Raw genomic sequence first — 144,179 nt, 5'->3', positions numbered from 1 at the left:
GCACCTGTTCACTTACCTGGTCTGCTAGCCCAATGGCTAGAGACCTCTCCATACTTAAGCCAATTCCTGAAGTGCAACCCATTGCCTGAACAATGAGTTCATACCTGGATAGTTCAAGGCTCCAGGAGTTCCCTGTATTCTGCGTTGTGCCCTCCATGACTTCCTCATTGCTTCATTGATTCCAGCAAGTTACCATCCTTCCCTGTATATATCGCTCACCTGTCAGCTTCACATCGTTCATGCTGCTACAGACCAGCATTACAGCGTTCACACTGATCTGCCGAGTTCCATCTGCCACTGTTTTCCTATCCAGTCAACGCTGCAGCTTCCACGCTATGCACAGATCCATTACTCACCTGCCGCTGGGTCTGCAGTTCCGCCATCTTTACAGCATCCACGCTACTCACTCTTGGAAACTTCCACCAAAGTGCTCCGTTACCTACCAGGCCTGCAATTCCCATACTGCATATTAGTCAACCTTTCCATTGCACTCAAGCCTGCAAGTATACTCTGCTATTAACCTGTGAACTGTATACATCCTCAGTCTATACCATCATAATGCTGGGACATTGGGGCTGATTCACTATTGATCACAATAGTGCATACACACGCAGTTCAAATGCGATAGCAAGCCAAACCACTGCAATCGCAATGCCACATAAGGACGCCCACTGTACCATACACACATCCTTAATACTTAGCAGAATAGCGAAACCATCGGTACAATCAGGGGCGTTTTAAGAGAGGAGGGGGCCCGTGTTCACTCCCTGTCTTGGGCCCCCTCCTCTCTCTCCTGGGCCGCCACGCACTGACAGCCTCAGTAGACTCCAGGCACTTGTCTGTTACCGGAGTCTACTGCGCATGTGTAGGTCACTTAGAAAACAACGCAGCAGCCATTATCCTGGAGATTTTCCTACTGCACATGCGCAGAATGCCGGGAAATGGCCACTGCGGCCATTTTCCAGGAGTTTTGTGTAACGCCTATCCAGCTGTTGTGGACTTCGGAGAGGTAAATATTAAAAAATATGGGTGCAGGGTGTGCAGTGTGGACCCCCTCTGGACCCAGGGGCCCATGTGCACCACACACCCTGTGCCCATTACAGGTACACCTATGGGTACAATCGAGTACCATCGGACCCATACGCACACTTGCACAAGCCCTGACTTTACTCAGAAATTGCTAACAGCCACACACGCTATGAGACATCACATTGCGTATGACTTTGCAGAGGATAATTTATGCACGCCCCTGAAATGGCATGAAAACGCACTGGCACACCTTTGTTCGTCCAACTACACCTCCCCTCACCACCCACAAACAGCACTTCCTGTGAATCACTTTTCAATGGGTCTGCGTAGCCACTGCAATTAAAGTCCCGATTGCAGTGGCCAGTTTGCGTGCACTGAGGTGTTCAGAGACTGTATTACTTTTCCTAACACTCAGTTTATGAGTTCTGCACTGGTTCCAGTTCCAGGTCTTGCATCAGAGCTGCACCAGGGTTACAGCTTTCTCAAGTTGTATCCTGGATACATAAGACCAATTCCTGGTCTTAGTTTCTATCTACTAGTACTATGCTATTCTGAGTTCCTGGGTTACCTTTGTGGTTGGGGCATGTTCATGGTCTGGTAGGCCTCTGTGGTCACTAGGCAAGGGAGCGCCCAGTTACATGGGTATTCACCTCGGTTTCACTTTAACATCCATGCACATCACAAGTCTATGGTTCCTACACTTGCAATAGTGTCTAGCATCCTGTTTGCTCATGAGCCAGAGCTGGATCAAACCATCACGTTTCACAAGTATGTCGGCCAGACCCAGGGGTCCTGAGTCAGATCTATAAAGTAATCAGACCGTGACAGTGTTCAGGCCCAATGGATCAAGCAGGGAAACACCCCAATGGGAGACGCCATGTCTGATTTGACCGAATGAGTTAAAAAACAGGAAACCATGCAATAACAAATCTTGCAGTATCTGCACAGATAAAACATGTTTCTGGTTCTTCAGCGGAGAATTCCAGGACAGTTAATTCCTCCCAAATGTCCAATATCAGGTTAGCCATGCCTAATAAATAGAGTAGTAACCTTCAAAACTTTTAAAACTTAAGTAATCTCTTTCCTAAGTGTTTTGGGACTTTTAAAAGGAGATTGATCCAGTTACAGACTCTATTAACAAACATTCTTCAAGAGTTGCCAGGTTATTTGGAGGAAATCTTTTTCTGTGGAATTACCCTTTGCAGATTCATACCATTCCGGTTCCAAACAGGTTCTGTCTGCAAACAGGTGCTGTTTGCTTTGAAACTTGACCAATCGCAACTATCCAAATCTTTCAATTTGCCTTCCAAGTGTTCATCAGGTCAAGATTTACTAGATAAATATATCAGTAACTTTCGAGCTAGCCAAGGGAGGGCTATCCTAAAATCAATATCAGGGGTGCAAGAATTAAAAGCAGGTTACACTTTCTTGTGCTTCTCGAATAGTCTGGAAAGATGTCCTGGTCTTTTGAATACTATATTTACTTCTGACGCTGTTCATCAAAGAAAATATCCTATCTCGACGCTGGATTTGGATTCTGAGTTAGGCTACAATTCAGAGATAGACACTAAATTGTTCTTTGAAGGTGTTATGTTTTCCAAAGATGATATTACTCTGGAATCACAATGTGAATATCAACCAAAAACAATTTTTGTTCCAGTGGAAAAAGATAGAAACTTCTCACTCTCAATTTCCACCTTTCTCCATTATATGAAGATGTTTCCTCTATAGATGAAAGTTGGGACTCTCTTCCTGAAAAGGAAAGCATTGAAGAATCTAATTTATCTTCATTAGAACTGTAAGGATGATTTCCTTTCATGGATGGATTATAGCTTCTGATGTTCACGCTTCAGACTTTTTCAAGAATTTTTTTACTTTGGCACTAGGCTAAGCCCCGTCCTAAGTGTCCAGTGGCCACTTGTGAAGGGGAGGGGGGTACTTTCATGAATCTGGGTCTTGGCATCGCCTACAGGTGCAGACTTTCATTCATGGCTGTTTCTAAACATGGGACATCTCCCTGTAATTAATTGCTGCACCTGTTCACTCACCTGGTCTGCTAGCCAAATGGCTAGAGACCACTCCCTACTTAAGCTAGTTCCTGAAGTGCAACCCATTGCCTGAACAATGGGTTCATACATGCATAGTTCAAGGTTCCTGTTTGCTCATGAGCCAGAGCTGGATCAAACCATCTTTTTTCACAAGCACTGTGGGCAGAACCATTGCTTCTGAGCCAGATCTACAAAATAATCAGACCGTGCCACAATCCTTTAGCAGATGCAGAAGTTAGAGAAGCCATGCATAGGGAATTACTTTTAAAGTGGGAAGTGTCTATCCCTGAACTCTGCATAGCGTAAACTCTCCAACCCCATATCAAAGAAGATCTGCAGGACAATAGGGCTTGTGGTAGGCGATGAAAAGATTGTAAATATCACCTATCAGTAGGTTCATGAAGATGAGGTAAGTTGACAAGCAGTCAACAAAGCAAAGATTAGAATCTGATTAGTCTCTAACCTGGTCAAACTATATTAGTGGTGTGTGACCCCTAAGCATGATATGGAAACCTGTTGATATGTAGTTAAATGGTTAATCGCTACTTGCTGTCTATTAACTGTGTGTTATTATGCATGATTCATCTGTCTCAATAACGTCACATGTCTGAGTCACCAGACGTAAAGGTCAGACTAATTAGACTCCAGGTGCAAGACTTGTTTACTTCACTCTATAAAAGGATCGCATATATGCACAAGATTGTCATTGTGTATTGAAGATTCACAGTGCTGTATGCTGTACAGTATTTAGCTCAAGAGAGATTACCTTATTGACTGCTGTTTGTCTTCTATCAAGTGTATACTGTTATATTAAATGAAACCTACTCTAGTTTGGAATCAAAGTGTGGAATAAGTTTTTTCACATCTGCTATGCACCTCCTAACTTGTAGGCATCTGCCAATAGGTTCTGGGTTCAGCACTGCAGTTGTGAAGGACATGTTCACAACTGCAGTGCTGCACTGCACTGCCATTGTGAAGGACATGTTCAAGCTGTGGGAGGTGCAGTACATAACCCAAATCCTGAAGAAGTGGATAGAGCCATTGGAACCATTGGCTTAGCTTTAGATCAGCAAGTATATGTCATCATAATTGGAAAGGCGTCCGCAAATGACTTGTGGGTAGCACTGCAAACAGCTTATAAAGATAAGGGTCTTATGAGAAGAATAAATTTCCGACGTACTTTTTACAGACTACACTAAGTAAGTGCAAGTACATGATTGAATACATCGATAATATGTTGTCCATCACCCAGCAATTGGCATCCGTTGGAGCCAAGGTAGACAATGAAGGGGTCTCTATGGCTATATTGCACAAGAAGTACATTTTTTGACTGTGGCATTGGAGTCAAATACCACTGCATTAACTACTGATATCTTAAGGGCAAAGCTGCTGCAAGTCCTCGAACGGATACCTGTGGTCAATATTGCTGGAACATCAGCCTTATATACTAAGGATTTTAATGTCACTCTCCGGACACTTAAAACCACCTTTTTTACCTCTCTGGTGCCTATCCAGGCTAGCACTGAGGCCCGCTCATGCTGTGCATCACTCTCGGATAGCACAGAGGTCCGCTCACACTGCACATTGCTCCCAACTGGTGCTGATGTCTACTCCTGCCCTGTCTGCTCAGTGTCCTGTCACTGAGCATGGGGATGGCTCTCCCAGTGGTGTAACTAGGGTATTTGGAGCCCAGGGCAAATTTGAAAAGGGAGCCCCCCCCCATGCGCGCGCGCCTTGGGCGCGCGCACCAAAAAAATGGGCGTGGTCACTTAAAAATGGGGCGTGTCAACATGACACACCCCTTTATTTTCAAACTGAACATTCCTATCCATATGCACCTTAACCCCAGTAGTACCCCTTATACAGTACCCCCAGTATGCAGTTGTGGTCCCTCTCATGCAGGCCCATAGTAGTGCCCCTTATACAGTATCCCCAGTAGTGGTCCCTCTTATACAGCCCCCAATTAGTTCCCCTTACTCAGTACCCCCAGTAGTGGCCCCCCCAAATGCAGTGCCCCACGTAGTGTTCCCCCTTATGCAGTGCCCCCAGTAGCAGTCCCCACAATGCAGTGCACCTAGTAGCGGTATCCCCTTATGCAGTGCCCTTTATATGGTGCCCCCAGTAGTAGTCCCCCCCCTATGCAGTGCCCTTTTATATAGTGCCCCCAGCAGTAGTCCCCCCCATGCAGTTTTCCCAGTAGTGGTCCCTTTATGCAGGCACCCTGTAGTGATCCCCCCTGTAGTGGTCCCCGCAGAGCCCCTAGCAGTAAGCCCCTTATATAGTGCCCCCAGCAGTAGTGTCCCCCCTCCCATGCAGTGCCCCCAGTAGTGGTCCCCCTGATGCAGGCTCCCAGTAGTGACCCCCCCTATCCAGTGGTCCCTGTAGTGGCCCTTCCTATTATTGCCCCCAGTAGTGGTCCCCCGAGTGCAGAGCCTCTAGTAATAGGCCCCTTTTAGAATGCCCCCAGTGGTAGTCCCCCCCCCAAGTAGTAGTCCCCAGTAGAGTAGCCCCCCCCCAGTAGAGGTCCTCCCAATGGCACCCCCAGTAGTAGCCACACCTCCCCCAGTAGAGATCCCCCCATTAGTAGCCAACCCCTCCCCCGTTGTGCAGATAGGTTTAAAATTAAATAAATATATATAAAAATATACTTACCTGATTCCACGCTGCTCCTGCTCCTGTCCGCGATGCCGCTCCTGCCCGCCAGTCCGCCCGGGCTGGCGCGCTCAGCATTATGGGACTGACGTCATGATGTCATGACATCAGTCCCATTACCCACTGCAGGAGCCGGACGGAAGTCCAGCTCTTGCAGTGAGTGCTGCAGCAGTCAATGAGAGTCTATCTGACTCTCATTGGCTGCTGTTTAACACACACATCGCCGCCAGCGCTGGCGGCGATGCGTGTGTAATGCACAGCCTGAGCCCGTCTCCTGGCGCTATTGGGCAAGCGCTCAGGGGGAGGGAACGGGTTCAGGCGTGCAGCACAGGACCGGCGCTGGAAGCCTAGCGCCGGTCCTGTGTAAATGTGTAGCGCTGACCGCACTCATTGCGGTCGGTGCTACACTGGCTAACTAGGGCGTGCGGGCTGGTACCATGGCCGGCGGTGCCCCCCCGCGCCGCCTGTCCAGCGGCGCCCAGGGCACGCACCCCGCCTGACCCCCCCCTAGTTACGCCACTGGGCTCTCCACAGTCCTTTGCTCACAGCGTGCCTCCCCAGCATGATGGTATACAAACTGCATGCCAGAGTTCTCTGCAGAACAACAGTATGGATGCAGCCATTTCTTGACTGGCCTCTGTGCCAGTACAGCATCACTTCTTGCTGAAGGTACATCTCAGTACTAAGCTCCCAGGTACTCTGTATCTGAACGGTCCGAGGGCCTGATTCACTATGGATCGCAATATAGCATATGCAGGCAGTTCAATGTGATAGTATGCTAATCCATAGCGATCGCAATGCTGCCACAGCACTACATAAGCAGGCCAACTTTACTTTACATGCACATCCATAATGGTTTGGAAGACTGTGAAAACATCAGTATAATCGAGTACCATCGGACCCATATGCACAGTTAAGGCAGGTCAGACCTCACTCAGGAATTGCTTACTTCACGCACACTATGAGGCCTCAGGCTGCGTAGGGTATCACAGTGGATAATTTATGCACGCCCCTGCAATGGCATTAAAAAACACACTGGAATGCCTGCATTTGGCCGACCACCCCCATCACCACCCACAAACGGCACTTCCTGTCAATCACTCTGCAATGGTTGTGCGTAGCTAATCGATCACAGTCTCGATCGCAATTACTGGTTTGTGCAAGCACACTACGATGCATATGCATGCGCAGAACACAACAATCGGCCGATTGCTGAGGTATCACTGTCATTGGTGCACACATGTATGTGGCCCTATGGAACATGAATCTTTTAGTGGATTCAAGTATTTCATGACACTAATAGATGATTTTACAAGGATGACCCCTATGTACTCCCTAAAGAGCAAAAAGTGAAGTGATACACAAAATTGCGGACTACAAGAATTTAGTAGAAACTCAAACAGGTTACAAACCAAAGACTTTAAGATTCGACAATAAAGGAGAGTACCAAAACAAGTTTTTCAGACTTTATGAGAAAATATGGGATCAAGCATGTCATATAAGCCAGAACAAAATGTTGTAAGTGAGTGTGCAAATCATACTATAGTGGAAGAAACTGAGCAATGCTGGTCTTGAAAATAAATTTTGGGCTAAGGCAGTTCAAACAGCAGTTTATCTAAAGAACAATGCACCCACTGTTGAGTGAAAGGAGAAGCACTGATGAAAGCGTGGACCAGAAACCTGACATAAGTCAGTTAAGAGTATTTGGTTGCAAAGCTTATGTACATATTCCAAAAGAAAGAACATGTAAGCAGGACTGTAAATAACATGACTGTATTTTTCTTGGATATTGTCTTGAGAGCAAAGGATACAGACTTTGAGATATTGCTAACAAAAAATTGTGTTAAATTATGAGATGTCATATGTCATAAATAAAACTGTGAAGTGCCTGAGAAATGTGTAATGCTTGAACTACCTGTAAATACCAATATTTCTAACCAAGAGACTTTAAATCTTGAAAGCCAAAAGCAAACAAGTATCTCAATAAGACATAACAAAGGGAAACCCCCAAAGAGTTATAGTGAGTAATTTGCAATATTGTATCCTCAGAGCCGCAAAGTTTAGAAGAAGCAAAATTAAATAATGAGTGGTCCAAATGGAAATCTACTGTAAATAAGAAATGGCATATTTAGATGAAAATGGGATTTGGACTATTGTGAATAGACTGACCCACCAAAAACAATCTAGAAATCTAAACACAGACAGATCAAGTGCTCATTACAAGACTCGCTTTGTTGTAAAGTGATTTATATAAAGGTCTGGAATTGACTACAGTGAAGTGTTCTCTCCGGTCGAATGGTACAGTAGCCTACATTTGATAATTGCTATATCTGCACAATATGACTTGCTATTATACCAACTAGAATTTGATTCAGCATTTCTTAATGGTGAACTACAGTAGCTGCAGAAATATTTACAGAGCCACCAGAGCATTATGATAAAACTTTGTTTCCAGAAGGAAAAGTATGCCTACTTAAGAAATCATTATACCGTATGGCATAAAATAAAGTGGCAGATGTTGGTACATCAAACTAGACACTGTATTGCTAGAAATGGACTTTGAAAGATCAGGAACAGATCATTGTTTATGCCACAAAGCGATAGAAGAAAATCTATTCCTTGTTGTTATGTATGTGGACAGGGGCGCCGAGAGGGGGGGAGCAGGTATTAATTACATGGGGCTGGGCTTGTTGGAGGAGCCTGGCAGGGCACTGGGTCTGACACAGCCTCCCCTCCCTCTTACCTGTCAGCAGTTCAGCACACGCTGCTGTGTGCGGGCTGCAGTGGGACCAGGGAGACTGCTGCCGCTGATGCAGCAGCAGCAGTCTCCTTTATTCTGCCTCTGGAGAAAAGTGATTACACTGATTGTGCACCACCCTGGATCTGCACCTGGCTGCGTAGCTCTCAGCACCCCCTCCTCAGCACACAGCTAAGGGGGCATGGCCACACCTCCAGCAATTAGGTTATGCCCCTGATAGAAATGAGGCCTGGGCTAGCTCTCTACGGCTATATGTGGATGATTTGCTACTAGCCAGTCAAGAAAGGTACATTGAAAATGTAAAGAGACTTTCAGGAGAAAAAAATCCTGCAAATCACCTGCTGGGTATAAGGATTTTGAAAAAAACAAAAGTTCAAACTATCAGTTTAGATCAGCAAAACTAGTTTCAGGTGAAATTGTACTACTAAAATATTGTATGTCACATGCAAAACCCGTGTATGCTCCTGTCGACAAAAGTACCAAACTAACTAGAAGAAAGTTGGCAACTACAGAATCTGAATTAGAGGAGATGAGCGCTATCCCATACCATAATGCAATTAGGACTCTGCAGTGAAGTGTTGAACATCACATATGCAGTGAGCCATGTTAACCAGTTTTCACTGAATCCTGGAAAACAGTATTGGTTAGCAGTTAAGAGGATCTGGAGATACATAAAGGTTACTAGATCATTAAAACTTATGCTTTCAAAAACTAAAACTTTAAAACTTGAATATTCTGAAATGCAGATTGGGTGGCAAATGAAAGACTTTCTAATACTGGATAGATAGTTGAATTAGCAGGTGCAGCAATAAGATGGTCAAGTAAGAAACAACCAACAGTTGCTTTATCTTCAACAGAAGCAGAATATATGGCTTTGACTAAAAAAGCAAATAAACTAACAATTTTAAACCCTAAAGAAACCCTCAACACCTTATACCACAATAAAGGGTTTATAAACTTGTCTGCTAGCATGAAGCACCATGGCATATCAAAGCACATCACTGTTAAACATCATTTTATTAGAGAACTTGTCGAGAAAAGGTAAATTACTGTGAATTATATCATAAGTGAGCAAAATAATGCCAATATAGTCACTAACGGGCTTACATCTCAAGTGCTGTGTGCATTTAGTAAAAAATGTGGGCTAAAATGTGATGATTAATGATATTTGTTATTATTATTGCTTGATGTTTTTATTATTTTTGATTACAATAAGTTTTTGAGAGAGTTTAAGATATTTCAAACACATAACAAGATATTTCTAAGCGAGGAGGGATGTTGATATGTAGTTAATTGGTTAATGGCTATGTGCTGTCTCTTAACTGTGTGTTATAATGCATGATGCATCTGCCTCAATAACATCACAAGTCTGAGTCACCATACTTAGACTGATTATACTCCAGGTGCAAGACTCGTTTACTTGTCTCTATAGAAGGATCTGCATGTACAAAAAAGTGTCACTGTGTATTGGAGCCTCTAAGTGCTCAAAGTCCTTATATTGACTGCTGTTTGTCTTTCTATCAAGTGTATCCTGTTATATTTAATAAAAGCTACTCTGGCTTGGAATCAACTTGTGGACTTACTCCTTGTTCATCCGTTATGCACCTACCAACTTGTAGGTATCTGCAAAAGAAAAACTCACTCAGGGTGGGGGCAGGGGCAAAGAGAGGGCAGCTCCGGTGGAGCGCAAGCTCCAGGTGCCGAAAAGGTAAAAGGTGCCCAGCATGTCTCTGGCACCGCGCGGCACCTACAGCCCAGCCGCCCGTGGCTTGCAGCTTTCAGTGACAGCCTGAGCCACATAGGCTTCCTCACTCTACGCTCCTGAGCCGAGTAGTGCATCACACACTACTCGAGTCAGGAGCGCAGAATGAGAAAGACGGCTCAGAGGTCTTCCGGGGTTCCCTCTCTCACAGACAGCACTGCTAATTCTGAACAGCCTGTATTGCTCGTCCGGGGCACTGGGTGCCTGCCGCAATGAATCTGATGCACTGCCCAGCCATCCCATACCTGCCATGCCCGCTGTCAGCCATTACAAGCAAGCCCAGATGCCGGGCAGTGCGGGCACCCAGCCCCTGCTGCGTTGTTGTATGACACCCACCCCTTCTGCCGAATGTGATTGTGTGGAGAGACGTCATCACATCTCTCCATAGCAGCATCCACAGAGGAGCTCGGGACGGAGCTGTATGAAGAAGGACACTGCAGAACTTGAGTGGCCCATCTGCCTCCAGCCATATAAAGTAAGTTAAAGAAGCATGTGTTGGCATTAGTAAATGTAACTAGTAATATTCAATGGCAGCCATTTTGACTGTGATTATGTCATGTGTAACAGTCAGGTCTGTGTTGATAGCAGAGGTGTTTTATTATTTTCTTGTTAGGTTGTCCTAGCACATAGATCTGTGTAATCTTCTCTCTCCCCCTTTCCTCTTCTGTCAGCATTTTACTATTCTAATAATTCCCTTCTTTCTCCCCACCTAGTGAGGGACATACTCAAGACCCCACAACCAGCACTAACTGAAGGATCTCTGTCCTAGCTGCCTTGTTGTGAGAGGGTCATTCCGCATTGTCCCATCTCCACGTTCTACTCTGCTTTCCTTTCACGTCCCTTCTTCTGTCTCTCCTTGTAGCCGTACTATCCAGGAGAGTGTCATTTGTAACAGTGCAGTGATAGAGAGCATAGTGCTGGCAATATTATAATGTATGTGTGCATGCTGGCATAAATACAGTGGCGTATTAAAATGGGTGTAGGGTGTACGATCAGTGGGGGGCGGGGGCGGCAGCCATTCCCAGAAACAGGCTGTGTCCAACCTGTTTTCTGGGAGTGGCCAGCCCAGGGACTGCGTGTACGCACGCAGTCTTCTGGGCTAGCATGCCGGCTAGGCAGAGTAAGCTGAGACTTACTAAGGTGGCTGGCCACCAGACGTTGTCCACCATCGCAACCATCGACCACCAATGGTCGCAATGGTGATCCCAGCTTACGACCTCAGCCACAGTGCTGGGATAGAAAAGCAGCCTGGGGTGTCATACACCTCCGGCTGAACTAGCGTTATTGCAAGGATCGCAATTGCAAAGCTACCTACATGCACTGCACACTGCAGTATATGCCTGCATGCACTACAGACTACAGTATATGCCTGCGTGCAGCTTTGCAATTGAGATCGTTGCTGAATCAGGCCCTCTGTAACCAAATTAGATTTTTAAATATTTTTTATTTTCAAATGTAACATGCCCCCACATGTCGGCCGCACCCACAATTCAGTACAGGGGAGGGGGGCGCAGAAACATACTCTTGCTCCGGGCACCATCGTACCTAGCTACACACTGGGTGAGGGTCATCCAGGTGTCAAAGGTGTCTATTAATGAGTGTTCGGCACCACTGACCGCAAAAGGCCAAAGTTTGATTGAAAGACAGAAAATGTCAGCAGTGGAAGGTATAGTAGCCAAGAAATTCAGAAATTGATCAATAACCCAATGGTAGAGTAGCATGAGCATGATGGCCTGGACAAGAAAATACCTTTAAGTAGTCTATGTTATTGCTTGTTCTCTGTAAGGCCCAGGAATTAAAAGGGCAAGAATGGAACCATAAGAATGTATAGTGGCTGAGGCTAAACTTGAAGCAAGATCATCTATTACTTAGCTGATTTCAGAATATGAACGAGCAGATGGGGTTTACGTAGTCTGTCAGGAATTAAACTCATCAATAATGAATTGGCATCTACATCTTGTTCTGGGTCTAAGTGATGTGTTTATAAAGGCCATAAAGGAAGTTGAGATATTAGAGTTGGTCAACAGCCGAGTAATGTTGCTATCCACATGCAGTGTGAAAGCTCTTGAAGTTGGTCTGGAGTTCCCTGGAAGCAGACATTGGGCATTCCTAGGGAAAGTTTGGGTCCCTTATGCAGCTGAGCGATCATAGGGAACCAAATTCTGAAGGGTCAGACAGGGTTTACTAGAGTGAGCTGGGTAACTCTGACCTGGATTTGATGGGGTTGCAAACAGGTCCACTTTCAAATGCTGAGAAAGATCTCCAGTTTCAGAATCACTTGGCCTAATGTGAGCCTCTTCCTGGGCAAGAGACAGAAAATCAGCAAGCTCATTCAGCTTGCCTGGGATGTATGTGGCAGGTATTAGCATGGATCAGTCTACCACCTATTTCCAGATGTCTACTACCTCTCAACAGACAAGGAGAAATCAAGTGTCTCCCATTCTGTTGAGGTAAGAAACCTGTTCTGTTCTGTTGTCTAGGCAGAATTCAATAGAGATCTCTTGGATATGTGGGGGAAATAAGGACCCGATTCCAAAGCTAATGCATCCACAACTGCAATCTCTTATGGATCGCAATTGCAAAAATAGGCTAATGTCTTCCAAAGCTTACCTGAGCAAAGGGACACCCACTGCTGCCTTTTATTTGTCAGACGACATGTATCAGTGTAAACATCGGGAACATGGATGCAGATCATGAAGCCACATAGCTTCTAAGTGAAGTCTGACCTGCTTCTTCTGACAAGATGAGAGCTATCATGCTGCGAAGGAGATCACAATGCCTAATTTTTTGCACGCCCATGAAATGGCGTTTGAATGGTCAGAAATGCCTTTCCTTAGCCACCCCCATTACCACCCCCAAACACTTATTGCTTTAATGACAAGGGATGATCAGGATATTGTGGCTATTACGGAGTCATGGTGCAATGAAAATCATGACTGGGACATAGCTATACCAGGATATACTTAATTTAGGTAGGACAGAATGGGAGGAATAGGAGGAGGAGTAGCAATGTATGTCAAGGATAGCATAAATACTTTGTTAATACATAGTATTGAAGAAAAAAACGAGTCCCTTTGGGTGACTATAGAAACAGGTGAGAAAGTGATTGTTCATATTGGGGGAATCTACAGACCACCAGGTCAGGAAGAGAAACTGGACAATAATCTATTGCAGGACATCACTAAAATGGCATTAAAAGGAGAGGTTATAATCATGGGAGATTTTAAACTGGAGATGTGCACTGACCCCCGTGTTTTGGTTTTGGTTTTGGATCTGGATCTCCCCTGGTTTTAGATCTGGATTGGTTTTGCCAAAGCCTCACCTCCGTGTTTTGTTTTTCGGTTTTGGTTTTGGATCTGTATTTTTACTTAAAAAATCATAAAAACAGCTAAAATCACATAAAATGGGCATTTTTGTTCCTACAGTATTATTAACCTCAATAACATTTATTTCCACTCGTTTAAAGTCAATTTTGACCACCTAACAGCTCACAATATTGATTTTTTTCATCTAGTTAAGGGCCAAAAGGTTGCATCCAGCTAGCTGGCTAAAAACTGAATGAAATAGAGTTGAGGACTGTGCAAAGATGAAGGTTAGGCACCCCTTGAGCATTGAAGAATTGATAGAATCACTGGCTGAAGTAAAAATTGATAGTTGATAGTTGGCGCAGCCACTGGCTGAAGTAAGAATAGTTGATAATTGTTGCAGCCCCTGGCTGAATAATTGATAATTGGTGCAGCCACAGGCTGAAGAATTTATAGTTGATAGGTGGCTGGCTGAAGTAAGAAGAGTTGATACTTGATAAATTGGCGCAGCCCTTGGCTGAAGAATTGATAATTGGTGCAGTCCCTTGCTGAAGAATTGATAATTCGTGCAGCCCCTGGCTGAAGAATTGATAAACTAATTGGTGCAGCCCCTGGCTGAAGAATTGATAATTGGTGCAGCCCCTGCCTGAAGAATTGATCATTGGTGCAGCCCCTGGCTGAAGTATTGATAGTTGGTGCAGCCCCTGGCTGAAGAATTGATAGTTGGTGCAGCCCCTGGCTGAAGAATTGAGCATTGGTGCAGCCCCTTGCAGAAGAATTGATAATTGATGCAGCCCCTGGTTGAAGAATTGATAATTGGTGCAGCCCCTGGCTGAAGAATTGATAGTTGGTGCAGCCCCTGGCTGAAGAATTTATAGTTGGTGCAGCTCCTGGCTGAAGAATTGATAATTGGTGCAGCCCCTGGTTGAAGCCCCTGGTTGAAGAATTGATAATTGGTGCAGCCCCTGGCTGAAGAATTGATAGTTGGTGCAGCCCCTGGCTGAAGAATTTATAGTTGGTGCAGCTCCTGGCTGAAGAATTGATAATTGGTGCAGCCCCTGGCTGAAGAATTGATAATTGGTGCAGCACCTGGCTGAAGAGTTGATAGTTAATAGTTGATTCAGCCTTCATGCTGAGTAGTAGTGGAATACAGAGCTAGATTTATAGTTGGTGCAGCCCCTGGCTGAAGAATTTATAGTTGGTGCAGCTCCTGGCTGAAGAATTGATAATTGGTGCAGCCCCTGGTTGAAGCCCCTGGTTGAAGAATTGATAATTGGTGCAGCCCCTGGCTGAAGAATTGATAGTTGGTGCAGCCCCTGGCTGAAGAATTTATAGTTGGTGCAGCTCCTGGCTGAAGAATTGATAATTGGTGCAGCCCCTGGCTGAAGAATTGATAATTGGTGCAGCACCTGGCTGAAGAGTTGATAGTTAATAGTTGATTCAGCCTTCATGCTGAGTAGTAGTGGAATACAGAGCTAGATTTATAGTTGGTGCAGCTCCTGGCTGAAGAATTGATAATTGGTGCAGTCCCTGGCTGAAGAATTGATAATTGGTGCAGCCCCTGGCTGAAGAATTGATAATTGGTGCAGCCCCTGGCTGAAGAATTGATAATTGGTGCAGCCCCTGGCTGAAGAATTGATAAACTAATTGGTGCAGCCCCTGGCTGAAGAATTGATAATTGGTGCAGCCCCTGCCTGAAGAATTGATCATTGGTGCAGCCCCTGGCTGAAGTATTGATAGTTGGTGCAGCCCCTGGCTGAAGAATTGATAGTTGGTGCAGCCCCTGGCTGAAGAATTGATAATTGGTGCAGCCCCTGGCTGAAGAATTGATAGTTGGTGCAGCCCCTGGCTGAAGAATTGATAATTGGTGCAGCCCCTGGCTGAAGAATTGATAGTTGGTGCAGCCCCTGGCTGAAGAATTTATAGTTGGTGCAGCTCCTGGCTGAAGAATTGATAATTGGTGCAGCCCCTGGTTGAAGCCCCTGGTTGAAGAATTGATAATTGGTGCAGCCCCTGGCTGAAGAATTGATAGTTGGTGCAGCCCCTGGCTGAAGAATTTATAGTTGGTGCAGCTCCTGGCTGAAGAATTGATAATTGGTGCAGCCCCTGGCTGAAGAATTGATAATTGGTGCAGCACCTGGCTGAAGAGTTGATAGTTAATAGTTGATTCAGCCTTCATGCTGAGTAGTAGTGGAATACAGAGCTAGATTTATAGTTGGTGCAGCCCCTGGCTGAAGAATTTATAGTTGGTGCAGCTCCTGGCTGAAGAATTGATAATTGGTGCAGCCCCTGGTTGAAGCCCCTGGTTGAAGAATTGATAATTGGTGCAGCCCCTGGCTGAAGAATTGATAGTTGGTGCAGCCCCTGGCTGAAGAATTTATAGTTGGTGCAGCTCCTGGCTGAAGAATTGATAATTGGTGCAGCCCCTGGCTGAAGAATTGATAATTGGTGCAGCACCTGGCTGAAGAATTGATAGTTGGTGCAGCCCCTGGCTGAAGAATTGATAATTGGTGCAGCCCCTGGCTGAAGAATTGATAGTTGGTGCAGCCCCTGGCTGAAGAATTTATAGTTGGTGCAGCTCCTGGCTGAAGAATTGATAATTGGTGCAGCCCCTGGTTGAAGCCCCTGGTTGAAGAATTGATAATTGGTGCAGCCCCTGGCTGAAGAATTGATAGTTGGTGCAGCCCCTGGCTGAAGAATTTATAGTTGGTGCAGCTCCTGGCTGAAGAATTGATAATTGGTGCAGCCCCTGGCTGAAGAATTGATAATTGGTGCAGCACCTGGCTGAAGAGTTGATAGTTAATAGTTGATTCAGCCTTCATGCTGAGTAGTAGTGGAATACAGAGCTAGATTTATAGTTGGTGCAGCCCCTGGCTGAAGAATTTATAGTTGGTGCAGCTCCTGGCTGAAGAATTGATAATTGGTGCAGCCCCTGGTTGAAGCCCCTGGTTGAAGAATTGATAATTGGTGCAGCCCCTGGCTGAAGAATTGATAGTTGGTGCAGCCCCTGGCTGAAGAATTTATAGTTGGTGCAGCTCCTGGCTGAAGAATTGATAATTGGTGCAGCCCCTGGCTGAAGAATTGATAATTGGTGCAGCACCTGGCTGAAGAGTTGATAGTTAATAGTTGATTCAGCCTTCATGCTGAGTAGTAGTGGAATACAGAGCTAGATTTATAGTTGGTGCAGCTCCTGGCTGAAGAATTGATAATTGGTGCAGTCCCTGGCTGAAGAATTGATAATTGGTGCAGCCCCTGGCTGAAGAATTGATAATTGGTGCAGCCCCTGGCTGAAGAATTGATAATTGGTGCAGCCCCTGGCTGAAGAATTGATAATTGGTGCAGCCCCTGGCTGAAGAATTGATAATTGGTGCAGCCCCTGGCTGAAGAATTGATAGTTGGTGCAGCCCCTGGCTGAAGAATTGATAATTGGTGCAGCCTCTGGCTGAATAATTGATAATTGATGCAGCCCCTGGCTGAAGAATTGATAGTTGGTGCAGCCCCTGGCTGAAGAATTGATAATTGGTGCAGCCTCTGGCTGAATAATTGATAATTGGTGCAGCTCCTGGCTGAAGTATTGATAGTTGGTGCAGCCCCTGGCTGAAGAATTGATAGTTGGTGCAGCTACTGGCTGAAGCATTGATAATTGGTGCAGCCCCTGGCTGAAGAATTGATCATTGGTGCAGCCCCTGGCTGAAGAATTGATAGTTGGTGCAGCCCCTGGCTGAAGAATTGATAATTGGTGCAGCCCCTGGCTGAATAACTGATAGTTAATTGTTGATGCAGCCTTCGTGCTGAGTAGTAGTGGAATACAGAGCCATGATTAGTCCGGCAACAGCCTTGAGACCTGGAACTCTTTGAAAATTGTGGCCATTACAGCCTTGAGGGCTGGTGAGAAGTGACAACAGGTGGCCTATGGGCCGTGAAGGAGGATGCGGCCTTTGGGCCGTGTAGCAGCCTTAAGGGCTGAGAACCCTTGGCTGAATGTCACTGTTGTGCGAATTGTGCCGTCGGGTTGACACAACAAGCAGCAATTGGTTCATAATTTTCTTTAAAAAAAATGAAAGGGGCATGCAGGAGATGCTGTCTGTGGCCATTACAATTTCTGGACATTTCTAAACCATAACATTAAAAATGTCAGGCAGCAATGCCCCAACCAACACATAATGGAAAGGAAAAAGGTGCAAGATGGCATTGTCCTTGGGCCCTCCAACCCACCCTTATATTGCATTTATGAAACAGGACATTCACAGTTTAACAAACCAATCACTTCAACGACAGGGACTGCCACTTGTGGCTAAAATGATTGGTTTGTTTGGACCCCCACAAAACAAGCTGCCAATTCACAGTGGACATTGGTAGCAATGGTCCCATACACAAACTGGCCTTACAATACATTAGATGTTGTCATCATCATCCCCATCATTGTGTGTATTATCTTCATCTTCACACAATATGAATTTGCACCCGCTGGAATCCACCTTTACAGAGTCAGACACTTCTGTATTTTTTGGAGTTAAGTGCTGGTAAAGGTCTTCTTCATGGAATTTGTAATTAATTTTGATGAACATCATCTTTTCCACATTTTGGGGAAGTAACCTCCTACAACGATCACTGACATGGTTCCCGGCTGCGCTGAAAACTATTTCAGAGTACACACTGGAGGGTGGGCAACTTAAGTACAGCAAAGCCAGTTTGTGTAAGGGACTCCAAATTGCTTATTTTTCCTGCCAGTAGTGAAACGGACTGTCTGACATGCCTATTTGGATGCTATTCCTAAAATAGTCATCCACCATTCTCTGAATGGTGACCGTTGTAGACAAAGTCACGGTAGACATGTCATTCATTGTAGGCAGTTCTTTCAGACCCAACCAGATGTCATTAGATTTTGCTGACTGATCTGCATCACCATCAGTAGTGAGTCTCTTAGGAAAATGTAGTTTTTTCCTGGCAGCTGTAGAAACTGAAGGAGGAGATGCTGCCGTGTCACATTCCGCTTGAGCTGACAATTTTTTCACCACCAGCTCTTTGCATCTTTTCAGATTTCTGTTCATCAGAAAGAAAGACACAAGGTATGACTTAAACCTAGGATCAATTTAAGGTTCTCACGCTCACTTACAAAGCCCTCACCCAATCTTTCCCCATATACATCTCTGATCTCATCTCCCTTCACTCTCCTCTCCGCTCTCTTCGTTCAACTAATGCATGCCGCCTTTCATGCCAGCTGATTACTTCCTCCCACTCCCACCTCCAAGATTTTTCCCACACTGCTTCCCACCTCTGGAACTCTCTCCCACTCCCCATCAGACTCTCCACCTCTTTGCAATCCTTCAATCGGGCTCTCAAGACCCATTATTTCATCAAATCCTTCCAGCTATCATTCTAACTCTCTGATACATACACCTTCCTCCCCATCTGTGTCACCCCTGTTTGTCTTCTCCTCCCCTTTTAGAATGTAAGCTCTTATGAGCAGGGCCCTCTAACCTCTTATCCCTACTTTAGTTTCATCTACTTCTTACTCACCACTAGGGCACCTAACGCTTGGCTGCTTATGCTCTGTTGCTTATCTGGGTGTTATGATCACTAATGTAGCAATATGTATTATCCATGTCCTGGTCCTGTATTGTATTGTTCTGTAAGTTGCTTGTCTACAACTTGTTTATGTGCTTTGTAAGGTGCTGCGGAACATTTGTGGCGCCATATAAATTAATGATAATAATAATAAAGTATGGTCGCCAAAATATAGTGATCTGATTTCAAGAGATTGACGACCTTTGGATCCTGTCAAAGCGAATGAAGGGCTTGATCTACAAGTCCCACATACTTAGCGGAATCACTCCATTTGAGCTCCTCCTTCAGTTTCTCCAGCTGCTTTTGCAAAAGTCTGATGAGGGGAATGACCTGACTCAAGCTGGCAGTGTCTGAACTAACTTCACGTTTGGCAAGTTCAAAGGGTTGAGAACCTTGCACAACACTGAAATTATTCTCCACTGCGCTTGACTAAGGTGCATTCCCGCTCCTCTCCCTATGTCATAGGCCATAGTGTAGCCTTGGATGGCCTTTTTCTGCTCCTCCATCCACTGAAGCATATAGAGGGTAGAATTCCATCGAGTTACTACCTCTTTCTTCAGCTGATAGCAGGGCAAATTAAACTATTCTTGCTGGTGCTGCAATCATCAACAACGCAGTTGCTGATTGTCGAAAATGTCCAGAAATCTTTCGGGCCAACGAGAGCATCTCCTGCATGCCCCTGTCATTTAAAAAAAATGTTGCACCACCAGATTAATTGTGTGAGCAAAATATGGGATGTGATCGAATTCGCCCACATGTAATGCTCGCACAATATTGCTGGCATTGTCAGAAATCACAAATCCCGAGGAGAGTCCAAGTGGGGTAAGCCATTTTGCAATGATTTCCCTGAGTCTCTCTAAGAGGTTCTCAGCGGCATGCCTCTTACTGAAACCAGTGATACACAGTGTAGCCTGCCTCTGAATGAGCTGGCATTTGTTAGCTGCTGCTGTTTGCAATGTTGAAGGCAATACACGTACCCAGTGGGCTGTCACAGTCATGTAATGTTTAGTTTGCCCTGTCCCACTTGTCCACATATCTGTGGTTAAGTGGAAAGAGGGCACAACGGCAATTCGGAGGACATTAAGTTTTTTTTAATGCCCTTGTACAGATTGGGAATTGCTATTCTAGAGAAGTGGAATCTAGGAGACATATTGTAGCATGGACACAGGACCTCCCTTAACTGTGTAAATCCCACTGCATTAATGGCGGACACTGGAATTACATCTAATACCAGCATAGCTGTTATGGCATCAGTAATCTGCTGTGCAGCTGGGTGTTTGCTGTTATACTTGTTCGCCAATGCAAAGGACTGTGTGACAGTCAAGTGTTTGGTTGAACTACGTGAACAACTAAAAGTAGTCTTCTTCCTGGTCCCCTTGTGGAATGAAGATCCACTTAAAGCAACAGCAGCAGCAGGGGTAACACTCAAGGATCCTTCTGAGGAACAACGGATAGGAGAGGAGTCAGGGCCTGATTCAGAGCCGGACACTATTTGCGGACGGTCGTTCTGAAAAAGGGGCCGGATATTTAAATAGAGCGCTCGCTCTTTGCGGTCTGTTGACGCTTCTATGTCTGAATGAGCGAATGAAACATGCGCTCACTATTTTGAAAAACGCCCCCTGGCCACTCACATCATACATCATCTCCGCTATTTATTATATTAATCGAGTACATCGAAAGGCATATGAACTGCTCGCTATTATTGTGGTAGCATTTTCCTACCGCAATCATGCGAGCAGTTCAGACTAAAAGACAACCAAGTGACGTGGTCAATGACGCTGCTTTGTTAATTATGCACACCCTTAAAATGGCCGTTTTGACCGTTTGGCACGCCTGCGTTCGGATCTCCACTCCCCGTTTTCAAGCACCTTCCCCTATTACCACCCACAAACGCCTCATCCTGTCACTCAAATTAGCAGGCATTCACTATTTTGCGAGCACACAATTTCTGACTGCACTGACTGGTTCACGCATGCGTGTGCGAACATCACTTGGAGCGAACGAGCGGCCGCTTACGAGCGGCTCTGAATCAGGCCCTCAGTCCTTATGATATTGGATGCAGGACTACCTCCGATCATGAATGAGGATGTTGATGATGATGCAGGTGTTGGTGGTGGATATTGCAGACACTTTGATCCAGATAGAAGGGAGCAGCTTGGTGACACTGGACTGATTGTTGTTTGTTTTTTGTCCAAAAAGTTTCAATACCCTTTCCGATTTGATGAATACGCTGCAAGTGACGTAACAAGGAGGAGGTTCCAAGATGATTAAGGTCTTTCCTCTACTCACTGTTACTTGGCAACGGTCACAAATTTCTTGGCAAAGGTTGTCTGGATTTGGGTGGAAATGATTCCACACACGAGAAGTGTATTTTTTGGACCTTTGCCCAGGCACGGCAACAATGGGATTTTTTCCACCATGGGCAACAACTGTTGCCTGATTTACAGTTTTTACACAAACATCCTCACCATCATCATCCTCATCTTCATCAACATCCTCATCATCCTTGTTGTTTTCACTAACTAGATAAATATACTCCTCATCCTCCTCGTGCAATACCACAGAAGCATCCTCAATTTCTACGTCAGAAGGCACACAAATGGTGGAAGGAGGATCTCTTCAAGTACAGTATTACTAGAAAGGTCAGGCTCACACATGGCAACAGCAGACACACTTGGACTCTCCTCTGGGATTTGTGATTTTTCAGAGCACACAGTTGGTTCCGGTGTCTTACTCGTCTTAACAATTTTTCTTTTTTTTGTACCTCTCCTACAAGTAGAGGGGCTTAAATTATCATTAGAACCATCAGTAATCATAAATTCAGGCCAATGCCTTATCCTTTCCTTGCCACTTTGTGTAGTGAATGGCATCTTGCCAATTTTTTTTTCTCTATAGCTAAATTAGCTTTAATTTCTTTTTTGCTTTACCAGGGTAAATTGTTTATTTTGTTTTGGCCAGCAGCCCCTTGACAGACAGCAGCACAGCAGCCCTGCACAACTATGCCGATGACAGGTGTGTCTAACATGCACACAAAATATATATTTTTTTGAACACTGGAGTAACCCTGGATCCAAAGCTCTCATTTTCCTTATGACTAAATCTCTCATAGGGGATGTAGTTATTATCCCTGTTGTCAGGATGCCGGCGCTCAGAATACTGGCACCAAAATCCAGACACCAGTCAGAATCCCGGTGCTGGAATACCGACTGACTGCATCCCGATGGTAAGTAGTAGGGTTAGGGGGACGGTTATGGTTAGGCACTGGGGGGATGGGTTAAGGTTAGGCTATGGGGAAGTAGGTTTGGGGTTGGGGAAGGAGAGTATACATACCTCCTTCTGTCGGTATTGTGACCCTATTGAGATGCCGGCGTCTGGATTCTGACTACCGGGATCCCGAGCACTGGCATCCCGGACCCATCCCTCTCATAGAGAGCAGATATTCTAAAACAAGTTTCAAATATCTGCCCTATTCTCTTAAGGGACCGTTATTCAGAAAGAACAGGAAACTATTAGGAACCGCAGAAAGACAGCTGAATGGAAAGGTGGTAATATTGATTTGTCAAGGTTTGCGGAGAAACCAAGATTCTGAAGGAGGGTTATAATAAGCTCTCAGTGAGAAAGATGCTTTTCTCAGTCAGAGTGGACTACAAGAAGATCATTTAAATAAAATATACAGTGAACTCCTTTCTGGCAGAAATGTGTCACTATGGACTTCATAAGTTGAGTAAACATGTAAGGACCATTGGACAGACCAAAAACCTTGACTGTCCATTGGTAGAGAACATCGTTCTAGAGATATCATAGAAGCTTTGTGTGATTTGGATGGAAGGGAATTGTATGAAAGGCCTCTTTGAGGTCTATCTTGATACAAAAATAATTCAGGACAAGCAGGAAAGGCATATCTATACTTCCAGGTTTTCAAAGATCCGCTTTTACAAGTATAGGGGGATCTAAAGAGACGGAGGCTCCATCTTGATGCCCTATGAATCAAGCGATGATGACAGCAGAGTGGGATATCTGAGAGGGAAAATGCCGCGGGTGAAACTCCGTGAAAACTGGAACCGGAAACGGCGCCATTTTGTTTTTTCCGAAGCGTACTTAAGGAGACCAGCACTGCAGCTTCAAAGGACCTTCATAAAGACACCATGTGGTTGTCAAAATGCATTGGTACCACAAAGAGCTGCTATTACTGAACTGTTCAGACACTTGGAGGTTTTTGTATTTATGTTATTTGCTCAATTGGAGGTTAGAGACTCCACAATTCATGTGCAATAAAATTAACTTTTTAAACCCACTGGTGACATTGAGCATTCTACTAATGAAAAGATAAAGATACCCTGATGTGTATGAAGCCACTAGATGTTGTGTGAGTATGGGTACGTTATTCTCATTGTGAAGAAATTACAACCATTATAGTTGAAAAAATACTATCGGGGATAAGGAAAGAAACCTTTATAAGCCTTGATCACGTATGACTTACACATAAGTTGGGTACATTAGGAAATGTACCCTCTTGATGTGTAGTGTTAAACAACTCTATCCAGAATTTGATCTCTAAAAGATACCTTTATATGGGGAACTCTGAATTGTGTGAGTTGTTGTGAGCCCTAGTTTTATGTCACATTTAGGATAATAAGAAATCACTGTCAAAAGGAAACTACACATTTAATATTATTATTTTTATTTGCATGGTACGACGATCTGTATATATACGAGGACCTATAAGATGAAGGAGGATCGTATAATCAGGATAAGTATCTCTCCATTTTTTTGTCCATGTCTGTGGAATAAGAACAGCGCCTCTATCCCCCTCTCTTTCACTATTTTTAATATCTACAAGACCCTCCATTCTGAATAAATGAGGCTTTAAATTTTGGTTTAGAGATGGGTCTGTAAGGACCACCCTGTTTCCTTCCAGGAAAAACATGGCTGATCCAGCCTATCTTGGAGGTGTCTGCTAACTCTATTTTGCCCTGAGACAGAGCTAGGGACAAAACATTGTCCATCAGTGGGCTGGCTTTTTTCGAGCAAGGAATCTCTGGCGAGAAAAGCAGAGGAGGGGGAGTGACAGACCTCTTTCTACCATTTTTAATAGCCAACTCTCTATGGTAATCTACCTCCAGGATGATATTACTTGAGAATGACAAAGTCGAGGGAGTGTGTAAAAGCGACTTACCATATTCTCTGTATTTTCTGGAGGGATTCACATTAGTGGACACCGCACCTCTCGCGACTCTTGTTCAAGAGAAACCTCCTCAGTGTGCTTCTCTTGTCTAGGGTTGAACTGCTGTCTTCGACAGAACAACCCTCCTGGGCGAAAGACCCACCATAATGGCTGATGGCACCCCAGGTCTGCAATGGATTTGTGGGCCATATAACAAATGTTATATTCATCTTTAAAATCAGGGCCAAAAAAGTCAGAATCTATCAGATTGGGGACAACCACTGGCTTGGGAGCTAGATTTGGCAGACCTGCTCTAGTGAGCCAGTTAGTATTGCAGGTATTTGATAGAAAATTGAAAGTCTGGCTAATCATCAAGGTACAGATGTGTCCTCATACATCTAGCCTTCTTGCACATTAAACAGCCCCGCAGTCGGAGTAAACTTTGCAGCTCATTGTCAGCTGCGTCAGATAGCGCATGGCTAGAGTTGTATGTTAAGCCTCTTGATGTGAGACATTACTAAATTGTCTGTACCAGAGACAGACACAGTGTCCTCCATCTCCAGAGCTGAGATAAAATCAGATCAGGGGGCGGGCGCACATTATGTGCTGCTGATACCACTTCTCCCCCATGTATTATTCAGGAGATGTGTGCACTGCGCCCCTGTCATTATCGGCACTGCTATCTACAAATAGCAGCGCCGATTGCCATATGCTAGACAATGTATTAACGGTCAGTGGCACTGACCATTCCGACTGCTACAGCTATTGATTTTGACAGCTGCAGCTGTCGTTGCCCTACCATAACAGCAGGTACAGTGGAGGCCCTGGCTGCGACAACTGCCGGGCTCAGGGCTGCATGTGAGATCTAGCAATGCTTGCACGATCCGTGCCGCTATTATATATCTCCCCCTGAGTTCCTAGAAATGTGAATTTGCAAACACAGTGAAGAATTTCCATTGCACGTGATTGTAAAGCAAAAATAAAACTCAAAGTCTGTATCAACTGGTTCTACTGCGAAAGTCAATTGGCATAACATTTCTATTTAAGTCTGGGATGTACTAAAGGGAAAATGCTTTAAAAAACCCTGAAAACGGGGTTTTTACCACATTTCCATATGTACTAAGGCCCGGACGCACTTTTATCGGTACATAGGGTAACGCCAGAAAAACCTGGCGTTACCCTATACAAGCCTATGGGCTTCTTACCGCACCTTGCTCCCGCCGGTTCGCCGCTGCCTCGCCGCCCCGCCGTCGCCCAGCGCTAGCCCCACTTACCTGCTGTCCAGGGTCACCAGCCTGCGCTCCTCCTGGGTCCTCCATCTCCTCCTCCTCCTAAGCTTCTTTCGGGTGCAGGGAGGAGCCCGGGGCTTCCTGCACAGGTTACTAGCAGGAAGCTCCCGGGGCTCGGAGGGGGCGGGGTCCCACGGAGACCCCGTCACTCGGCGTCGGGTACTTCGCAAAGGGCAGCTCTTATCGCAAGAGCTGTCCTTTGCGATACTAATCGCATATGTTAGTACATATGCGATTAGTATGGTTGCGGTGACTGGCCGAATGGTCACCGCAACCTTAGTACATCCAGCCCTAAATGAGCTTATCTCTAAATCCATAGCTCCATAGCTGACCATTTAATTGCACAATAGGGGCACATTCAATTAGGCGCAGGATTTACTCCACAGCTTATTGAATGCGCTGCCCTATTCAATTAGCTGTGGGAACCCCGCACGCTAAGCCCCTGAGGGTAGACACATTTTGATGATCAAGGAAACTCATAGATTCCAGCATTTTGCATCAGTTAAAGCATGTTAACTCATGGTTTACAGCGCAGAGGAAATGCTTATTAACTGAATAATTCTGGACTTTTCCCCATGCAGCAAACCCTGCTCATAATTGAATTCCCCCTAAGCTGTCTGAAAAATGTGTAAATGCACTCATTTTATTTTCATGATTTCAATGTTTTAAGCCATCAGTCATCTCTTCACAGGTCAGTTAGATATCATGAATTATTTGGAATATAATAGAACATTTTAGCAGAACAGCTAAATACACAAAGTATCAGCATTTATAAGCCTCAGTGGGGAGACATGTTTTAAAAGCAAACATTTGTTCTGTCAACATGATGTGAAGGACTTTGTCTTGTATTTACATTATATACTCACCCTGATTTGTGCATTGTTATGAGATTTTGCCATTGTAGATGTTAATCCTTGAGGATGAGTTACAGCAATAAGCTGTATCATACAACTATAATCTAAAAGCATAACATAACCTGGTAGATGATAAGCCCGATAAACCCACTGAGCAAAATAACTTATTTCCTATTAGCTACATACTGTACAAGCAAATGTGAACATAGGTCCTACAGTGCAAGCAGTGGCGGGCATATAATGCAGATGATTGATGTATGGGAATACTGGATGCCAACAGCCTTTACCCTTTACTACAGGGGCGTATCTATAATGGGTGCAGGGTCCCGCGTTGGGTCTCTTAGCACTGCTCAAAACGCCGGAAAATGGCCACTGCAGCCATTTTTCTGATGTTTTGCACATGCACTGTGATGAAATCGCTGGGAAAATGGTGGCCTCGTCATTTCCCTGGCGATCTGCGCATGCCCAGTGTCTACCGATTCTGTGGAGGCCGGTCAGTCGCGTCAGTCGGCTGCCGGCCGCTGGGGTGAGAGGATGGGGCCCGTGACAAGTAATGTACATGGGCCCCCTCCTCTCTAAAGTCTTTACTATCTACCAGTATGCTAAACATGGGGTTGGTTGACAGCATTGAAAACTCACTTTTTGGAGTGTAGCTTTACTGGTGTCTGTCTACTTCTTACACAAATGTATCCTAAAATTGCTTACGTGCACTGCTAAATGTACAGATGTGGTATGTTATAAAGCTCCAATAAACAGCAGCCTGTACACCTGTGTCTTGACTTTTCACCATCCACCTTCCACTAAGCTTCAATTATATTTTCTTTTATAGATTTTTCCTATTCTACCCCAGAAAGTCCCTTTCAGTCAAATGGGAAGAATTATTGGGGAATGGACAATGCTGATTAATATTACACTACCTATTTTTAAATTCCACAATATCATGTGTTATGGCTCCTTGGACCAACCTCCTTGCTATATGGCAACCATAGATTGATTGTGTTGAGACTGGCACTCCAAAGGATAAATTTACTAAAAATCGTGTCTGTCTGAATTTAAACACAATGGGATATGAGAGAGTTTTTCCCAATAAAGCACTCAAATTTACTATGAATCATGTTTGACTGAATTGTGTTTTCCGATGGGCTATGGAATCATGTTGATCGTGTGCGAATTCAGTCGTATTGGGATGAAATTAATAGAAGTGCCTGTGAGCAGCGTGTTCTGCAGAAGCACTGCACAGATCAGTGTAATTTGTGCAGTGTTTCTGTGTGCTTTTTGGTGTTATTATTAAGGGTTAAAATTTAAGATAAGAAATGGCATCCCCCCCCCTTCCCAAAAGCATATCCAACCCTGGACTTCTGAGCCTGTTCTGTTACAGGGAAATTGAAGGGAAAACCGATGTGGGGTTCCCCCTATTTTCCTATAACTAGCACTGGGGTGAACCACTTGGGGTGGTAATGCCACAGCAGGGAGACTCATAGCCTGGGGTCTCCCTGCCAAAGCATTCACCATCCCAAACGGTTCAGCCTAGGGCTGGCAATCCTCAGAAAGTGGGGATCCCAAAAATAAAATGAGATCCCCACTCCCTGGGATCAAAAAACTTTGGGCTGAAAGCCAAGGGTTCTTCCACAAACCATTGGAGGTGGTGGGTGCAGGTGTAATGGGTTAAAGAAAATATAAAAAAAATGACAGGACATGGACACAGAAAGTTTTAACCCTTAATTACACATTTACTCACTCACCTGCACTCACATTCCATGCTTACCTACTCAATGGTGCTGGTCTGTCCTCTTGTCCAACAGGCATCCAGGGACCTTTGCAAAAAAATAAATCAAATACCCGATCCTACGGACCCAGAAGCACTGTATATACATACTGTATATTCAGCACTTCCCCGAAGGCTGTCAGGACCCATGAGATTTCCTGCACCCTAGCCATGATTGGCCAAGTCAGACCAATCAGTGGCTGATGTCATATGATGCAGACCTTGGGATCAACTTGCCTTCAAACCAGGGGTAACATGCCCGTTTTGTAGAACGGTCCTGGTTGCCACCCCCCCAAACATTGCAGTCAATCATGCTGTGCAGAACGGGTCCTATACCTGCGTAGCCCCAGAACCATCAGATTTGTATATAAACCATTGTGTTTGCGTACAAATCCAAATCAGGCCCACTATGATAGACAGGGGTACGGCTGTTGCATCAGTTTGGTGCTCACTTTTCATCAAGCTCTGAGCCCACAAATCTCACTAGGATTGTTTTTTTTTTATATACGCCTGGTTTACATGTGTTTTGGTGTATTGGGGAATACTTCTGTTCTAGCTCACGGTTGTGCTCCACTTTTGTGGTTTTCTATGTGTCAAGCAAATAGTCAAATATGGGCCCATTTGTGTAAGATTCTGATAAATAGCTGACCTTTTGATGGTGATGTGAAGGTGGGACATGTCTGTGTTGTGTTTTCTTTATTGTTAGACTAGCAGGAGGATGCACTTGTCTACTGCACTTCTATTTGTCATGATTTCCTTTTCAGGTTATACTGTGGGCTTGCATGGGATATTGCAACCGATGTGTGCTGGTTTTTGGTATTAGCCCTCACTGCCTAAAAGGGTTACTACGTCAGTCCTCTTGCTTGGCTCTGGCTCTGTTTTCCGCCCTGAACATTGGGTTGCTCGCTATTTTGTGTATTGGCCCTGCTTTTTCTGATTGTCTCCTGGTGGGGCTCTACTTTGTGTGTTAGCTCCAGATTGGGCACTGCATGATTGGCTATTTGTGAGTACTTTTTTTTTTCCATTGTTCCGCCATCTGGGTTCTGCACTGTATGCTTTGCTCACAGGCTATCTAGGTGTCCTACAACATAGGTAGTTGGGTCTTGGCTCACATCCATTGTGCTTCCAGGCTAAAACTTTCACACCAGGGCAAAGATAGGCTGTTGCATCCATCCATGCTCTAGAGAGCTGAATTGCATCAGTGTATCTATCTGCCTGTCCTACTGGTCTGTCCCAATGTCTTACTTTTGCTTCCTGTTTTGGGCAACCCAGTACATAAATAGCTTGCCACTGTTGCAGTGGGGACAGAGGCAAGGGCGTATCTATAATGGGTGCAGGGCACATGGGCCCCCAGGTCCATGCGGGCACCGCACCGCACACCCTATACCCATATTATTTAAAACTCACCTGTCCGTGGTCCCGCATCTGGTGTCTGCAGAGAACACCGGAAAATGGCCGCCGCATGCAAAGTAGACTCTCGGCACACTCTAGTGCTAAGGGTCTACTGCTTCTGCGGTGGCCGGCCAGCCGGGGAGAGAGGAGGGGGCCCTGCACGGGGAATGCACACGGGCCCTCTCCTCTCTTAAAAGGCCCCTGGGCAGGGCCTGATTCAGATTTGGGAATAGAGTAAGAAAGTGCAAGTAACTGTGCATCTTGGTAAAACTATGTTGGACTGCAGATGGGACAGATTCAAAATGCTCATAGAGATTTAGATTTGGGAGGGTTATGTCCAAACTGAAATCTAAATTGTAGTGTAAATATAAAGCTGTCCAGCATTTGTGGGCTACATGCAAAAGCAGCCAGTATGTACCTCACATGCAAAAATAAAAAAGGACATATTTGCATTACAACATGGTTTGTCCAGGTACACAGTTACCTGGTCTATCTTACTCTGTTTCCAAGTCTGAATCAGGCCACGAAGAGGTTTATCTATTTTTCCACCAGAGAGAGCTTAATTGGATGTTGGTATTTTTTATGGTTTTCACCTTCAGATAGGTTACCCTTTTCCCATTTACCCTGCTTTGTTTATGCAACTTTTGGGCTTGTTATTATTGTACATTAGTTGTGTGTCATGCTGATTGTCATAGTCATAGTTAAATTTTTGGATATGAACTTGGGAGTTGGGGATAAGGGATTGTCCTCGCCTTGTGTAGTCAATATGACATTGCAATGTTTGTTGGGTGCAAATAGTCTCCCTTAGATACAAATCTATATTGGCTATCTGTACAGGTCTGATGGTATGCACCTTAGGTTTGGTCCTCTTCTTTGTGCAGCTGTTTACCTTTGTCATGGGTGGTGGGAGGCAGGCTGTGGCTTTTTGGAACCTAGAATATATTGCTGATTAGCAGCCACAAGTGATGCAAGAGGTGGTTGTGGACCAATTCCCCTTTGAGTTGCCCTGGTCTTGTTGGGAACCTGGTTGCACCTCTGGAAGGGGTAACTAGAGGCTCTATACCAGTTAAGGAGAGATGGATTCTTCACAACTCAGGTTGCATCGAGGGTGTACATAGTGTATTGGTTGGAGCTAATTGTCTGCAATGCTTTCATAGCCAACCATCTCAGTTCAATTCAATTAATAAAAGCTGTGACTTTACACCACCATTCAATTCCCTTATTTTAGTTGGGTTAAGTCTGTTCAGGGTTTATTTTGAGTCATTTGGCATGCCATCAACCACTAAGTGACTTATGAGCACATATATACCACTTAAAGACTAGTGTGATAGCACTATGTAAGAATGCATCAATGTCTGTCTTATACAACAGTTAGGTTTCAAATGGAATATGATGATAGTTAAAGGAAAACACATCTATAACATTAGGAGAAACTTTTCTTATAGGAAGCATTGTAGCTCAAAAGAATAGACTCCCAGCCAATGTGGTTAGGACACATACAGTAAAGAATTCCAGAATGAATGGCACAAACATACAGTATTGCTATTATTAATACTTAGATAGAAACAAATTTTAAAAACATCTATACCCCCAACAAAAAAATAAAATGTAACACCTCTGCCCCACCCCCCATCAAAAATACAAAACGCAATAAATAGACAGAATAGAAGGACCTGCAGTTTATTTCTATGTTTCTAGTTTTACAAGTTTTACAGGTAAGATGGAAAGCATTTATTTTATTGGGTCACTAGTTTGTTTGCGCCCTGTCATAAAAAAAGAAATTTAGTTTCACCAAATGTCAATCCAAGAGGACGTATGTCAATAATAGCACGTATGAAATCTGTTTTATTAAATGTCATACCTTTTTGAGAAGCTAAATACAATAATTTAGCAAAAGAAGCTATAATGATGATAGTTCATCTTATCCAGAAAACTGTTTTAAAGGCACACTATTATAAAAGTCAGTCTTCCCGAGCTTCTTCTATGGTGTAAGTAGAGCCACACTATCACTGATGGTCATCTTTGTGACTTCTGGGTTAAAATGCATAGGTGATGTTCCTGCATATATGTACACTAGGTCCTGTGTATTTTAGAGCATCTAACATTGGACATTGCAGGTCAAGCTCAACCAAAACAGAAGTTAGCTCAAACAAGACAAAAGTTACACAGTAATAAAGTGAAGTACTTGCAGGAATCATAAAATAATAATAATAATAATAATAATAATAATAATAATAATAATATTTATATAGCAGCACTTTTCTCTGAATGGGACTCAAAGGGGTCCATCCTATTAGCCGCGATGATCTCGGCAGTGCGAGTCATCGCGGCAATGTCCGCACTTTACGGCAGACTGGATTAGCTGAATTTTGCTTGCAGCCCCATAGGGCTTCCAGCTAAATTAAGTGAATTCTGGCTTGTAGTGGGCAGCAATGGGTGCAAGGTGCTGGTCCGTTGCTGACATTTTAACTCCGTTGCAACGGCAGCTCGCACCCTTCGCACTTAATAGCATTGACCCCATAGTGCTTTACATTTGCATTTAAAATACAAAATAAGCTTAACAGTAAAGAGCTTAACAGCAAAGGGAAACATTAGTGAAGGGGCAATAGTGAAATGCATGAGTAAACAGAGTCTTGAGTCTATTTTTGAAGGACTCTAGAGTGGAGGCCTCTTGAACTGTGCAAAGCAGCAAGTTCCATAGAGTCAGAGATGCATAGCTAAAATCTCGACCCCCAGATGAATTCAGGGAGATTCGAGGAACTGCTAATAGTCCTTCATCTACTAATTGTAGTAATCGAGTGGGGGAGTAAAGAATCAGAAGCTGCTTCAGGAACCTTGGTCCTTGGTTATGTAGGGCTTTGAAAGTCAGTAAGCCAATCTTGAAACAGATTCTCCATCTTACAGGCAGACAGTGAAGAGAGTCGAGAATGGGTGTTATGTGGCTGGAATGGGGCTGGTTGATCAATAGCCTGGCAACTGCATTTTGTATCATCTGCTAGCGGTGTAATTATTTTGCTGGGAGACCAAGGTAGAGGGCATTACAGTAGGCTAGGCGTGATGATATAAATGTATGTATGACTTAGGCAGATCTTCTGAGGGAATTAAGTGCTAGATTCTAGCTATGTTCCTCAGATAAAAGAATGAGGACGTGATTGTGGCTGATACCTGATGTCTAATATTCAAGCCACTATCCAGGACCTCAAGATTCCACACATTATCTGTGTATTGTAATTCTGAACTCCGATATTTAAGTCCACTTGGTTGGTTATGCTGTAGTCTTGTCCTTTGATGGTGAGCTCCTTTCATCAGGACCACTGTTTTATCAGGATTCAGTCACAGCCAACTGGCACTTATCCACTCCTGGAGCTCAGCTAGGCAGCTATTGAGATTGTTATTAGGTTGCTCTTCATCATTGAATAATTATTCACAGCCTGGACTTATATAATCATGCATGAGGGGGCATTCTGGAACGTATACATGCATCTCTGCATTTACATTTGAACATCATATGTCCATGGCAACATAGATGATAATTAGCTATTAATAGTCAGCTCCTGCATCCAAGAAGTTAACTAGAAAGGCTATACTTCTACAGACAGATGGTGCTCCCAAAATTCTCCATTTAAGGGGCATCGTTAGAGAAGCCCCATGCATTTTCAGCACACCAAAAGCACTATGAACTGAACTTATGGCTAAAGTTATTGCTTCTTTCTTAAGCTCCCATTCACCCTATCTACAATTGCATAAGAAATACTTCAATACTTAGTATACTATTTCTTTTAAGACACTTAAAGCAAAGCGGTACATTTCAGTGTAAAGACATTTGGCTTACACTTCTAAAGTTAATGAATGCTCACATGCTCTCAGGTTGTTTGTTTCTTCTCAGTGTCATTTATAGAAAAATGTGAAAACTACACTTATCACTGTAATCTTAAAATGACCATTGTTTCCTTAACATCCCTTTGATTTGAAAAGAACAAGTTTATGTACACAAGGCAGCAAAATTGTATATTTGTTTATGACAAATACTGAAAGGTGACCCTGATGTTGAGACCATAGCCTATAGCAAAGAACTGCTTGTTCTGTGTGGTTTCTTTGTTTCCAGAAAAAAAAATAGAGAGAAACTTTGATATGCATCTGCAAAAGAGGAATCCATGATAAGTAAAGTTTGGAAAGGTATTCATATGGCTTTAAGCCAAGTAGGAGGTTTCATCAAACAACTACACAACATCCCCATGGAAACCACAACTGTGGACAGCATAAAAAGTGCCTGAATGAACTCTTAGCATCACTTCCAACAGGTGTTTCCTAGTTCTAACAGTGCTCTTTCAATCAGTACCAAAATGAGCTATAGCTATGCTCATAGCAGCTCTTCCAGACCAGGAAGTAGCACCTCCACACGACTTGCTGGTGTCTATGGAGGGCAAAGTATTCATAGTGGATACGGTGGCTCAGGGTTCCCCCAATCCATTTCCAGGACGGTGTCTCATGGTTTGGGAACTAGCTTGTCATCTGGATTTGGTGGCGGGGCATCTTTCGGTGGTTCTGGATATGGCACAAGTTTTGCTTCCAACAGTGGAGATGGAATGTTCTCTGGGAACGAAAAACACACCATGCAAAATCTGAATGATCGTCTGTCTAATTACCTGGACAAGGTGCGGTCTTTGGAAGAAGCCAATAATGACCTTGAGAAGAAGATCCATGAATGGTATGAGAAGCAAGGTTCAGTCACTGTGCGTGAGCAAAATTATTCTCCCTACTATGCTACAATTGAGGAGCTGCGTGAAAAGGTACCTAACATAGAGTCCAGAACACTTCTCTAGAATATTGCTTAGACTATATCATCATGAGACTGTTTTAATTTGGGTCATATAGGGTTGACAGTTTGGCATCTCTGTGAACAAAAAAACAACAACAAAGAATTAAAAATTAGTTTTAAATTGTAATAGATCATCATTAAATTACTGCCAGGAAAAGTTAACTTGAATCTTTGACAGTCAGTAACATTATTACATCCTACTGACAACATGAAACTGCATATAATGTGCTCCAGACCTATGGTTTGGATATGTGTAAACCTGTATTTACCATTTTTGAGTCCCTATGCTCAAAATGTATACTTAATTTTATTTGTTTGCATCATTTTCATGTTAACTTACATAATTTGCCCATAACTGCTGGTTCTCAGGAACATTATTGATTACTGTCACTAAAATATTTTTAAGGGCTTAAAAATCTGAATAGGGTGATGTTAAGGCTTAAATTATATAGTAATATAAGTGCTTAGAAATTAATCAACATATTACGGGTAAGTGATGCTTGCTTATGACAAACTACTGTAGAATTGTTTTCTGCAATGGAATTGTAGTAAGTGGTCCAGCAAATAAGAATTGTCAAACTAGCATTGGACATCCTTTGAAACATCAAATACTATGGAACTAAAAGTCCCAGCATGCCAGTCAAGTCTCTAGTTGCCTTTGTATAGTGATTCTATATGATGTATAAGTGTTCTCTGAAGAACACATATACCATACATTACCAGATTTGTTTAAGATCATAAGAGCTTTTGAGAGATTTAATAAATGGTGCAATTTTTGCACACTACACATAGACTGCAGGAAAAAACACAGTGACTGACATACTGACATGGGGGCAGATGTATGAAGCTCTGGGAAGTGATAAAGTGGAGAGTGATAACCAACCAACCAATTAGCTCCCAACTGTCATTTTTCAAACACAGCCTGTAACATGACAGTTAGGAGCTGATTGGTTGGTCGTTTATCACTCTCCACTTTATCACTTCTCAGAGCTTCTATACATCTGTCCCCATCTTTCCCATCACTCTGCTCCTCCTATGTTGCAGAATGAGCATGGGGTGGTACCAGTTTAGTCCACTCCTTGCTATATACAGTATAGAGCAGTGACTGTCAGTCTCAGAGGAGTCGAGACATTGGATAAAAAGTTTTTATCCTCTTTTGCCCCTACTTTTCACACCATGGGGCAGATGTATAAAGCTCTGAGAAATGATAAAGTGGAGAGTTAAAAGCGACCAACCAATCAGCTCCTAACCGTCATGTTACAGGTTGTGTTTGAAAAATGACAGTTGGGAGCTGAGCGGTTGGTCGCTTATCACTCTCCACTTTATCACTTCCCAGAGCTTCATACATCTGCCCCAAGGTGAGACATGTTGGGGAAAACAGGTGGGAACTTAGGGGGAGATGTATCAAACCTAGGAGAGATAAAGTGGATAGAGATTGACCAATCAGCTTCGAACTGCAATTTTAAAGGCTGTGTTAATGACAGTTAGAAGCTGTTTGGTTGGCACTTTATCTCTGTCCAAGATTTGATACATCTCTCCCATAGGCTTTACCACCCCTGTATTGGTGCTACCAGAGACATGGTTTTTACCACCCTTTATAGGAGGAAGAGATTTTATAGCTGGCCAAATTGTACAGATCCAGTTTTGCAGCAGTTGCACTGAACGACAGGATCACATGAGATTAGGTTAATCATCGGCAGACTGGATTTCTGTGCATTGTCCATCCCAATCCAATGACCAAGAATAGGACTTTGATTGATAGGGAATATCATTTTGAACACTACAAATAGAATAATTGTCCGAAGATTTTGGTAGAAAAATGTTCAAATGCAGTATAAATAACTAGGAGTGGCCAAGTGCTTGCACACACAGTTGTTTGTGATGAAGACTGTGGTACATTACATTGACCCAAAATACTAATCTATTGAGCACTACTAGGATTTTGTGCTGACACCTGGGTTGGCCTATTTTTAATCCAGCTCTGAATTATACTGCTGTCTTTTTAGTGATTAATATGTGTGTACCAGGGTCCGGGATGCAACTTTCTACGGGTAACTGACTGGAGCACACTATGGGCCTGATTCAGAGATGTACGTTCATCCGATGATGAACATATATCTCCGATGTTTCCGGGTCTGCGTCTGCGCAGGACCCATTCTGCACATGTGTAGAATGGGTCCTGCGATCACACTCACAGGCCGTTTGGTGGGCGCAGCGGGGGTTTGACTAGTGATCGTTCCCAAGAAACGGGGGCGTTTCGCCCCCGTTTTCCGGGAGGGATGAGGCCAGGGTCTGCATTAGCGGACGCACATTTCTGGCCTCTGAAGTGACCAGCACTCAGTCAGGTTTCAGCTCCCGCAGCCTGACCTAAGGAGCCACCATGGCAACCATTGGTCGCGATGGTTGCAATGGTGCTCGCAAATGCAGCAAGTAGGTGTCTGACACCTCCTTCTGCATTTGCATTAGGATAAACGGAATTGCAAAACTGCTTGTGTAGGGCTCTGCAATACCGTCAATCTCTGAATCAGACCCTATGGCTGTTACTGACATATCTACTATTTACTTCTTGTTTGTATTTACAGATCCTCAATGCCACTATTGAAAACAATCAAGTTTTACTTGCAATTGACAATGCCCGTCTGGCTGCTGATGATTTTAAACTCAAGTAAGGTTCTTAACTGGTGGAAAATAAAAAATAGCATTTTAGTGTGACAAATGAGCAGTCTTGCTGAAGAGCAGTGGTCAAAAAGATGTTAGAGTCGCTGTGGGTTACTTACTAACATTGTTCAAATCTGTACTAAACCTTAGCAGCCAATAAGACATCTTCTTTAATTTTGTAATCTGTGCTAGACAGGTGAAAAATGAATAGCTGATTGTTTGCTATGGTTTTAGTGCAGATTTGCACCATTAGTATGTCCTGTTTTATATCAAAGTTTTTGGCATTTAAAATTGCACTTTTTCTTTTCTTTTCCAAAAAAGGTTGTTACTGTAATGCTGGGTACACACTACACTAGGTCGACGGCCGACCCACCAATATATCTGACAATTGGTAAGTGCATATACACTTACCAATCGTCTGCCTGATGTGTCGGACCTGATGTCACAACTTGGCAAGCATTAAAATTTGACCACCCAGTTGAGCTGTCACTCACCACCGGGTCCCTGCAGCATGTGTATGGTTGATCGGTAGGTCACCCGTACAACCAATCACCAGCAGATGCAATGATATATCTACAGATATGGTGATCTAACATTATCAATGTTGCAGAAGAGGAAAAAGGAGACATAGGGGTGGAGCACTGGTGATCTGGATATGGCTAGTGGGAGAACAATGGGATGAAGGCTCTGCATGTGTGACTTACATACTAAGGGGAAAAGATGAACAGTTGGGGGTATGCATGTAAGAGAGAGGGGAGATGGAGTTAGAAGTCATGGAGCTTGAGAGATGAGAAGGTTTGATGCAGGAGAGTTTCATCAAAGACAGCAGATAGGTCCAGAAGAAACTGGATGTGAGAAGGTCATTGGAGATCTTGGTTAGGGCAATTTCAGTGGAGTGGAGGGGGCAGAAACAGAGAAGGGTGTAGGAGAAAAGTAAAGAGGATAAGTGGATATAGACAATCCTCTCGAGAAGCGTGAAAGCAAAACAGAGGATAGAGATAGAGTGGTATTAGAGAGAGGGAGAGGGAGAGTTTGGGTCAGTTGTGGATGGATGACACAAGGGTGAGTATAAAAGAGAAGGGTACAGAGCCAGTGGAGAGATACAGAGCTGGGCAAAATAAGAACAGACTTCATGACAGAGGGAGCAGAGAAATGAGGGAATTGTGTCCATGTGAAAGTTGGAGGACCTAATCCCAGGTAGTAGGTGTGGAAGGTAGATAAAGGGGGAAGGCAGGAAACGGGTAGATGTGGGATAGGAGGAGGCCTATGGTAGAGGGTAGTAAAATCGATAATGAAACCAAAAGAGGAGAGTCTTGAGAGTAAGAGAGGGGCATGTGAGATTGTGGGTTCAAAGTAGGGATTTAAAGATAGATAAGAGATTTGAAGTACTGTACCACTGATTGGTATGAGATAGTGTGGAACTGTAGGAAGAGAGTATACATTTTAAGTAGAACAAGTCCATATGAGAGCTTGATTTCCTCTAGTACAGTACATTTCAGCCCTATAGGAGCATTTCTGAAGGAGGAAAAAGAGAATGTAGAATAGAAAAACCTCTCTGTAGGTACCTCTGTAAAATGTTGTTATTAGTATTATGATGCTCAATTTTTCACTTCAGATATCTAGAAATTCATTATTTTATATCCAACCAACATTTTTAAATTGGACACTCCTATTTACCGGAAGTAAAATGGTAATATGAATCAAAGTGCATGATCAGTTAAATGTATTGAAAGTAAAATAGATTTAAGTTGGCTGATTATATAAAAGAAAGATAGAGAGCAAGAGAATGGTTAAAATAAATAATATACAGAAAAAGATTACCTAATTTTACTCAAGTAGTTGCCACTTCTTGAGCCTCCCTACATTCTAGTTCTCAACCTACAATCTTGTCTTCCTTAGGTATGAGAATGAACATTCCTTGCGTATGAGTGTTGAAGCTGATATAAATGGCCTGCGTAAAGTTTTGGATGAATTAACGCTTTCCAGATCTGACCTGGAACTGCAGATCGAGAACCTAAAGGAGGAGTTGGCTTACCTTAAAAAAAATCATGAGGAGGTGAGAACATCTACAATTTCTTTATGTGGGAATATTTCTCATGTTATTTATGGAATACAATCAGGGAAATCAGTGTTGGCTTGAAGGATGTGAGAAACTTCAAGACTGTTGAGCTTTCTGAAGATCACTGTCCATGAGGGCTTTTTAGTCTAGATCTACCAACAAGGTATTTTCATTTCTCTTCAGGAGATGAGTGAGAAGGGCCAGCAAATGAGTGGTACAGTGAATGTAGAAATGGATGCAGCTCCTGGGACTGATCTGACTAAGACACTGTCTGAAATGAGAGAGCAATATGAATTCATTGCCGAGAGGAACAGGAGAGATGCTGAAGCATGGTTCTTGTCTCAGGTATGTCTTCATTCCTATAGATATCTATCACATTAGTTATAAAATGTAACTGCATCTAAATTGTCCATTTCTAGAGTGAATCGCTCCACAAGGAAGTTGTTACCCACACAGAACAAGTCCAGTCTAGCAAGTCGGAGATCACGGATCTAAGGCGCACTGCGCAAGGGTTGGAGATTGAGCTGCAGTCACAGCACAGCACGGTAAGGGTACATACGTAGACATTAAATATGAACACATTTAAATCTGCAATTACAGTCTGTCCCAGATCAGATTGTAACTTATCGATAAGTATAGTGTCAGTACAACATTTGGGCACAATACAAGATACACAACAAGTGCAGCATAAGCCTGCATTCCCATCAAAAGATGGAACGTTTTTCATCCCATCAAATATCACGACCAATGAATCCATGTTTCTCCATGTATATATAGGAACACTACATCACAGAATTGTATTTGCCTTGTGGGTATGCATTATACCATTTCTATAATAATTTTCAGCCTACTGCATTGGTTAGGCCACTTTTATTTATGCACAGCATGATGGTACAGTGGTTAACATTGCTACCCCACAACACTGCGGCCTTAAATTTAAATTCCAAACCAGGGCATTATTTGTGTGATATTTGTATGTTCTCCCAGTTGTATGGGTTTCCTCTGGGTACTACATTTTCTCTCACACTCCAAATCATACAGGTAGGCTATTTGGCTGCTCATTACTGTGTGTGTACATTTGTGTTAATATATCTGGAAATTTAAACAGGGAATTTAGACTGTATGCACCTTTAGAGAAGGTAATGGTGATTGACACATTTCTCTCTGCACATCACTGCATAATTGGTGGAGCTATATAAATAAATGAAAATAATTATATTACAGAGTCTTTCATACATCAATGTCTAAGGGGCATATTTACCACAATCTGCATTTAAAATGCAGTTGTGGTGTGATAGTTTCACCTAAATACGCATTGGGAATTAAGGAAATATCACTTGGATGTGCTACAATTCGCACGCAGGGAGAGAGCTTGAGAGAAAGTTTTGTCCTCGAGAATCTTCTTCGTACTGTTCTCAGGGTATTTTTCGCAAAATATATTAAAAAAGTTCCAGCTTTAACCTAATGCTTTAGAATTATGCAGAGAAAATGTCTAAAGGGGCCTGTCCATTAGCAGATAAATTTGAATGATGAACGATTTATCGTTCAGTCCCTCAATGTATCTGCTAATGGATAGGCTCTGAACGATGAAAATGCGCACTCCCGCAGCCGACAAATTTTGTCTTTTGTCTCTCCAACATGTTGGTCAATTATCGCTTATCGCTGACAGATATTTTTAATGAAAATGAATAGAAACATAAAAAAATCCACTCCCTGAATGATGTCATGCAATATCGTTCGTCGTTTGTCGTTTGCAAAAATCTGTCATGTTCCTGACAGATATCTGTCACCGCAGCCCCAGGAATTTTCAAGGGATAATCTTTTGTCTTTCATCTTTTGCAAAAGATATGCTAATGCATAGGCCCCATAAGACAGCTCCAGCCAAAAGCACATGGTGTTACAAACATAAACCTTCACTCATGTTATATAAACCTATATATACTCTTCATACAACTAATCATCATGTATTGTATTTATAGTTTTCCTTTTATTAATTTTCATATCTTTTCTGAAGCACAGTATCTATTTGGCTTTTTCACTCATGAAATGATACTAAATATGTTTCATCCTGTTCGTATGCTTACAAATGCAGCTGGTAGTTGATAAATTACATAAGAGAGATGTATAAGTAATAGAATATATAAAAGTATACATTTCTGTAACAAATTGCAAGTATAATATTCAGTTGTATGTGTAACACCCCCTCTGCACACTCACTCTGATGGTAATGGGTGATGATATGTGTGACTTTGTGGTTGCGTGTGCAATCTAACCATGTTATCTCTGGATCAGTGCGCCAAATTATTGCATTTTCTTCAAGGATGTAGAAGGGCTACCCTTGCCTGGGTTGAACTACCATCTTCTGCCTATAAATGCCTATTAGGATGGAACTGGGAAGACGATGGTTTGGTGGGAAAAAAGCCAGTCCAAAAGACAATAACATTGTGCAGACTATTGTAAATACTTTGTAAATATTAATTGTGGATGGGATATAAATTATAATTATTTAGAAGGTTAGATAAATCAAGCATTAGATGGTACAAACAATTTCTATACTATAAAACTATTATTACAATGATGAATCTACCTCCACAAATCAAACATAAAAACTCATAGATCAATAATTACTAATAACATACCTCACTCAATAGTACAAACATAATTCTATCACAGTTCTAACAGTATGTAATATTATCAATTGTTGACATTGGTGGTGCACTTTGCTGGTGGTAAGTAACCCGGTTACTTACAGCGTCGGAGAAAGAGCAGTGTAAACCTCAAATCTCTTTAGCACTCTAAGCAGTGGATTACATTTAGAACATTTCTCAGTCTCTGAAAGATGGTCTGTGAAAAATGCTATACTGTATGTAATTAGAACAAAGTCTCTAAAAACAGGGCAGGCAGTTATGGCTAATATAGTAATGGGCATGTGTGTATTAGCATGTGCTAAATGGGCTGGAGTGTACTGCCTGTACACTGTTGATTGTTTTTTTTTCTCTCCACACCCTGTTCTCACACTTCCTCAACTCACTGAAGAGTATTAATTTAACAATGATGGCTACTGTAGCATTTCAACTATTCCTCCAGGACCTTCCAACCACCAACATCAACATATTTTTCTCGCACCCCATAGAGGTGCACATCAAAACGACTGACGCGGCTGGCCAGCCACCGGAGCCTTAGTAGACTCCGGGCACTCTCTAGTGTGGAGCCTACTGCGCATGCGCAGAACACTGGAAAAATGTCCATGGCGGCAATTTTCTGGTGTTCTGAGCAGCGCTGACACCCGACGTGGGACCACGGACAGGTAGGTTTAAAAAAATATGGGTGCAGGGTGTGCGGTGCGGGGCCTCCCTGGACCCGGGGGCCCGTGTGCCCCGCACACACTACACCCATTATAGATACGCCACTGGGTTAGAGTTAGGGGGTAAATAGGACAGGGGAACAGTACTCACCATTCCCCTGTCAAGATTCCAACCTTCTGGATGCCGCTGTCAGTGTACTCCGTCGGTATTTCATGCCGATTCCCTCCCGCCATCGCAGATGTACACAAACCATTGAGTTTGCGTACATCGCTAAATCAGGCCCATTGAGCATATTGGCCATTTTCATGCTACACGTGCCCAACATATATTACAATATAGGGATGTCTGTGGCCAGCATTTGTTCTTAACTGGATACATAAGACTTGATTCAGAGATGGATGCATTTAAAACATTGGATGCAAGCACCCGCTGTTTTCAATCTGTTCCTATGGTTACCACTGGAGGACGCAGATCCGAACTGCATGAAGATCCATGTATTTCTGATAGGCGATCCTTGAGGGGAGACGGGGGGCTAGCTTACACCGGCGGACGCATTTGCGAATGTGATTGGGGCGTGCCATGTACAGTTGGACATCCTTGGACATAGGTTTGCTCGAATGTCCGATGGTGCAGTCGATGTCCGCTCAATGATGCACAGCTGTTGATTAAAGTCGCAATCTATCTCAGTAAACAGCCCATCACCTGCTGCATAATCATAAATTTACAGTATCAGCTGTGGTAAAAGTCGCACCCGCTACTGCATTAGCTCTGAATCAGACCCATAGAATGTTATTATATATTGCATATTTTGGTGACCTATCTCCATTTTAAATGACACACTTCTTGTATGGAGTCATGCAGAACCTAAATGCAAATACTGTAACAAATCTGGAATGCAATCCTAATGGAATGCAAACATATCAAATTGCCACATTGGCAGATGTATAGTACTGTACAGGAGCCTTGAAAGGTCTAGGAATGTTTGCACTGTAGCACAGCACTTATGTAACCTAATAATTAAATAAATATCAAAATGAGCAAAGTATGATTGACTGTCACACAAAGAAATAAAATTATTTTTATATTATCATATCACAATTATCCAATATTCTCTCCTCAGAAATCAGGACTGGAGGCTTCCATTTCAGACACTGAGGCTCGTTATGCTGCCCAGCTTCACCATATCCAATCTGTAATTGGCACCTTTGAGGGACAGCTGGGAGATCTTCGCTCTGACCTGGAACGTCAGAATATGGAGTACAAGACTCTCCTGGATATAAAGGCTCACCTTGAGGCTGAGATTGCTACCTACCGCAAGCTGCTGGATGAACATGACCAAAGGTAGTTGCAGCAAACATCTAAGTTTCAGTTAACTTATACTGTACCTGTCACAAAAGTCCAACGTAATGGGCAAATATTAAAGCATACATTGCATTAACAAAACAAAAAAAGAAGTTCCTCAGGTCATGGAAATAGTTCCTGGACTTGAACACAGTTCTTAAGCTGGGAACACACACATAGATATATTGGGCGATCAATTGATCGGCCAATATATCTGCTGCCCATCGACCAGTGTGTACCCGCGATATGTCTGTTGTTCACATTGTTGTTCACAGACATATCTCTCAGACGATGGACAGACCGCCCGTACACATGCAGCGGCAGCCGCGGGGAGGGGGACGGACATGTCCCGCCCCCTGTCCAGCGGGACCCACCCCCTCCTACACACTGAACAAAGATGATGGTTGTTCAGTGTGTAAAAAAAACCCATCAACTGCAGATATATCTGCAGATCACTCGATCTGCAGATATATCTGTTTAGTGTGTACCCAGCATTAAAGTCATGAAGTTATTCATCATTTGGTTAAAAAGATTTGTGCCAATTGTGTGTCAGCTCTGTTCAGGGAAAATTTGAGGAAAAATTACTTCACAGAAAGGGTAGTGGACAAGTGGAATAGCCTCCCATCAGAGGTGGTAGAGGATAATGGCTCTATTTACTACAATCCGCATATTGAATGCAGACTGTAGTGTGATATTACCGAGTGAATTCGCATTGCGAATTCAGGCAATATCACAGGGATTTACTACAAATCCCTTACAGGGACAGAGTTTGCGATAAAGCTCTGTCCCTGCAAATTCCCTTTGGAGCCTTATCACGGTATTTTCGCAAAAAATACCGTGATTAAGTGCTCGCGCATGCGCCGACCGATCGCCGCTGCTACCCCCCTACCGCGGCGCTAAGGCTAACCCCTGATGCTAAGCCCCGCGATCACAGACCCCCCCCGCGACCCCCCTCCCTTAATAGCACTTACCTGCATGCTCCGGGCCTCCGGTGATGTTCTCCATTCCTCCGGTCAGGTGATCTCCCATACTGCACTAGGACCCGATCACCTGATGACCGGGCAGCAGTGCATAATGGGAGATCAGCTGACCAGAGGGGAGTCATCTCCGGAGGCCTGATCACCGGTCCCAGGAGTCAGGTCAGTGAATTTTTTTTTTACTATTTTTTTTTTCTTTTTTTTACAGTAATCAGCTTGCGTTCTGTTTAGACCACACAGCTGATTACTGGGACCGACTCCCGGCTCTGCTCTCCCCGTTAGAGCAGGGCAGGAGGCCGGTAACTGGGGGAGACCCTGGATAACGCCACCACCAGATGGCGTTATTATCACAGGGCTTCCCCCGGTATTTTTTCACATTTTTATTTCATTAACTCTGGTCGGATCACATTTCCCATTACAGTTATGGGAAATGCAATCTGCTTTACTAAAAATAAGTGATACTTAGGGGTTGGAGTAGAATTTTACGAATTCTACTCCAATTGCCCTGTAATAACTATAGGTGATACTAAAATAATGTGAAAAGGGTGTGAAAACACCCTTTTTCACATTATTTTAGTAAAAATAATGTTGATAAATAGAGCCCTTAGACAGAAGAGCAACTGAAACATGCAGAGCCATAACTAGACTTTTTGGTGCCCTGTGCCAGAAAGAGCATTGGTGCCCCCCTCATTTTTCAAAGGGACATAATGCACCCAAAACAGGGGAATGACCTCATGGGGAAGGACCAGGGAAGAGATCGGGGAGGCCAGGAGATGCTGGGGATGAAATAAGAGGAAGCTACAAGTGAGAATGATAATAACCAGAAATTTACAGGCCAAAACAGCGCCCCCTGCCCTGTGGTGCCCTGTGCGATGGCACCGGCCGCACTACCCTAGCTACGGCCCTGCATGGGATAGTCATAAGGATATCCTTCAGAAGAAGTAAGAATCAATAAGGGTTGAGGTAACAATATGTTTAAAAATGGGGCAGACTAGATGGGCCAAGTGGTTCTTATCTGCCGTCAAATTCTATGTTTCTATTTACTACTATTACTTGTTCTGCAAACATTTGTCATTTTGATGATTACAGCCTTCAAAGTAACTTTAAATGTTAAGGAATATGGAGTTGAAACAAGTCATTTATGAAATTGCAAAATGTGCCCTCTCTATTGCTTGCATATTCTATGTAACATTAACAAATGAAGGCATGATTTAACTTCCAAAACAGAAAAATTTATGAAAGCCCTCAAAACATGACCCCATATAATATTACCTGGGCTGAATTCATTCATAGGTGTTTAACGCCAACACTATCATCAAATCAATGCAATGCTTTATTTCATTAATTTTTACAACATAGCATTCCCAAAGTAAGGTATGCAGTGTAGGTTGCCATACACCAAAAGTCAATCACATTGCAATAGAGTTAAAAATATAGCTTTTTTACACTTCAGAACCTCATTTAATTCCTGTTTTTTTGCTTTTGTTTTACAGCATTGGTGGAACTCACAAAGAGAGTGCTGGTAAATGTCTTACACTGAGATCGTAGAAGCATGGACTTAAATTGTGGATGCAAACTTAACATTTGATTATTTAATCAGCTTGATATCAGTATCAGTGCCGTAACTAGGGTGGTGGGACCTGTGCCATGGCACAGGGCACCGCAGAGAAGGGGGCGCTGTTTGGGCCTGTCAATTTTCTGTTTATTATCATTCTCACTTGTAGTTTCTTCTTCTTTTATCGCCAGTATTCCTGAACTTCTATATCTCTTCCCCTGCCCTTCCCATGAGGCCATGGCCCTTTTTTGGTGCGTCTTATGTCACAATTTGAAAAATGAAGGGTAGGGGGCGTCAAGGCACTTTCTGGCACAGGGCAACAAAAAGTCTAGTTACGGCTCTGATCAGCATAATTATTAGTGAACAAAGGTATAGCTACTAGGGGTGCTTAGATGCAGACCCATCTGCTCAGTGACACTTAGACAGTTTCATTTATTAAATGCACTCAATGGGGCTGATTCTGAGTTGCACGCAAATCACAATGCGCACGGATCTCATGCATTTCATCATACTGCATATGCGCCAAAGGGAGAAAATGGCTTCTGTGCATGCACCTGATTAGGTGCAGAGATTGTTAGTGTGTATGGATTGCTCTATCCATCAACATACCACACATTCCGTGAAATGGGCGGAAGTGTGTAGCAACCATGTGATCGCATGGAACTCTTCTGTCATGTAAGTTGTTTCCTTGCTCTATCATATCATGCGGGATGTCTGTTTGAGCTGGGTCACTTGCACCCAGCATAGGGCTGATATAAGTTCTGATACTAATGATGACAGCAGCAGATATGGGTGGAAGAACAGTGGGCGGGATAGGCTAGGTGTGCAAGTACATTCTCAAAATGATCATATCAATAATATCCTCTGACCCATGTGTTGCGGCAGAAATCTAGGCAAACCTGAGCAAATCAAGAACCACAGCTCCACCAAATAGCATTTTACACTGCTCCTCACAGCTCATCCCTTTCTTTGTAAATAAGGCGCAGAATGCTTGCGTAGGCCATGTAATTTCCTTTAGTTGTCCCATATATATATATATATATATATATATATATACATGTGTGTGTATGGGCGTAGATTGAAAGATAGACAGTAAATAGGTTGACAGGAACAAAAGGCCAACAGGTACAATTTGTCGACAGGGTCAAATGTCGATACAAAAGAATGGTCGACACAAAAATGTTCGTCACATTTTTTTCAAACCCTAATGTTCACCCTAACCCTCCCTCGGTGCCTAACCCTCCCTCCTGATGCATAACCCTAATCGTTGGGGTTGGTGCCTGACACTAGCCGTCCCTTCTAGTGCCAAACCCTAACTCTCCGGTAAGTGTTTAACCCTAACCCTCCCTCCTGGTGCCTAACCCTAACCGTCGGGGTAAGTGCCTCACCCTAACCCTCCGATAAGTGCCTAACTCTAACTCTGAACCTAAAAAAAAATGAAGACCATTTTTGTATCGACAATTTTAGTATTGACCTTTTGACCCTGTTGACCATTTGTACCCGTCGAGATTCTTACATGTCATCCATTAGTTTGTCAACCTTTTGTCCCTGTTGACCTATTGACTGTATAACATCTGGTGTCTATCTAGACATTGTAGACCTCTTTACTGTCTATCTTTCAATCCACACCCATATACAGTCAGGTCCATAAATATTGGGACATTGACAGAATTTTCATATTTTGGCCTCTATTCACCACCACAATGGTTTTGAAATGAAACAAACAAGATATGCTTTACCTGCAGACTTTCAGATTTAATTTGAGGGTAATTACATCCAAATCGGGTGAACGGTGTAGGAATTACAACAGTTTCAATATGTGCCTCCCACTTTTTAAGATCAGGCAAACATCAACTTCCTCAATGTTTCTATGGTCACTCAGAATGGCCACGCAAATGGGACGGCAGAGCTATAGTTCCCTGACGCATGTGGAGTCAGCTGATAATCGCTCAACTGCGTGAACATCGACATAGCGTACAACTCTGAATCGGGCCCTTAGCTGGCGGGATGCAGCAATGTCAGAAATGCAGTCAAACCCCTGAAAATTTGCTGTTTTCGGGAGTTTGACTGCATTTCTCATATGCACCAAGCTTGCTTGGATGCGGCGGGTAACACCATCTTAAGATGGCGTTACCCTATAGAAGCCTATGGGCTTCTATTCGCAGAGTGATGTGGGAGGAATCCAATCGGATCCTTCCAGCACCCCCCGCGGAGCGTTTTTCCTTCTGTGCATGCGCAGAAGGGTGCCAGAAGAACTTCTCGGTCATATACCCGGAAGTCTCTCTACCGAGAGAGATGTCCTTTGCATTTTTGTTCATGCATACTGGTGTAATTAACACCGGCATGCATGCAAAGAGTGGCGAGATGCATTGCATGCAAATTGTGATGCGTCATGCATCCAGCCCAATGGCGAGGCTTGGTGCATATGAGAAATGTGGTCAAACCCCCAAAACTGCATTTTCGGGTGTTTGACTGCATTTCTGACATCCCACCCAATGTTTTTAAAACAAATGTCCCTTTAAATCCAGCAGCAAATACCTTAGTGGTACTGGATACCATAGGTGCTACATGTGTTATTTCAGACTCCGGGCTAGATGCACTAAACCTTCAAGAGAGCTATAATGGAGAGAGATCACATACCAACCAATCAGCTCCTGACAGTAATTTTACAGACTGTGGGGTCTATTTACTAAGCCGTGGATGGAGAAAAAGTGGACATATATAAAGTACCAGCCAGCCAGCTCCTAACTTGAATTTTTCAAACACAAATTGTGACATGGCAGTTAGGAGCTAATTAGTTGGTTGGTACGTTATATCCGTCCACTCTATCTCCATCCAAGACTTAGTAAATAGATCCCTGTGTTTAAAAAATGACAGTTAAGAGCTGATTGGTTGGTACTTTATCTCTCTCCACTTTATCTCTCTCCAAGCTTTGATAAATCTCACTCTCCATGATATAAGGAGCTACCACATCTGGGTCGTCTGGAGCACAGGTTCTCAAACCCGGTCCTCAGGACCTGAAACAGTGCATGTTTTCCAGGTCTCCTCACAGAATCACAAGTGAAATAATTAGCTCCACCTGTGGATCTTTTAAAATGTGTCAGTGAGTAATGTTGACACCTGGGCACTTGCTGGGTGACCTGGAAAATGTCAACTGTGTGGGGTCCTGAGGACCGAGTTTGAGAATCACTGGTCTAGAGCAATGACCCAATAAGCAATCACAGACCCAGTTATCTATTAGAAGTACCCCTATGCAGTGTGAAGAATACTGTATAGTGATTTCTTTTTTCTCTGTCCTCCTAGGGTCCAGCACAACCACTACAACCACTACTAAGGTCCACACTGTTGTGAAAGAAGAAGTGCCTGCCACTGAAAAGAAGTGAACTTTAAGAGCACATTCTCTGTTCCCAGATCTTTAAATCAATGAGCCATACGTGTTATATTCTTCAGAAATAATTTGCAATAATAAACAATTACAGCAACATATAAAGTTGTCCGCCTCTACATTGAGTTATACACAAATCCAATGACAATAAATATCATTCTGAATTACTCTTGAGAACACAGAGAAATCCTCTCACCTTTTATTTTGATACATACTACAAGCTTTCTAATCCAAATATTTTGCAATGACCATAAAGGTCATCTCTTCAACTTAATTGGTGTATACTATAATTTTCTCATTCCAAGGTTATATTATATTTTTTCAAGCTTATAATTAGAATTATAAACACCACTCTAAGCAGGAATTATTTATACTTAATTTCTTCAGTAAAAGTACAACTATGCCATCATCATACACATTAATGCCATAGTGATGACTAAAAGGTGGAAGTGCTTCAGTGTCTCTAGGAGGTGAGCAATGTGGAACTAGAGCAGCCCTCCCCACTGTGATTTGGTGGCCCTGGTGGGATATGTGCAAAAAAGAAGGCTTACTTTGGGGTGCTTATGGGCAGGCATCCAACTTCTACATCTTCTATGCTTTTGGATCTCACAAGAGTTTGACGTTTTTCTTTTCTTATAGATATCATTTATCAGCACAGGAAAAGGTGCATGTGTGTTAGTTGACATAATGATTTATAAACAGGTACCATGAGAATTTAAGGATGGAGTAGGGAGGATGGGCAGGGGAGACTCAGGAGTCCATTAATATATGAATGATTAATGAACTAGTGAACAATAGTATAGTGAAAGCTTTCCATAGGGTAGGGAGCAAACACTGGCTCACTAGCACCAAGTAGCTTTTGGTAGAGGTTGAGGTCATGGTCTAGAGCAGCGTTTTTCAACCACTGTGACGTGGCACACTAGTGTGCCGTGAGTGGTTGTCAAGTGTGCCGCAGCGGTCAGCTCAGCGCACTTGTACAGTAGTGTGTTTTATTCCTGAGGAGGCCAATGTAGTGTGTTTTATTCCTGAGGAGGCCAATTTAGTGTGTTTTATTCCTGAGGAAGCCAATGTAGTGTGTTTTATTCCTGTGGAGGCCAATTTAGTGTGTTTTATTCCTGAGGAAGCCAATGTAGTGTGTTTTATTCCTGTGGAGGCCAATGTAGTGTGTTTTATTCCTGAGGAGGCCAATGTAGTGTGTTTTATTCCTGAGGAGGCCAATTTAGTGTGTTTTATTCCTGTGGAGGCCAATGTAGTGTGTTTTATTCCTGTGGAGGCCAATGTAGTGTGTTTTATTCCTGAGGAAGCCAATGTAGTGTGTTTTATTCCTGGGGAAGCCAATGTAGTGTGTTTTATTCCTTTGGAGGCCACTGTAGTGTGTTTTATTCCTGTGGAGGCCAATGTAGTGTGTTTTATTCCTATGGAGGCCAATGTAGTGTGTTTTATTCCTGAGGAAGCTAATGTAGTGTGTTTTATTCCTGAGGAAGCCAATGTAGTGTGTTTTATTCCTGTGGAGGCCAATGTAGTGTGTTTTATTCCTTTGGAGTCCACTGTAGTGTGTTTTATTCCTGTGGAGGCCAATGTAGTGTGTTTTATTCCTGTGGAGGCCAATATAGTGTGTTTTATTCCTGTGGAGGCCAATGTAGTGTGTTTTATTCATGAGGAGGCCACTGTAGTGTGTAGTGAGGCCAATATGTATGTTTTTTCATTTGACACGCACGCCGCATCGCTGGATGGTGTGCCTTGGCAATTTATCTTGTGTAGTGTGCCTAAAATCACTGAACACACCTCTCCCCTTTAATTCCCCATCCTCCCTTTTCATCCCTTGCTCCCCATTCTACTTGCCTACAAGTCATGGTGTTTAGATACTTGGTGTTTATGAATAATATTTTTACTTCTTTCAATTATTTTTTTTGAAAATGCAGGAAAGTGAAGTGGTCCCTGAATTTCCCTGTAAATATAGCGGAGAAGGGTGTTGTGAACAAAGCATTTCTGACATGTGTGGTGCTCAGTTTCTGATTTAGGGAGTATTTACTAACAATGCTTAAATTGGCGCTATATCTGTAATAACTGAAATTCAGTATAATGAACTATCGGCTGGTAGGGGAATCCCTGATACCAACCACATGAAATGACTTACTATAACATTAATATAACTTATTCTAAAGTAAACACACAGACACAGAAAGTTGAGTTCAAATTAGGTTAGCTATTTATTTTTAATTACCAAATAAACTTGAATTAGTGTATAAAAGAAAAGTATGGTGGCCAAGAAAGAACAGTCTAGAACGCAACAAATCCTACAATGCACTACTAACCTAATAAAACACACAACCATAACATGGGTATCCAACTCTTACTTCTAAACTTGACTACCCTTCCCGTAAGGGAGGTGTTTGCTGCCCCTGTAAAGGTGGTACAGCTACCAAACAGTCATGAAGGTGAGTGCACCACAAAACAAATATTAATATAACTTTGAATTTATACTCTAAAACTAGCACTCTGACAGCTGTTCCACCGTGTTTTCCCATACACCTAAAACAGCTATCCAATACAAAAAGACAAGAAAAACTGGGAGGGAGGGCGGGGAAGATCATGAATAAACAGGCTTAAGCCCAGTAGGGCCATATACATTAAAACCTCTGTTAGCCCACCCCTTAAAGCAATCAGATAAAAAATAGGTGATTGACACTTTGGGCCACCCCCTCCAGCCTTGTGGTTTAAACCACTCGCAGAATATTCTCCCCTCTGTTCTTCAAAACATTGGTAAAATGGAGGAAATAATTTTGCTACACCAGATACTTATGTATATACAAGAGCACAGGAGAGCATTCTACAGCTTTATTGCAAGGTATATTATCATCTACATGCGTACACAGGAAAACCATTCAAAACTACTTTTATCAACAATTACAGAAATATTTGTGTCAGGTTATTATGTTCCACAATTTGGGCAGCTCGTCCGACTCTGAGATACTTATACTTCCCTGCGGCCCATTACACTGCAATGGCAAATAGTGGCATGCAGCACACGTTTTAGTTCCGGACTGCAGGCCCCGGGCTGCTAACAGCATATTGACAGCTAAACATTTCTGGATAGATAATCCCCAAGAGCCTTTCGGAATGAGAGAACTTGTAGTAAAGCTGAAATGAGATATTTAGTGACTGGAGGGGAGAAACCTGCATTTTTCACTGTGCAAGGCGAAGTATGGAGTGTATCTTAACTGTTTCAGTGCTGTAAATCTAAAAATACAGTATATCACCTGCGCATGTGTATGTGATAGTGAACAGAGGGTATATTATTATTATTATTATTATTATTATTATTATTATTATTATTATCATTTATTTATATGGTGCCACAAGTGTTCCGCAGCGCCTTACAAAGTACATAGACAAATAAGTAACCATTGACTTACAATACAATACAGGACATGGATAAACATTGCTATATTAGCGACCTTTAAGCCCGCATAAGGAGCCAGGTGTTAGTTGCCCTAGTGGGGAGTAAGAGATAAATTATATATCCTGTAGATGCTGCCTTTGTGATCCCTTTTTAACGTTTCCCTTCTTTATCTATAGGAAATGGTCAATTTTGTAGAATCAGTGCCTATGGATCATATATAGAATTTCATTATTGAGTTATTCATATACAGTAAAAGTAAAATTTATATATATCAGTCACATAAAACATATAAAACAAATAGACTTTTGTATGAATAACTAGACAATTCCATATATTATCCATAGGCACTGGTTATTATACAATATATATACATGGGAGGGAGAAGTTTGCACCAGATCCCACTATACTTTGTACAGTTTCAGGGGTCTATTTACTAAGCAGTGTTAGGAGACAGAGTGAAAAGTGATAAGAAAGTGATAAGGTGCCAGCCAATCAGCTCCCAACTGGCATCTCACAGGCTGTGTTTGAAAAATGACAGTTGGGAGCTGATTGGCTGGCACCTTATCACTTTCTTATCACTTTTCACTCTGTCTCCTAACACTGCTTAGTAAATAGACCCCTCAGTGCTGTACTGTTTCTCAGTCACTAAACTCCACTGCACTGTTTAATGGAAAGCATGCATAGATTTATCTCTATAATGACTCAACAGTAAAACATTTTACACTTAATTACAACACTTTGGTTTTGCACCAGTGCATGTGGATGGTTTGACCAGTGTATGTCAGAACTCATTTCTACTCTAGGAGATGCCCCGAGACCTAGAAGTGCACTTGGTTATAGATAGAGGTGGAAACATTTCAAGAGGTAAACTATACAAAAGTGTTAATGTCTAATTCACGCCAACCTCCTTACACATTAGTATTACCCATTTCATTAATACAGTATCAGGTGTGGCCTAAACTATGAGGCCAGAAAGTGGGCATGCATCAAGTCACATTTGTGTACATAAAATAACATGGTGGCACAAAGTAGATCCCATAAAAGTATAGGACAAGACCCAAAGGCCACCAGTTTTAAGCTAGAATTACTATGTATTTGATAATAGTTATTTATATAGTATACACATATTACACAGTGCTTTACAGAGACTATTTAGTCATTCACATCATTCCTTGTCCCAGTGGAGCTTACAATCTATATTCCCTAATACATGTACACACATTTACATATACACTAGAGTTCATTTTATGTCAGAAGCCAATTAACCTACCAGTATGTTTTTGGATTGTCGGAGGAAACTGGAGGACCTTGAGGACACAAATATTAGTACAAAATCCAAGTAATTTGGAGCAGTAAACACAGTAATGTGTTCTTCTACGTAGCAAGGGACACTTCTTCAATGCCAGCCTTTGTATAGCTTTATCCCATTTCTGTATTTACGTTCCAAAAAATGAAACCTTGTTTTGCACTGCTTAAAACAGTAGGCTCTCCAGTGCCCAATTGTCATGTTTTGCAAAGACCTCAATGGCTGTGCCAAACTCAACCTGTGCAACTGCTGCAGTCTTGCTCCATAAATTAATATCTAGCTGCATTTGCAGAAATCTAGGACTACATAGAGACTAAGTGGCCCCAGTATATTTTACAGGGAACCACAATTTTAAAACACAGTATAATTGAATTAAAGACTTATATAAACTCCCTTGCTTAGAAGGTTTTTTACTTTTTACTAATAAACAGATGCTTATATCTTTTTCTTGATGCATCATAGTCCAAATGGGAAATAAAATGTTTGCTTAATCCCTTTCGTTTTGCTACATGTGTCATAATCTACATGAGGAAACAAGCAACAACACAAATAATCCACATTAAAAAGACCTAACAACATACTATGAACAACCTCCCGGTTCCCCTTTCCTGGCAGCGTTCATATTTTCTTATAGGATGTAAGCTTTCAAGCAGGGCCCCCTTACTGCTGTATGGGCCTGATTCTGAGTTGGGAGTAAAGCAAAAAAGAGCAAGTAACTTTGCACCTTGGGAAAACCAGGCTACACTGCAGATGGTGCAGATGTAAAATGTGCAGGGATATATATATAAGTTTGGGAGGGGTGTGTCCAAACTAGGGGTGTGCACCGGCCACTTTTCGTGTTTTGTGTTTTGGTTTTGGATCTGGATCTTTCTTCGTGTTTTGGATCTGGATTGGTTTTGCCAAAACCACCCTTCCGTGTTTTGGGTTCTGGGTTTTGTGTTTTGGATCTGTATTTTTTTTTAAAAAAGCATAAAAACAGCTAAAATCACAGAATGTGTTGGTTTTTCTGCTCCTATGCTATTATTAACCTCAATAACCTTAATTTCCACTCATTTCCAGTCTATTCTGAACACCTCACACCTCACAATAGTGTTTTTATGTCCAAAAGGTTGCACCGAGGTAGCTGGATGACTATGCTAAGCGACACGAGTGGGCGGCACAAACACGTGACCCATCTAGGAGTGACACTGCAGTGGCAGACAGGATGGCAGTTTGAAAAACTAGGCCCCAAACAGTACATACTGCAAAGAAAAAAAAGAGGTGCAAGATGGAATTATCCTTGGAGACCTCCCACCCACCCTTATGTTGTATAAATAGGACATGCACACTTTAACAAACCAATCATTTCAGCGCCAGGGTCTGTCACATGACTGTGGCTGAAATGATTTGTTCGTTTGGGCCCCCACAAAACAAGCTGGCAATTAATCTGTCCCTGCACACACTGGCTCTACGGAGGCAAGATGTCGTCCTCATCCTCCACATCCACCGATTCCTCACCCTCTTCAGTGTTGTGTACATCCTCATCCTCACAGAGTATTAATTCGTCCCCGCTGGAATCCACAACCACAGGTCCCTCTGTACGTTCAGGAGGCTGGTCTCCCTGGAAGAGTTGATAATTCATTTTATGAACATCATCTTCTCCACATTTTGTGGAAGCAACCTCCTACGCCTTTCGCTGACAAGGTTCCTGGCTGCACTAAACACTCTTTCGGAGTACACACTGGAGGGGGGGCAACTCAGGTAAAATAGAGCCAGTTTGTACACGGACCTCCAAATTGCTTCTTTTTCCTGCCAGTACAGGTACGGACTGTCTGACATGCCTACTTGGATGTTGTCACCGATGTAATCCTTTAACAGACAGACGCACGCTTGTCGCTGCTGCTTTAAGGATGCAGGTGCGGCTACAGCCCACACATTTCACAAAAACAGAAAAAAAAAGAAGAATATTTTTATTGTTTGTGGAGCGCACTTTGAGGGTTACACCACCCTTTAAAAGACAGACGCACGCTTGTCGCTGCTGCTTTAAGGATGCAGGTGCGGCTACAGCCCACACATTTCACAAAGACAGAAAAAAAAATAAGAATTTTTTAATTGTTTGTGGAGCGCACTTTGAGGGTTACACCACCCCTTAACAGACAGACGCACGCTTGTCGCTGCTGCTTTAAGGATGCAGGTGCGGCTACAGCCCACACATTTCACAAAGACAGAAAAAAAATAAGAATTTTTTAATTGTTTGTGGAGCGCACTTTGAGGGTTACACCAGCCTTTAACAGAAAGACGCACGCTTGTCGCTGCTGCTTTGAGGACAGTATCATATGCAGTGACAGGAGACTTGTCAGAAATTGTTGGCACGTCCTTCAGTCCGGACCAGATGTCCAAACCGGCCCTTGACTTATGACACAGGCGCACACTTGGCGCTGCTACTGTGTTGCTGCACGTGCGGCTACATCGCACTCAAGTCACAAACACATAAAAAAAATATTTTTTATTTTTTGGAGCACTTTGAGGGTTACACCACCCTTTAACAGACAGACGCATGCTTGTCGCTGCTGCTTTAAGGATGCAGGTGCGGCTACAGCCCACACATTTCACAAAGACAGAAAAAAAAAGAAGAATATTTTTATTGTTTGTGGAGCACACTTTGAGGGTTACACCACCCTTTAACAGACAGACGCACGCTTGTCGCTGCTGCTTTAAGGATGCAGGTGCGGCTACAGCCCACACATTTCACAAAGACAGAAAAAAAATAAGAATTTTTTAATTGTTTGTGAAGTGCACTTTGAGGGTTACACCACCCTTTAACAGACAGACGCACACTTGTCGCTGCTGCTTTAAGGATGCAGGTGCGGCTACAGCCCACACATTTCACAAAGACAGAAAAAAAAAGAAGAATTTTTTAATTGTTTGTGGAGCGCACTTTGAGGGTTACACCACCCTTTAACAGACAGACGCACGCTTGTCGCTGCTGCTTTGAGGACAGTATCATATGCAGTGACAGTAGACTTGTCAGAAATTGTTGGCACGTCCTTCAGTCTGGACCAGATGTCCAAACCGGCCCTTGACTTATGACACAGGCGCATGCTTGGCGCTGCTACTGTGTTGCTGCACGTGCGGCTACATCGCACTGAAGTCACAAACACATAAAAAAAATATTTTCTATTTTTTGGAGCACTTTGAGGGTTACACCACCCTTTAACAGACAGACGCACGCTTGTCGCTGCTGCTTTGAGGATGCAAGTGCGGCTACAGCCCACACAATTCACAAAGACAGAAAAAAAAAGAATATTTTTATTGTTTGTGGAGCGCACTTTGAGGGTTACACCAGCCTTTAACAGACAGACGCACGCTTGTCGCTGCTGTTTTAAGGATGCAGGTGCGGCTACAGCCCACACATTTCACAAAGACAGAAAAAAAAAAAAGAATTTTTTAATTGTTTGTGGAGCGCACTTTGAGGGTTACACCACCTTTTAACAGACAGACGCACGCTTGTCGCTGCTGCTTTGAGGATGCAGGTGGAATCTAGACGGGATTTGGAACCGGGGACACACTACCTCCATCAATTGTCTAAATCCCACTGCACTAATGGCGGATACCGGACCCACGTCTAACACCAACATAGCAGTCAAGGCCTCAGTTATACGTTTTGCTTCAGGATGACTGCTGTCGTACTTCATCCTCATCGCTAGGGACTGTTGGAGGGTCAATTGTTTAGTAAAAGTGGTGGTGTTCCTACTTCCTATCTGGGATGATGAACAACTCCCAGCAGCAGCAACAGCACTAGGAGGAAGTGGTTCTTGATCTTTCCCTATTTTATTTTTATCAGAGAAAGTTTGGTTCTCCATTTATGTTATATTGATATATACGTGCGGCTAAAGCGCACACAAACACAGAAAATATTTTTTTAGTTTTGCTGGAGAGTAGTGCACTTTGTGGGTTACACCACCCTTTAAGAAATGAGCCAGCCGGCTCTTTACTTATGGGACACAGGCGCACGCTTGGCGCTGCTCCTTTGTTGATGCACGTGCAGCCACAGTGCACACAAGTCACAAACACAGAAAATATATATTTTTTTGGTTTGGACTGGAGTGTACTTTGGGGGTTACAGCACCCTTTAACGGTCAAGCCAGCCGGCCCTTTACTTATGACACAGGTGCACGCTTGGCACTACTTTGTTGATGCACATGCGGCTACTGCGCACACAATTCACAAACACATAAAAAATATTTTGTTACTTGGTTTGGAGTGTACTTTGGGGGTTACAGCACCCTTTAACGGTCAAGCCAGCCGGCCCTTTACTTATGACACAGGCGCACGCTTGGCACTACTTTGTTGATGCACGTGCGGCTACTGCGCACACAATTCACAAACACAGAAAATAATTTTTTTTTGGTTTGGACTGGAGTGTACTTTGGGGGTTACAGCACCCTTTAACGGTCAAGCCAGCCGGCCCTTTACTTATGACACAGGCGCTCGCTTGGCACTACTTTGTTGATGCACGTGCGGCTACTGCGCACACAATTCACAAACACAGAAAATATATATTTTTTTGGTTTGGAGTGTACTTTGGGGGTTACAGAACCCTTTAACGGTCAAGCCAGCTGGCCCTTTACTTATGACACAGGCGCACACTTGGCACTACTTTGTTGATGTACGTGCGGCTACTGCGCACACAATTCACAAACACAGAAAAAATATTTTGTTATTTAGTTTGGAGTGTACTTTGGGGGTTACAGCACCCTTTAACGGTCAAGCCAGCCGGCCCTTTACTTATGACACAGGCGCACGCTTGGCACTACTTTGTTGATGCACGTGTGGCTACTGCGCACACAATTCACAGACACAGAAAAAATATTATTTTTTTAGCACTTGGGGGGAGCACCCCTGATGGACAGAGCACCCCCTGGACAACACTACAGCACCCCTTTAGGACTGGGACACTGCACAGGACTTTGGAGTGGACACAGCCCCTATGGAGAACTGACTGCACAACACCGTCCAGCCAGCCCCTATGGACTTTGAAGTAGTGGACACAGCCCCTATTAACAACAGCAGCACAGCACAACACAGCCAGCCCCTATGGACTTTGAAGTAGTGGACAACAGCAGCACAGCGCAGCACAGCACAGCACAACACTACTCTGCACTACACTACACTACACAGCCCAGCCAGCCCTAACTCCCACCCTCCCTCTTCACTGTCCACAGCCGAGTGAGAAAATGGCGTTGACGCGGGTACCTTATATAGGATCCAAAACCCGCGAGACCCGGAAGGCGGGATGATGACGTTTTGCCTCGATTTCAGATCCGAGTCAGGCGGGAAAAGTCGAGCATGACTCGGATCCGACTCGGATCGGGGGGTTCGGATTTCAGAAATCCGAACCCGCTCACCCCTAGTCCAAACTCAAATCTAAATTGCAGTGTAGAAAAAAGTTGTTGATCATTTGTGGGCCATGTGCAAAAGCAGCCAGTATTTACCATGCATGCAAAAAATATAAATGTATTTTCTCCCCTTGTATTGTAATATGATTTGTTCCAAATACAAAGTTATTTGCTACATTGCTTTAATCCATACATGCCTACTCTCCCTGGAATCGCGGGAGGCTCCCAATTATTCGGGTAACCCCCCGCACCCCTGGAAGAGTAGGCATATCTCCCGCACCCACCTACTTCCTAGTGAAGTGGGTAGGATGGGGAGATTTCACCTGGAATTTTCAGGTCCGTAGGGAAGGGACAGGGCAAAATGCTTCATATCACGTCATTTAGCCCCGCCCCCTCCTCATGGACCCACGAATTGCGGGTATTTTCTGTAAAGGGGGCGGGGCCTAATGCTGTCTATCGTTTGGCCCTGCCCTCCCGAAGAGGAGAGCAGCAGGTCCCCTCCTGCTGGTCCCGGAAAGCTGCCCAGGAATGTCGGTAAGTATGTGTAATCCAAACTCTGAATCAAGATCTATGGGCTCAACCCAATTAGCTGTGAGTCTCCTTACAGATGTGTCCACATACATTTGTCCTTCATGCCCTACAAGTCGCGTTACGCATGAGCAACATGAGACTTGACAGCACCGAGCATCTTTTAATGCAACTTTTTCCCTTCAAATGCATCTTATTCATGGCTGTGACACTGTAATGTAGCGTTTCACATACAGATACAGCCGCAGTCGCACACAGAATATAGGTACAGTATGCCACAAACCATGTTATGCATCCTATTCGCATTGCTTTGGCATTTGAAGGAAATAGTCTTAAGAAAATACACTCGATAACTCTTAAGGGGCCTATCCATTAGCAGATAAATTTGAACGATGAACGATTTATGGATAGGCTCTGAACTATAAAAATGCGCACTCCCGTGGCCGACAAATTTGGTCTTTTGTCTCTCCAATATGTTGGTCAATTATCGTTTATCGCTGACAGTTATTAGAAATATCTGTCGCGGTGAACGACGAACGACGAACGATTTTTTTAATGAAAATGAATAGAAACATAAAAAAAAATCCACTCCCAGAATGATGTCATGCAAAATCGTTCGTCGTTCGTCGTTTGCAAAAATCTGTCATGTACATGACAGATATCTGTCACCACAGCCCCAGGAATTTTCATAAGATAAATCTTTTGTGTTTTGTCTTTCAGAAAGGTCTGCTAATGGATATGCCCCTTTAGTCTTGTTCTTATAAACTGTTAGAAGCCAAAGATCTTTTTCAGACCTCAAACTTGCTGCAGTTTTAATTTCAGACGCACACAGGGAGAAGTGTGTTGAAAATACACAGCACACATACGAAGATGATCCATCTTACTGGCGTTTTATCAGAGTGTCACTGGCGTGTTGGTGAAAGTGTTTGCGTACACAGACGCTTGGCCATTCACAAAGGAGGCCATTCTCGGACAGAGACACTGCACTTGCCATAGGGCTGGTGCAAGTTTCTATAGTGTGGCTGATGGTGGTGTCTAAGGATGCACCAAACTGTATTACTGCATGTAAGGATGCTCAAAGCGGATATCCCAATCCTTGCAAATTCGAACACATGGATGAACACAAGGGAAGGACTTTGTATTGACATTTGCATAAAGTCACTGGCGGGGGACTGCCAATAGATTCAGCTGCAATAGCTTCTGTGTCCATCTCCGCATTAGGTCCCAGGTGTGTCCAGGTGTTCACATTTTTGCAATTTTGCTTAAGCAGATTTTCTCCTTAGCTCATAATTGTTCTTTTCGTTGTGATTTTGAGTACATACTAATGGCCTGATTCCGCAAGTATCAGAACTGCGATTATGCATGCTATCGGTTGGGACTATGATCGCAGTGACTTTGCAGACCCATCGCAGACTGATTGACAGGAAGTGCTGTTTGTGGTTGGTGACAGGGGCTGGTTGGCAAAACGCAGGCGTGCCAGTGCGTTTGAACGCCATTGCATGGGCGTGCATAAATTATCCACTGCGATGCCATGCGCAGCTTGAGTACTTATAGCAATTCCTGAGTAAGGTCAGAGCTTGTGCAAGTGTGCGTGAGGCTGCGATGGTCCTCGATGTTACCGATGGTTTTGCAGTCTTGCTAAACAATACGGATGTGTGTAAGGTAAGGTGGGGGTTCCTGTGTAGTGCTGCGATGGCATAGCGACCGCAATGGATTAGCATAATATCACATTTGAACTGCATGCGTAATCGCTATTGCAATCACAGTTGTGATCCATAGTGAATCAGGCCCAAAGACCCTGCTACCTGCAGGGTCTATCCCTGTAAAATAAAGCAAAGGTGGACTATAGTTTAATTGTCAATTTTAAATTTTTCATAAATTGTAATATGTGAGAAATATACTGTACATATACAATTCATTCTATTCATGTGTCATATTTTTAAACTCTTGTTTGTAGCACATTTATTGATTTTATATATAGTTGTTCTGAATTGCAGTTATATTCTTTACAAATGTTATTACGTACTTTGCAAATATTGGGGATGCAATAATGGGTACCCAGGTGAAAAATGATTGAGAATCACTGTATTAGATAATGGAACAAGAAAAAAGACAGAAGTTCAAACAGCTTAAATTCTAAAGAATGCTAACAGAGTTCAGCTCATTCCTTCTGGGAATGTTCTGAAACAAATCTGACAACACATTGAAATGTGTTTATCCTGAGGCAAAAAAGCAAGAATTGAAATAACCATGTTTGAAACTACTAGTGACCAATAAGAAACCAATTTAAAGCATGCCTTTATTCTTAGAGACATGGAGCGGGTCATAAAACATGACCCTCTTGCAAAGACACACCTCTCCAACAAGAGTATAAAAGAAAGTCCATGCACCAAGGTTACTTGCACTCCTGACTCCTGGGGCGAGTTGTGTAGTAACCTGTTTTTTTAATTATTTGGGCTAACCATCACTTATTGTCACAATGAGCTACAGCTTCAGTCAGAGCTCTTCTAGGGGGGGTGTTGGTGTCACCTCTAGGCTTTCCGATGGTATCTACAGAGCAGCCAGTGTACATGGTGGTGGATATGGAGGCTCCGGTATTTCCATTTCCAGTGCCTCAGCTGGCTCAGCACGTGGCTTCAGCTCTGGCTTTGGTGGAGGTGCAGGCTTTGGTGGAGGAGCAGGCTTTGGTGGAGGAGCAGGTTTTGGTGGAGGATCATCTTTCAAAGCTAGCTTCAGTTCTGGTGGTGGTGGTGGTGGTGGTAGTGGTGGAGATGGATTATTCTCTGGAAATGAGAAGTACACCATGCAAAACCTAAATGACCGTCTTGCTAACTACCTTGACAAAGTGCGGTCGTTAGAGGAGGCAAATAATGATTTGGAGATTAAGATTCGTGAGTGGTATGCAAAGCAAGGGCCCACAGCAATCGGTGGGCAGAACTTTGGTGGCTTCTACACCTCCATTGATGAGCTACGTGATCAGGTATGGATATATGCAAACATCCACTAAAGTTTAAGGCAAGGCTGCAAAATAATTTAGAAGAACTTTCACTTACATAGATCAAACATTTATTTGATTCATATACTTCCACATGTAGTTCAAATCTTGACAAACAACAGTTACTTTTTGCTTTTTTAAAGGAGAAAAGAACAATGTACTGTACAATACAGGATTGATTGTATTTGTGATGTGTTAAACATCCTCCCTTAAGTTTATCTGATGCAGTTTGTGTCAACTATTTTTCTGTAGGCTGCACTCATTGTAATTGTCAGGAAATCTACGAGGTGTTACCTAATATGATTTAAGTGGTTTAGTAGCTACTGCTTGATATGATTGGTATAGTAAGAGCAAAATGAGGAGTCCTGTGTACTACTGTATATCAGAAATTCCAGACAACCAACTATGTTGGCTTAAATCTGTGATTCTCAATTAGCCACACTGATCATTCATTTAGATATAAATTAGCCATAACTGTGATTCTATATCACTAAAACATTTTACAGTTTACGATAGTCAAATAAAACAAAAGGCAAAAACAAAAGTACAACATGTTATATTTTGATTTACTGTTTAACCTGTTGTAACCTATTGGTTTGTGGATGTTCTAATGTTCTTTAATGCTTCTTTTCAAGATTTTTGTGGCTACAATCAACAACTCTAAACTGATTCTGGAGATCGATAATGCCAGGCTGGCCGCTGATGACTTCAGGCTTAAGTAAGTGTGTTATCGTGCAGTGTATATAAGATTATACAGAATTAACTGACAGATTCCATTGATAAATCACTAATACTTTTACAGATAACATCTACTTTTAACTTCTAGCCATGGGTCAAAAAGCATTTTAACTTAAACATAATTTATATTTTGAACAAAGATATCTGCATCCTACTTAATGATCATGCCTTGAGAATATACATTCTGTATGTATTTTGCTTTTACAAGTATGCAACATTTACTATAATTTTTTAGTAGCTTACTGAGTATGAGTTCCACCTCCCTTCCCTTTTACTCAGGTATGAGAATGAACTTTCCCTGCGCCAGAGCGTGGAGAATGATATAGTTGGTCTTAAACGTGTCCTGGATGAACTGACGATGACTAGGTCAGATCTGGAACTTCAGATCGAAGGCCTCAAGGAAGAACTGATTTACCTGAAGAAGAACCATGAGGAGGTGAAAAAAGAGACAGCGACATGAAGCCAGATATCTGCCTCTAATAATAATAATAATAATAATAATAATAATAATAATAATAATAATAATAATAATAATAATAATACTAGTAGAGCCTAGCAAAGGCATGATAATTACAGAAATCAGTGATTTGTTATCCCTGGTGAATCCCATATACATTTTACACTTATTGGGGCTGATTCTTTGTTGGGAGCAAAGCAAAACTAAGCAAGCAACAGTTCACCTAGAACAAACCATGCAATGCAAGGGCTGGAAATACATTTATTATTTTTGCATGAAGAATAAATACTTTTGCATACCTCCCAACTTTTCAGATTTAGGATGCGGGACATTTCTCGCACTGCCGGTGTGCGCGCCCGAATAGGGGACGGAGCTTCGCTGAAAGGGATGGGGGCCACACAGGGATGGGGGCGGAGCCTTGCAGCATCCCCATTTGTGTCTGTGGGGGAGAACGGATGTGCTGGGCTGCCCCCAAGACTCCCCCTCCACTGTGAATAGATACTGTGCACATGCACATGACATCTATTCTCTACCTGCTTACCCGCTGCTCTGCTATACAGAGTAGCTGTGTGTGCTCCCCCCAGCTCCCCCATCCACCGCAGACACTGCAGCCCGCAAGTGGGATAGTGGGACAGTCCCAGAAAAATGAGACTGTCCTGCTGAATGCGGGACAGTCCCACGAAAATGGGCCTGTCCCACTGAATGAGGGACAGTTGAGAGGTATGCTTTTGCATGTAGCCTACTAATGCTGGTCAGCTTTATTTGTACATTGCAATTTAGATTGATTTTGGACACGTCCTTCTTACATTTAAACCTCATTACACACACTTTGCTCCCAACTGAGGATCAGCCCATTTTCTCAGTATTGTTCTCTCCCTTTAGAGTCTGTAAACAGAGCAGAATACTATCTACCCTATAGCCCAAATGTAATAGCCTGGAATCTGCAGGCACCAGTGCAATTTTAGCAGGATTGAAAAATATTTAAAGCTGCAATAAAATATGTAAAGCTGCAATTCGTTTTGGTGCTGTAAATCTAGTGGCTATAGTGCCAATATGGCGCCGGTGCCCACAAATTGTAGGCTATTACATTTGTTTTATGTATGCTTTATCATTCTGCCTGCCAGGAGCAGCAGAGCGTTTTGGCATCTTACAAAATTACAGTGATATTGATCACGATGAACAGAGAAGTTCACCAAAGTCTTGGCCTAAGGCACTGGCGTATCTGTAATGGGTAGAGGGTTTGCAGTGCTTATGGGCCCCTGGATCAAAGTGAGCCTACACTGCACACCCTGCACCCATATAATTATACGTTACCGCTCCAGAGTCCCATGGTGACGGCTAGTGCTGCAGACAGAAATCACAGGGAAAGTTGTGTGGAGACCATTTTCCCTGAGATTTGTGCATGTGCAGTAGAGAAGTCTCTAGAAAATACCGTGGGTGCCATGTACCTGGACACAGTAGACTCTGGCACAAAGCCCCCATTGTGTAGAACAGTCCCAATCGCCTCCCCGACTCCGCCCCAGTCAGGCCGAGGCATGGGGAAACTGCGAGCGATCTCTCGGAGGGAGACCTGCACATGATCAGGCGCAGGTCTCTCAGAATCGGCTTTGCATACTACTCTGAATCAGGCCCCATATTCTAATTAAGCATTATGTAGCTCCAATTACTTGTTTTATTCACAGTGGCGGCATGAGGGCTGCACCCGGATGTCACCCTCAGAGGGGGTGACACCAAAATGCCAGCTCCTCTGCAGTGACAGGACCCGGGTGCTGCAGTGTAACATTCTCCTGCAGCAACTGGGTCTTGCCATAGCCCAGTCTCCAGGGGCAGCCCAGCATCTCTGGTGATGCTGGGCTGCCCACGGAGTGACATCATCGAGATCCCTGAGAGGCCGTGCCCCTTTACTTTAGGTCATGCCCCCTTTTTGGAAGCGCCTCTAGCGTACGCAAGGACACTGGGACAGTCAGAGTATGCATCGGGTCTCACCAGACCCGGTGACGCCTCTGTTGATTCATATGATAAAAAACATTAACTGACACATGGTCAAAGTCCAGCCATATTTATTGCCATGTTGTGCACCATAGTATATACAGTTTGGTATTTTAACACGTACAACTGAGTTCTTAATTTCTGCAATTTATATTTATAGGAAGTCAGTGAGAAAAAACTGCAAGCTGCCGGCACAGTCAACGTGGAAATGGATGCTGTTCCTGGGGTGGACTTGCTGAAGACTCTCAATGATCTTAGAGAACAGTATGAGTACATTGCAGAGAAGAACAGAAGGGAGGCTGAAGCCTTGTTCCTGAGTCAGGTAATTCATTGCACCGTGACACACAGGGGCATCCGGTCAAAATACTGACAGATGGGATGCCGGCAGTTAGAATACTGGTGCCTGATTCCCGACACCTGTCAAAATCCCGGCGGGAAGTACTTGGGTTGCGTGGAGGGTTAGGGGTTAGGGTCAGACACTAGGGGACGGGTTAGGGTTAGACACTAAGGGGTAGGGTTAGGTTTACGCGGTGGGGAGGGGGAGGTTAGGTGTAGGCACTACGGGGGAGTTTAGGTTTGCATACCGGGGAGGGAGGTTTAGGGGTTGGGGGAGGGGCAGGGTTAAGATACTGACTGACAGTGTCGGTATCCTAACCCTTTCGGGATGCCAGCGCCGGGATTCTAACCACTGGGATACCAAGCGCTAGCATCCCATATCCAACTCCTCATAACTATTGGAGCTGCTGTAAGTGCTCTTTATGGTAAATAAAAAAGACATCTGGTAAATTATAATCTACAGTTAGCATTTCGAAAATGTTAAACTTGATGAATATTTTACATATACTATATTAGTATTTTAGTAATATTGCTGATAAGTAGCATGGATGTAATTCCTACTTTCTCTGTATTTGTCAGGTTGAGTCACTGCAGAATGAAGTTGTCACCAGTACACAGCAAGTACAATCCAACAAGAGTGAAAGTTCAGAACTGAGGCGCAGTTATCAAGGTCTAGAGGTTGAACTTCAGTCTCTACTCAGTGCTGTAAGTATCCAAGAAGCTTTGCTTTCAAGTACACATAATTGTAACTAAACACTAATCCTATACTTGTTTTCCACACATAGAAAGCCGGGCTGGAAGCGGCAGCAGCGGAAATAGAAGGACGGTACTCTGCCCAGCTCTACCAGATACAGGTTATTATAGGTGGCATTGAGGGACAGCTTACTGACCTCCGCTCTGACCTTGAACGCCAAAGCCAAGAGTACCAATCTCTGCTGGACATCAAGACCAGACTGGAGCAGGAGATTGCCATTTACCATCAACTTCTGGAAGGAGATGGAGCAAAGTAAGAACCTGTTTTTTCTGTAACTAACTTATATTTTACATTTGTTTTCTCCAGCAAGTATTTTTGTTGTTTAAGTCAAATGCTCCATAATCTTAAGCTCTGATACCTTAAATTCAGCTATGATTATGTGGATTCAAGCTGAATACTATTGCAAGCAAAGCTTAGCATTTATATGCTAACTTTAATTTATATTGCCCCAGTATATTCTGTTACGCTTTACAATTGGTAACAGTAATAAAGCGAGGCTGGGAAATTACAGACAGTCAAAGAGGTAAGAGGGCCCTGCTTGCAATCTTACAATGTATAGGGAAATCTGAGTTTTATACATGAGGATAAGTGCTACATATTGCATATTGGTCCAGCTACTGTAGCTTACAAAGGTTATCCCATTAGTGCACTTAGCATAACAACTGGATAAAGAGTTTATAACTCCTTTCCACTTTATGTATCAATCACTACTAGTAATTTTAATAATTTTTTAAAGGGAGAGAAGAAAATCAGTGCAGAGTAGCTCTTAAATCCATCCTCTGTGGCCATTAAAACACGTTCTCTTATTAATTGTTCCCAACGTCTGTTGTGAGGGTAGGGCAGGCACTGAGAGGGCGGGGAGGGCAGCCTGAACAACTCCTGAGTTCCTACTGCTGGTAAGAAGCAACGTGGAGAATCTTGTAACATTATTATTGTTCATTTCTTTTTCTTGAATGGTCTGAAATGAGAAGGACTGTCCAGACTTGGATATGTCCCTTTGTTGTGTACATGGCTGCATGCTATTACAAGCTCTATTTCCTTGAACAGGTCATGATGGTTGTAAAATTTTAAGTGGTCCAAGGGACGGACTGAGGCTGTAATTCAGCCTTGTCATTCCTCTTTGCGTGAGTACTGTATTTGTGTTGTAGCTACAGTATTCCTTTCAATGGTGGGTTTTACCTAGGGGCTGCAGGGCTGCATCCCCCTGCAAATATATCCACCTCTCCCAGGGAGCCCCTAGTGAGTATGTGGAGTGGACTTGCAGTAGCTTCACATTGGTAAGACTTTTTGCTAATCTCATGCTGGACTGGCAAGTCTCGCTACGACGGCTGATATGGACTGTAATTAGCAGAAAGCACTTATAGTGTGAAGCCACTTCCCTTCTATTCCACCAGCCTTTTCTTGCTTCTGGTGGTTGCAGCAGTCCATAGAAGCCAGCATGTGTCTTTGTGCACATGTGCACACTTACAGTCCCACTCCACTGGACCTTGAAGCATAAGTTTTATAATATCTGTTTTTATGTTCTTTCAGAATTGCCAGTGGAGGAGAATTCAAATCAGGTAAAGAATATACAAACACAAATAAGTGGTAGGGTATATTATAAAATGTTTACATTAATGTATGTTAGAGGGGGATTAACTACATTGTGCAAAAGTGCAAATGTTTAGCAATTCATAACAAACAATCACACTCACAATGTGAACCATGATCAGTGTACTCCTATGGTGTTTAGGATTTATGCAGTTAATGCTAAATTGCAGGACTTTAACTTAGTCAATAGGACCATATATATTTGCAACCAGTTGTGGTGGTATCTCCTAGCTTTAAAATCTATAATAATATATGTACAGGTTGAGTCTCCCATATCCAAAATCCTTGGGACTAAGGGTATTTTGTATATCGGAATATTCCGTATTTTGGAATAATTGCATACCATATTGAAATGTCTTAGGAATAGGGCCCAAATCTAAACACAGAATGCATTTATGAATCATATACACCTTATACAGACAGCATGCAGGTCATTTTATACAATATTTTCAATAATTTTGTGGCTCAAACAAAGTTTGTGCACATACATGGAATTCATTTATGTTTTATATACACCTTATACACACAGCCTATAGGTCATTTTATACCTTATTTTTAATAATTGTGTGCCTTAATAAAGTTTGTGTACATTTAACCATCAAAAATCATAAGTTTCACTATCTCAGTCATGCTAAAAATATTCCGTATTTCGGTATATTCCGTATTTTGGAATATTTGGATATGGGAGACTCAACCTGTATATGGTATGGAATATATAGTCTTATTTCTAACTGAGGGAAAATAACCACCCTTTAGTCATATAACTAGATTTGTTTTATCCATTTTGCTAAAATTGCTTACAGTAGTTCCTGTTTCAAATGAGCTGGGGTTGAGCTGTGTGTCACAATATAATATTAATGGAAAGCACTACTCAATCAGATGATAGGGTAATGGACATATTAATGAAATTCAATACGTCATTCTTATAGATAGTAATAGCAGGGTGTAAAATGTAATAGGAACATCACCTGTGATCTTATGTTAATCTTTGTTATGGGCAGATATCCATTACCATCTGTCACCAATCTGCATTGTCTACTATTTAAGGGCATCACAAAAAAGCCATTATAACATAGAAGCAAGAACTTCCGGCCGGCCCTAGCCAATTTGGTGCCCTAGACAAGATTTTGGCTGGTGCCCCCTAGAAGATAAATCCCAATTTTAAAGTGGGTACACACCTGACAGATATATCTGCAGATTATGGTTGTTCATACACAATGAACAACCATCATCTGGGGCCCCGCTGGCCGGCCATCACATAGCGACCCCATCTCCGCTGGCCACTGCAGCAAGTTGCAGAACACATGTACACACAGCACGGTGAGCAGATATATCTTCCAATGGCTGTGCTGCACAGCTGACGCGATACGGAATATGTTCGGCATCTCAGCGGATGAGACACGAAGACATAAATATATATATATATACAAACACACACACACATGTTTTATATATATATATATATATATACACACATATTTACATGTCATGTATATACACATACTATATATATATATATATATATATAGTTATACAAACCACCCTTATCCTGCACCTGTACAGAGAACTAAACCTAGCCGCTACTCATATAGAGTCCCCTGTTAGTGGGACTGCATAATAAAGATAGAAAAGGTCTGTGAGTGAGCGCTTAAGCAACTTTACAGTTTTTACTGGAGAAATAAGAAAAGGCCGTTCTGGGTAAATACTTTAAAATACTACTATTGAAGTATAAAAACATTCACATATAAAAACCTAGTAGATTTTGTGGACAAAAAGCTGTTGACACCCTTATAAAAACATATACCTACTATTTGCATAATATTCTAAATAAGGCTGTACATTCCATGTTTGCAATAATTTGTGTGACACCCTTCTTATGGATTTTTTATGTTTCATTTTTAAGATTAACCCCTGAAGAAGTCTCCAAGGAGACGAAACGCATAGGGTAACTGTGTTTTTTATCCTAATTCGGTGACTACACCACTACGAATACATGCTTTAAACCTAAGGTTGAATCGTCCATGTTCAAATGTGTAAATCTAATCAGCACCATCTAAAATTGTAATGGTACTGTGCAAAATGTTTTTTATTGTAATAAATTGCATTATGTTTTTATAAGGGTGTCAACAGCTTTTTGTCCACAAAAACTACTAGGTTTTTACATGTGAATGTTTTTATACTTCAATAGTAGTATTTTGAAGTGATTACCCAAAACGGCCTTTTCTTTTTTCTCCAGTTAAAAATGTAAAGTTACTTAAGCGCTCTCTCACAGATCTTTATATATATATATATATATATATATATATATATACACATGCATGTATATACACATACTATGTATATATATATATATATATATATATATATACATACACACATATATATATATATATATATATATACAGAAATACGACTGGCACTCCACACAACTCAAGGAATACCAGGGTGCTCACCCATGCAGCAAATTCGCTCCAATATAACTCCTAAAACGGGACGGCACGGCACTCCAGGGTTTTAAATGATCAGAATGGATTCCTCCTTATCACTGTTTCATTAATTTTATATTTGTTCTATCAAGGATACTTTTATCAATATATACATATACACATATTTCTATACATGTATATACACACACGTGTATATATACATATATGCCGCATTAAGTATTACTTTATTCATCAGACCTGAGTGCCGCCTGTGTGACTATATATAGTGCCCTGGTCCGATGGGCGCTTGGTGGCGAATGGCAAATACATGCTGAGCCATGATTTGTCAGTCACTCACGGCTCTGCAAAGGACCATGGGAGGAGTGGGCCCTTCAGCGGCTGTGGCCATCTTGCTTGTCCCCTGTAGCCTGAATGAGCCTCATTCTGACCTGTCTGTGGCTGTCACCTAACAGTCTGACTACTGCGCTACTCGATCGTCGGGGGGGGGGGGGGCGACTGCATGGAATGCCACTAGGAATTCCCGATGCCCGAGGCATTTGCTTAGAATGCCTATACCTAGGGCCGCATCTGCCATAACATATGCATTTAATACAGAGATGCTAACATTCCACCACATAAAAGTGTATAGGAAATATCTGATCAATATTTAGTAAACTGATTCATAATTAATTTCCTTCTTCAGCATCTAGCACAACAACCACAACTACCACAAAAGTGCAAGCAATCCTAAAGGAGGAAGTTGGTGGAACAGTAATTTCATCCACCACTCTGAGGAGATATTAAGCCTATGTAGTCAACCAAAGACCAATTCTCCATCAGTTGGCTGAGAAAAGACAGTTACTTCTTCATCGCCTTCCAGGTTCTCCGTACAAACAGGATAATGCAAAATTGAACAGTATCAACATTTAGAAGTTAAACAATGAGAACACTTTGGGGACCTTCACATTGTCCACAATACTTCAATGAGAATATATGATATGTAATAGTAGTTGTTAACTTGTTATACTCTGACAGGTTCCATTAGCATTGAAGAATTGTGTACTATATATATTGGTTGTTTAAATGTCCATCTTGTCTCCGCAGGAACAAAGTTTTACCAATAAAAGGTCTTAATGGCTTATGCCAAATACACTCGTATAGTTCTCTCATTGTGATGTCATTGTGAACTACCATTTTGTTCCAGAAATGCTTACAGCTACAGACATATATATGTTTTATATTTTCCATCCCACTTCTGCTGGAATTTCCTGCCTAATGCCAGTCACAATAGAGGGCAAATATTAGAAAGGAGACATATTTAAGGGCATGCTACCAGGATTAGAGATCTTGGTGGACTCCAGCATATTCAACATCATGCTAACATATTAGGGGTGTAACTTACAATAAGCAGGCCTTAAGGCAAGATATATTTAGGGTGGGGTGCAGCGTGTGTAACAATACTTACCGCAACAAATGCCCTTACTCTAGATTCACATCACTGTGACACCTTTACTGTTACATGGGCCCTAGAAGCTGGCTGATAAGCCCCTGCAACAGAGCTCAGATTATGGATTTAGGGTACTGGGACAGAAGACAAGTTAGGGCCTGTAATACAACTTAAGATTTGAAAATAATAATAATAATAATAATAATAATAATAATAATAATAATAATAATTTGGATTTTAGATTTAAAGCACAGAGCACAAGGTAAGGACTTACTAACCCATGGGTTGTTGAAACAGCAGATTTACAGGGGTCACAACTATTTCACAATACAAAAACAAAGGGTAACAACTATTTCATGGGGTTTTTTTTAAACAAGGGGGCACAATTACTTATTTCTTTTTAACAAGGGCCACAATTAGTGAATAATTTTAGCAAAGGGGAACAACAAAGTTATTAGATTGAACAAGGTGTTACTACTAGTTATTACTAGTTATTATTTTTTGAGACTGGGGGGCTACTTAGAATTGTATTAATTATGGTGACAATAATAGTTATTTTTATTACAAATGCAGATATGAGTAGTTGATTATCCTAATACACACCAACTAGTGGTACCAGAAGGGGCCTGTGATAGCAGACATCTTTATATATGCAGGACCAGGTTCAATGCTGGGTTCGAACTTCTTACAAATGTAAGCGGTACAAAACTAGATCTTTCTCATCAAATGTTACCATGCAATTTGGTATAAACCACACAGTGCTTAGAGATTTGCAAACTGATACACATAGGCTGCCATTTCAGTTTTTCATTTTCCAAACCGTAGGATAGACAATCTTGCAATTTGAGACTTAGATCTGCATTCAGTGTTGTGTGGTTTGCAAACTTGTAATGTTAGTAATTTGTGTCCCTCTTAAACTGGAGCCTATGGTAAATGCCCTATTTGCACTGCCCAAATCACTTCTCATCTAGAAAACATAATTGCAACTGTTCCTTATGTTTTATTGTAAACCACAATCATTCAGATATATCAGTACTGACATTTGAATGATTCTAGTGTTATATGTAGGAATGACCGGTCAACTTTGATTTTAAAGCAAATAAATTTACAGACTGAGAATTGATATACTTCATTATTATGTGTGAATAATGGTGTAGCACACAAAATGCCTTATTACACTGTATGTAGGTGAGGGGACAGATTTTTATTATTTGTCCTATAGCCACCTTATTGCTAGAATAATATTTCATGTAATCATACATATACAGTATGCACAATCTGCAAACACTTTGGAATGAACACTCAAAAATACTACAATGAGCTCAGATCAAGCACAGTTAAGGTAAGAAGCACTGCTATTGTGCAGCTAGGTGGTACAATGTTATGATATCAACGGGGCGGAACTAGCGGCGGTGCACCGGGGCCCGCAGTGGTGCAAGGGCCCATAGCCCATGCATCTGACAGCGCCACTGCTGCTGCCCGCTGACCCAGTCTCCATTAAGTAAATGGAAGGAGCCAGAGCTGGCCCGCTGTGGCTCCACCAACATGACAGACACCCATCGCAGCCCTTGTTTAGACACGGTGCGTGTGACGTCATGACGCGCTCTGCTGGAGGGAGAGGTAAGAGCCACTGATCGAGAGGAGCAGCACCAGGGGAGAGGCAAACTCTGACAAGAAGAAGCCGAAAGAAACAAGGTAAGAATAAGTGGTAAAAAAAAAATTCTGAGTGGAGAGCGGAGGGGCTGCGTATGGTGTAAAGTGTGAAAAAAAGGCTGGGCAGCGTGGGGAGGGGGGGGTTGTGGTGTAGTGTACAGTGGTGAAAATAGGCTGGGCAGCGAGGGGTTGTGGTTTACAGTGGTGAAAATAAGGCTGGGCAGTGGGGGGGTTGCGGTGTACAGTGGTAAGAAAAATCCAGGTCAGGCACTGGATTTAATGACTGGGGGGGTAGTGAGGTGGTGAAAAAAAAGGCTTGTTTTTCTTCTGTGAGTTTGTGTCAGATGTTGGGGTGCAGGGTGCAAGGAATGGGGGGCCCAATGCATATTCTTGTACTTTGGCCCACCAAACTCCGCTAGTTCTGCCACTGGATATCAAAGAAAGTAAAAAGCAGGGGCATAAGTTCACACCAGGCACTACCAACACCCCAGCCACACCCAGACACCCTCCCATACACACACACATTTAAAACCCCAACAGCACCCAGACTCACACTTTCCCCTCATGCATTCATTTTCAATTCCCCAGCAGCACCTAGACAGACATCCCCAACCCACATTCACTACCAACACTTAAGCAACGCCGATACAGACACAAACACACACTACAATTTGCTGATAATGCTGAGCAGCCCCCACAGCAGCAGCAGAGGTAGCAGGTCCCACCGCTGCGTGTGTAATGGGGAGGAGCCAACAAAGAAGATCGGGCCTGTGTACTCCAGGCTGTGAGACCCCACACCCTTTTTATATGCATTGCGGGCTGGGTTTTTACTTGAACATTGGGTTTGGGCCAAAGTCCAATGGGTCCTGGGAGAAGAAGGTTCTGAGCTTCCTGCTTAATCATGCACTTGGGCACAAAAAGCAGTACTAGGGGCAATGGAGAAGAACAGAGCACCCTCTTCAGGGCTGGCACTCTCAAATGTGACCACCTTTATTGTCTCCAGTAGTTCTGACCCTAGTAAGAAGACTAGTAAACACACACAGCATGTGCAGAAAATGCAGACAAAAATCTTCCCATATCTCCCCTAAACCAATTTAACCTAATCCTGAAATTGGACGCATAGACATGATTGAGGTACAATTAGATTTTATTATTTGTAATCATAAGAAATGTATGGGTGGTGGAAGAACATCCTCTCCTTGTAGCATTCCTGTGTGAGAAGCATGTTGTGGCCCTAAGCAGACCAGCACCTACAACTGCATTAGTATCTAAACTGCATTAGTATTGTTTGTCTAAAAACTTCTAACTACTACTCAGAAAGACATGAAAAGTACTCAAATCCTTTAAAAACATCCCATTCTATAAGCATTTTAACTACAGTATGTGTGCCATATAGCAAAATAAATCTAAGATGTGGGAAAAATATTGGACCAGTGTACCCCTTATGTAACCTGACGGTACATTGGCCTTAATTCCACCCCATAACCCCTGGGCAGGTCCATTTAAGCAAGCCCTGGTCAACTGTGCCCTCGCAAACCGACACGTTTCCAATGCAAGTGGCACAACTTTTTTAAAAAAACAAGATATGAAATGGCATAAACACTTATATTTTGTTAGGTAATAAACATTTATCATCTGTTAATATTTTCAAAGCGAACAAAAATTATAGTGTACTTGTCATTGTTACCTTAGTAATTTGCAGTTATAGAGCATGAGAAACCCAGATTCTTCATCCTTATGTTATGTACTCACAAGATATTTGTGGTTTGTGTCATGGGAGAAAATGATGCTTAGTTGTAGTTATTTACAACTAGTCTTTAGGTTTATGTCCCATTGGGTGTGGCAGATACTTCTGTCTGATGTTCATCTTACCAAAATGCACATAAAAACAAAATATCTCACATTGTTAAAAACGCCTTTGATGAAGCTGGAAATAAGTCTGGCATAGATTTAGATGCCTGTAAAATTCCCATAAAAATACTTCTCTCTCTCTGTGATACCTGCAACAGTTGCTATAAAAAGGTGTCGTGTTCTGTTTCTAAATTCAAAAATATAGTGAATAACATCAGCTTGTCCAGACCCATCCCTATAAAAGAGATGCAAGTCGTATGGTTCAATTTCTAATTTTAAAAGGACTGTGCATAGATCTCCATCAGCCTGGCAGACACTATCCTATCAACATGAGCCACAGTGTCAGGAGATCTTGGTCTTCTGCTGGATCTCTCAAAGGTAGTGCCCATAATTGTAATGGACCTAAAAAGCTATTTAGGTCTTTGTCTTTAGTCTGCTACAGAGACTCTCCAGGGGAAATAAGTATTTATGGTGGATCAAGACTTAGAAGAACAACTCATGACCCTTTGGACAAAATGTATGGATTTGGGTATATACATGGAGGCCATTGTTTTAATATTGCTAGCTTTGGAAGCTGCTGGAAAAATGAAGGCTTTCTCAGTATGAACGCAAAGGAAAGTATGCAGACTTTAAATGACCGACTGGCATCCTATATGGATAACGTGGCATCACTGGAGAAAGAAAATGACCAACTGGAAAGTAAAATAAAAGAGTGGTATAACAGAAAAGCTCCACAGCAGCTGCCTGACTTCAGCATGTATTTCAGAACCATCAAGGAGCTCCAGAAAGAGGTACACAAAGGCTAGAGATAGGCAATTTTCTAACATGCATTCACCAAATCCATCTTAATATTTCATTAGGCTTGGAAATCTTTGGCTATACATATGACTGCAGTACTGTAACTGCTAGAAAGAAACAGCTTGCCTTCATCTAGTATAGACAGATAGAATTTGTATATATATATATATATATATATATATATATATATATAGCTATAATAATACTGTATTACAGTCATTTAATGTAGTCTGTGCCTATATATTTTCAAATTGTTTTATACAAAAGAAAAAAAAAGAAAAATTATCTTGAAGAGAAATAAAAGTCATAAAAAGTACTTGCTAAGAAATTAGAGAAAAATATAAAAGTATCAGCACCATAGAATAAATAACATAAAAAGTAATCTACTGTATGAAAGTGCAAAAATGCAAGCTTTTCTATTTCTACAAAACCACTAACTTGTGCATACAATGGGCCTAAATCAGATCCGCACGCAAATGCCATCGCAGCCGCAATTTTTCACTAATCGCAATTGCAAAAATATACTAATGCCTGACTCGCTGTCCAGTGCTTAGGGACACCCACTAATAGTTTCTCACATCCGTCGCTCATGCACAAAACCGGAAAATCGAAAACATCAAACGTAGATTCGGCATTCATCAAAGGGAAAAGGCATGAAGGAAATAGTATAACCATCACTGTAAGCAGGGCCGTATTAAGGTCTGTGAGGGCCCCTGGGCAACAAACATGCGGGGGCTCCTATTAAATATGACGAACTGGGGGTATGCACAATGGGGACCCCAGTAGTGTCAGTGCCCACAGTGGTAGTGCCCTTTATGCATTGCACCCAGTAGTAGTGCCCCCAGGAGTGGTGACCCTTATGCAGTGCCCCCTATGCAATACTCCCATTAGTAGTGCCCCTAGTAGTCATGTCCCCTGTAGTTATGCCCCCAGTAGTAATGCCTCCTGTGGTTGTATCCCCAATAGTAATGCCCCCTGTATAACTACCCCCGCCTTCAAGTAGTAGAGCTCCCAATAGTAATGCCCTAGTAGTAATGCCCCCAGTAGAAAAGCCGCTCGCACTAAAAAAAAACAAAAAACTAATACTTACCTTAAGCCCCACTCCCGCTCACGTCCATTCCGCCCGGCTACTCCCCTGCACTATGGGAGAAACGTCATGACGTCTCTCCCATAGTGCACTGCGTGAGCCGAAAGCCGGAGCTCACGAATGAGCTCCAGTCTCTGGCTGCCACTGTGTGGGGAGGGAGCCGGGCGCCCGCTGGTTACCATCTCAGCGGGCGCCTGGCAAAGAATGCCTCCCTGCAGCACGGGTTAAGATTGGCCAGAGGAGGCAGAACTGGTTCCGTCTCCTCCGGTTCACGTTAACCCTGATGGGTGTGGGGGCCCTTCAGGTGTGGGGGCCCAGGGACGATCGCTCCTGTCACCCCCCCTATAATCCGGCTCTGACTGTAAGAGCAGTCCTACTACCACTTTAGAATCTCCCACTTCATTTTTTCAGATTTTTTCCTAAGGTACTGCTGGCACAGCCGTAGCAGGGCACCTCCACGATTGACTGGCTTATAACCTCCTCACACAATCATGACTTAATAAAATCAGGAAAATGAGAGGCCGGATCGATAAGAGCCCAGAAAATGAGTGGCTGTGACCACTTCTCCAAGCAGAGGTATGCCCTTCCACCCCAGAATGCTGGGACAAGAGCCACTGGGCCAGCAATTGTGCCTCCTACCTTGGCATGGCACCTTGGACAGCAACACGTGTCACACCTAGTTATTGTTCTTATTGCTGGTTTAGCCTTATTTCTTATGTTAGTCATGAGAATGAGGGAACATCAGGGCTGACTTAATGAAGCCAGGAAAGGGAGGGGCGGGATTGATAGGAGCCTGGAAATTGAGTGGCCGGGACCACCTCAGATGGGTGCCCTTCCAACCCAGAATGCCGGGACAAGAGCCACTGGGACAGCAATGGTGCCTCCTACCTTGGCATGGCACCTTGGGTGGCGACACGGGCTCACACCTAGTTATTATTCTGATTGCTGGTTTTGCCTTATTTCTTATTTTAGTCATGAGAATGAGGGAACATCAGGGCTAACTATTACATATCACTTTAGTGTGTTTGCAGCATGTGTTTATTACATTGGCGTAAACGTGCCTAATTATACACTTTGTAGAAGGGCATCCAGAATGGCATCCCATGAAATTATAAAATGTCTTCTGTATATCAGAACATAAGTTCCTGTAAAATCCTAAACCTTGTGTAGGGCGTTAAATGCTGTGCTCCCTAAGTGCACTCTCTCCCCTTTATCTCATTTCATTTATCTCATTCTAAAAAGCAAAACTTATTTTTACATTGTGTGCATAAAAAGATGGAGCTATGTCATGCTCTTTCTGCACTCAGCAAATAATGCTCTTAATCTGTACTTTTTTTCCTCCCAGAAGATGCATCATTCTGCGCCAGAGTCGTAACTAGACTTTTTGGTGCCCTGTGCCAGAAAGAGCATTGGTGCCCCCCTCATTTTTCAAAGGGACATGATGCACCCAAACAAGGGGAATGGCCTCATGGGGAAGGGCCAGGGAAGATATAGGGGAGGCCAGGGGATGCTGGAGATGAAATAAGAGGAAGCTACTAGCAAGAATGATAATAAACATAAACTTGACAGGCCCAAACAGCGCCCCCTGACCAGTGGTGCCCTGTGCGATGGCACCGGCCGCACTACCCTAGCTATGGCCCTGTTCTGCGTCCCTGCATGAGCCACCATCTTTGCCTACAATGTGCTTGCTTCTAAAATCAGATGTATTGTACAAGAAAAGGAAAGTCAGAAAAATCTCTCAGCTTAACACTTTGTAATGACCTTTATAGTGCTGCATACAGTATTCACTATGCTAACATAAGCAACATGAAAAGAATGGGATACAAATTAACTATGAAAGTAAGTTATGTTTCATAGCTGCCATATGAATCTCACAGGAAGTTAATTCTCAGTAACAACATACACAGCCAAGTATCCAGTGTACAGTAATGTAAAACACTGTAATATTAATTCAGCGCAGAGCTTCTTATTCTCCTCTGGTATTAAACATACAGTACATGGTTGCAGTCAGCTTTGTAACCCATTCTTCTGTTTTTAATGAACTTTTTGGTAATATAGAATAATTTTTCATTGAGATCATAAAGACCAACCCAAAATGTCCTGATGACCTCCTTTTAGTGTAACATATGTATAATGTATGTGTCATTAATGTACAACTGTTGTTTTTTGTTTTACTACTATTTGTAATACTTGGATTGCAGACAGCTAGTCTGACATCCTGAGCTTCTGTGTCCTCATTCCTTTCCAGATTTTCAGCATTGCTATTGAAAATGCCCAGGTTCTTCTGCACATAGACAATGCACGTCTTGCAGGGGATGACATCCAAAACAAGTAAGAACAATTAAGGTAACATTGTGAGCACTGTTACAACTCAAGATGAACTATACAGTTTTATTATATATAATCTGAAAAGGACAGAAAAGCCTTACAACCCCTATGCACTCGGATCAAGTGGTAATTTACATTTCCTAGAGTAGATCCCATAGTTTGATACCAAGAAGTATGATCAGCCAATGATAGCATATGCACTGTGATCAGGTACACCAGAATTTCTGGCAGTTTTGGTCCAGTATATGCTTGGGTAATTTGGTTAAAGAGACCAGCTTCCTTTATGTGTGTCCATCTTCTTAATTTAGGGCTAGCTTGGACATGAGTTTTGTTATATTATTAATTGTTATATTGCTAATTTCATGACTTTCTAATTTCAATATGATGAAAGTGAACTTTTCCCAAAACACTATAGTGTGTAATTTTTATCTTGTGGATGTAATATATGTACGGTATTAAATCACATTTTAGGTTTTTACACATATATCCGGATTACCCCATAAAATGACAGACAGTATTCTTGTTAATAGTGGAAGCATGTTTATAACTATACACTTATATAAGTGCCAAAATCATGGGATAGATGCCTAGTATCGTGCAGGACCCCCTTTAGCCCGGCGAAGTGCAGCAACTCGATGTTTCATTGATTCTACAAGTGGATGGAAGACCTCTGGAGAGATTTTGCCCCAGCCATCTGCATAGCTTCCCACAGCTCCCTCATATTGTAGGTGAAGGCTCTTGTGTGCAAATGGACCTCTTCACCAAGTCCCATAATTCCTCAATTAGGTTCATATCAGGCGAACGTGGTGACCACACTCTCCAGAATTCTCCTCGAACCCATTCTGGACAACTTGGGACTAATGACACATGTTGCTGGAATATTCCATTTAGTGGGGGTACATGACGTCCACAACAGTGCCTTGTTGACAACTGGGGTCCATGGCTTCTTGGGGTCTGCGCCACTCCCAAACCTACCATCAGCCCAAAACAACTGGAACCGTGATGTAGTGTTAACAGGGGCACTCTGGATTTTCTGCTCCCATATCCCATGGAAGCTAAAGAACTTTGTACTGACCTGCTGGATATGCGTCTGGTACCACCTGCATTGAATGTGGATGTGAGTTGAGTTGAGCCAGTGTCGCTTGCCTGTTACTGCAGACATTTCTGGCCAGACGCCACTGGTCATGATCTTTAAGCACCCATGGTCCACCATTGTGCTGTCCATGGTGGGTGGTAATGTCATCCATGAGATATTCCCGGTACACACATAACACCGCACATTGAGGAATGTTTAATGTCCACTCAACTTTGGAAATGGAATGTCCCATCCGTCGGTCACCTACTATCAATATCCGTTGGTACTCCGATATTTCAAGTCACCTTGCCATGAGCAGCCTAGCCGATGTTCAACTGACTCACAAGATGTCAGATTACAACTGATGTAGGTCTGGGCATTTCCAAGATTACACAGTACAGTGACCCCACCTGCCATTACCTTTACATACTGCTATCCCATGACTTTTGGCACTTCAGTGTATATACTGTAAATATACACTATACTGTATATACACAATGTGTAGAACAGAGTCCCGGTTCAGGTCTTGCCATAAGTTTAGATCACTGAAAACTGGATCTCAGGTTTTGGATCGCATGTAATCAGAATCAAATTGATTTTAGATATTTTTATCATTTTTAAAGAAATCCAAAACTAAATCCAAAACCGAACAAAAACACTAGAGGGTGGTTTTACCAAACCCCAAACCATAACATTAGAGTACGGTATTTCCAAAATATCTCTAATATATATATATATATATTAGGGGTGTGCACCGGCCACTTTTCGTGTTTTGTGTTTTGGTTTTGGATCTGGATCTTTCTTCGTGTTTTGGATCTGGATTGGTTTTGTCAAAACCACCCTTCCGTGTTTTGGGTTCTGGGTTTTGTGTTTTGGATCTGGATTTTTAAACAAAAATAAAAAAAAACGCTAAAATCACATAAAATGGGCCTTTTTTTGTTCCTACGCTATTAATAACCCCAATAACATTAATTTCCACTCATTTCCACTCTATTCTGAACACCTCACACCTCACAATATTGTTTTTAGGCCAAAAGGTTGCACCGAGGTAGCTGGATGACTATGCTAAGCGACACAAGTGGGCGGCACAAACACGTGGCCCATCTAGGAGTGGCACTGCAGTGGCAGACAGGAAGCCAATCAGCGTTATGGTGCCCATTTGCATGTAGCACGAACCCGGGAGATCCGTGCTACATGCATCTGTGTGATTGGCACAGAGCAATGACAGGTCCGTGAGACCCGTCTGTGCTGCTGTGGTAAAAAAAAAAAAAAAAACCTGTGTAAAAAAAGAAAAAAATGGCGTGCACCCTCCAAAAAAAGAGCAACCAGCCCCGGGCATTAGTAACCCAGTGCTGGGTGTGCTTAAATACAGGGGACAAACGACGTAGGGGTCCCCTGTACTTAAGCACAACCAGCACCGGGCTAGTCAGAACCAGCGCTGGTTGCCAAAATACGGGGGACAAATGACGTAGGGGTCCCCCGTATTCTGCTCAACCAGCTCTGGGCTCTGATCCGGTCCTGGTTCTGGAAATACAGGGGAAAAAAATTAGTAGGGTTCCCCTGTATGTTCCAGAACCAGCACTGGACTTTTTCTAGCGGGGGGCTGATGCCACAGCCAGGGGAGCCCTTTCACCGGGCCCCCCAGCCGCAGCATCAGCCCTGACCGCTAGTCAGCCCAGGCCGGGGATCCCTGGAGAGCTGGGGACCCCACCAATAAAGGGGTCACCCTCTCCAGGGCACCCCAGACCCAGGCTGATAGCCCGGGGCTATCGCCGCCACCCCTGGTGGCGGTGGGTGGCGGGTTGATTGTGTGGTGTGGTGTAAATAAAGAATATCAAACATTGTCTTTACAAGTAGAACTGCAAGTCCCAGCTAGCCTGCCCCGCATGCTGGTACTTGGAGAACCACAAGTACCAGCATGCACGGCATTAAGGGCCCACTAGTACCTGTAGTTCACCTGTAAAAAAAATGTTTAAAAATAGACAGGACACACACACCGTGACAGTATAAGTTTATTAAACATACATACACACACACACACACATGTACACATACTCACCTATGTAACCTGTAGCATCGGTCCACTTGTCCGGTAAAGTATCCATAGGGGACCTGTGAAAAAAAACATACTCACCATCTCCTATGCGAGGTTCTGTCCTCTTCGTTCCAAAGTAGGCATCCCCGGACTTGGCAAAAAAAAAAAACGAAAACGCGATCCACGAACTTAGTACCGTTCTATAGAACGGTACTTCCCGAATGAGAGCTTAGCGGCGGGGTATCACCGTGGAAACCCCGCTGCTAAGCGTTCATTGGCTGAGAGAGGTCATCTCCCGTCTCTCAGCCAATGAACGGCTCCCTCCATTGTAGTCAATGGTGGGAGCCGCAAGGTTATTAAAGTTTACCCTGCGGCTATTCTTTATTTACACCACACCACACAATCAACCCGCCACCCACCGCCACCAGGGGTGGCGGGGATAGCCCCGGGCTATCAGCCTGGGCCTGGGGTGCCCTGGAGAGGGTGACCCCTTTATTGGGGGGGTCCCCAGCTCTCCAGGGATCCCCGGCCTGGGCTGACTAGCGGTCAGGGCTGATGCTGCGGCTGGGGGGCCCGGTGAAAGGGCTCCCCTGGCTGTGGCATCAGCCCCCCGCTAGAATAAGTCCAGTGCTGGTTCTGGAACATACAGGGGAACCCTACTAATTCTTTTCCCCTGTATTTCCAGAACCAGGACCGGATCAGAGCCCAGAGCTGGTTGCGCAGAATACGGGGGACCCCCTACGTCGTTTGTCCCCCGTATTTTGGCAACCAGCGCTGGTTCTGACTAGCCCGGTGCTGGTTGTGCTTAAGTACAGGGGACCCCTATGTCGTTTGTCCCCTGTATTTAAGCACACCCAGCACTGGGTCACTAATGCCCGGGGCTGGTTGCTCTTTTTTTTTGGGGGGGGGGGGGGCACGCCATTTTTTTCTTTTTTTACACAGGTTTTTTTTTTTTTTTTACCACAGCAGCACAGAAGGGTCTCACGGACCCGTCAGTGCTCTGTGTCAATGACACAGATGCAAGTAACACGGATCTCCTGGTCCGTGCGTGCATCTGTGTCATTGAAATACACAGCAGCACAGACGGGTCTCACTGACCCATTTGTGCTCTGTGTCACTGTCAGTCACACAGATGCATGTAGCACGGATCTCACGAGTCCGTGCTACATGCAAATGAGCACCATAATGCTGATTGGCTGAGAGCCGTGACAGACGGCTCTGTCAGCCAATCAGCACTTTGCCCATTAAAGGCAAAGGCATTTTTTTTTAAATGGCCGCTCGAGGCAAAACCTCGAGATCCGACAGCAGATCTCGAGGTTTTGCCTCGGGAGAGGGATCTGGGGCAGACAGGGAGATCCGAGCTTGGGCTCGGATCGCCCCGGATCCCCGAAGTTCGGGTGGGTTCGGTTCTCAGGGAACCGAACCCGCTCATCCCTAATATATATATATATATACACACACTGTTGTTAATCAATCGAATCCAATAATCTTCTTCAGCAGAGCTGGTTCTCTGAATTCTCAGACTAAAGAAAGCAAACAGTTTTAATGGCTGTTGGAAAAGGGGTCTGTCATCAAAACTGGGATGTGCAGCCGCCCTTGTACCATTTTATATATGATATGGTGAAACAAATGTGTCTTTCCAAGTCATAAGGCGTTTACGCAGCAGTACTGTATATTCTAGAATATTAACATTCTTTGAAAAGATTCTAATGAAGCAATGAATTCTTTGGCTTTGTTCATGTTGCACAATCCTAGCCTGTTTCTGTCAGATATGACTACTAATAATATTAATTTGTATAATAAACTATGGGGGAGATGTATCAAGTGGAGAGAGAGAGAGAGAGAGAGAGAGAGAGAGAGATAAAGTACTAAATAATCAGCTCCTGTCATTTTACTTGCTGTGTTTGAAAAATTACAGTTAGGAGCTGATTGTTTGGTACTTGGGGGAGATGTACTGTACTAAGCCTTGGAGAGAGATAATGTGAAGAGAGATAAAGTACCAACCAATCAGCTCTTTACTGTTCTGAGACTGAGCAGTCCTTTGAATATGCCTCCACACATTCAGTACCAACTGTAACAATGTGGAACAGATACATAGGGGCCGATTCAATTGTTTATCTGGGGACTATTTTTATAAGACGCCAGATGGAGCAATTAAATTGTTGCTCTGTTATACCTCTTTTCCACCAAAAACCCGGGTCCGACCTTTTCAGACATGGTTCCAACCCAGATCAGACACTGCTTACACAGCACCATTGTTTTGGGTTATTCTCAGCTTAGCCCCGTTCACACTGAACCTGGATCTGCCCTGCTAAACTTGTGAGGTCATAAAAAGTGGGAGGTGACTGCTCCACAACCACCAATCAACTCATTTTAGGCGTGACCCAGGTCGGATAACCCGGGTTGCACCTTTTACACTGTTCCATTAACCAGGTCCATCCTGGTCCGACCCTGGTAGCTACCTGGGTTGGATTGCCGGGTCACTTGACCCAGGTTATTTTTCAGGGACCATTTTACACTGAGCTGTGACCCTGATAGACCCAGCAAAATCCCAAGTTTTTGCTCTGGTGTAAAAGGGGTATAAGGGAGCGATAGCAGGAGTGTGCAAGCAAAAGTGTGCGACAAACCTGTGGTGCTGTTTGGGCACCCTAACTGGGACTTTAGACAGGTTTAGCAGTTTTACATAACTAAACCCTGTCTAATAGGGCGTGAACACCGCGATAATTAATGGGTGCCAAGAAAAATTGAATTGCAACTCTGAATGTCCATTAATTATCACAGGTAAAAAAAAAACAATTAAATCCCCCCACAGACTCCACGAGAATAGATAAATAAGCGTGAATTTGTGGCAGTGGGGAGCTATGCATTGGTCCGCTTGCCAGGTCCATGCTTGCAGTGAGAGAGTCCTGAGCAGATGCCAGGTTTGCCCACCCTAGAAACTGTTCTGGTTCTAAAGGATGAACTTTTACATACTGTTTTTAGTATTTCAGTGCAGGACTGGGTGCATATCAGTGGAGGCTGCAGTGCAGTCAAAAAATCAAATAGGGGAGCAACACTAACTGCCATCACAAACGCTGCCAAACATTGCCTGGCCGGGACTTACTGGCAGTTGGTGTGGTTCCCCTATTTGAATTTTGGACTGCACTGCAGCCCTACCTCTGGAGCAGCCACTGGTGCAGATTGATTTTATGCAGGTGTTTCCAATGAACACAAAGGGGTGTATTCAATTAGGCTGCGAAATGTCGGAATCAACTTCATTTTTGCCTATTTCAATTATCCCCGTATTCAATTTCAAAGACTTTTTGCAGGTTCGAAAAGTCTTTGAGAAAAAACGGGGATAACTTTTCGCCATGTTTTACATGGCGAAAAAAAGTGCAGAATGGGGGTTTAGGGTGCAGGCTTAAAAAAAATAGCCTGCACCCCTGGGAATATCCCCTAAAAACGAACTGTGTCAAAAAAAAGAAAAAAAAAAAATAGGGACACCCCAAAAAATTATTTTAATTTTGGGGTAAAATAAAAAAAATGGGGAACAGTGTTTAAAAATAGCGCAATAGGTTCAGGGGTATTCTGTAAGTATGCGGCAGGTGTTTTCTAGAATAGGCTATTAGCGGCAGGTGCATTTTTGCAGAATTTTTTAAAAATTAGTTTAGGGACTTAAAAATATGCTAGTACCATTTTCATGTACCCCAAATTTGATGTGACCTGACCATTTTTTAAAACAAAAAAATAACCTAAGTGCTCTACTGCATCACTTCTTTAATGTCGGGAAAAAAACACCTGCCGCTTCTATTTAAAAATGCAGAACACATTCTGCAGGGCTAAACGGGGGTATCCACAGTGATCCCCCATGTCTGGACAGGTATGCAATCGGGAAGCCGACTGCCTAAATACCGGCAGCCGGCTTCCCGACTGTCATATCCCCGCAAGGGTGAAATGCCGGGAGTCTAGATGTAGACGTCCGCATTTCCCCGACGCCGGGAGAACGGCGCCCGGCATCCCGATCGTAGTGATGCCAGGTGCCACGAGCGGACAGCCGCGGGGGGGGGGAGGAGGGTTAGGTTTAGGGCTCCCGGGGGGGACTTAGGGTTAGGCACCCCCCCAGGAGGGTTAGGGTTAGGCTAGGGGGAGTGAGGGTTAGGGTTAGGCACCCCCAGGGGGGACTTAGGTTTGGCACCCCCCGGGGGACTTAGGTTTAGGCAGCGGGGAAGGGGGTGGTTAGGGTTAGGCACTTAGAGGGGGGATTAGGGTTAGGCACTTGGGGGGGAAGTTAGGGTTAGGCAACCCTAAGGAGGGTTAGGGTTAGGGGGGTTAGGTTAGGTTAGTAGATACTCACCTATCTACGATCAGGATTTCCAGTGCTGTCGGGCTTCCGCTGCTTCGAACTCTGCTCATGTCGGGCTGCCGCTGACCGGCCGGCGGTATTTCATACCCATTCCTCTGGACATCATTAGGGGGGTCCCTGGATAAATTCCTGATAATTCCGCAGGCTCCTGTTTCACCAGCTTCAAATTGAATACGGGGATAAAGCGGGTACGCACCCGATACTTTATCCCCAGAAAAGCTCCGATGTGGAGTGAAAAGTCCAGCATTCGGGCCTAAGTGTATGCACCTTCAAAAGCACTTGGCAGACAAGTAGATGCACTTGTGCACAAAATCAGACATCACAGATCTTCATAAATGATCCTTAAGCTGGGTATGCACCTAACAGATATATTTGCAGATCGACTGATGTCTCTGCAGCAAGTGTACGAGCGGTCGGTGGATCGCCCATATACACAGCACGATGAGCAGATATATCTGCAGCTGCAGATATATCTGCCATTGGCTATGCAGCAGGGCTGGCTTAAAGGGGGGGGGGGCGACAGGATGCGGTCACACCAAGGGGGCCCTCACACAGCAGCAGCTCCCCCAGAGCAGGCGCTATTATATTAAGCCCCGCCCACCTCACGACAAAATGCAGCGATTCGTGGGTCAGTTGGTTGGTAGCCTTGCCAATATTATGCGATTGCATTAATATTTTGTCATTTGTCCCTGCCCTTTTTCCGATCGACCCGTGAATCGCGGCATTTTGCCATGTGGGGGGCGGAGCTTAATAACATGGTGCCAGCCTGCCAGGTCTCGTCCCCATCACATCCACAACATGCAGTCTGCAGATCTGCAAGGTAAGTGTATGTGTGTGTAATGTATGAGGGACACATGCATGTGTGGTGTATATATGTGTTTTTCTGTGTGAATATATGTACAGTATGTATGTGTTTGTAAGTATGTAAATATATGCATGTCTGGTGTGTGTATACTATATATATATATATATAATATATATATATATATTAGGGGTGAGCGGGTTCGGATTTCTGAAATCCGAACCCCCCCCGAGCCCCCCCGATCCGAGGCAGATCCGAGTCAGGCTCGACTTTTCCCGCCTGACTCGGATCTGAAATCGAGGCAAAACGTCATCATCACGCCTTCCGAGTCTCGCGGGTTTTGGATCCTATATAAGGTACCCGCGTCGGCGCCATTTTCTCACTCGGCTGTGGACAGTGAAGAGAGAGGGGGGGAGTTAGGGCTGGCTGGGCTGTGTAGTGTAGTGTAGTGTAGTGCTGCTGTTGTCCACTACTTCAAAGTCCATAGGGGCTGGCTGTGTTGTGCTGTGCTGCTGTTGTTAATAGGGGCTGTGTCCACTACTTCAAAGTCCATAGGGGCTGGCTGGACTGTGTTGTGCAGTCAGTTCTCCATAGGGGCTGTGTCCACTCCAAAGTCCTGTGCAGTGTCCCAGTCCTAAAGGGGTGCTGTAGTGTTGTCCAGGGGGTGCTCTGTCCATCAGGGGTGCTCCACCCAAGTGCTAAAAAAATTATATTTTTTGTGTGTTTGTGAATTGTGTGCGCAGTAGCCGCACGTGCATCAACAAAGTAGTGCCAAGCGTGCGCCTGTGTCATAAGTAAAGGGCCGGCTGGCTTGACCATTAAAGGGTGCTGTAACCCCCAAAGTACACTCCAGTCCAAACCAAAAAAATTATTATTTTCTGTGTTTGTGAATTGTGTGCACAGTAGCCGCACGTGCATCAACAAAGTAGTGCCAAGCGTGCGCCTGTGTCATAAGTAAAGGGCCGGCTGGCTTGACCGTTAAAGGGTGCTGTAACCCCCAAAGTACACTCCAAACCAAAAAAATATATATTTTCTGTGTTTGTGAATTGTGTGCGCAGTAGCCACACGTGCATCAACAAAGTAGTGCCAAGCGTGCGCCTGTGTCATAAGTAAAGGGCCGGCTGGCTTGACCGTTAAAGGGTGCTGTAACCCCCAAAGTACACACCAAACCAAAAAAATATATATTTTCTGCGTTTGTGAATTGTGTGCGCAGTAGCCGCACGTGCATCAACAAAGTAGTGCCAAGCGTGCGCCTGTGTCATAAGTAAAGGGCCAGCTGGCTTGACCATTAAAGGGTGCTGTAACCCCCAAAGTACACTCCATTCCAAACCAAAAAAAAAATTATTTTCTGTGTTTGTGAATTGTGTGCGCAGTAGCCGCACGTGCATCAACAAAGTAGTGCCAAGCGTGCGCCTGTGTCATAAGTAAAGGGCCGGCTGGCTTGACCATTAAAGGGTGCTGTAACCCCCAAAGTACACTCCAGTCCAAACCAAAAAAAAAATAATTTTCTGTGTTTGTGAATTGTGTGCGCAGTAGCCACACGTGCATCAACAAAGTAGTGCCAAGCGTGCGCCTGTGTCATAAGTAAAGGGCCGGCTGGCTCATTTCTTAAAGGGTGGTGTAACCCACAAAGTGCACTACTCTCCAGCAAAAATAAAAAAATATTTTCTGTGTTTGTGTGCGCTTTAGAAGCACGTATATATCAATATAACATAAATGGAGGACCAAACTTTCTCCGATAAAAATAAAATAGGGAAAGATCAAGAACCATTTCCTCCTAGTGCTGTTGCTGCTGCTGGGAGTTGTTCATCATCCCAGAGAGGAAGTAGGAACATCACTACTTTTACTAAACAATTGACCCTCCAACAGTCCTTAGCGATGAGGATGAAGTACGACAGCAGTCATCCTGAAGCAAAACGTATAACTGAGGCCTTGACTGCTATGTTGGTGTTAGACGTGCGTCCGGTATACGCCATTAGTGCAGTGGGATTTAGACAATTGATGGAGGTAGTGTGTCCCCGGTTCCAAATCCCGTCTAGATTCCACCTGCATCCTCAAAGCAGCAGCGACAAGCGTGCGTCTGTCTGTTAAAGGGTGGTGACACCCTCAAAGTGTGCTACACAAACAAAAAAATATTGTTTTTTTTTTTCTGTCTTTGTGAAATGTGTGGGCTGTAGCCGCACCTGCATCCTTAAAGCAGCAGCGACAAGCGTGCGTCTGTCTGTTAAAGGGTGGTGACACCCTCAAAGTGTGCTACACAAACAATAAAAATATTCTTCTTTTTTCTGTCTTTGTGAATTGTGTGGGCTGTAGCCGCACTTGCATCCTCAAAGCAGCAGCGACAAGCGTGCATCTGTCTGTTAAAGGGTGGTGACACCCTCAAAGTGTGCTACTCAAACAATAAAAATATTCTTCTTTTTTCTGTCTTTGTGAATTGTGTGGGCTGTAGCCGCACTTGCATCCTCAAAGCAGCAGCGACAAGCGTGCGTCTGTCTGTTAAAGGGTGGTGTAACCCTCAAAGTGCTCCAAAAAATAAAAAACTATTTTTTTAATGTGTTTGTGACTTGTGTGAGATGTAGCCGCACTTGCATCTTCAAAGCAGCAGCGACAAGCGTGCGTCTGTCTGTTAAAGGGTGGTGACACCCTCAAAGTGTGCTACACAAACAATAAAAATATTCTTCTTTTTTCTGTCTTTGTGAATTGTGTGGGCTGTAGCCGCACTTGCATCCTCAAAGCAGCAGCAACAAGCGTGCGTCTGTCTGTTAAAGGGTGGTGACACCCTCAAAGTGTGCTACACAAACAATAAAAATATTCTTCTTTTTTTTTCTGTCTTTGTGAATTGTGTGGGCTGTAGCTGCACTTGCATCCTCAAAGCAGCAGCGACAAGCGTGCGTCTGTCTGTTAAAGGATTACATCGGTGACAGCATCCAAGTAGGCATGTCAGACAGTCCGTACCTGTACTGGCAGGAAAAGAAGCAATTTGGAGGTCCCTGTACAAACTGGCTCTATTTTACCTGAGTTGCCCCCCCTCCAGTGTGTACTCCGAAAGAGTGTTTAGTGCAGGCGGGAACCTTGTCAGCGAAAGGCGTAGGAGGTTGCTTTCACAAAATGTGGAGAAGATGATGTTCATAAAATGAATTATCAACTCTTCCAGGGAGACCAGCCTCCAGAACGTACAGAGGGACCTGTGGTTGTGGATTCCAGCGTGGACGAATTAATACTCTGTGAGGATGAGGATGTACACACTGAAGAGGGTGAGGAATCGGTGGATGAGGAGGATGAGGATGACATCTTGCCTCCGTAGAGCCAGTTTGTGCAAGGACAGATTAATTGCCAGCTTGTTTTGTGGGGGCCCAAACGAACCAATCATTTCAGCCACAGTTGTGTGGCAGACCCTGGCGCTGAAATGATTGGTTTGTTAAAGTGTGCATGTCCTGTTTATACAACATAAGGGTGGGTGGGAGGGCCCAAGGACAATTCCATCTTGCACCTCTTTTTTTTCTTTGCATTATGTACAGTTTGGGGCCTAGTTTTTCAAACTGCCATCCTGTCTGCCACTGCAGTTTCACGCATAGATGGGTCACGTGTTTGTGCCGCCCACTCGTGTCGCTTAGCATAGTCATCCAGCTACCTCGGTGCAACCTTTTGGACATAAAAACACTATTGTGAGGTGTGAGGTGTTCAGAATAGACTGGAAATGAGTGGAAATTAAGGTTATTGAGGTTAATAATAGCATAGGAGCAGAAAAACCTACAAATTCTGTGATTTTAGCTGTTTTTATGCTTTTTTTCAAAAAAATACAGATCCAAAACACAAAACCCAGAACCCAAAACACGGAAGGGTGGTTTTGGCAAAACCAATCCAGATCCAAAACATGAAGAAAGATCCAGATCCAAAACCAAAACACAAAACACGAAAAGTGGCCAGTGCACACCCCTAATATATATACGGAACCTCCCCCCTCCCTGGTAAAATTCTGCGTTTGCCCCTGGCAACTGTATCCATGCTCCGGGATGGCTGCAGCGTGGAGATGGAGATCCCGGCCACTCAGTGCTTCCCCGTATCCCCGCATGTCGAGGCAGTATCTGCAAACCTGCCCAAGCACAACCATTTCCTGTCCTTCCTGCCTATGCAGCTCTTCTGCACAAATATAAATATGTATATACTTTAATTACAATTATACTGATAGTGGCTCCCACAAGGTTGTTGCCCCACGGCCCCCACAAACCTTTATCCGGCCCTGCTGTGCAGCAATATGTCTGTGAACGACGTCATTTACAGACATATCGCTGGTAAAAACTGTCCGACTGGCACGCGATATATTGGCCAATCAATTAATCGCCCAATATATCTGCCAGTGGGTACCCAGCATTACTCTTCAGGCTTGGATCTTCAGGAAGGTACTGTGTGCATCATACAAATTTAGAAAACAATAATGTAATATCTTTGGTACTCTGATATGTGCCATCTGCATAGATGATGGATCTGTTATGCCTGTCGCTATAGTGATCATTTATTTATATGGTAAATAAGTGTTCTGTCCTCTGTAAGTGCAGGATGCACCTGTAGAACATGTTCTATTTTAGGCGCATCATATTCTTTATTAAGTAGCGACCGCATATTTTGCCCTAGTGATCAATGGTTGCTTTAATCTGTTTTACAGTACCTAGTGTGTAGGAGGTCTTTGCCTGTGCTTTTACACAGCTTTTCAGTTGCTGTTTAAGTTGTTATACAGACATTCTTTGAACAGACACCTTGTCATTACTGGGTGAGATAAGCTATAATTAAGTCATAAACCTCCTAGAGGATTGCTGAAATTAAATTATTTTCATCTATATACACCATAAAGTGCAATTCGTTTATTGTAAAAACTTTATCCTATACACATTAAAACCTTTTTTTTACCTAAAGATATGCTATAGAGCACAGCATATATAACAATATTGAAGCAGACGTACATAACCTACGCAGAGGTCTTGACGGATTAACTTTGGAAAGATGTGACCTGGAATTTCAAATTGAAAATCTCAGAGAAGAAATTATTTCTTTAAAGAAGAATCACAAAGAGGTAATGAGACTGAAGTATTATATACGTCAGAGTATGAAAGGGAGATCATATAAAGCATAAGTCGGCAACTTTTTGCTATCAGTATATTGGCTAAAATCTAGCTAAGCTTTATATATATATATACATATATATATATATATATATATATATATATATATATATATATAAAGAAAACAATCCTCCGGCACTCCTCCACACTGTGTCTCCAGACACGTAGTCAATTCTTGCTCCGGTGCCCTCCTAATGCTGGCCATACACTCTGCAATTATCGGGACGATCCGCCCGATATCGGCGGATCGCCGCGATAATTGCAGCGTGTATGCGGGCGACCGAGGGTTAAATATTGCTTGGTCGGGCATGCTGGATTGTCCAGCATGCCCGTCCGATGCGATATTTACCCGGGAAACTGTCGGCCGCATCGGGCAGTGTATGCCCAGCGCGGCCGACAGACAGACATTTCCTGTGTTCCTTCCTAAGGAAGGAACAGGGAAATGTCTCCTCCCCCGGGGGCGGAGCGCGGATGTCGGGCTATACACTGTGAGATTTCTCTCACAGTGTATGCCGGCGACATCTGCGGCTGGCAGGCAGCCAGATAAAATGTCTGTCGGTCTGACAGACATTTTATCTGGCAGTGTATGCCCAGCATTAGGAGGACAGCACCCCCAACGCACACTGCACCAAAAACACAGGCGGCACTCGGAGACTGATAAACAATGTCACCCCCTCGGCAGAGGGACTTTATTAGGTCGACGTTTCGGGGTCTTCCGCCCCTTCCTCAGGACAACAGAATCAGGCAATTTTGAGAAAAAAGGTTATCCACTTAAATGGCTAATTATATCAATGGTGATTTTATAGGCCAGGAGCAGATTTCATATAATATGCCTTATATTTCATATAAGGAGGATATTCTTCAAGGAATTTCCAATGATGGTTTGGTAGATTTCACATTTGAAATCATAAAGAAAAATGTAAATATTGCATCACATCTTATTATTATTAATAATAATTTTCCTGACAGCACCCTAACATGTGGATGAATCATTTACAGTTAAATACATTCAAATATATTTTTGGGGAGATTCAGGGCCTGATTCAGAGCCGGACGCTATTTGCGGACGGTCGTTCCTAAAAAGGGGCCGGCTATTTAAATTGAGCGCTCGCTCATTGCAGTTTGTTGACACCTCTATGTCTGAGCGAGCAAACAAAAAATGCGCTCGCTATTTTGTAAAGACGCCCCTTTGCCGTTCGCATCACACGTCATCTCCGGTATTTATTTGATTAATCGGGTACATCGAAAGGCATCTGAACTGCTCGCAGTGCTTGTGGTAGGTTTATCCTACCGCAATCACTGCGAGCGGTTCAGGCTAAAAGACAACCAAGTGACGTGGTCAATGACGCTCCTTTACTAATTATGCACTCCCATTAAACGCCCTTTTTACCGTTAGGCACACCTGCGTTCTCCACTCCCCCGTTTTCAAGCACCTTCCCCTGTTACCACTCACAAACGGTACATTCTGTCAATCAAATTAGCAGCCCCTCGCTGTTTTGCGAGCGCTTGATTTCTGACCGCAGTGACTGGTTTGCGCATGCGCATTACGACCCATACGCATGCGCAGTTGTGCGAACATCGCTCATAGCGAACGAGCGGCCGCTTACGAGCGGCTCTGAATCAGGCCCTCAGTTCACAGTGTTTGGATGCACTCGTCACTGTTTATTATAGTAGACAAATAGTGCTACTTTAGCTGTGCACCATTATGTGGTGTGAATGAAAATGAGCAATGTTACTGGTTGCGAAAATACTTTTGCCGACCATACCAGCAGGCACTTCTTGGCCACTACAGAGAATTGAAACTCCACCTTTGTGTTATATAAAGCCACATACACACTACATGATGTGTGTATGCGGCGATATTGTCATCGGCAGGCCGGCATTGGCAAGTGTATACACACTTGCCGATGCTGACCAGTGACGGACGATGGCGGGGAGGTGGAACGGGGCCATGCTGCATTCAGCAGCATGGCAGTGCTCACGATAACCCCAGATTGTACTGCATGTACAGCCAACTGGGGTTATCATAAACGACCAGTGGAAGCGTGCATCGCTGGTCGTTTTTCGCATACACACTAGCCGATATTTTGAAAGATTGAACGATAATGATATCTTTATCGTTCAATCATTCAAAATATCGTCTAGTGTGTACGCGGCTTAAGTTGTTGATTTTAGGTGTATGACATTCGGAACTACCATGATCTATGGTATAATTAGAAATTTGTGTAACTCAATTCTGTTATTGCTACCATCAGTCTTAAATTCCTATTTTGTGTTTCTACAGGAAGTGAACAGTCTTAAAGCACAATTAGGTGCTAGAGTTAATGTTGAAATTGATGCGGCTCAAACAGTTGATCTTAATAAGGTCTTGTTGGGAATTCGGAATGAATATGAAAGTTTGATGGAGAAAAGCAAGAAGGATGTTGAGATATGGTCTATTACTAAGGTAGAATGATTCAGATTACACTGCAAATAATCTCTCAATTTAGGATATATATACCGTATGTAGGATCAATCATTTTAGAATTAGGACACCCTGGCCAGACTGTCATAGCCTCCAATTTAGCAAAGCTTGTGGGTATTTGGCAATTGTACGGCATATTGCAAATTGCAGTTTGTAATAGAGTGCATATACCGGTAGCTGCAAAATTGCCAGAAACCTGTCCCAGCTTACTGGATGGATAAGAATGCGAGAATCAAAGTCACAGAAAATGCACCAGAAAAGAAATAGCAAAACAGGTACCTCTAGCCATTGAGATAGTACAATTGGCAAACATTCCCTGGCATCTAGGGCTGCTGTGACTTGTAGTCCATCTGTAAAAAAAACCAGAAAAGAAAACAAAAAACCCACTACATTTTTAAGTATAAATTGGATTACAGAGAAGGGAGAAAAACATACAGGCAAAGAAGGGTGTATACAGGGATCTCAGGTACATTATAAACATTTACATTATATCAGTGGCGTATCTATAGTGGGTGCAGTGTGTGTGGGGTACATGGGCCCCCGGGTCCAGGGGGGCCCCGCACCGCACACCCTGCATCCATATTATTTTAAACTTACCTGTCCGTGGTCCCACGGCGGGTGTCAGCGCTGCTCAGAACTAGGGATGTGCGCCGGACCATTTTTGCCGGATTTGGATTTGGATTTGGTTCTAATTCGTCGTCCGGCTTTGGATTTGGATTTGGATTTGCCAAACTGCGGTGACTGGCTTTGGATTTGGATTTGGATTTGGATTTTTTTACAAAAATTGACAAAAAAAGCTAAAATCACATAAATTGGTCTTTTTTTTCTTCCTAGAGTATTATTAACCTCAATAACATTAATTTCCAGTCAATTTAGACCATATCACAGCTTATAATATTGTTTTCAACATTATTGGCCAAAGGTTGCAGTGAGCTGACTGGTTACTAAGCGACAAAGCAGCGGCACAACGACACAGACACCACAGTATAAAGCACATCTATGACACATTGCCACACAGCAGTGGCAGAAATGAAAAGTAGTGCACCCACCCAGTGGGGTACGGCCAGCAGAGTCACAGTACTTGTTTACAAAGTGGGCTACGGCCCTAGGAGTCACAGTGCACAATCTTATTAGCATTACACCGCACATAGGGCCTGATTCACATTACACCATAAAGTAGTGTCTCTTATTTATGTTACGACACACAGTAGTGCCCCTTTTACACAATGCCCACAGTAGTGACCCTTTTACACAATGCCCACAGTAGCGGTGTCCCTTACACAATGTCCCCCAGCAGTGGTGCCCCCTATGCAGTCCCCTTAGTAGTACGGTCCACTATGCAGTGCCCCCAGTTGAATGCTCCCCAGTAGTATGCCCCCCATTAGCAGGCCCCCCCAGTAGTATGTCCCCCATTAGCAGGCCCCCCCAGTAGTATGCCCCCCATTAGCATGCCACCCAGTAGTATGCCCCCCCAGTAGTATGGCTCCCCCAGTAGTATGGCTCCCCCAGTAGCAGGCCCCCCCAGTAGTAGGCTGCTCCAGTAGTAGCCCCCCCTGTAGTATGGGCCCCCCCTGTAGTATGGCCCCCCCTGTAGTAGGCCCCCCCAGTAGTATGGCCCCCCCCAGTAGCAGGCCCCTCAGTAGTATGGCCCCCCCAGTAGCAGACCCCCCCCAGTAGTATAGCCCCCCCCAGTAGCAGGCCCCTCTGTAGTATGGCCCCCCAGTAGTATAGCCCTGCCCAGTAGCAGACCCCCCCCAGTAGTGCAGACCCCCCCAGTAGTATAGCCCCCCCCAGTAGCAGGCCCCTCTGTAGTATGGCCCCCCAATAGTGCAGATCCCCCCCAGTAGTATGGCCCCCCCAGTAGCAGACCCCCCCCCAGTAGTATAGCCCCCCCAGTAGCAGGCCCCTCTGTAGTATGGCCCCCCCAGTAGTATTGCCTCCCCCAGTAGCAGACCCCCCCCAGTAGTGCAGACCCCCCCCCAGTAGTATAGCCCCCCCAGTAGCAGGCCCCTCTGTAGTATGGCCCCCCCAGTAGTATAGCCCCCCCCAGTAGCAGACCCCCCCAGTAGTGCAGACCCCCCCCCCCCAGTAGCGCCCCCGGACCTTTGACAAGTAAAAAAATAAAAAAAATAAAACTTACCTGTATCCCCGCTCCCGCGCCGTCCGCTCTGTCACACGCTGAGGAGGGAGCCGGAAGACGGAGCTCATGTGTGAGCTCCAGCCGGCTCCCTCCGTGCAGCAGCCAATGAGAGTCTGTGTGACTCTCATTGGCTGCTGTAACAAACACACAGCTGCCGCTGGCGGCTGTGTGTCTGTGTCTGTGTAGGGCAGAGCGCTATCACTGCGCTCTGCCCTACACGCGAGGAGACCTGATGTCGGATTCTCTAGTGAGAATCCGACATCAGGCGGCCGCCGTTCGGCCCCGAACGGGGATCCGAGTCAGGCGGTGAACACCCGAACAGGGTTCGGGTGGACTCGGATCCCCAATGTTCGGAGCGGTTCGGATTCCACAGAATCCGAACCGCTCATCTCTACTCAGAACACCTGAAAATGGCTGCCGTGGCCATTTTCCCGGCGTTCTGCGCATGCGCAGTAGACTCCGGGCCCACTCTAGTGCCCGGAGTCTACTAATGCTCCGGTGGCTGGCCAGCCATGTTAGTCGGCTGATGGCCCCCGGGGAGGGAGGAGGGGAGCCCCGCATGGGGAGTGCACATGAGCCCCCTCCTCTCTTAAGATGCCCCTGCATTATATAGTACAGTATATAGAAAAACAAACTATAGCATATAACCAAGAACAGTAAAATGCGGTGGACATGCTTATTATTATTATTTTTTTTAAAGATTATATATTTTAGATTAATAAAAAATGCCACTGTAAACATGCCGAAATAGGCCAGGGAACTGGTAGTGTGTAGGTCTGTCACATATCGCTGTCAGTTTGGTTTTCTGAAATCACAAGCTACAGTATTACATCCACGATTTGGAAGCCACCGGAAAAACATCACTTTTTCATTCTGGCCCATGTGTGATTGTCACAGATTGCCTGACAAATTCTACACATTGGTTTCCAGCAGTAACACACAATACCTGGAGGCGATTTAAAAATAAAAATGATTACAAAATATGCAATTATAACCTTCCTTGAAGTACAGTTTCACTCTACAAGACTACAGAGACATGATAATTATTTATCTTTGAACAGTGAGATCAAATACTACCTATATCTATCAGATGATACTGTGCTTCTGTCATCTGTGCATAGAGTGAAGAGTTGAACTGTCAGATGGTTTCAGGATCTGAGCAGCTGCAGTTGGAAAGCAGTGAGGCCATTGAGCTGCGCCACACAAAACAAAACTTGGAGATTGATCTTCAGACACAACTAAGCACGGTATGTTCTCACTGTTTCTCTATATACGTAAATGTAAAGAAAGGGTTCAAAACCTGTTTTGAACAGAGCCATATTATGTTAGTATATCAGCTTTATGACCTATGGTTATATTTTATCAATAATGTACAGGTATAGCATCTATTGTCTTGAATGCTTTGGATATAGGCTTCAAGGAATTATCCAGACATTGGAGAACAAAGTATATTAGAAGCCAACCCATGTATTTCACCACATACTACCTATAACATACCCAATAACATATACAATTATATAATTGAGTAGTCCTCCTCATGGGTTGGGTATGATATGCTGGGGCATGAGATGCCGGCGGTTCAAATACTGATGCCGGAATCCCGATCGTGCGGAATCCCGACAGGGCCAGGTAAGTACCCTAACCCTTCCCCTCTCCCCCCCTAACCCTCATTTAGTGGTGCCTAACCGTAACCTCCCAACGGTGGTGCCTAACCCTAACCTCCCCCTGATGGTGCCAAACCCTAACTCCCCCTTCACACACCCTAAACCTAATCCTCCCCGGAGGGTGCCTAACCCTAACCTTTCCCCCGGTTATGCCTAACCCTAACCCCCACTCCCTGAAGCCTAAGCCTAACCCACCCAGGAAGGTTTCCTAAACCTAACTCACCCATCCTCAGACTAATAGGGGTATTCAATATGGGAGCGAAAACATAGTTTTTGCGTTAATATAGCACCTATGACATCATTATCGCAGGTTTTAGTTTTACACCGTATTCAATTTCAAAGACTTTTTGCAGGTTCGAAAAGTCTTTGATAAAAAACAGGGATAACTTTTCACCATTGAATAGGTGTTGAAAAAAAGTGCAGAATTGGGGTTTAGGGGTGCAGGCTTAAAAAAATAGCCTGCACCCCTGGGAATGACATTTAAAAAAGAACTGTGTCAAAAAAAGTTTAAAAAGAAAATAGGGACACCCCAAGAAATGAAATAAAAAATTGGGGTAAAAAAAAAAAAGGGAAAAAATTGTTTAACAATAGGGAAATAGGTTCAGGGCTATTATGCATGTATGCGGCAGGTGTTTTCTAGAATAGATTTATAGCGGCAGGTGCACAATTGCAGAATTTTTCAAAACTTACTTTAGGGACTTAAAAATATGCTAGTACCCATTTTCATGTACCCCAAATTTGATGGGACCACTTAAAAAAACGAAAAAAATAACCTAAGTGCTCTTCTGCAACACTTCTTCAATGTTGGGAAAAAACACCTGCTGCGGCTATTTAAATCCCCGATTTTCATGTAAAGGCTAAAACGGGGTACCCATAGTGATCCCCCATGTTTTTACAACTTTAGGGGGGTCCTACAATTTTTTTAAGGAAAAATTCGTAACTTTATGCAAATCCAACTTCGCAGGCTCCCGTTTTCGTTAATTTCATATTGAATACGGGGATAAGCGGGCGTGCGCCCGATACTTTAACGCAGGTAAAAGCTCCGATATGAAACGTAAACTTCGACAGCGAAGTTTACGTTTCATATTGAATACCCCTCTTAGTGTAATACTTACCCGCATCCTTACATTCGGGATGCCGGCAGCCAGGATGCAGGACGTCTGTATCCTTATGTGTTCGGCATTATGCCGGGCATCTGGATACCGGCGTCGGTATATCAACATCTCGGGATGCCGTCCATCTTAGACATAATTATTTACCTTTTATTTCTCTCTTTTTAGAACATTCTGGATACCACATTTTTGGTTGATAGACCGCATGGGCCAAATGTAAGAAGAGTGCAAATTTTGTAAAAACCGCGAGTTAAAAACTCGCATTTTTAACTCACTCGCAAATGTAATAGGGTGTGACTATAGTAAAACTGGCATTTTCCAGGCTTTACTATAACTTGCAAATTAGCATCTCACATCCAGATGGTTTCAAGGTAGAACTTGGGCAATGTAATAGAGTGCGAGTACTTCACTCGCACATATTACTGCCTGAGAAAACGCAAAAACAATAGACCAGCCTCAGGATAGCAAGTTTATCCTGAGCAGGTCAGAGCAAAACAGAAACATGCACATATCCAAATGTGTAGGCGTCCCCTGTATTTTAAGTACCTTACTTCTACTTCTTACTCCCCACTAGGGCACCTAACACTTGGTTACTTTGCTTTGTTGCTTATCTGGGTGTTATGGTCGCTAATGTAGCAATGTATATTATTCATGTTCCTTCTCCTGTATTGTATAGTACTGTAAGTCACTGGTCAACCTATTTGTTTATGTACCTTGTAAGGCGCTGCAGAACACTTGTGGCACCATATAAATAAATGATAAAAATAATAATAATAATAATAATAATAATAATAATAATAATACCAGCACAGGGCTTTTCTGAGCCGGTCCTGGTTGTGGAATTACAGGGGACAAAATGAGTATGGATCCCCTGTATTTTCGATAACCAGCACTGGACTGGTGTGTGGGGGTAAAATGCCACAGCCAGGGGAACCCTTAAACCCAATAAAGGGGTCCCCCTCTCCAGGGCACCCCAGGCCCAGGGCTATCCCCAACACCCCTGGGCGGTGGGTGTTGGGTTGATAATGTAAATGTGGTGTAAAAAATAGAAGTAAAAATATTGTCTTTTGCTGGCGAACTACAGGTGCCAGCAAGCCTCCCCTGCATGCTGGCACTTAGACTTCAATGGGGGAAATGTACTTTGAAGTCTCTGGTGGGAACCACTACATTGTAGCCAATGATGTAACCGCAAGGTTCACCTCAATTAACCTTGCAGTTATATCATTGACTACAGTGTAGTGGTTCCCACCATAAACCTCAACGAAGATTTCCCTCCATTGTAGTCTTTGGGGGAGACAGGATGACCGCCACAGCTAATCAGTGGACAGCTCCTACGGAGGCGCCCGCTGATTGGCTGGCGGCTCCTGCAATGACTGGGAACACGTGGGTCCTGGTCATTCGCTCGCAGAAAGGGTAAACATATACCCTTCCTCCTGTCCGTACTGGTTTTGGGACTTTGCTTTTTGTTATTTTTAACCCCCTGGATGCCTACATGGAACAAAGAGGACGTGATCCTGTGATCCATGCATAGGAAAAGGTGAGTATGGATTTTTTGTTTTCAGGTATCCGTGGATTTCTACATGGAGGAGTGAATAGCTTCAGGGATACTAGGTGAGTATGTGTGATAGTGAGTGTGAATGTATGTTTAAATAAAATGTTACTGTCGCGGTGTGTGTCTTGTGTTTATTTTAATATTTATTTTGCAGGTGAACTACAAGTACCAGCGGGTCCATAATGCTGGTACTTGTTCTTCAAGTACCAGCATGTGGGGGAGGCTTGCTGGGACCTGTAGTTCACCATAAAAAAATAATATTCGTTTGTAAATTTTTAGCACTACACTGTACATAATCAACCCGGCACCCACCGCCCAGGGGTGCCAGGGATAGTCCCAGGCTATTAGCCTTTATTGGGGGGGGGGCACCTCTCCAGGGATCCCCGGCCTGGGCTGACTAGTGGTTAGGTTTAATGCTTTGGCCGGGGTACCCGGTGAAAGGGTTCCCCTGGCTGTGGCATTACTCTCCCACTAGAAAGAGTGCTGGTTATGGAAAATACAGGGGATCCCTACTCTCTTGTTCCCTGGTTTTCCACAACCAGGACCGGCTCAGAAAAGCCCTGTGCTGGTACTTAAAATACAGGGGACCCCTACACGTTTTGTCCCCTGTATTTTAAAAACAAGCACAGACTCTACAGAGCCCGGAGCTGGTTATGCTTCTGGGGGAGAGGACACATCTTTTTTTTTTTAAAATGTTGGTTTCACTTCTTTTTTTAACAGACAAAAGCCTTCATGGATCTAACTGATCTGTTAAGGCTTCTGTATAACTCACACCTGTTAATGCTAGTTGCATAGTGTAGCAGCCTCGAGCTCAAAAGTTTGCAGGCTATTACATTTGCGAGTCCCGGCACCAACTCGCACCTTCAAAAAATGCAGGAAGGTACGAGTTGGATTAACTAAAACCTTTATTGTTCTCATCTGGGGAATACTGATACTATGGGGTTAAAGTACATGGCACAGGAACAGGTTATTGTAGCCATGCTCTCTAATGCAGGTTTTCAAATTGGCACCGTCATTCCATAGCTGCGAAACAGCAAGTACTGCGTCCGCTGCACTGAGAGAGCTATGGAGAGAGAGAGAGAGAGAGAGAGAGAGAGAGAGAGAGAGAGAGAGAGAGTTTAGTGGCTCCAACAGTTTTCTTTGTTATGTTACTTAAGGTTATTGGACCATTGCTACCAGGAACAGATGTGCTGGCTGAGGATCAGGCCTATTGGACAGGTAGCTCCCCGGAGTGAGGAGGGAGTATACACTTGCTGTTGGCACTTCCTCCTTTGTAAATCTGATCAGAATTAATGTCACTGACATTTTTGTCAGGCTGTGAGAAACATCTCTCATGTTTCTTTGTTCTGGGCGATATTTACTAAATACCTGTTTTGCTCTATGTTCTTTTGGTCAAAGATTCTGTTGTGTAAGGGAGTTTGATTCTAAATTCGAGATGTGTGCCCTATTGGTATATAAAGTGGTGTCAACTGCAGGTAGACATAATGGCCTTTCAACACAACCACAACCACTAGTGATATTAGTGGCTTTACACTGGCCAGAAAATATCTTGATCAAACTATATTCTATAGTCATGGTGGAAGCTTCCACTAAAAAATGATATTCTATCTCATGGTGTATTTCTGCAGCAGGACCTTAAGTTATCCAAACCACTTTAACACATGCAAGTGAGGAAAAAGTATTTTTCTTGTTCAGAGGTGCACTTAAGGGATGGTTTCCAAGTGCCCAGAAGCCCCCCATGCTGAAACTGACACTACTTGTTTCTGGCCACAGCATGCTCCACATGCTGCCTATTGCAAGCCATAAATAAGGCAACCTATTGCTCAATCTGACTTCTAAATATGAAGTGTAACGTCCACTCAGCTGAAATGACATGACCTCAGAGAAGAACTGTAGAGAATAAACTGCTGATGATTTTCTGTCTCTCCTACTTTCACTAGAGGTTGGCTTGTTTCATATGTGTATCTCTCCTTCTCTTCTGTCTCTCCATATGTACACATCTGCACCCACCCCCACTGTGTTTATGTATGTATTATGTATGTATTATGAATGTATTATGTGCACATCTCTCTTGCCCCCTTGTGTTTTTTTTTATTTTTCTACCTTTCTTTCTCCTTTAGTTTCTCTCTCCTTTTCACTTTTGGCTCACACTAGAAGGACTATGCTCAAATTAAACCTTCCCGATGTCAGCAACTGAGAAGGTGCAGATTATATTTCATTTTAACAAAATAAGAAATATTTAAAATCCTTTATTGATTTCAGAAACCTTTATTCAAAGAATAAAGAATATTTTTAATGTTACTATCATCCTTAGATGGCGAGAGTAGAACTGCCCCTGTTCTGGATATATCTTTTTCTAGAAGGGTGTCAGAGTTAGGAGGGCTTTTATATAGGTCTATGTTTCTAATCTTTCATGAAGACAGGCCGGTCCTAGCACCATGCCTTCTTTCCAATCTACGGTGGTTTCTGGGTTTCACTTCAACCATTATATAATTATCCCTTCTAACAAGAGATCTGAATGTTATCTTAAAGTTTATCTGGATAGGACTTTGAATCTATAGTAATTTTTTTCTTTTCTGGTTCTTTATATTGTGCATAAGAGGCCAGCAACTAAGCAGACTATTGTTGGATGATAAAGTACACTATTCTGCAGGCTTATTCCAGTTCCAAAAGGCCAATTCTGGAAAACTAACCATGCTCACTCTACCAGATCAGTGAGAGCCTCCTGGGCTGCATGGCATGTGGCCTTCCGCCATGCAGATATGTTGGGCAACCACCTCATCCTCTGAACACACAATATTCTATACTTTTCATGTTTACTTTCTATGAAGGCTGACTTTGGATGAAAAGTTTTGAATATATTTTTACCTGAGTTTACCCTCCCCTATGGACTGTTGGAATATCTCCATGGTGCAGTGCCCCCCTTATTCAAAGAAAGAGTAAAGATTTTTTTATTTACATTAACTAATTTTTCTGATTCCACATGAGGGGACACTGAATGTTTTTATCTTAATGGGATTGGAGATACAATGAGCAGAGGCTAAAGAAGGGAGGAGCTTCAGACTTTGAAGTGTTAACCCATATGTACCCAGCTCCACAATGCCAGCTCTAACCCCACTGTAACAGTGTCTCCCAGATGGAATCAGAGAAATGGGTGTAACGTAAATACAAAAAGCCTCTTTTTCTTTTAAGTACTATACTGTTATTTACAAAGAAATTTAATTATATAAGAATTTGATCCATAACTAATATTGTACCACACTTGCCTACTTTTGAAAAAGCATTTCAGGGAGATTGTGAAAGCAGTACCTGTGAGTGTGGCGGTAAAGTGGGCGTGTACTGCTACATCTGAGGGGCGTGTCATAAAATTGATCTACATACACATGTAAATGAGCCCCAAAGCAGTTAGTAAGATCTACTTGTTGATGAAAACACACTGATACTTCTCAGAAAATACATGTAACCATTGGGATCATTGTGCCTTATAACCAATGCAGGGATATTATACTAATGATCCCATTTGAATGTATATATCTCTGTTTTTTCTTTTATATAACAGTGTCATAATGGGGGAAAGGTGAAATGAGGGAGATTGGTAGACTCTTCAGGGAGACAGGGAGATTGCTGCTATTTCAGGGAGTCTCCCTGACAATGAGGGAGAGTTGGCAAGTATGTATTGTACTATAACCTCTCCAACCTCACTGCTTTCTAAATAGCAAGTCTAGGATCATGCGCTGATATACTAATGTGGCAGAACAAATTGAAGACAGATGTAGATAATACCTTTATATAATAAACCTATCAAACAATTTCACAATAATAAAGCACATATCTATATAATAAGTGAGAAAATGTGTCTGTTTGTCCTTCTGTTTGTCTTTTATGCTTGGCCAGAGTTTTGGACACATTATGCCACGCAGTAGTAGTGCCTCTTATACATTATGCCACATGGTAATCCCCTTTACAGATTATGCCACAAAGTAGTAGTGCCCAATGTAACACATTATTTCCCCCATATAACACATTATTCCACACAATAGTAATGCCCTTTACACATTATCCCCAACCCCCCCAGCAACTCACCTCCCCGTGTCTCTCCAGCAGCCTCTTGCTTTCCTAGTGTGCACAGCCAACAGGAGTGGATTTGGGGCCGGGCTGCCAGCTAATTATAGGCTGTCAACACTGCTGCCACCCTAGCCCCCCTCGATGGCCCTGACTAGACCAGCCCAACTTGTGTGCGTGACTGGGTGCAAGGGGAGAGGCAGGCCCCACAGAGGCAGCGCAGGCACCATAGCAGCCACACCCCTGCCACCCATGGTAGTTATGCCACTGTTTGCAGATGTTAGCAAACAGTGGGGTCATTTTCAGGATTAATGGAATGGGGTTATAGATGAGGACAATTTAAACAAATGAATTCTGCAGGTGTACTTCAGGGTCCAATCTTCAACCCAAGGAACACCGGGTATCCCAATTAGTAATAAATAAATAGCAATCAATTGTGATTGCAAAAACTGGGTATATCTGTCTAAAGGCCTCCACACACTAGACCAGGGGTGTCAAACTCGGGCCATCATGCTGCAGTAGAACTACACATCCCAGCATGCCCTGCCACAATTGTAGCCTTCCCTAATAGCAAAACTGTGGCAGTGCATGCTGGGATGTGTAGTTCCACTGCAGCTGGATGGCCCAAGTTTGACACCACTGCACTAGACGATTTTGTTAACGATTTGACCGATTCCGACGCATCGGAACGACAACTCCTTCAAATCATCCAGTGTGTATGCACTACATTATGCAGTGAGCGCTCCCATGCGGTCGTCAGTTGCATCACCTGATCTGTTGTGCATGCACTCCAATCAGGCGATACAGCTGACAATCCCATGCAGCGCTATGCGGCGGGGGCCGGTTTATCAGGCGATTTGGCACCAGATCTACCAGTGTGTATGGACTGCCTGATGTTGGCCTGTCACAGGGGCATATCTAAAATGGTTGCAGGATGTGCGGTGTACATGGGCCCCTGGGTCCAGGAGGGGCCCACACCGCACACTCTGCACCTATATTTTCCAATACTTACCTCTCTGAGGTCCTGCGTCGGGTTTCTCAGCCCTGCACAAAATGTAGGAAAATGGCCACCTATGGCCATGTTCACTGCGTTTTGCGCATGCGCAGTGAGGAAATTGCCGGGGAAATGGCCATTTCCTCGCCGATCTGCGCATGTACAGTAGACTTTAATACAGACTAGTGCCTAGAGTCTACTGATGCTGCTGCCTTCAGTCTTCTGGTGGCCGCAGGGTAGAAAGGAGGGGCCCCAGATGGGGAGTGCACAGGGGCCCCCACCACTCTTAATATGCCCCTGGCCCGTCGACAGGGGGGTTGTGTGTCGCATCACTGGGTACACACGATGTTTAGTGTGTACCCAGCTTAAGAGCCTGATTCAGAGTTGTACACTAATACCTTTGCTGCTACAAATGTGTACACAGCTGCGATGCAAAAATATGCAAATGTTGTAGCCACCAGGAGTCTAGAGATGTGCGCAGACCCCCGTGTTTTGGTTTTTAGTTCTAAATCATTGTCGTGTTTTGTTTTGGGCAAAAACACCATCAAGTGTTTTGGGTCCGGTTTTGCTTTTGGTTTTGGATCTGGATTTCTTTAGAAATATATAAAAAAAAGCTTAAATTATGTAACTTGTACCAGTTTTTATTTCTAGCATTATTATCATCAATAACATTCATCTTCATTCATTTCCACTCAATTTTGACCACCACACAGATTAAATATATTGTTTCTGCCAATATTGGCTAAATGCTGCAGCAAGCTGGCTGACTAAACTAAGTGACAGAACAGTGGCACAAAGAACTGGCAGTTTAAAATAATATAGCACATCTGTGTAAAACAATTGTAAGTAAGTGCAGCTCACTTCAAGTTCATGCCTAACAAACATACTCAAGAGCCTGTTTGCACTGGATTTCAGGTGCTAAATAGTGTCTGACAAGCAAACATACAAACAGTGACAAAGATGCCTGCAGTCTTTCACACCCACTCCATCTACCTACAATTCTCTCTAATGGTGACTAGTACGGAGTATTGCAGCATAGACTAAATCCCACACCATCTCCATACACTGTCCTGTGTGAAATGACATCTAAAATCATGAGAGAGCGACTTACATGCAATCCAAAATACGCAACATCCATTTTTAAAATCCAAGAGCCGAACTTGGCAAGGAGACCCGTGCTGGGACTAGGTTCTACTCAGAATCCCAAAGTTTGGGTGTGTTTGCTTTTCAGCAAAACTGAACTGCTTATCTCTAATTGAGACACCCACCTGCATCTTTACATATCCAAGCACTGCATAAAATGTTACAGCATCTGTGTCCAAAGTGGGAGCGCCAAGAGGGTGGTGAGCGGGTACTAACTACCTGGGTATGGGCGTGATGGAGGGGCCCTCTCCCTTACCTGTCAGCGCCCGGCATTGTCACTCCTCTGCCCAGCACACAGCAGCTGATCAGCAGCAGCAGTCTATTCTCTTCTGGCAGTGAAGAGTGAAAGGGAGGGAGCGATTACACTAATCACGTCTCCCTGGATTTGACAGTGACTGAGGGGCACTCTGTAGTGCCCCTGCGGAGGCGCAGTAAAGACTGTTTTTTATACTTTTTTTAAAGGAGGTGTGGCAACGCCTAATGCCAATATTACTCAAAAATAACCGGGGCCCGGCAAGCTTCAGTATGGCCTTGGTCCAATGGCGCAGGCAGCATCGGTCCCAGATCACTTGATTGTTGCAGTCCTGAGTGAGCCTATGGTCCTGCAAAATGGCCATGGAAACTAAGATGTCTGAGTCATATTTCTTGAGTACAGGATCGTAGTAGCATATTGTGACATTCATTGCTACCACTCCCCATTATCTCCCCCAAATGCACTCTGCCTGTCAGTCACACTGCAAGTAAAGAGTCGCTGCAAGCGACTACGGCAATGTACCTTAATGCATGCATAATGCAACTTATACGCATGATCAGATTACTGATTATTACTCAAATACGAAAACATTCCCATAGCGTACAGCTCTGAATCAGGACCTAAGTGCAACAAGAGCTCTATATTGATTTTAATTCCATCCTCGGACTTGTAGTCCACCACTGTAAATTTTTATACTTGCATTACAAGTTTTTTTTTCCTTACTTTTTATATCTACAGGAGAGACTTCCAGTAGATATGCATGCCTAAGCTGATATATCAAACCCAGTTGCTATGTTCACAATTGAGTGCTATATATTTAAATGTGCTTATTTATTGTGAAAAGAAAATATATTATCTATATCTTATTATTTGGACGTGCCTATTATACTTTAATTTATATAAGCTCATTTCCACTAGTTTTATTTTTTTAGAATTGTTTTGAGAGTGCACACACTCACACACATTTGGAATCTGCTGCTATGATAATTTGAACATCTAAATTAGTTACACTCACTCTTGTGAAGTTTATGTATTCTATATTATTATTATATTATATCAGTGCCTGGTCACTAATTGCGTTCTATGTCTGGGACCATGCCATTTATGAAGTTCTCACCGCTTGGCACTTGCTCATTAGTAAATGCTCAGGCTAAAACAGGCAGGAGCAATATGAATTCACAGACATTAAAAAAATATTTCCCAGCAATCAATTATGTTTAATAATCAGTATGATAGATACAGAATAAAGCTTTTGTTTAAAAGATCTTTCTGAAGCTCTCTCTATTTCTTTAGAAAACAATGGTTGATAACTAATTACAGTTAAGCTACCGACTGGCACATATACAGTACATGTAAATGGAGACATTACATAAGTTCTTTTCACACATTTATCTCTTTTGGGGGCCCATTTATCAAAGATAATTTGAGGTAAATTCCCCGAAAACACCTGTTTTCGGGGGTTGACCTCAAATACTTAGTATCCCCCGAATGTATGAAGGAGGGACTGCAGCAGGTATCTCAGATACCTGCTGCGATCCCTCCATTGCCGCCGGCAGCCGCCTCCCCCATAGGTTTCTATGGGGGATGCGATGCTGCCAAATGTATCAATATCGGGAATGCTTCGCATTCCCGATATTGACCCCAGCAGCTAACGCCTTCTGCAGATAGCGTTAGCCGCTGTGTCCTATGGGCACTTACCGCATTTGAGCCGGCGGAGGGATCTTCCAGATCCCTCCGCCGGCAATGGGCGCCGCTCATGTGCAGTCCGCGTGACTGCGCATGTGCAGCAGCCCGGAATGCGCTCCGGCCACATCGCAGGGACAGGCTCTTTTCGGAGCCTGTCTCCGTGCATGTGCTGGGTCATACATTCGGCCGGTATGATCGCATTTTGCAATGCGATCATGGGCGATACTGCATGCCCTGGTCGCATTGCAAAATGCGATCCTTAATAAATGGGCCCCAGGATGTAGTATAAAATTTTTTGAAATAATACGTTTGATACATTCTCTCATTTCATTCCTTTTTGGACACATTGCAGATATCTGCACTGGGTGGCACCTTGGAAGAGACAGAGGAGAGTTACAGTTCTCAGCTAGTTCACATTCAAGATCTGGTGAACAGTATAGAGGTTGATCTTGCAGAGCTACGAAATGATCTGAAGTGTCAGAATCATGAGTACAAAGTTTTGATGGATATCAAGACACGTCTAGAGATGGAAATCAACACATACAGATGTCTGCTGGAAGGAGAAGACACTCTGTAAGTAGGAGGGTATTATCTGTATCTATCTATCTATCTATCTATCTATCTATCTATCTATCTATCTATCTATCTATCTATCTATCTATCGAATGACTGAACAAACACTTAGGGGTATATTTACTAAAGTGCAGGATTAAAAAAGTGGAGGTGTTGCCCATATCAGCCAATCAGATTCTAGCAATTCTAGAAGGTGCTAGACAAATAATAAGTAAGATCTGATTGGTTGCTATGGGCTACTTCTATAAACTCACACTTTAGTAAATATACCCCTTAGCACCTGCCACACAGACTTAGGGGTCTATTTACTAAGTAGTGTTAGGAGACAGAGTGAAAAGTGATAAGGTGCCAGCCAATCCGCTCCTAACTGCCATCTCACAGGCTGTGTTTGAAAAATTACAGTTGGGAGCTGATTGGCTGGCACCTTATCACTTTTCATTCTGTCTCCTAACACTGCTTAGTAAATACACCCCATAATCTTTTAACTATACCACCTATTGAAAGAAGAACATTTGTGCTTACAGTATTAGTTGTATTAATTTGAGGGAAGAGATAAGGGAACTTTATTAATCTCTAATCTATGTTTAATGAATGTGTTGATCATATAGATTTAAACCATGGTTTCATTGAAATTATTTTATATTTTATTTCTTGGCCCTCAATATATGCATGCAACTTTATAAGGCACACAGACCATGTCACTGCACCATAGAAGTTCTACTCCTCTGCTGACGTTTCCTATTTACCTTGATATCAGGACTGATTTCATGCATTCCAGTACCTGGTGTTTGGAAAGTGGGGCCATGCCGTTATAATACATCTCGCCTATGGTATTAGGACCATACCGTGGGTCCCCAAATGACAGTTGCACAGTCTCTATAACTCAAATTAATTAGTTTCTCAGGGGGAGATGTATCAAACCTTGGAGAGAGATAAAGTGGAGAGAAATAAAGTGCTAACCAATCAGCTCCTAAATGACATTTTTCAAACACTGCTTATAAAATGATAGTTAGGAGCTTATTGGTTGGTACTTTAGCTCTCTCCACTTTATCTCTTTCCAAGGTTTCATACATCTCCTTCTCAATAACTCTATTATCAACAGCTAAATAATATTTACAGAGAATATATGAACTGACTAATAAACAGTTTATTTACAAAAAGAGTAGAATGCTTACTTACAAAAATAATAATACATATATAGCAATTCAACATAAAAAGGAAAACTTACAGGAAATATAATACATAGCGTTGTATTATGGCTGATGCACACACAGACACACACACGCACACACACAGCCTCTCAAACACAATTGATAACAAAATTCTAACACTGGACAAAAAGTTGCAATACCTTTTAAAATCTAAACCACACCTATATCATTACCTACTCTCCTGTGACTGCTTGGAAAATTTCTGACTCTGTTTTACAATGGCCGGGAAAGCCCAGCAAGTCTCTATCTTAAACCTAGAAAATTATATAACGTCTCTTGTGTAGAGGCTTAGAAAGATGTATGCTCAATCTATTTCTCATCAATAAATCTCTTCAACAATAAATAACATTATTATTGGTAGAACTTTATAGGTGTTGATATAGGTGTCAGCCAGTGTTGACACTGGGGTTGGAGACATCCAGTGCAGCAACTAAACCACCCAAAAGTGGACATGGCTTGCTGGAAAGGGTCGTGGCATCACAGCACACAGCCGATTTCATCACTTTGGGATCTTGCCCAGCACTCCCGAAGATGGGGTGATGACACAGTGGTACTTGCAGAGTATCTCATGTAATGTACACACAGGGCTAAATCCAATTAAGTGCGAGTTACTCACTGTGGTAGCACCAATCTCACAGATTTTGTTTGCAGCCCCGTAGGGCTGTGGGCAAAAATGTGTGAGTCCTGTGTGAGTCCTGTGTGACATCAAGCCGTGTGATGCCGTTGCCATCGTTTCTATGCAGTTGCAATGGCAACTCGGCCCTTTGGAGGTTAATTGGATTGAGCCCTTAGTGTCCATTTAGGGGACTCTCAGGGGCATGTCCTTCCACAATGGAGGATGGAGATAGAAGACATGCAGACAAGTCGCGCAGTATCGCATCTCGGCTGACTAGGTTGAAAGTCATACTATGATGCGACTCTAGCAGTAATGGGTCCTGGAGGCTCAGAGGAGACAGCACAGAGTGCTTTCCTTCAACAATTACTGTATAGAAAAGGGCTAGTGCCTAGATATACAATTCCTCCCTTCGGGTCTCTAGCTTGCCGTAGTTGGTGGCATTAGCTTTCTACATATTTCTAGGATTTTAGAGATTGTTTGCTACATCAAAAGTTATATTGTTATCTAAAAACAGATTAGTTATTGAGCTGCCATTGTTCCTTCCATAGGGATTGTCACATACTGTAGTTTACACACACTGTTGTCTGTTGGCGTCCTACTGCTTCCTGCAGACCAGCATTCCTTTGAATATCAGCCTTAGGTGTCCAAAAAGTAAAGTATATGTAAACTAATGGCAGATAGCTCCAGGAAAAGGATATTGGCATTTTTTTTAATGATGTTTGCAGTTTTTTCAATTTTCTAAAACCTGTGGTAACAGTCTGTATTTTTTCATTATTCCCCTATAACTGGTAACAAATACATTATACCATAATTAATTTACATGTTAATAGAATACATTTCAAAGGCTCTACCACTTCAATGCTTTTACTGTGGCCACTTGAGTGTACATGACATTTCTCTACATTTCTCTTACGGGCAGAATTATACCTTGGAAAGCACAATTAGTTTTTCTTCATCTCCCTTTGACAATTATTGAATACTACATTAGCTAGAGGACACTTACCAATGTTAGTACGTCCATGTTTTATAGTGTGTTGCTTCACCTTTATTTACGTAGATATAAGTTAAATAGCTATTATAATAAGTATATCACTTGTGGTGTGAAACTGGAGATGGTCACACATATACTGAACAAACAATGGTATTTCTGTGCTGGATTAATCGTTAAAAGTGAATTAAAAAATTCCAACACTCTTTTAATTCTGCATGCAATTATTTGTTACCTTGATTAATTTGCTGCTAACCCATTTTATTTAATCTTCTGTCGTTTAATAGCATTCAACAGTTTCATACTTCAAAATGTAAAGGTACAGTAAAGCAATATTGTTGTACTTTAGTTGTTAGGTCTTCTTTCTAATAAATGTTACACTCTGCTTTTTTATCATTGACATTATTGCAAATATTTAGACAGATGTACAAGGCATCCTTATTGTTGATATTCTAATGATAATTAGAAAACAGGTCTATAGTGCTTTCAGTAATTAAAAAATGCATAGATTGATATTCACAAAGGTTTTGGTAGAGGGTCAGAAAACATCTCTGAACAGCTTAAAGGCAGGTTCATGGCCACACTTTAGTGACTGAAGATAATGAGAAAAAAGGATCATACAAGAAAAATGTATATACAATAAAATCAATTTAGATCAGTACCAACATTTGTATGAACTACTTTTAGTAATTGTTGTTAACCAGTTGTTAATGTTTTGATTTCACAAATGTTTTTATCCAACCAATTATTGAATAAAATCAATATTTTACATTATGATGATTTAAATGTTAGTAATTACCCTTCTGCAACTGTTACTAAATACAGATATAGTTTTTATGGCTTAGGGGGAGATGTACTGGAAAGTGATAAATTGGAGAGTGATAAACTCCCAGCTTAGTACATCTGCCCCTTAGTCTGTGCTTTCAGCATAATCATTATATATTCAGATTGTGTTTATTTATGTTTACATTGCAGAGATCATACGTATATGATTATCTAAATAATGGTTGACTGGAATAATAATAATAATAATAATAATAATAATAATAATAATAATAATAATAACTTATATAGCATCAGCATATTCCATTGCATTTTACAATTGGGAAGAACCTATAAATATAAGCCAATATACTGTATTTTGTATAAGTTACATAATGGACTGTACAGAAACAAAGAAAAACATATGGAAACATCTAGAAAACATCTTTAAAGCTAAGTTAACACTTAGGGGCCGATTCAAGTACCCTTAAGTATTATCCCCAGAAGCCACGGATTAAATTACCGCACACTTCATGTTATTTTCGTCAAGTGTGAGCACTCAATTGAACAATTTAATTGTTAAAGCCTATTCATGACACCCATGAAAAGGTCGAGCAGTGATTCTACAATGTGCGACCTAGGAGAAGTGCATGAAAAAGTGAGTAAATCACTCTGAACACACCCAAAAAATGGCAAATAAGATTGAAGGCTATTAGTGGCCATAAGACAAAGTGTCAAATAACTAATTTTTACCTTTTTTATTGACAGTGGAAAAATTACAATAAGCAATTATTGTTCATCAAATTAAAGCCTCTAGACTATTTTGAGGTTAAAGTGATTTTTAATTATTTTTAAGCAAGTTTCAAAAAATATTGTGAATAAGCACTTGGAACTCCTGACGGAAAATTTAAAAAATCCATTCTAATCTATGCAACACCCCAAAATAAGTCTCACATAATTCAACCATTTTTTTGTGTGTGTTTTGCTTTTTTTTTAGATTTGACAGTAAACTGACATGTCATTTTTGAAAAAAATGTATGCTATTTATATGCCTCCAAGTGCATGATTAAGAATATCCATTAGGAGGGGTGTACCAGGGTACCTTACAATATCAGGAACTGCAAACAAAAATCGGTGTCAGCTCCCATTGAGACCCACGTTGACTTAACATGTGTTTGTAGTTGAAAAGAAAAAAGTAATTGCTGTGGGTTTTTGACCAGCGGTAATGCACATTAATGGAACCCACGTCTAATTGAATTTGGGCCCTAAAGTGGTTAACATTGCTCACCACTTTAAAATGACAGAATGGGGATGTGAGTGAGAAGACCAATGAGAAGACACAATGACCATGACCGTGACTCTCATTGGTCCTTCTGCATACATGCCTATTTAAAGTATTACACAGCCCTGGTATTCAACCAGGGCTGTTAATCTAACCCCAGAGCTGGGGCAAAAATGGCTGCAAGGAGCAATACCCCAGGGTCAGGATGGAGGAATTGCTGTAAAGCTTCACTTCTGTCTTCAGTGGTAATGCAGCTTTATATATACCATGTTGATGTACATTTATTTTAGATGTCACAAATAAGTCTTTTAATGTTCTGAATGTAATCATGGTTCTCACTCTGCTGAGTATCACCTACCTGTAAAGGTTTCAATAGTGATTGTTTACTTCTATCTTTTTCTAGGATCACTTACTGGCTTCAAAGTCATATCAATAACAGAGGAATTTCAGGATGGGAAAATTGTATCAAAACACGAACAAATTCATCACCTCAGTGCTAAGGAAGCTAACTTAGAAAGGACAGAAATATAGCAATACACTGTTAAGTAAAATGATGTAAGAGCTATTACACTAGACTATCGTTAAAAACAAAATCAACAATAACTTACAGTAGCTCTCATTCTCATTTGTGTATAATCTACAGTCCTACACTATTCCTGATAAATTAGTAAGAAAATCTTGTTAACTTCATAGGACTCCACACTATATTTATGGGTAAGCTGAGGTTTTGAAATACTACATAAAAGAAACTTGTAATTCATTTTATTACAAAAGTCTTTTTGATCTTTCTATATGTATTTTGATGTTTCTTATGTTTGTGTTTTGCTATCGGGAAAGGATATTTAGACACATAGGGCCTGATGCTGAGTTGAATTTACACAAGTTTACAAGTGTAAGCAGTGTAAATTCCACACATTTGCACTAGCATGCTCGCAACAGAACACACCTATTTGCCCGAATGCTGACACTTGTACCTCCTTTTGCCTGGCCAGGGGGAATGGTGTCGGGAAAGGGCATGAAATGCAGCCTGAATATAGTAAGGTCATGTTCATGCAAATGTGATCAGATTGAGATGACAGAAAAACACAGATTGGTCTGTCAGTAGGCGTATCTGTTGAAAGTACCCGAGGGCTGGTGCTAATATCCATGATGTTGATGATCAGCACATACCTTTCCAGTATTTAAGATAAGGAAAGATAAGTAAGAGAAAACAAAAATATCTGTGTGCACTCCCCACAAAAATGTTACAGCACCAGTGCTTATAGTCAAGGCTGGTGGCAGAAATTTTGAGAAATGAGGGGAGTAGGTGGTGGGGCTGTTCATCTTGGGACTGTATTCTCTAAGGGAGTCAGGCCCACAAAAAAAACATTGTTATCCAGATGGGATGTAGTCAGCATCCCGGCACTCAGGATCCTGATGGTCAGAATACGAGCTCTAGAATTTCGACGGTAACAATCCCGATGGTAAGTATTAGAGTTAGGTGTTAGGTTTAGGGTTAAGCTCTAGGGGGAGGGTTAGGCTGTGGCAAGGGACAGATGGATTAGGCTGCAGGAGGGGAAGGTTAGGGATAAGTTGTTGGGGGCTGGGTTAGGGATAGGGGGAGGGTTAGGTTTAGGGTTAGAATATTCACCAACATGCTTCAGGATGTTCACTGTCAGGAGTCCGGAGTCGGCATTGTCACTCTCTGGATTCTGAGCACCGGAAACCTGACATCAACATGATCCAGACCATAGAAGAAAAAACACTATGGGTAAATTTACTAAGATTCGTCTTGGTCCGAGATTGCAATCTTGTGTGAAAATATAACTTTTTTGCTTATCGGGAATTTAATATTATTAAACTTGGGTGATTTTTTAATCTTTTGCGGGTGTAATCGGGGGTGTTAATGCTGCAAATCCAGCTGTTTTTATCACTAGAAATGAATACACCATTGGCTCAAATTGGAAGTACTTTTCACTTCAGTCTAAATCATGAATTTACCATTATTCGTTTTGCAGCAAAATCGTGGACTAAAATGCACCACCTCCTGAGCTGCAAGATTGCATCAAACATACACAAATCAGTGTGATTTGTGTATGTTTAATAATGGAAACTGTGTTTTATGGGTTAATTAAAAAAAATATGTGGGCCCCCCCCCAAAAAAAGACATAACCACCCCAGACTGGTCAGCCAGTCCTGGTTCCAAAAATGATGGGGAACAAAATGTGTAGGGTTCCCCTGTAGATTAGGAACCAGCATGTGGCTGCAGGGCCAATCCTGGTTTTAAATATAGGGGGAAAAATGCGTAGGGGTCCCCCTATATTTAAAACCAGCACAGGAGCCAAACCGACTGGTGTGTAATGCCACAGCCAGGAGACCTTATTACCGGGTCTCCAGGGCCAAAGCATTAACATCCGAAGTTGGTCAGCCCAAGCTGGGGATCTCAGGATAGGTGGGGACCCCCCAAGAAGGGGTCCCCCCTCTCCCAAAACCCCAGGCTTAGTCTGAAGCCCGTGGCTCTTCCCCGCACCCCTGGAGCGGTGGGTACAGGGGTAATAATGTGTTAAATACTTCTAAACTAATGTATTTTACAGTAAAACTACAGGTGCCAGCATTCCTGCCCTTTGGCACTTTTGGAACTACAAGTGGCGCCAGGCATCCGGCACCCATACCCCCACTGTAAAATAAATAGTTAAAAAAGACAGAACACACACACTGTATATAGTACAGTTTTACTACACACCTACCTACCCCACTCACACATACTGTACTTACCTGCAGCCAACTGGTCGGTCCCCTTCTCTAGTAGAATCCATTTGGAGTACTTGGAATAAAGATCCTATACTCACCTCCATCCTCGCGCTGGTCTTTGGAGCATCCAGGGGTCTTTGCAAAATTAAAAAATGGAACCCGATCCATATACTTACTGTAATGGTGTATGTGTGTGACCACATACACCACTACCTGGCTACTGACTGATCAGTGTGAACTGTCTGGAGCCGGTAGCCAATCAGCGGCCGCTAACTGTAGAGCGCCCACTGATTGGCTACGGCTCCTAACAGTTCCCACATGGGTAAGGTAAGTGAGCCTGAGTTTTCTGTGGCCCTGCTTCTTGCGAATTTAGAATCATGTCGAAAAAAACTAGGGCTAGTTGGCATTGTAACAGGGAAAAACCCACTCTGCCAGCTTCCCTAGTATAGTGCCATCACCTTTCACTGGCAGGTGCTGATAGCAGTTTTCTTTCCACAGACCTCATGCTATTTGACCACCCCTGATGTTGCTTATGCCTAGGTTGTAAACAACGGTGTTGGCTATACATTTAGGGGAAAGGGGTGTTGTCACAGGGTTTTTTTTTGTTCTAAAAAAAAAACTACATTTAAAACCAATCTTCATTATTAAGATGATTGTAATGATTGTAGCCTCAACAGCATGATGCAATGCTTAATATAGTGTCATCACGCCTAAGCAATACACACGCATAAATTCATCTGTTCTGATTTGCAGAGATCTTTCAAAGCAAAAATTACAGCAATTTCGCTGTTAATGCTTCATCAGTCCCACATTCTAAGTGTCTTTATGGAGAGCAAACCAAAGTAAAGTGAAACAATTCTCTAAATAAATAATTTTCAAGGTTTGACAATATTTAATCTTAAACAACATAGCCAGAGAGAAAACAAAAAATACAGTATAACACAGAAGTTCACAAACTGGCTCTTCACCTGCTCTGGAACCACATCACTATATACTGTACTATCCAAAGCCACAGTTATACCTCCCAACTTTGGTACACTGGCAGGGGGCATAGCCACATCATGATGAGCTCATGACCACACACTAGGAAATGTAACTAGCACTTTAGATGCACTAAGCTGCATTTTCCAGTATTGTGAATTGTTACCATCCCACATTCATACGTATATCAGTCTATTTTTACAAATATAATTTAATGTTTGGGTATGCATAAATTATATAATGATATAACTTAATAAAAATGAAATAGGGCACAAACGGCATTAAAAACAATTGTTCTGCACCAATCAGAGCCAGCTCAACATATAGACTTTCCAGGGCTCCCCCAACAGCGCAAAATGCTTAGTGTAAGCACTTTAACAGTGGTGTTCAGTGCTTTCATCTCTGCAATGAGGGTATGCTATATAGCACATCAACACAACCCTTTCCTCCTCATTGATGGACTGAGGGAAGGCTGTGATTAACACTGTGAAAGCAGATAGCACTCGGGGTATGCTGTCTTGCTGTCCTCGACACTTCTCTTGCCTGATATATTAAACAGCTTAAGATGTCCCAGCATGCATCTAATCACATGACGATACAGCATCTAGTCACTGATAGGCTTGGATCATATCTCAAATATCTTCAGTATCGATAAGATCTAGGGGTCTATTCATGAAGTAGTGGAAAGCCCTGTTTAAGTGAAAACAGAGCTTTTGACATCTTTCGATCCAGGAAGGAAGGAAGTTCATGATTTCTCCAGCAGTGCCCAAGCTCCATGGCTGGATCGTTTCCCCATACAGAAGTAAGGGGATAGCAATTCATAGAAGCCCAGCTTTCTGTTCCTTGGCTGCATACAGTCACCATCTCAGGATGGCATGATCTGTATTGTGAAACTAAAACAGCAGGGAAGTTGTATACTTAAATATTATTGAAATTGATATTGCATGTAATATTTCTAAACACTTGTATATTCTGTTATACTGTATAACATGTAATTTATTATCTCTAATAAAATATATTGTCAGATTATTTGGTTAAATAGTGTATGTTATTTATTAGATTGTGGCATATAAAATGCTCATCAGCACTAGGGGCCTGATACTGAGTCGCACACAACCAACACGCAATTCAGATGTCCACATAGTTGAGAGATTGTTTGCAACTTCGCATACGTGGAAATTTCTGAAAACCCACATGGCGCATTCATTACACAAAGTGTATGTTGCAATCGATTCAGACAGAATCAGAAAGGTGTGAAGATAAGAATAAAAAGTGTCATAAGTGGAAAAAATTGTGAAATAAAAATACATTTTCCTGCTGTGTATCTCCATTTATTTGTGTCGTTTTAAAGTATGTCTTATTAACCTTTATAGTAAGATTCCAAGTTTGTCCTATTAATTATTGATCAATTTAAAATAGAGGGGATATTCGACAATCCGATGAAGAGATCCAATTGGAAAAAGCGTAGGGACGTGTATTAGTCAATCATATGATTCATTAATATTGAGATTTATATTTTTATCATAGGAACAAATATTAATCTATGGGTACATTAATATGAGCCTATGATTTAGCCTCCTTTAATTATGATCAGGTACAGATGCTTCCTCATACATCTAGCCTCCTTGCATGTTAAACAGCCTCTCTAGTCGCACCATGCCGTGGCGTGGCACGGTAGCACCAAGCATCCTTTCATGGTCCTTTTTCATTTTCAAATGTCTCTTATTCGCACAGTGAATTGACAATGTAACGTAGCATTTTACATGCAGATGCACCCGCAGTCGCCCACAGAATATAGGCATCATTTTAATCAGCAGAAGCTGTTTGCGCATTCTATTAATAAAAATGGTGCATACACATGGTATGATCATCAACGATAATGATATCATTGTACGATCTCCCGGATGTTTTGGCTGATTGATATCGAACATCCAGCACACCATGAACCCACCAACGATGGTCCCTATAGTAACCTGATTGATATTGACCAGGTTGGCCTGCATGCACAGGCGATGGATAATATCATTATCATCCATACGTGCCTGCGCATTGCAGGGCATTGGGCACTGAAAAATGCACTATATGAATGATAATAATATGAACGATACCGTTATCATTCTTATCGTCCATTTTAATCATACCATGTGTAAGCACCATTAGACACATTAGAGGGTAAAAAGTAGCATGAAAAGATGATCAGTGCTACCGAGTCACACAGTGCTCACGCATTATGTGTAGCGCGACTTGTAGCACACAGAGGATAGATGTATGTGGAGACATCTGTATAATTCACTACCACAGAATTTATTCACTGCTTATTACAGTATATTATCTTTGATATTGTTATGTATTTAGTAGGGGTGAGCGGGTTCGGATTTCTGAAATCCGAACCCCCCCGAGCCCCCCCGATCCGAGTCCGATCCGAGTCAGGCTCGACTTTTCCCGCCTGACTCGGATCTGAAATCGAGGCAAAACGTCATCATCCCGCCTTCCGAGTCTCGCGGGTTTTGGATCCTATATAAGGTACACACGTCGGCGCCATTTTCTCACTCGGCTGTGGACAGTGAAGAGGGAGGGTGGGAGTTAGGGCTGTGTAGTGTAGTGTAGTGTAGTGCTGCTGTTGTCCACTACTTCAAAGTCCATAGGGGCTGGCTGTGTTGTGCTGTGCTGCTGTTGTTAATAGGGGCTGTGTCCACTACTTCAAAGTCCATAGGGGCTGGCTGGACTGTGTTGTGCAGTCAGTTCTCCATAGGGGCTGTGTCCACTCCAAAGTCCTGTGCAGTGTCCCAGTCCTAAAGGAGTGCTGTAGTGTTGTCCAGGGGGTGCTCTGTCCATCAGGGGTGCTCCCCCCAAGTGCTAAAAAAATAATATATTTTCTGTGTTTGTGAATTGTGTGCGCAGTAGCCGCACGTGCATCAACAAAGTAGTGCCAAGCGTGCGCCTGTGTCATAAGTAAAGGGCCGGCTGGCTTGACCGTTAAGGGTGCTGTAACCCCCGAAAGTACACTCCAGTCCAAACCAAAAAAAAAATTATTTTCTGTGTTTGTGAATTGTGTGCGCAGTAGCCGCACGTGCATCAACAAAGTAGTGCCAAGCGTGCGCCTGTGTCATAAGTAAAGGGCCGGCTGGCTTGACCGTTAAGGGTGCTGTAACCCCCGAAAGTACACTCCAGTCCAAACCCAAAAAAAAATTATTTTCTGTTTGTGAATTGTGTGCGCAGTAGCCGCACGTGCATCAACAAAGTAGTGCCAAGCGTGCGCCTGTGTCATAAGTAAAGGGCCGGCTGGCTTGACCGTTAAAGGGTGCTGTAACCCCCGAAAGTACACTCCAGTCCTAACCAAAAAAAAATTATTTTCTGTGTTTGTGAATTGTGTGCGCAGTAGCCGCACGTGCATCAACAAAGTAGTGCCAAGAGTGCGCCTGTGTCATAAGTAAAGGGCCGGCTGGCTTGACCGTTAAGGGTGCTGTAACCCCCGAAAGTACACTCCAGTCCAAACCAAAAAAAAAATTATTTTCTGTGTTTGTGAATTGTGTGCGCAGTAGCCGCACGTGCATCAACAAAGTAGTGCCAAGCGTGCGCCTGTGTCATAAGTAAAGGGCCGGCTGGCTTGACCGTTAAGGGTGCTGTAACCCCCGAAAGTACACTCCAGTCCAAACCAAAAAAAAAATTATTTTCTGTGTTTGTGAATTGTGTGCGCAGTAGCCGCACGTGCATCAACAAAGTAGTGCCAAGCGTGCGCCTGTGTCATAAGTAAAGGGCCGGCTGGCTTGACCGTTAAGGGTGCTGTAACCCCCGAAAGTACACTCCAGTCCAAACCAAAAAAAAAATTATTTTCTGTGTTTGTGAATTGTGTGCGCAGTAGCCGCACGTGCATCAACAAAGTAGTGCCAAGCGTGCGCCTGTGTCATAAGTAAAGGGCCGGCTGGCTTGACCGTTAAGGGTGCTGTAACCCCCGAAAGTACACTCCAGTCCAAACCAAAAAAAAAATTATTTTCTGTGTTTGTGAATTGTGTGCGCAGTAGCCGCACGTGCATCAACAAAGTAGTGCCAAGCGTGCGCCTGTGTCATAAGTAAAGGGCCGGCTGGCTTGACCGTTAAAGGGTGCTGTAACCCCCGAAAGTACACTCCAGTCCTAACCAAAAAAAAATTATTTTCTGTGTTTGTGAATTGTGTGCGCAGTAGCCGCACGTGCATCAACAAAGTAGTGCCAAGAGTGCGCCTGTGTCATAAGTAAAGGGCCGGCTGGCTTGACCGTTAAGGGTGCTGTAACCCCCGAAAGTACACTCCAGTCCAAACCAAAAAAAAAAATATTTTCTGTGTTTGTGAATTGTGTGCGCAGTAGCCGCACGTGCATCAACAAAGTAGTGCCAAGCGTGCGCCTGTGTCATAAGTAAAGGGCCGGCTGGCTTGACCGTTAAGGGTGCTGTAACCCCCGAAAGTACACTCCAGTCCAAACCAAAAAAAAAATTATTTTCTGTGTTTGTGAATTGTGTGCGCAGTAGCCGCACGTGCATCAACAAAGTAGTGCCAAGAGTGCGCCTGTGTCATAAGTAAAGGGCCGGCTGGCTTGACCGTTAAAGGGTGCTGTAACCCACAAAGTACACTCCAGTCCAAACCAAAAAAAAAATTATTTTCTGTGTTTAGCCGCACGTATATATCAAATCGATATAACATAAATGGAGGACCAAACTTTCTCCGATAAAAATAAAATAGAGAAAGATCAAGAACCACTTCCTCCTAGTGCTGAAGCTGCTGCCACTAGTCATGACATAGACGATAACATGCCATCAACGTCGTCTGCCAAGGCCGATGCCCAATGTCATAGTAGAGGGCACATACAATCCCAAATGGCAAAGTTCAGGAAAATGACCTTGAAAAAGACATTTAAATCAGCTGAAGAGAAACGTAAACTTGCCAATATGCCATTTACGACACGGAGTGGCAAGGAACGGCTAAGGTCGATCCCTAGTATGTTCATGACTAGTGGTTCAGCTTCACATGACGATGGAAGCCCTCCTCCCACTAAAAAAATCAAAAGAGTTAAGCTGGCAAAAGCACAGCGAAGAACTGTGCTTTCTAAGAAGATATCACAAATCCCCAAGGAGAGTCCAAGTGTGGTGGTGGTTGCGATGCCTGACCTTCCCAGCACTGGACGGGAAGAGGTGGCTCTTTCCACCATTTGCATGCCCCCTGCAAGTGCTGAAAGGAGCACCCACAGTCCACTTGCTGATATGCAAATTGAAGATGTCACTGTTGAAGTACAACAGGATGAGGATACTGGTGTAGCTGGCGCTGAGGAGGAAGTTGGCGAGGAGGATTCTGATGGTGATGTGGTTTGTTTAAATCAGGCTCCGGGGGAGACAGTTGTTGTCCGTGGGATGAAAAAGCCCATCACGGTCATGCCTGGGCAGAAGACCAAACATTCCACCTCTTTGGTCTGGCAATATTTCTATCCAAATCCGGACAACAACTGTCTTGCCATATGTACCATATGTAAAGGTGAAATAAGTAGGGGTAGGGACGTCAACCACCTAGGAACATCCTCCCTTATACGGCACCTGCAGCGCGTTCATAAAAAGTTACTGTCAAGTTCAGAAACTTTGGCTAAGACCGTAAGCAGTCCAGGGACACCTAAATCCCGTTGTCCTGTTGTATCCAAGCGCCTGCAAACCACACCGTCAACTCCCTCCTCGTCAATTTCCTCCTTAGTCAGGATCGGAAGTAGTCCTGCAGGCCATGTCACTGGCATGACTGACTCTCCTATCCGGGATTCCTCTGGAGGATCCTGCATTGCTACGCCTACTGCTGCCGCTGCTGCTGTTGCTGCTGCTGGGAGTCGTTCATCATCCCAGAGAGGAAGTAGGAACACCACTACTTTTACTAAACAATTGACCCTCCAACAGTCCTTAGCGAGGAGGATGAAGTACGACAGCAGTCATCCTGAAGCAAAACGTATAACTGAGGCCTTGACTGCTATGTTGGTGTTAGACGTGCGTCCGGTATCCGCCATTAGTGCAGTGGGATTTAGACAATTGATGGAGGTAGTGTGTCCCCGGTTCCAAATCCCGTCTAGATTCCACTTCACTAGGCAGGCGATACCGAGACTGTACAGAAACGTCAGAAAAAGTGTCCTCAGTGTCCTGAAAAATGCCGTTGTACACAATGTCCACTTAACCACGGACATGTGGACAAGTGGAACAGGGCAGACTAAGGACTATATGACTGTGACAGCCCACTGGGTAGATGTATCACCTTACGCAGCAACAGCAGCAGCGTCACCAGTAGCAGCATCTCAGAAACGCCAGCTCGTTACAAGGCAGGCTACGCTGTGTATCACCGGTTTCAGTAAGAGGCACACCGCCGACAACCTCTTAGAGAAACTGAGGGAAATCATCGCCCAGTGGCTTACCCCACTTAGACTCTCCTGGGGATTTGTGATATCTGACAACGCCACCAATATTGTGCGGGCATTACATCTGGGCAAATTCCAGCACGTCCCATGTTTTGCTCACACAATAAACTTGGTGGTGCAGAATTTTCTGAAAAGCGACAGGGGCGTGCAGGAGACGCTTTGGGTGGCCCGAAAAATTTCTGGCCACTTTCGCCATTCAGCGACTGCGTGCCGAAGACTGGAGCGCCAGCAAACACTCTTGAACCTGCCCCGCCATCACCTGAAGCAAGAGGTTGTGACACGGTGGAACTCAACCCTCTATATGCTTCAGAGGATGGAGGAGCAGCAAAAGGCCATACAAGCCTATACATCCACCTATGACATAGGCAAAGGAGGGGGTATGCACCTGACTCAAGCGCAGTGGAGAATGATTTCCGTGTTGTGCAAGGTTCTCCAGCCCTTCGAACTTGCCACACGTGAAGTCAGTTCAGACACTGCCAGCTTGAGTCAGGTCATTCCCCTCATCAGGCTTTTGCAGAAGCAGCTGGAGAAAGTGAAGGAGGAGCTAAGACGGAGCGATTCCGCTCGGCATGTGGGACTTGTGGATGAAGCCCTTCATTCGCTTTGCCAGGATTCCAGGGTGGTCAATCTGTTGAAATCAGACCACTACATTTTGGCCACCGTGCTCGATCCTAGGTTTAAAGCCTATGTGGTGTCTCTCTTTCCGGCCGACACAAGCCTGCAGAGGTGCAAAGACCTGCTGGTGAACACACTGTCAGCTGAAGCGGAACGTGACACGTCAACAGCTCCTTCTTCATTTTCTCCTGCAACTGGGGCTGCCAGGAAAAAACTTAGGTATCCTAAGCAACCCGCTGGCGGTGATGCAGGACAGGCAGGACCAAGTTTGGACATCTGGTCCGGACTGAAGGACCTGGCAACAATTTCTGACATGTCTACTGTCACTGCATATGATACTGTCACCATTGACAGAATGGTGGAGGATTACATCGGTGACAGCATCCAAGTAGGCATGGCAGACAGTCCATACCTGTACTGGCAGGAAAAAGAGGCAATTTGGAGGCCCCTGTACAAACTGGCTCTATTTTACCTGAGTTGCCCCCCCTCCAGTGTGTACTCCGAAAGAGTGTTTAGTGCAGCCGGGAACCTTGTCAGCGAAAGGCGTAGGAGGTTGCTTCCACAGAATGTGGAGAAGATGATGTTCATCAAAATGAATTATCAGCTCTTCCAGGGAGACCAGCCTCCAGAAGGTACAGAGGGACCTGTGGTGGTGGATTCAAGTGGGGACGAGTTAATACTTTGTGAGGATGAGGATGTACACACTGAAGAGGGTGAGGAATCGGTGGATGAGGAGGATGAGGATGACATCTTGCCTCCATAGAGCCAGTTTGTGCAGGGACACATTAATTGCCAGCTTGTTTTGTGGGGGCCCAAACGAACCAATCATTTCAGCCACAGTTGTGTGGCAGACCCTGGCGCTGAAATGATTGGTTTGTTAAAGTGTGCATGTCCTGTTTATACAACATAAGGGTGGGTGGGAGGGCCCAAGGACAATTCCATCTTGCACCTCTTTTTTTTCTTTGCATTATGTACAGTTTGGGGCCTAGTTTTTCAAACTGCCATCCTGTCTGCCACTGCAGTTTCACGCCTAGATGGGTCACGTGTTTGTGCCGCCCACTCGTGTCGCTTAGCATAGTCATCCAGCTACCTCGGTGCAACCTTTTGGACATAAAAACACTATTGTGAGGTGTGAGGTGTTCAGAATAGACTGGAAATGAGTGGAAATTAAGGTTATTGAGGTTAATAATAGCATAGGAGCAGAAAAACCTACAAATTCTGTGATTTTAGCTGTTTTTATGCTTTTTTAAAAAAAAATACAGATCCAAAACACAAAACCCAGAACCCAAAACACGGAAGGGTGGTTTTGGCAAAACCAATCCAGATCCAAAACACGAAGAAAGATCCAGATCCAAAACCAAAACACAAAACACGAAAAGTGGCCGGTGCACACCCCTAGTATTTAGTCAATGTTAACAATGTTGCAACATAGCAACTGTGGGCCTTATTCACTGCGGATCGCATGATTGCATACTCACGCAGTTCAACTGCGATAGCAAGCCACTCCACTGTGATCGCAATGCAAACTCAACACTAAATAAGGGCGCCCACTTTACCATGCTGAAGTGGGGTGGGAATAAATTGTCTATTACCCCAAAACAATTAGCATAAGTGCAGAGTTCAATATTCTACATTAAATGCAAACAGTCCCCTTTTTAATACAATAAATACTTACATAGCTGCTTAAGACTACCCAACAGACTAGTGGGGTACCACATATATAAGTAAAACTAATGCAAGTCACAAAGACAATTCAACTATGCAGAATACACATATTATATTGGAATCTTACTACACTTATAAAGGTTAATAAGACAAACTTGAACACAACACAAATAAATGGAGACACACAGCACTTATGACTCTCTCTATTCTTGTCTTGATACTCTCAATACATTTTTAACATACTTAGGGGGTGATTCAGACCCACTCGCAAGCGGCAGTACGCTCGCAAGTGGGTCGATGTTCCCCACTGCGCATGCGCACGACGGAGGGAGCTCCGTCGTGCGCATGCGCGAGACCCGGACTGCGACAGCCAAGCTGTCGCTCCGGGTCTCGCACCAAAGGGGGCGTGCTGTCGATGGTGACTGACAGCACGCCCCCTTTGGTGGGCGTGCCGGGGGCGTGCCTGCCAGACGGAGGCGTTCCCATGGGAATGCCTACCGTCTGAAGCCGGCCCCACTGACATCACTAGTGATGTCAGTGGGAGTGATTTTGGCTCTGATAGAGCCAAAATCACTCCAGGGCTTGTGGCTGGGAAACCCTACCGCAGGGTTTCCGTCGCAAGTCCGATGGTCGCGATGGTCAAGACCATCGCGACCATCTTTTTGGACGCTCGTATATGCTGTGGGTGGTCACCCACAGCTATACGAGCGTCCAGGAGGACGCTCCATTTTAATGGAGGAGGGCCCTGATTCAGAGCGAGCGCTCTGGTCAGAGCGTCCGGCTCTGAATCAGGCCCTTAGCTGTCATTGTCCTAAATTGTAATAAAATTGACTTTTTTAGGTTTTTATATAGAATATCTCAATAAAAGTAATTTTTTATCTTTTGAATTAAATTGTGTGTGCCATCCTAAGGACAACACTTTCTTTTTCCTTGAAGAATCAGAAAGATAGCGGGAGACTGATGCGCATTACAGTGCAGTGACTGGGAGTTTGCTAGTAGTGATAAACAAAAATGGTCTGTTCAGTGGGCGTATTATGGGAGTGTCAATGAGCAGGGCCGGACTGGGACTAAAAATAGGCCCTGTCATTTAAAGAACACACAGGCCCACCTTGGCATGAGCTTTTGGCTCCTGGCATAGACTCCACCCATAACTATTCCTGACTCCTCCCACTTCTTAGTCTATGCTCTTGCAAATATAATTAATATTAGAACAACATACAAGTATACATCATTCTCTGTATTAAAATACAGACAACAGAACTCATTCTGCCAGCTTTTTACCTCCCCAAGGTGTCTCACCCGGTGACGGGAGGGATGCTGTGCAGCCAAAATGGGGGCATGGCCACGTGTGAAAGGGGTGTGGCCATGCGGCCTGAACCCCCCGTGGTTATTATTTGGGGGGTAAGAGGGGGAGTGCCGGAGGTGCAGTGCCAGCCAGCTGGCTCCCTCACAGTGTCAGGAGCAGAGTGCTGCACTTAATGCTACAGTGCAGCACCTGGCTTTTGTCACTGAGGGGGAGTCTGCATTTTGGTTTCTCACCTTGACGAGTTATACCACGGTGCGACCCGCACCCATCTTGTGACGCCACTGCATCCTGCTGGGGATTCAAACATATGCCATAGTCCGATATTTGAATATTTGGTTGGATTTGTTAGGTAAAGCTGGCACTTCTTTGGTGTAGGTCAAACTTAAAGAAAAGGGAAGGAATATACCCAATTGACCAAGCCCTAGCTTAGTAGTTGTAGTGGATTAGATAGGGTTCACCGTAGGAATTTTTAGGGCAGAGGAGGACACATCTGTACACACCAAAGCAGAGTCATAACTACACACTTTGGAGCTCTGTGTACATAAAGAGCATTGGTGCCCCCCTCCACACCTTAAGGAGGGGAATAGCATGCCATAGGTGTGCTTAGAAAAAAAACAGGTTGTCGTCTTGCTGGGAAAGGGTGTGACCAAACTATAGTACCCACAATTCAAATTATGCCACAGAATAATGACCCTAATCACATTACACTGCACAGTAGTGTCCCTTACACATTATGCCACACACCTTAATGGCCCTTACATACATAGGTGAAACTAGACATTTGGTAATGGGTGGCCACAGCAGGGCTGCCAAGACACTGGGCAGGCCCAGATATGGTGAGAGTGCATGACTACATGGGCGGGCATGGCAACTCCCACTAATTTATAGCATGGTTATAGTATTAGCTGCTGTGAAGCAGAGGTGTGAGTTGAGTTGTGTGTGGTTGCTGTATAGTGGAGACATTGGTTACACCTCTCCTGTACACCCATGCCCCTAAAGAGACTTAGATACTTTGTACCCATCCTTCTGGGTCCCAGTTCCAACCCATCACCAGAATTTTTGTTACCTTGACAGTTTGCCACCCTGTCTCATGACCATTGCATAGATAAAGTTTTCTAGCTTCAACTCTAGTCCCTGTGATGTGTTATGCTGGGCATACACTATACAATAATCGGGATGATCGGCCAATATCAGCAGATCACCCTGATAATAGTACTGTGTGTGCGGGCGACCGAGGGTAAAATATTGATTGGTCGGGCATGGTGGATTGTCCAGCATGGCCATCCGATGCGATATTCTGTAAGTTAAATGTCGGATAAATTGGGCAGTTTATGCCCAGCCGTGGATGACTGACCGACATTTCCTTTTCCCTTCACCGGCAAGGAATGGGGAAATATCTCCTCTCCAGGAGCAGAATGCAGATATCTCACAGTCACTGTGGAGATGTACTAAGCTCATGAAAGTGATAAACAGTGATAAACAGCCAAGAACTCCTAACTGTCACGTTACAAGCTTTGTTTGAAAAATGACAATTAGAAGCTGATTGGTTGGTGGTTTATCACTCTCCACTTTATCCCTTTCCAGAGCTTAGTACATCTTGCCCACAGTGTATGCCCGCAATATCTGTTGGTTGTCAGGCTGCCAGGTAAAATTTCTGTCGGTATGACAAACATTTTATCTGGCAGTGTATGCCCAGCATTAGGAATGAAGTGACTGCATCAGCGATATCTTCAATCCTGTTTTGAGACTCCTGCGCACTCCTGGTCTGCTGACTACTCATGTGCAGCGGCCATTGTTGGGGTGGCTTCTGGGCTAACACCATCTTCAGATGGTGTTAGCTGTGGGAGCCAAACCCTGGAATGCTTCATATTATGGAGCTTGGTAAATCTAATAACTTCGCAGTCCCCATAGAAACCTATGGGGGTTGTGGCTGTGATCGGAAATATAGATATATCAACATGGTACATTCTGGGGCTTACTTAATATTTGCAGGTTTCCCCTGAAAATATCTGTTTTCGGGAAAAATCCCGCAAATGTTATTTGATACATACAGGGAGATCCAACCTAGTGTGTGTTATACAGAAATGTACAATAGTGGACAATATAAATACCCTGCAGAAATGAATGGAACTCACTTTTTGGCCAGAACACATTTCCCATTACTACAATAATGTGAAATAAATATTTTTAATAAATAGGCCCCTACAGTATGTCTTTTTGCATCTATTTCTACATACACTTTTATTTTTTTAAAGATGGAAGAAGCATTATAAATATTGGAAGCAGAGCCAGCAACAGAAATCTTGGAGCCCGATACAATCATATCTCTAGGCCACCCCCGTGACCCGTCATCCGCACAACCCACTCATCCCTCCTGCATCTATATATATATATATATATATATATATATATTACATATAGCTCTAGGCTTCAGCTCAACATGTGCATAAGGCTGGAGGGTTGTATTTTAATAATAATAATAATATATATATATATATATAAATATTGTGATACTTAGGGTAATTAGCTCGGTAGATTAGTGTCAGTGGTGCAGTGATTAGGTGCAGAATCAGACTCCACGCATGGCATTCCAGTAAAACAAATGAACATGATGCTTTACCTCCAGCATAATCAGGAACAGAAAATAATAAACGCCTAGCCCTTTCTTTGGGCACTAGCTCACTTCTTGAACCCTCTCTACAGAAGCAGCTACTCTGCATGAAAGTCTCTCACAGTCTCCGATATTGGTGGTCCTTCCTGCCACATGCAGGACTGGACACGGGCTCCTGGCCTGGTATAGCTTCCTTAGCTTGTTGGCTGCCGCCTCTCACAGTATGGCCTGCTTCCTTGCAGGTACCAAAGCTCAGTCCCAGAGTTGGATAGCCTTTCCTGTATTTTACAGGTCTAGTCTCAGTCCTCGTGGCCTGTACTGGCTTGCTAGCACAGTGAGCTCTGTCTGACTGGTCTGCCTCAGTCCTCTCTGGACTGAGGGCCTGATTCAGAGCCGGATGCTCTTCAAGAGCGCTCGCTCTGAATCAGGGCAGTTTTTTATTTGTTGCGGCCTCCTAGCCGCCCCTTTTGTAGTGAGTCCTGGGGCGAGAGAATTTCTCTCTCGCTCTGGGGCTTGCGCATGCACACAGCGCGTGCACAGTACCCCACCACTGACCCACTTGCGAGCGCTATGCGCTCGCGAGCAGGCGTGAATCAGGCCCTGAGTTCCCTCAGCAGCCATTAGGCATCTTCCCACAATGCCTTTCTAGTTTGTGTGGGCAGATCTCCCCTGGCCCACACAGAATCTGCTGCTCACCAGTGTCACCTCTGGTGATACTGCCACTATATATATATGTATATATATTAGGGGTGTGCACCGGACACTTTTCGTGTTTTGTGTTTTGGTTTTGGATCTGGATCTTTCTTCGTGTTTTGGATCTGGATTGGTTTTGCCAAAACCACCCTTCCGTGTTTTGGGTTCTGGGTTTTGTGTTTTGGATCTGGATTTTTTCTTAAAAAATAAAAAAAACCCGCTAAAATCACATAAATGGGCCTTTTTTTGTTCCTACGCTATTAATAACCCCAATAACATTAATTTCCACTCATTTCCACTCTATTCTGAACACCTCACACCTCACAATATTGTTTTTAGGCCAAAAGGTTGTACCGAGGAAGCTGGATGACTATGCTAAGCGACACAAGGGGGCGGCACAAACACGTGGCCCATCTAGGAGTGGCACTGCAGTGGCAGACAGGAAGCCAATCAGCGTTATGGTGCCCATTTGCATGTAGCACGAACCCGGGAGATCCGTGCTACATGCATCTGTGTGATTGGCACAGAGCAATGACAGGTCCGTGAGACCCGTCTGTGCTGCTGTGGTAAAAAAAAAAAAAAAAACCTGTGTAAAAAAAGAAAAAAATGGCGTGCACCCCCCCAAAAAAGAGCAACCAGCCCCGGGCATTAGTAACCCAGTGCTGGGTGTGCTTAAATACAGGGGACAAACGACGTAGGGGTCCCCTGTACTTAAGCACAACCAGCACCGGGCTAGTCAGAACCAGCGCTGGTTGCCAAAATACGGGGGACAAACGACGTAGGGGTCCCCTGTATTCTGCGCAACCAGCTCTGGGCTCTGATCCGGTCCTGGTTCTGGAAATATAGGGGACAAAAAATGAGTAGGGTTCCCCTGTATGTTCCAGAACCAGCACTGGACTTTTTCTAGCGGGGGGCTGATGCCACAGCCAGGGGAGCCCTTTCACCGGGCCCCCCAGCCGCAGCATCAACCCTGACCGCTAGTCAGCCCAGGCCGGGGATCCCTGGAGAGCTGGGGACCCCCCCAATAAAGGGGTCACCCTCTCCAGGGCACCCCAGGCCCAGGCTGATAGCCCGGGGCTATCCCCGCCACCCCTGGTGGCGGTGGGTGGCGGGTTGATTGTGTGGTGTGGTGTAAATAAAGAATATCAAACATTGTCTTTACAAGTAGAACTGCAAGTCCCAGCTAGCCTGCCCCGCATGCTGGTACTTGGAGAACCACAAGTACCAGCATGCAGGGCATTAAGGGCCCACTAGTACCTGTAGTTCACCTGTAAAAAAAATGTTTAAAAAAACACAGGACACACACACCGTGACAGTATAAGTTTATTAAACATACATACACACACACACATGTACACATACTCACCTATGTAACCTGTAGCATCGGTCCACTTGTCCGGTAAAGTATCCCTAGGGGACCTGTGAAAAAAAACATACTCACCATCTCCTATGCGAGGTTCTGTCCTCTTCGTTCCAAAGTAGGCATCCCCGGACTTGGCAAAAAAAAAAAAACGAAAACGCGATCCACGAACTTAGTACCGTTCTATAGAACGGTACTTCCCGAATGAGAGCTTAGCGGCGGGGTATCACCATGGAAACCCCGCTGCTAAGCGTTCATTGGCTGAGAGAGGTCATCTCCCGTCTCTCAGCCAATGAACGGCTCCCTCCATTGTAGTCAATGGTGGGAACCGCAGGGTAAACTTTAATAACCTTGCGGCTCCCAGCATTGACTACAATGGAGGGAGCCGTTCATTGGCTGAGAGAGACGGGAGATGGCCTCTCTCAGCCAATGAACGCTTAGCAGCGGGGTTTCCATGGTGATACCCCGCCGCTAAGCTCTCATTCGGGAAGTACCGTTCTATAGAACGGTACTAAGTTCGTGGATCGCGTTTTCGTTTTTTTTTTTTGCCAAGTCCGGGGATGCCTACTTTGGAACGAAGAGGACAGAACCTCGCATAGGAGATGGTGAGTATGTTTTTTTTCACAGGTCCCCTAGGGATACTTTACCGGACAAGTGGACCGATGCTACAGGTTACATAGGTGAGTATGTGTACATGTGTGTGTGTGTGTATGTATGTTTAATAAACTTATACTGTCACGGTGTGTGTGTCCTGTGTTTTTTTTAAACATTTTTTTACAGGTGAACTACAGGTACTAGTGGGCCCTTAATGCCCTGCATGCTGGTACTTGTGGTTCTCCAAGTACCAGCATGCGGGGCAGGCTTGCTGGGACTTGCAGTTCTACTTGTAAAGACAATGTTTGATATTCTTTATTTACACCACACCACACAATCAACCCGCCACCCACCGCCACCAGGGGTGGCGGGGATAGCCCCGGGCTATCAGCCTGGGCCTGGGGTGCCCTGGAGAGGGTGACCCCTTTATTGGGGGGGTCCCCAGCTCTCCAGGGATCCCCGGCCTGGGCTGACTAGCGGTCAGGGCTGATGCTGCGGCTGGGGGGCCCGGTGAAAGGGCTCCCCTGGCTGTGGCATCAGCCCCCCGCTAGAAAAAGTCCAGTGCTGGTTCTGGAACATACAGGGGAACCCTACTCATTTTTTTCCCCTGTATTTCCAGAACCAGGACCGGATCAGAGCCCAGAGCTGGTTGCGCAGAATACGGGGGACCCCTACGTCGTTTGTCCCCCGTATTTTGGCAACCAGCTCTGGTTCTGACTAGCCCGGTGCTGGTTGTGTTTAAGTACAGGGGACCCCTATGTCGTTTGTCCCCTGTATTTAAGCACACCCAGCACTGGGTCACTAATGCCCGGGGCTGGTTGCTCTTTTTTTGGGGGGGAGGACGCCATTTTTTTCTCTTTTTACACAGGTTTTTTTTTTTTTATTTACCACAGCAGCACAGACGGGTCTCACGGACCCGTTAGTGCTCTGTGTCAATGACACAGATGCAAGTAGCACGGATCTCCTGGTCCGTGCGTGCATCTGTGTCATTGAAATACACAGCAGCACAGACGGGTCTCACTGACCCATCTGTGCTCTGTGTCACTGTCAATCACACAGATGCATGTAGCACGGATCTCACGAGTCCGTGCTACATGCAAATGAGCACCATAATGCTGATTGGCTGAGAGCCGTGACAGACGGCTCTGTCAGCCAATCAGCACTTTGCCCATTAAAGGCAAAGGCATTTTTTTTTAAATGGCCGCTCGAGGCAAAACCTCGAGATCCGACAGCAGATCTCGAGGTTTTGCCTCGGGAGAGGGATCCGGGGCAGACAGGGAGATCCGAGCTTGGGCTCGGATCGCCCCGGATCCCCGAAGTTCGGGTGGGTTCGGTTCTCAGGGAACCGAACCCGCTCATCCCTAATATATATATATATATATAAATTATATAAACCCTATACTTCTGCACATATAGAGCTGGAGGCTGGAGCTATATGTAAAATGTGGCAAAGGTGCACTCACTCTCATGTAAATAACCAATATCAATCTTAAAATAAAGTAAGAAATACCCTGTGTTGGTTGTAACACATCCGCACAAACAGCCTCTGGGATAGCGGAGGTGCAGCGCTGCAGGCACATCACAACTTGAACTAGTGTGCCCTCTGCGTGTGTGCCCAGCGGTGGTTAGTTTGGTTTCCTCCCTCGCTGCTGCTCCTCGGTGGATGGACAGCGGCAGTCCAGGGAGAGGGATGGAGCGGCGCAGCCATGCAGCGTCATGCGGAGTGATGTTATTTTGTCACGACACGATATAAGTCAGCACCACACTGCAGTGCAATCTGTTTATACCAGGTGATGAGGCCACCGGCTTTCATAGAATACACGAGCAGCCACCAAGAGAGGGTGGGGGGCAGTCAATTTATTGTTAACTATTAGCCGCGGATCCAAGGCAGATGGCGTTTGTGCCCCTGAGCCCTCTTTATTTCAGGGCTCCTCAGGACCTTGGGGCCCGGCACGTGAGTACCCCATGTACCCCCCTGTCACCGGGCCTAATTGGAGGTATTTATTTTATTGTACACATGATGAATATACAGGTTGAGTCTCCCATATCCTAAATGCTTGGGACCAGGGGTATTTTGGATATCTGAATATTCCGTATTTTGGAATAATTGCATACCATATTGAAATGTCTTAGGTATAGGGCCCAAATCTAAACACAGAATGCATTTATGATTTATATCATACAGCCTGCAGGTAATTTTCTACAATATTTTCAATAATTTTGTTGCTCAAACAAAGTTTGTGTACATACATGAAATTCATTTATGTGTCATATACACCTTATACTCATGTTATACTTTATTTTTAATAATTTTGTGCCTTAAAAAAAGTTTCTGTACATTGACCCATCAAAAATCAAAGTTTTAACTATCTTAGGCATGCCAAAAATATTCCGTATTTTGGAATATTCCGTATTTCGGAATATTTGGATATAGGAGACTCAACCTGTATTGCCATATGAACATTAAAAACCAAAGCATTTAAATATTATAATACCATCAGAATGCCTATATTAAATAGTATAGTGCCATCTAAACATTAATTTTTAGCATTACATGATTTTAAATAGAAGCTTATGTATAAATATATTAATGATTGTGTATTTCAACTAACTAAAAAAACAGGGTGCCCACACATATTGATTCATATGCAAAGGGGTTCCAATAACACTTACCTGCAGGTCTGTGCTGCTGTGATCATTGGGCAGGGGGTGCTCCTGTGATCGCAGGAGGGGGGGTGGGGGGAAGGTATCCATGGGGGGGGCTGTTGTGATCGAGGGGGGGGCACCCATGGGGGAACGGGGCACTCGCAGGGAGGGGCGCTCTTGTGTTTGCGGGGGGTGTGCACCTGTGTTGTGCAGCTCCCAGGGAACCAATAGCTTGCAGAGCATGTGCTGCTTTAGAAACACTTGTGCCCACCTCTCCCTCTGTACATTACATTGCATTTTTCACTATGTGGCGGTGGCCATTTTGGGAGTGATTTTAGCACAAGTGGTGTTCCTTATTAGGGAGATGAGCTCAGACAGGCATCTCCGCAATGCAGTTGGACCGGCCCGTCTTGGCATTGGCCCTTCTGGCATTTGCCAGAATTGCCAGATGGCCAGTCCGGCCCTGTTAATGAGTGTAAAAAAAGATATTATAGACCAAGATTAGCTGGTGGCTCTTACAGTACATGCTTGTCCTATAAGAAGACCAGGGTGGTGGAAGCCTCATGACTCACAAAGAGTAATCTTTCAGAACTCAGGAGAGGGAACCCCCCTCCCGACCTGTGGAGTAAATCTGTGGGAATTCACGGATTTGAAGAACTGACCTGTCCTATAGGAATTAAGAGGCAATGCAGAGTTAAATAACCAATTGTAATTAAATATTAACATACTGTATAGGATTAAAATGTAGGTTTGACTGAAGTGAAAGGTGTATGTCAATACCACTGACACTACTCATTTCACATTCCTCTCAAAGTTGCCTAATTTGCTGTATAGAATTGTCAACCCCTTTTAAGAAGCACAGAAGTTACCTGTGTAATATTGCATTAGCAGCACTGCAATACTAGAACCTCAAATGGTAGAAACAAACAAGCTCAAGGTTTTGAAGAGTATCTCTAAGGACTTCGGGTCTATAGGGTCTTTTCACTAAGCCTTGGAGATAAAGTGGAGAGAGATAAAGTGCCAACCAATCATCTCCTAACTGTTATTTTTCAAACACAGCCTGTGAAGTGGCAGTAAGTAGCTGATTGGGTGGTTCTTTATCTCCGCCCACTTTATCTCTCTCCAAGACTTAGTGAATACACCCCTATGTACTAAGCCTTGGTGAGAGATAAAGTACAAACCAATCAGATCCTAACTGTAATTTTTCAAACACAGGGCCTCATTTATTAATGAGTTTTATCACCAAAACGAGTGATAAATTTCACTGTGTATGATAAATGGTGCTTCAGCCAAGCAGCTCCCAAATGTCATTTTTCTAATAGTTAACAGTTGAGAGCTGATGGCTGGAGCACCATTTATCATACACAGTGAAATGTATCACTCGTTTTGGTGATAAAACTCGTTAATAAATGTGGGCCACAATCTGTAAAGTGACAGTTAGGAGCTGATTGGTTGGTACTTTATCTCTCTCCACTTTCTCCAAGGCTTAGTACATCTCCCCCTCTGTCCCTAACTATTGTTGTGTCTGACATCTAATATATTTACAACTTTATCGATAAGTCAGTGAAATACGTTCCTGCTATGGGTACCATACATTTATACAGTTTCTGATGCAATTAAATTATATTAGTATCAATATTTATACATTTTTCTAAGTTTAGTGTCTGAGAAAACACTATGTCATATATCATTATCTTCATTACATTTTCCGATGGCTAGTTTGCTTCATCATAATAGAGTCTTGATGAATCAAACTATTATATCTTTTCCATTTCTCTATGATTTGTGATTTATCTGCTTCTACAATAATTTGTGCTTGCTCATTGCAAATGGGCTTCAGGTAACCTTCTGTTAAAAGCACACATCATTAGAAGTGTGTTTTTTATTAAACACATTTGTTATTAGCCTTGTTCTATGGCTGATTGCTTTGTATTTTTCCTCTTAGGAATAAGTGCAGAAAATACTATGTGGTAAAAATATCAATAACAATTATGCATGAAATGTCTCACAAGTATACTGATACGTTAGTTTCACACAAGCAGGAAAGCCATCAGGTTGGTTACCTATACATCTGTTCTATCTGGTAATGCATTTATTATAGGAGAAGAAACAAAGGTAAATTACCTGGGCAGTGACAACTTGATCTCAAAATAATAATCACAAGTCCAGTTAAATATGCGTTTGTGTAATACTCATAAATTCAATGGTATATAACACACTACAATGAAAAAGTTTGTTTACTTTAACACATAAGCTTGAGCAATAAATCCATTGAAACCCAAGTGAGATTTTTGTGAGACATTACTGTAGTGTATCTATTTAGCTTTAATTAATATTTATTGCAAAGGCCTATCCCAAGTAATATAACATTTGGTAATGTCCAAGTTTTGCTATTGACAATGACTCATAGTCCTAACATCACTCTGAGAAGTCAATTGACAAGGGTGTGTTAGAATATTCATCAAGATGCTTGTTCAAATACATGATGACCATTAATTGCGCTATTCATTGTGGAGTTTGTTTTTCATTTTTTTTTTACTAAGCAATAATGACTCATGGAATTTAATAATGTACAGGGTATTTATACAGGACAGTGACCCACTAGGGAATGACTCAGGCAAACTGAATAATTGAGCAGTGAAATGTCAGATAAAGCTTAATGTGGATAATTGTAAAATACTGCACATAAGCCCTGGTAACAAGTCTGCCACTTACACATGGCATGGGATACACTTTGGGAGATTACAGATGAAGAGATTTTAGGAGTGATATTTAAGAAAGACATGCTATGATTGGTTAGTAGCACTCCACTACTCAGCTGCTTAAAATACTAATAAAAATAAGTAAAAATGGTATATGCTGTTTGATGAAATCAATTAATTACCATTTTATAATTATTAGCTGGAGTACATTTTAATAGTGGGAAACAGATTTTATACGGTCATTAAGAAAGTCATTGGAGAACAGAGGGGTCAATTTATTAAGAATCAAATTTGCTGTTGATTCTGAATCACTTGACATCGCCAGAACGTTTTGCATTTCAAATCTCAAATTTACTATGAATTGTCTTTGTTTCAGTGATGAGCTACTGGGAATTGTGGAGCGTGTTATTTGAATGGTATTGGTCTTTATTAGCTTGAACTCGCAAATCCAGCGATTCTCAACTCGCAAATCCAGCGATTCTCCTGAAACCAATTAAATTCATAATTGAGTCAGTTTCAGACAAATTTTTGGATTTGCGAGTTCAAGCGTAAAAAGACCAATACGACTGTAATCCTAAAACGTTTTCACAATTATTCTTATTGCTCCTTTCATTCAGATGGTGGAATCCAAAATAGAGAAAGCTTTGCCCAAATACAGCAAAATAACCAGTCTGCAATGTTTAAACCATAGACATCTATACAGCTGCATTTGGCTCTTTTTATAAGTATCATGATTAATGCAAGATGAATATAGGAACTTTCCACATCCAAACATGCTACTGATTTGGTTGTCTACTGATTTTGTTATTTGAGAAAGCCCCAATTTAAAGGGGTGGAATGCGTCAGAGGACTCCCCCAATCTGCATGGCACCATTTGCATATGAACAGTTCACTTTTGATTTATCATCCCCAAATACTACAAGCACTATACAGAGGTGGATATCTACAGGCTGTAGCCCAGTGTTCATAGCAGGCCAGCGGACATCAAAGGGAGACCAAGTGATTACTGATGTAACGTCAGCCCTGTTCCGGCAGCAGCTCACTTCACCTGGGAAGCCGACATTAACAAGACACCGCAGCGCCTATAGCTCCACTCGGCTACGGATAGTCCAGTTCTGGCAGCCGCTTACTTCCCCTAGGAAGCCGATTTCATCAAGCCATTTTTGCGCTGTACAGCTACATATAGCTACGGACAGGTACAATCCATACACAGCGGTTTACTTATCTGGCCAGATGATCTGTACGTGACTTTTTTTTGGACACCAATTTAGAACTCCAATTGGAGTGTTAGTCAGTATTGGGTGTCAACTCAACGATTCATTTGATTTAAACTGTCCATGTTATTTCAAGATGCTAAGCATACAAGTGATTTTTCAAATACAGATATTAATGTATAATAGGGTAACATTGTTTCAATTTAAAGATGAATTTTAATATTAATTGTGAGATTATTATCTTTAATAAATCTGATATATAAATCATCTATAGAATAAAGATTTTTATATATATTGTTCATAATCTTTGGAGCCATGACTGATCTTTATACTGTATGTATGTGAATTCTGCTGTCTCACAATGAGAGTATTATTAGCGCAGTCTGAGATTTATTCAGTAGTGTTTTGCTTATGGGTATTCACAAATCCCAGTGTTTAAGGCCTGCTGCTCTATATTAATGGGATTATCTTTGCATCTATTCAATTTAATTATATTTTTGATAAGCGCCAGGATCATCGGTCTGTTGAGATATGATTTGACAAACACATTTTTAAGTAAATCCTTGATTTGTATGTGTGTAAATTTTAAGGGTTTGAGGTTTGGTCCGATGGTGGATTGTTGTGTTTAGTAGTGTTTGAGGTGTGATTTAGGTGCAGCTTTGCCTTTAGTAAATCCCAGATTGGCAAAATTGCACCAGAATCTCCAAAAAACAGCAAATCGATCAAAAACTATTTTTAGTAAATAAACCCCAGAGGTAAAGTTATATAGGGGACTATTTATTAAGCTCCAAAAATGGGTAGTTTTGGATGATTGCTACCTTTGTGAGAATTGGGGTATTTACAGTACCAAAGGGGGGACCTGCTGTGCCCATCTTTACTATCAAAAATTCAGTACCCATAGGTTGCTAACTTTATATAGTCCACCAAAAATCACAATTTAACAAAATATTAAGTAAGAACACGCTTAGTTATTTCCTGGGTCTATATAAAAAAGAAAAAAATAGCTTAATGTTGTCTTGGCTGCTGTCTATTAGGTCCATGTAATGGCTTTTGAATCTTGTTGCATACAGCATCAGTCTCCAAGATGGTGGTGACTACAACAGATTTTAACTGAACATCATTGTTGTGCTAAGCATGATGTTAGTGTACTGTACTGTATGTCCTGCAGAAATGTGAGAACTTGTGATGTAGTCTGCAAGCTTAAATATTTTGATCAAAGCCATTTTCATTTGTCTAGATATACACAAAGTGAGGACACGTACTGGCAGGGCCTGATTAATGTATCCTAAGCTAAGCCAATCATAGACAACCCACGCCAATACATCCCACATTATAGCGTCTGCCCCTGCTCTGTGTCGCACCCCACATTATGGGCCTGATTTTGAGTAGGATGTAGTCTCAATGCCGCACGCATTTGGCCGATGGTCTAAGTCTGTGCATGCACATGAGTTGCGCCACTCATGTGTCCTGATTGTTAGCGCTCAGATATACAGTGCAGAATTGGACTTGCTGTGGCAAAAGACACAGCCACATCTGCATCCCACTCAGAATCAGCCACTATGTATCTCGTCCCACTTTGTGGCATAAAACCCAACCCACATTAGCGTTTCCTCACTGCCCACTTCATAGTAATGCCCCTGGTACTCTGGCCACAACTCGCCACCACTGCTGTCAAAGTGAGCTGAGCTCTTGAAGTCAATTTACAACAGATGGGAAGGTCGCTATGTAATATCACCTCATACTTCTTATTGGATGCTGACAAATCACTGATGCCCTGGGTAGGCGAACTTGCACATTACAACAAGACAAGGCAACATTACAGGCATTAGAAATAATAGCAATGTAAAAGTGACACAGTCAAACAGAGTACCATTCTCCTGAATCATAACCACATGTTATATATCTGTGGGACATTGTGACCACTGCCCTTTACATCTGTAGATGGACACCTCAGTGTGACAATGTAATATAATAGTATACTGTAACACAGTTACATACATGAGAACACATAAGTGACCTGTAGTCCTA

The 144,179-nt window shown here is 43.3% G+C and overlaps 3 protein-coding genes across 4 annotated transcripts; all 3 read left to right on the top strand.

Moving 5' to 3' along the window:
* The first annotated feature begins 33,867 nt into the window (after window positions 1-33,867).
* LOC148521812 (keratin, type I cytoskeletal 19-like) lies at window positions 33,868-49,778 on the top strand. Its single transcript, XM_088474679.1, has 8 exons — window positions 33,868-34,376; window positions 36,988-37,070; window positions 38,963-39,119; window positions 39,306-39,467; window positions 39,542-39,667; window positions 43,548-43,768; window positions 46,239-46,267; window positions 49,604-49,778. Exons 1-8 carry the CDS (start codon window positions 33,930-33,932, stop codon window positions 49,681-49,683), a joined length of 1,305 nt encoding a protein of 434 aa, XP_088330805.1. The 5' UTR covers window positions 33,868-33,929; the 3' UTR covers window positions 49,684-49,778.
* A 12,912-nt stretch (window positions 49,779-62,690) lies between these two features.
* LOC148521811 (keratin, type I cytoskeletal 19-like) lies at window positions 62,691-72,737 on the top strand. 2 transcript variants are annotated; one of them, XM_088474674.1, is made up of 9 exons: window positions 62,691-63,280; window positions 63,931-64,013; window positions 64,313-64,469; window positions 66,640-66,801; window positions 67,395-67,520; window positions 67,601-67,821; window positions 69,100-69,128; window positions 71,063-71,104; window positions 72,289-72,353. In XM_088474674.1, exons 1-8 carry the CDS (start codon window positions 62,780-62,782, stop codon window positions 71,065-71,067), a joined length of 1,284 nt encoding a protein of 427 aa, XP_088330800.1. In that variant the 5' UTR covers window positions 62,691-62,779; the 3' UTR covers window positions 71,068-71,104; window positions 72,289-72,353. The 2 variants fall into 2 exon arrangements, with proteins under 2 accessions (XP_088330800.1, XP_088330799.1); XM_088474673.1 differs by lacking the exon at window positions 71,063-71,104 and having other exon boundaries at window positions 72,289-72,737.
* A 4,128-nt stretch (window positions 72,738-76,865) lies between these two features.
* On the top strand, window positions 76,866-117,354 carry LOC148521810 (keratin, type I cytoskeletal 17-like). The gene is made up of 8 exons (XM_088474677.1): window positions 76,866-77,327; window positions 80,670-80,752; window positions 93,915-94,071; window positions 96,405-96,566; window positions 99,846-99,971; window positions 111,543-111,763; window positions 114,866-114,897; window positions 117,026-117,354. Exons 1-8 carry the CDS (start codon window positions 76,866-76,868, stop codon window positions 117,151-117,153), a joined length of 1,371 nt encoding a protein of 456 aa, XP_088330803.1. The 3' UTR covers window positions 117,154-117,354.
* The last annotated feature ends 26,825 nt before the right edge of the window (window positions 117,355-144,179 follow it).

This window comes from Taudactylus pleione, unplaced genomic scaffold (assembly GCF_031769625.1).
Source record: "Taudactylus pleione unplaced genomic scaffold, aTauple2 ptg000155l, whole genome shotgun sequence".
In the NCBI taxonomy this organism is placed as follows: domain Eukaryota; kingdom Metazoa; phylum Chordata; class Amphibia; order Anura; family Myobatrachidae; genus Taudactylus; species Taudactylus pleione.
Note: the sequence above shows the minus strand (reverse complement) of the source record. Positions and strands in the feature narration are given on the sequence as shown.

Excerpts from the sequence above, each read along its gene's own strand:
- LOC148521811 (XM_088474673.1), top strand. The coding sequence starts at position 62,780 with ATGAGCTACAGCTTCAGTCAGAGCTCTTCTAGGGGGGGTGTTGGTGTC. Across the intron at positions 64,470-66,639 it reads TGAAGAAGAACCATGAGGAG|GAAGTCAGTGAGAAAAAACT; the intron begins GTGAAAAAAGAG and ends TTATATTTATAG. Across the intron at positions 69,129-72,288 it reads TGGAGGAGAATTCAAATCAG|CATCTAGCACAACAACCACA; the intron begins GTAAAGAATATA and ends TTCCTTCTTCAG.
- LOC148521812 (XM_088474679.1), top strand. The coding sequence starts at position 33,930 with ATGAGCTATAGCTATGCTCATAGCAGCTCTTCCAGACCAGGAAGTAGC. Across the intron at positions 37,071-38,962 it reads GCTGATGATTTTAAACTCAA|GTATGAGAATGAACATTCCT; the intron begins GTAAGGTTCTTA and ends TGTCTTCCTTAG. Across the intron at positions 43,769-46,238 it reads CTGGATGAACATGACCAAAG|CATTGGTGGAACTCACAAAG; the intron begins GTAGTTGCAGCA and ends TTTGTTTTACAG.
- LOC148521810 (XM_088474677.1), top strand. The coding sequence starts at position 76,866 with ATGAGCCACAGTGTCAGGAGATCTTGGTCTTCTGCTGGATCTCTCAAA. Across the intron at positions 77,328-80,669 it reads TCAAGGAGCTCCAGAAAGAG|ATTTTCAGCATTGCTATTGA; the intron begins GTACACAAAGGC and ends ATTCCTTTCCAG. Across the intron at positions 111,764-114,865 it reads CTGGAAGGAGAAGACACTCT|CATTCAACAGTTTCATACTT; the intron begins GTAAGTAGGAGG and ends GTCGTTTAATAG.